Below are 144,179 nucleotides of genomic sequence, written 5' to 3'. Positions count from 1 at the left end.
GGCGATAAAAAAAATTTAAAAAGTAATAAATATATAAATTTGAAAGATTTATCATACTTCAATATATGTTTACAATTGTCCTTTATGAGTTTTCATACATTGATAACGTTGCATTACAATTCCATTATCAATATTATTAAATAAGTCTTTTTCTATGTAAACAACTAAACTATCATTCATCAATTGCTCTCCCATTCGGCTTCGTAACCAATTCTTCAAAAAGTTCATGGCTAAAAATGCTCTCTCTACACTCGCAGTGGCAACATGTAAAGTCAATGCTAATATTATTAACAAGTAAACTAATGGATATACATTATGTCTCTTAGTCTTGACCATCCGCATTGCAAGATCACCAATATCCTTTAATTCTGAAAACTCACCACTAGTGCCTATATCCAAAATATATGTATCAAGTTGAGTCCCAAGTGCCATGATATTAATTGTAGAGAACTCATTTGGATACAACTGAGCTAGCCGTAATAGCTTCTACTTGTTGAAAGCTGAAAATAAATCATTTGGAGATAAACATGCTAAGCAAAGAAGCAACTCAGTGTTTGTCCCATTAAAACGAGAATTAAGCTCTTGAAGTTGCATATCTAAGACTGCATAATACAATTCAACACGATAACGATGCAAATTTGTGATCTCTTGAGCTTTACGTCGTGATCGCCCTCTATCCACAAACATATCATCCATATTAGGCACATCAATATCATGCTTCACACAAAAAAAGTAACTTCATCAATCAAATAATTCCATCCACTTTGTCTCATTGTTTGAAGTTGTAGTTTACATAACCTAACCAAGTTGATAGCATTCACAATATCTTGATCTTTCCTCTGTAATGCTTGTGCTATCTCATCTGTAGCCCCTAAAATATTCTTCATCAAATGTAAACAGAACACAAAATTAAATGACAACATCAACTCTAGTAAATTCTTTACTTCTCCTCTTTGCCCAGATTTTGGTCCATCATCAATAATCATTTCCAATACACTAATTACTGCTGAAAACATGTTAATAATGCTCAATAATGTATTATAATGTGAACCCCAACGTGTATCACCACAACGTTTTAGAGTAGTCTCTTGGTTTAGGCCTTGCCCACTCGAGAGATCTCCAAGATTAAGTGCTTTAACAACTTCCTCAACATGTTTCTCTCTAAGAGCATCACAACGTTTAGATGAGGCTCCAACAACATTCACCACATTGGCAATTATAGCAAAAAACGATTCAATTTGAATATGATTTTTTGAAACAACAATAAGAGCTAACTGAAGTTGATGAGCAAAACAATGAATGTAATAAGCACACTCATTCTCTCTCAAAATTATAGTTTTAAGGCCATTAAATTCTCCTTGCATATTACTTGCTCCATCATAACCTTGCCCTCGCAACCTAGACATACTCAACCCATGTCTAGAAAAAAGTCTATCAATAGATTCCTTAAGTGATTGAGCAGTAGTACTAACAACTTGTTCAATGCCTTTAAAATGTTCAACCACTTGTCCACTAATGTTTACATATCGTAAGACAACAACCATTTGCTCTTGTATTGATACGTTGCGAGATTTATCAACCGAAATAGAAACAAATGCATCACCCATCTCTCTTATAATGGCATTAGTGGTATCAATTGCACAAGCACTAACAATGTCTTTTTGAGTATCAGGACATGTCACTTTCAAAAATGACGGGGCATTTTCTAATGTAACAGCTTTTATATCCTCATTATGATCAGCCAAAAATTTGAGGAGTTCTAGAAAGTTACCTCGGTTACTTGACTCTTCAGATTCATCATGGCCGCGAAATACAAGTCCTTGTCGTAAAAGAAATCTGACAGAATCAACAACTTGTTGATTTCACCTTTTGTGAATACTCTCGAATTAACTCTGAAAAATAGTAACCCAATAGACTAAGATCCTTTCAGAATTTTTATTTACGAGAGAATGTGAGACAACGAGAGCTGCTGGAACAAAGGTTTATTGATTGATTATTAATGAAAAGATGGGTGGAAGCTTATAAAGCATCGATTGGATTATTCATTACATAAGAAACATAAAACTGAAAAGAACCACATAAACTATTAATTAAATTGACCAAATCTAAGTGATAGGTGGCAAAATGATGCACATCTTTTAAACTCTTAATCATAATGCGTTGGATCCACCATCGTCAGCATTTTCATTGGCCAGCGTTTCTTTGTGCATGCAAGGCTAGAAAGTTAATTTAGAGAATGTTCTAACAAGAAACAAAAGAGTGTAAATAAAAATTTCTAAATCGCTTAGGTAGAGACCTGTTCAATAAGGAAATGCTCTACATTCCTCCGATTAATAAAAGTTATTGTTGTTCAAGAAACAGTTTGACATCAAATAAAAGGATATGTACCAAATTTTGGATTATACCTTGTGGCTTGGAGCTGCTTTCAGTCGACATTCAATGGATAAGCTTTTGGTTTTTCATTTTTTGCCAAAGTCAAGGGGTACACGTAATGCTTGTTATTGACATTCAAGATTTAAATTTTTTGTTATCCTATGCTTAAATTTAGTTTTAAAAAGATTCATTCAAAAGTGAAAGTGTAATCAAGCGTGATCGTTGACAAATTTTGTAATATGCTTCCTAAGTTATTGGACATGTTCGGTTTAATTGAATAAGTCGAACGTAGTAATATAGTTAAATACGTCTAAGTTGGTTGAGAATTTTATTAGCTTAGTTAGTTAAGTATCCAATTCCTTATTTGTAGGAATTATTTTCTCTCATTCCCGTTATTGTTTTGCTTTGTTTGGCTAGTATAAATAAGCCACAGTTGAATAATATAATCATCAATCATCTTACTTTCAAAAAAAAAAAATGCTTGTGTTTACATCTTAGAGAGATTGGCTTCCTCGAATTAGCCAATTGTTATCATTTGAAAGTTGCAAGAGCAAGATGGGAAGAGTAAAATTACCTTGCATGTACCAAATTGGTATCAAAACTGGGTTGTAGATCAAAGAGTGGAGCATATTGAAAAGGGTATGGAGTCGCTAAGTACTAGCCAAAATAAAATTGTTAGCCAATTAGCTTAATGTTTGAGAGGCTGAGTGTGTGGATAGATCAAATATCAAGTCAAGCGGCTAACGATAAGGCTGAAGATTCTTCAACTCCTCAACATAACCAAGGAGTATGTAGCAGCAGCAATGACAACACGCATCAAGCTAGTTCAAGCCACTGCTATGCACCAAAGCTAGTAAAATTAGATTTTTCAGGATTTAAGGGTGGGCCAAATCCAACAAGCTGGCTGTATAAAGCTAAACAATTCTTTGAAATTTATGAAACTCTTACTATTGATCAAGTTTCTTTAGCTTCATTTCACTTAGAGGGCGATGCACAATTATGGTACCAAATGCTGAAACAGGAATCAGTTTACATATCCTGGAATGAATTCAAAGAAGGGATTTACTCAAGGCATGTCCTAACAAATTTCTCAATTTCTTTGGAGAGCAAACTAAATTGCAGCAAACTGGAAGTGCAAAGGATATCAAAGTAAGTTTGAGAAACTCCTAGCTAAAGTAGGGCATCTACCTCAAGCATGTCAATTGAGCTGCTTTATCACCGGTCTGTGTGAATCAGTTCGTACCGATGTATAAGCCAACTGACTAGATAGTCTAACTTCAGTTATCTAGTTGGCTCGGTTGTATAAAGCAAGAGAAACCTCTAGAAGCAAGTCATCCATTATAGCCATAAAAAGGGGTTATTAATCTCACAGTATGTTACCCACAAACTTGTCTCATGGACCGATAAAAAAGATAACAATTAAAGGGTTGAACGAGCAGAAAAAGAAAGGGTTATGCTTTAAATGCAATGAAAAATTCAGCCCTGGCTATTGCTATAAGAAGTTGATTCTAATTCAAGAAAATTTTGAAGATAATGATAAGATGTAGAGATGGAGATCGAGGGAGATGAAGTTATTGAACAAACTGGGACAAAACCTACAATGTTTTTCCATGCCATGGTTAGAACTCAAACTCCTAAAATGATGCAAGTTATGGGAAGACTGGTACAGAAGGTGGTGACAGTACTTATTAACACTAGAAAGCACCCATAATTTTGTCCAAGAAGAGTTGGCGAAAAAGGTGGGGCTGTAACTAATACCAATTAAGCAGCTCAATGTGATGGTGGCTTTCGGTGAAAGATTGAGCAACCTAGGTACATGTCTGCAAACTCCAATTAAATTATTAGGAGTTCTATTAATTGTGGTCTTTTATTTATTACCCCTTGAAGGCTACAATGTTGTTTTAGGCACTCAGTTGCTAAGTACATTGGGTTCTATTGAATGGGATTTTTCTAAGCTATCAATAAAATTTAAGGTAACAGGGAAGGACGTAGTTTTGCAAGGTCTATCTACTCTGGAAAATAAATTAGTAAGCTACCTTCAATGCCAACAAGTGATGAGGAAAAGGAAAAAAAAAAGGCTTTTTACTACACTTAAATGTTGATAAGACTCAAAATGAAAACCTTGTAGTGCCGATACAAGTACAACAAATTTTAAACACTTGCGGAGATGTAATTTCTAAACCTAAAGCCCTGTCTCTAGGGCGTGCCCACGACCACAAGATACCACTACAATCTAACTAAAGACCAGTAACAGTAAAGTCATAGCATTACCCTTATTTTCAAAAAGCAGAAATAGAAAAAATGGTAGCTAAGATGCTGAGATCAAGTGTCATTCAACCAAGTAACAATCCTTACTCCTCTCCAGTCATCTTAGTGAAGAAAGAATATGGGTCTTGGTGCTTTTGTGTTGGTTATAGGGTTTTAAATTGAGTTACTGTCAAAGACAAGTTTTCGATTCCAGTAATTGAAGAATTCTTGGATGAATTACATCGTGCAAAAGTCTTCTCAAAGCTAGATTTTGGATCCGAATATCATTAAATCAGGGTACATCTTAACGACATCAAAAAGACTGCATTTATGTAATGTTTATTTCCTGAAGTAGGAGTGAGAAGTCTAGATTCCTCATACTCCAATGTTTACTTATCAATTTTAAGAGAGGAGTGAGAATCCCTACAGAGTGGGATTCCCACTCCCATGAAGGGAGGTGGGAGTGGGAATCCACACCCCCCTCTTCCCCTTTTACCCTTATATTTAATAAAATAAAATAAATACTATCATATTAATTTAAATAATATTATTATATTATTTTATAAATTATATTTATTAAAAACAATAATATTAAACATATTCAATATAATATTATTATATTTATTAAAAATAATAATTTACATTGATTCTAAGTTAAAATTAGTTAAAAATAATATTATTATACTCATAGAGAATTAATAATATTACTATACACTATTTTTATTTGAAAATATAATATTATTATATTTATTTAATATTAGTAATTGATAATAATCAATATTTTATTCTAAGAAAATATTAATTTTGTATTATATTATTAATAATAATGTTTCATTTGTGTTGCTCTTAATAAGAATTTTTTATTTACATAATTAAAATTAAAATTAATAAAAATTGTGATTTACGTAATTAAGAATATTAATCATTATTAAAGGGGTTTGAGAAGAAGGCCTCATCGTCTGCGATTAATTTGCAAATATAATAAAATAAATATTTTATTTTTCAAATATATTTTATTTTATTAAAACTATAATTATTTAAATAAGGGTAAAACTGTAATTTAAAATCATTTACTCTCAATCCAAGATTATGTAAACACATTAATTGGATTCTGATTTCAATTCCATGCTCCCATTCCAATGTAAGTAAATAACTTACTCTCACTCCCACTCCACACTCCTAATCTCAGGATTTCCACTCCTTAGAATTCTCACTCCAATCTAAAATACAAACGCTACCTTAAAACTCACAAGGACCACTACGAGTTCTTGGTGATGTCATTTGGTCTCATAAATGCTCCATCAACATTTCAGTCTCTCACGAATGAAATATTTTAAGCTCACTTAAGAAAGTTTATTTTAGTTTTCTATGATGATATCTTAGTATATAGAAATTCACAGGCTGATCATGTTAGCATTTAAAGATTGTATTTTCTATTTTAAGATCTCACCGTTTGTATGTAAAATAAAGAAAAATGTCCTTTTGGCCAAAAACAAGTCAAGTACCTAGGCCTAAGTGCAGGTGTGGTTGTTGATCCAAGAAAGATAGAATCAATGATGAGTTGGCCCAAACCTCAAAATCTTAAAGCTCTTCGTGGATTTCTAGGATTAACTGGCCATTACTATAATTTTATACAAAATTACAGGAAAATAATAGGACTACTAACTTGAATGCTAAACGAAAATTCATTCCAATGGGATCCACCAGCTGAAGAAGCATTTGAGAGGCTAAAAGAAGCTATGACACAGGCACCAGTATTGGCACTACTGGATTTTACAAAGAAATTCATTGTTGAATGCGATGCTTCCAAGTTCGAAATAGAAGCTACATTGTTGTAAGAAAGACCCATAATTGAAATTCTCACTCGAACCGAACATGTCCACTTACGAAAAAGAAATTCTAGCACTTGTCTTGGCGGTTGAAAAATGGCGGCCTTATTTGCTTGGTAGGCAGTTTATAGTATGCACTGACCAATCAGAGTCTCAAGCATCTCTACTCTCAGCAAATTAGCACCAGAGCCCAGTAAACATTGCTTTATAAATTAATGGGATTTGATTTTGTGGTTGAGTACAAAGCGAAAAGAAAAATATAATAACTGATGCACTTTTAAGAAAAACAAGAAAGAGGAAGTTCTAGAGGAAAATCATGTTATCTTTAGATTGTTGCCTAATTGGGTTAAAGCTATCAAAGAAGAAATATAATCTAAAACCTCTCTCCAGCAACTACTATAGATGGTCAAGGATGGTTAGGCCATAGGTCCATGGAGGTTATAAAATAGGTTCTTATTTTTGAAAATAAATACTTAAAAAAAATGCAACTCTTACTCCTGACATCATTGAACAATTTTATAACAGCACACATGGAGGTTTTTTCAAGACTTTCCACTAAATTCGAGTAAATTTCTATTGGAAGGGAATGTGAAATAGAATTAAAATCCTTATTAGAAACTGCAATGTTTGTCAACAAATCTAGGTTAAGTAAGTAATGCCTACAAGGCTTCTACATCCTCTTCCAATACCAGCTCAAATATAGTAAGATATAGCCACAAACTTCATAGAGGGGTTGCCACATTTTCATGGTAAATCTACTATACTTGTTTTTGTAGATTGGTTATTAAAATATGCACATTTTATTACCATCTCGCATTCCTATATTGTTGTTGGCATTGCTCATGTATACTTGCTTGCAAGGTATGCCTCGTTCTATTATGTGTGATAGAGATCCAACTTTCACTAGTACATTCTAGAGAAAACTATTTCAACTCAATGACACATTTTCAACTAGAGCTCTGCCTACTATCCTCACATAGATGGGAAGAGTGAAGTGGTGAACAGTATGCTTGAGATGTATTTAAAATGCTTTTCGAGTTTACGACCACATAATTGGGTAAAATGGCTTACATGGGCAGAATTTTGCTATAATACTAGTAACCATTCATCAATTAGGAGAACATCATTTGAAGTAGTCTCAGGAAAAGCTCCTTTATCCCTATTGGCATATTGTTCCAAGGGCAGCTAAAGTTGAATCAGTTGAACAAGAGTTGATGAAAAGGGATGCAATTATCAAGGAAGTCAAGGAAATGATTAAAAAAGCCCAGGTTAGGATGAAACACATCTATCACTCAAAGCACAAGGAGAGGAAATTTTCTGTAAGGGATATGGTGTATCTAAAGCTACAGCCTTATAGACAACTCTCAGTATCTATGAGAAAAAATTTCAAACTACTCTTAAAAATTATGGTCCCTACAAAATGCTACAAAGAAATTGGAGTAGCCAAGAAGTTAGAATTGCCTTTGGGTTCTCGCATTCACTTTGTCTTCCATGTTGCACTCCTAAAGAAGAAAATTGGAGAGCATATGGAGATGCAGCAAACATTACCTAAAACAATACTTAATTAAGAGAAAATTATGCCTATGCTACAAGCAATACTTGATCCACGAATCCGAAAGAAGAAGCAAGAGGTTTTTATCCACTTGTAGAGGATGTCCCTAGTTGATGCAACTTGGGAAGATCAAAATTTTATCAAGAAACAATTTCCAAACATCACCTTTGAGGACCAAGGAGAACTTTAAGTAGGAGAGAGTTGATATGCTTCCTGAGCTATTGGACATGTTCGGTTTAATTGAATAAGTCTAAGGCAGTAGTATAGTTGAATAAGTCTAAGTTGGTTGAGATATTATCAGCTTAGTTAGTCAATATCCAATTTTTAATTTATAAAGATTGTTTTGTCTCATTCCCATTATTGTTTTGCTTTGTTTGGCTAGTATAAGTAAGCCACGGTTAAATAATAAAATAATCATTTTACTTAAAAAAGAAAAAACTTGTGTTGCGTCTTGGAGGGTTGGCTGCTTTGAATTAGCTAACTGTTATCGTTGTGGAGTTGCAAGAGCAAGATAGGAAGAGGTAATAAGAGTAAATGTACCTTGGCTATACCATTTTGGCTTTAGCCTTTCAACTTGCTTCTTTTTCTGTATAAGGTAAATGGCCTTTACTTCTTTCGGTTTAGAGCAAATGCGTAGTTTGGTTCTCATATTTTTATAACTTGTTCAAAACATCTTATACATATGTCTTTATTAAATTCTATGCTTATATCTTTTTCTTTACATTATTACTCTTGGAATTGACTAATTTTAATTGTTTTCAAAGACAAGTTTTTCAGATATATTATGACAAAACAAATTAAGGAAAATATCATTTATATACCTTTTATTTCCTCTGTTATCAAATATACTACAATACTTTCAGGGTATATGATAACTCTATGAAATGAGAGTTATCATGCCACTTTTAGACTTAAATTAATACTACTTAGAGAGTAAATGGCGTGCTTTCATTGCATTTTTATTAAATTTTGCATAATTATTCATCTTAGTTTATTCTTCATAAAGTTTGCTTGAATTAGAATAAATTGTGTGCTTAAATCATATGCATAATTGTAGGTGACCGGAAGCTCAAATTTCAAGGAAATAATGCTACTGCAATAGGCTTGCAAAAGATGGAAAAGAACTTGTCTACAGAAGAATTGAAACAAATCTGAAACAGTGCAGTTGCTGTAGTTATTGCTGTAGCAATCCTAGAACAACGACATAGGAAGATTTTGTAGAATATTGCGATCTGCAGTTTCCTAATCTGAAAGACACATGACCTAGGCTTCCGTTTACCCTAATTTTTAACTATAAAAGGAGCACACATCATAGGAAACAAAAGGGGTCGTCAATCGCAATTGAAAGAAAAACAATAAAGAAATAAAAGAGAAGATTGAAGAAAATGACGCAAGTTTGCACCAATAACAAAATCTGCAGAATATTTGGAATTCAACTTTTCTCATTCAACTATTGTTCTTTTTCTTTATTCTTTGGTTGGAAATATGTACTTGATGGCTGTAACTTTATTGTTTGTTTTTCTTTTACAATTTATGAACTAAATTTGATTGTGGTTGAGTGACGAATAATTTAGATGGGTTCTTTACTGTTATTATGAGTTGTTGCATGCTTGCTGTAGCACTTTGCTTTAATAAATCTTATTATATTCATTATTTCGGTTAACCTCTCATTTAATGATACTAGTTAAGAGAGAGTCATAAAAGGGTCTGTCTTAGTGGAACTTGTTAAAGCAATACTTGATCTTAAGTTAAGTTTCCTGGATTGTGTTTAAATTGAATCCCAAAAGGGTCACACTTAATTTAAGATTCGTGATGAACTAGATATAGGAATTCACCTTGTAGGGTAGAGAGAGAGTACATGCTTGTAATGTCGTATCTTGTGTTGACATAACAACTGGTCATTATTACACTGCATAAGGGTATGAGAAGTCCAACACGCAACAGCTAAGGAAGTAAAGTAATTCTGCCCAGTGCTATAACAAATATTATAGCAACTGGTGTTAATTTGACAAAACAGTCACCCCATCGAGAGAATTTGATCATTCAACTACTCCACTCCTATTGAATTCTTTTTGTGTTGAACGTACAATTTAATTTATAATTGCATATATACTTTTATTGAATTGTTATTCTCATTAGTTGGTCAATCTTATTAATTTTACTAAGTTAAGATAGAAGAAAGTTTATACTGTTGTGATTGTTGTAGCATTTCAAGTAACATCAGTCCATGTGGAGACGATCTTGAATACTCATCACTTTATTACTTGTTGTGTATACTTGCACATTGACACCAATAGCAATTGAGCTTAAATTTCACAACAAGGTCTTACTCTCTAAGTGCTATTGATTTAAGTCTAAAAGTGCCATGATAACTCTCGTTTCATAGAGTTATCACACACCCAAACGTAAACCATTATTTATCCTCAAGTAATGATAACAACACTAACACTTCAATCACACAATGATGCAACAATTAACAACAATTAACTTAACTCTGTCATCAAATTTGTAAAGATTCCTCAACCCTCAGATCACACTCTTAATGATACAAAATTGCCATAGCAGTTCAAGTGTTAGACTTAGGCCTCATTCTGTCCAAAGTGTGTGTGTGTCATTTTAATCAAATTCTAGAGGTCTTACAGCATTACACAGACATTACATATAATTTAAAGGTAGAACACAAATATATTCACATACGGGGGAGCAGAATTCATAAATAAACTCAAACTCGGCTACAATACAATATTTTTTTTAAAACTTTCTCCACTGTATCATTGATTTTTCATGTGAATGTCGATCACTTATAATGATGGCACCCAATTACTCAACCAATGCACAGATCAGAGTTGATGCAGTAATCCTCATAGCATAGTCTTATCTAAAGATATCTTTAACTCAAGGTTGAACATGTGGCTCATGAACAGACCTAACTACTTAATATCCTAGACAGAGGACCTCAAAAAAAAAATTTTTTATTGCTACAGCAATGCTCATAACTCTTGTTGCCTTTGGACTCAAGTTTGCATATGTGGTTCATACTCAACCCTGGTTATTCAGCAACTTAAGCCATAAGAGTAAAATTTATTTCATAACAAGCACAGTACACAAAATTTGTTTCCCAAACTTGAGATATTTTCTACTCTTTTTAGTTTTCTTGGCTCTGCTACAGCAATCTCATAAAACTCAACCAAAGTTTAAGTGTCGAGATAGAATTCCAACATCCATCTCTAACTATCTCTACTTGGCATTCTCATAAATATTGAATAACACTCAATTTATCTTCATTAGGTTTTCAAATCCATACACAAATACTAGATAACAGAACTTCACACCATAACACAAGCACAAAACACCCTCCAAACTTAAGAGGTGTTGTGTCCTCACAAGCACACAAAATTAAATAACACCAACCACACATGCATGCACGAAATAAAAAAAAACCGGCAGAATGAATCAGAAAATTAAAACTAAACGAAAGAGAAGTTTTTCAGAAAGAAGTAAAATAAACTGGCAGGTAGGGGGTACTTCCCTGTTGATGACATCACTGCTGCAATAGAAAGCAATAGGTTCACCGCTTTTTTAAGGAGCTTCACAGACGATCCTTAGGAGACCCTTGCAGTGAGGTAGCGGACAACGACTTTTTCTTTCTCAGTAATGGGCTGGTTGGGGGAGTTCCAGTGGGTGCAACCTCTCAGGGTGGAATAGATCTGGTCCTCTTTTGCGCTGGTTGTCTGAGGCAGTAACAGCTCCAGAAATGCCCCATTTTCTCTTGTTGGGTCCTTTAGGACTAGTGAGAATGGGTTTGCTGAAAGTTTGTTGTGAGGTAGTTGGAGCAGTTTTTTCGGCTGTAGACCATTCGCCCGTGATTGCGGCAATGATATCGAGTAGGTGCTTTATCTCTGTGGGTGTGCGAGTAACCCTAGTTGCTGCAACTTCCAACTCCGCATCAATGTCTTCTGCTTCGTCTTCGGATGCAGAAGGGATGATCACTTTTTCTTTGCCCTTCCGAGAGAGGATTGGAATGGGAGGCTCCTCTACAGGTTCATCTTCTTCTTCTCTTATGATGTGTTTCTTCCTAGACTTGAAAGATGTTCTTTTCGAGGGTTTCTTGAGTTCTTTTTCGGGGTCTTCATCCGCCTCTATCGGGGAACTGTCTATTATAGACTTAACACCCTTTTTCTTTAGGCTGGTCTGACTGATCGTCAACATCTAAATTGGCCTTTGCTTGTGGTTCTGTTGCAGCTTCTTCCTTAGGTTCATCTGCATCAGTAGCATCTTCATTGACTTCTATTGGAGCATCGGTGGCGGAGGTACCAAAGTCGAACTGTTGCAGCAATGAATCAGGGAAATTTTTGTGGGTATTTTTCATGTACACAGCAACTTGGTGGAGTTGGTCCTCCAGGTGCTCCAAATAGCTCCAAAACCGATTGTTTTCCCTCTGCTAGGCTTCAGCACATTGAGTGATACTGGTGCTCAGTTCTTAGATTCTCCTCTCCAAACCAACAACTCTTCTCGCCCTTACTACAACAGCTGGTTCTAGTGGGGCTGCAGCAGCTTCACCGACAATTCGCTTAATGGTGCGTGTGAGAGCTTAACACGGTCATCTTGTGCATCAAGGTGGACTCCCGATACCACACATATGTTGGTGATAAGGGAAGGAAATATCAAAGCAACCATTTTATGTTTTTTCATAGCACACTCTCGAATTTCTTTTTCTATAATAATTCCCACATCTATGGGCAACCCTCTAATAATGACATACAAAAATACTAACCTCTCTTGTGAAATAATGGTGGTGTGTGTGGTTGGCATTAATATGGATTTTAAAATTTTTACCCATACCTTAGCAATGGCTTTCAAGTCTATCCTATTAATCACACGCTCTTCTTCATTAGCCCAAGATGCACCCTCTATGGTAAATATTTTGAAGATCTTATTCCATTTTTGTGGGGTTATGTTGCCAAGTAATTTGGCATACTCGCAGTCCACTTTAACGGGTAAATTATAGAAAGCATTAATAACTCGAGAATCTAATGGTACAAGAGAACTTCGTACCCAAATATTGTGGTGGTTGGGGCTTAGTAGGTTGTCGTAAAATTCTTTTACTAGCGGCAACACAGGGTCTCGAGGATGGAAACAAAACTCCAGCCACTCGCGTTTTATTGCAGCAGCGTACAGTGATTGCACAATGTCTGAGGGTTGAAGTGGGAGCTGAAACCCTTTTTCTTCTAAGATTTTACGCAGTTCAATAAATTCTTTATACTTCTCCTCCGCATGGTAACTTTGAAATCGAGAAGGATCCTTTAATCGGCTGGCTGGCTTTTTATACCTTAGCATTGTTGCAGCAGTGGGATGGATGTGGTGATATGTCCAAGAGTGAAACATTAAGAATAGATTGTGATCTGTTGGGAGTATGACTGCGTAGGAGAAAGAAAATTGTATTAGAGGGTAAGGTGAACAGTGAAACCCTTATATAGGTTAAAATAAATTAAAATTTTCGAAAAGAATTCCGGTAAAATAGATAAACTTGGGAAGAAAAACTTTTTTTTTTGTAAAGAAAAGAATGAAAATGCTAAATAACTTTTCTAATTGTTAGGTTGCCTCCCAAAGTCTTTTATTAGCTCACAATGTTGGGTTTTTGAGGAGTATAACCTCTTTTGTATGGTCCATAACAGAATTCATGCTCTTTTGTATGATCCATAACAGAATTCATGCTCTTTTGTATGATCCATAACAGAATTCATGTAAATGTTTTACTCATTGCCCATCGAATTTGAACTCTTGGCTTGTTCTCTCATCCAAAAGGTCAACAGCCCCATGTGAATAAATTATTATTAACTTGAAAGGACTAGACCATCTAGATTTCAATTTTCCTGGAAAAAGTTTTAATTTGGAATTGTAAAGTAAAACTAATTGGCTCGGCATTAAACTCATTTGTTGGATGTGTTTGTCATGCCATTATTTTGTTCTCTCCTTATAGATCCTTGCATTTTCATAGGAGAACAATCTTAGTTCATCAAGCTCACATAGTTGAATCTTTCTCTGATCTGTTGTAGCATGCATGTCCCAGTTTAAATGCTTCAGCGCCCAGTATGCTTTGTGCTCTAGCTCGAGTGGCAAGTGGCAAGTGGCAAGCTTTCCTATACACAATTCGGTAGGGAGACATGCAAAGTGGTGTCTTATATGTTGTTCTGTAAGCCCATAAGGAGTCATGTAAGTGCAATGACCAATCCTTTTTGGTGGGGTAAACCACTTTCTCCGTAATCTTTTTAATCTCCCTGTTGGACACTTCGGCCTAACCATTAGATTGTGGATGATATGGTGTAGTAATTTTATACTTGATTCCATATTTGGCCATTGTTGCAGTAAATATTTTGTTGCAGAAATGAGTACCCTCATCACTAATGATTGCTCGTGGAGTTCCAAACCTTGAAAAAGTGTTTTGTTTTAAAATAAAACTCACTACTGTTTTGGCATAATTTGTTTGTAATGTTGTAGCCTCCACCTATTTAGACACATAATCTACAGCAACTAGTATATATAGGTTCCCACAATATAGTGGAAATGGGCCCATGAAATTTATCCCTCATACATCAATGATCTCTACTTCTAAAATATTTGTCAATAGCATTTCATGTCTTTAAGATATGTTTCTTATTCTTTGGCAACTGTCATAACATTTAACAAACTCATAAGCATCTTTAAAAATAGTAGGCTAATAGTAACTTGATTGTAAAACTTTAGTAGATATTCTATGGTCACCAAAATGTCCTTCATATGCTGTAGTATGGCAGAAATGCAATATGTGTGGAATTTCTTCATCTGAGACACATCTGCGAATCTCATGGTCTAAGCATAACTTGTATAATTGGCAATTCAACTCAGGTGGCAGCAATTCACTTACTAAATAATTGGCAAAGTCGGCATACCATGGAAGTCCATATTACTGCAACTTTTGTGCATGCTGTAACATAAGCAATTGTTCATCAGGGAAAGTTTCAATAATGCCAGGCTTAGTTAATGTGTTGGCATATGCTTTTAATCATGATAGATGATCTGCTACCTGGTTTTCAGTCCCTTTTATGTCCACGATTTCCAAATCAAATTCTTGTAACAATAAGATCTATCTTATCAATCTTGGTTTGACATCTTTTTTGGAAATTAAGTACCTTATTGCTGCATGATTTATGTAGACTGTTACTTTAGTGCCCACTAGGTAAGCTCTGAATTTATCAAAAGCAAATACCATTGCTACCAGCTCTTTCTCTGTAGCAGTGTAATTAATCTAAGCATGAGTAAGAGTTTTGCTAGCATAATAGATGGAGTGAAAAACTTTATTTTTTCTCTGCCTCAACACTACTTCAACAGAATGATCATTGGCATCACACATCAGTTTAAAGGATAGGCTTCAGTCTGGCGTTATAACAACTGGTGTTGTTACTAAAGCTTTCTTCAACTCACTAAAAGCTTTAAGGCAATCTTCATCAAAATTAAAAGGCTTGTCATGCTCTAGCAGTGAGCATAATGGTTTGGCTATTTTGGAAAAATCTTTGATGAATCTTCTGTAGAAACCAGCATGTTCTAAGAAGCTTCTAATACCCTTGACTGAAGTGGGAGGTGGCAGTTGTCTATCACTTCTATTCTGCCCTTATTTACCTCTATTCCATTTTTTAATACTCTATGACCCAACATTATGCCCTCTTGTACCAAAACATGGTATTTTTCCCAATTTAGTACCAAGTTAGTTGTCTCACACCTCTTGAACACTTCTTCCAAATTGTGTAAACAATCAGTGTATGTTTCTCCCAAGACCGAAAAATCGTCCATGAAGACTTCCAATGTTTGCTCAACCATATCTGAGAAAATAGACATCATACATCTCTGGAAAAGTGTTGGAGCATTGCATAAACCAAAAGGCATCCGTCTGAAAGCAAACGTTCCATAAGGGCAGGTGAATGTAGTCTTTTCCTGATCCTCTGGTGCTATAGTAATTTGGTTATAGCCTGAATACCCATCAAGAAAACAGTAGTATTGTTTGCCAACGAGTTTGTCCATCATTTAATCTATAAATGATAATGGAAAATGATCCTTCCTTGTGGCTTTGTTGAGCTTCCTGTAATCCATATTTCAAATGTGAAGGTTAAAGTTTTAATTCAAGAGTTGGAGGTGATTCAATAGATGGCCAATTATTTTTACTTCAATGTTTGAGAGCTCTAAAGATTCAAAGTATTTGTTATGTCTGTCATATTGCTTTTCTCTCGTCCATGCTATCTGAGCTGCTGCAACATCCTCTTCTTCAAGGCTTTTAAAAGTTACAACTTTGATGACTTCTGTACTGCAGTATTTATTGATTCTTGTTGTTACAACAAGATCTACAACACTCATGAAATTACAATCTTCTGCATCATCAGGACTCTTCATACCTTCCAATACATTAAAGGTGACTTGTTGGACATTCACCCTCATAGTTAACTCTCCTTTTTGCACATCAATTAGAGTCTTCCATATTGCTAGGAAAGGTCTTTGAAGTATAATTGGTACCTCTTTATCAACCTCAAAATCTAGTACAATGAAATCCACTAGAAAAATAAATTTGTCTACCTTCACTAGTACATCTTCAATTTTTCCTTCAGGATATGCATGAGATCTGTATTGAGTGTTAGAAAGTGTATATTTATAAAGGAGAAATCGTCATTTTACACTTTAAGTCTTACTAACACCTCTACTTTTATGTATTTAAGTCTCTTGTGATTTAATTATGTATATTGTATTATAAATGCATATTTTATATATTTTAGGGGCATGATGGTCATTTCACAAAGAACAAGAGATCAGACAGCAAAACGGATATCACTAGTAAGATCTTTACAGTCGAAAAACTTAAGAGGAGCATAAAAGGAAAAATGGCATTGTTCACATGTACGGTACTGTTTACATGTATGGTACTATCCATGTTACTATTCACATATACGGAACGATGACGTGACATTGACCGATGATGTGGCATTGACTGATGAGGTGGCACGATCCTATTAGACTAAAATTCTTATGTACTGTTAATCGGTGATGTGGCAGCATGTTAGTGGATCAAAAACCAAATCACCACTATCCAAGTTGCCTCATTGTTCAAACCTCGTCATTATTCAAACCGCGTGGTCAAACCACGTCACTATTTTAACCGTGTGGTCAAACCGTGTACTGTTGACACGTGGTGCAATCCTAAACGTCCAAAATATTTTTAATTTAATGGCTTTGATTTACTCAATATATCTATAAAAAGGGGGGCTCCCCCCTAATTTGGTATCCTTAAATTCATTTTTTAGTTCCATTTTCTGTAATTCCTTCTTCATCTTAGATTTTCTACGTATTTTAATAAATTTCTATTTTACCCATATTTCAATTATGAGTAGCTAATTTTCTTTCAAGCTTGGGTTGAAGGTGAAGTATCAACATGTGTCATGGGCTTTATTTGGTAAATTTACTATCTCTTCCCCTATAATTAAGGTGGATGTTTTGACTTTTCGTCGACGGATAGTAATAATCTTGTCTAGATACCACACTGGTTTAACCGACTCCCTAGTACAAGGTTATTACTATTTGGCACGATAAGTTCTTAGCACCATATTGATTAAAGTGTGGTTTATGAAGAGTGGAAACCCCCCCTCATGATTTAATTGGTATTAATAAGAAAATTTAGCCCACGGTATATGTTGATGCAGATCCAGATACCAAAGTGTTTCATTTCAATAGATTTCTCTTCAATTTATTCTCGTCATTTTAATTCAAATTTTAGGATAATCTAAGTCACTTTCACCACAAATCTAACCACCCACTTAGAAAATCAATTCTACACATAATTAAAATCTACCTCCTCGTGAGATCGACACTCGTCACCATTAATCTATTTTACAATAGATTCGTGCACTTGCGAGTTCAATAAAATTTGCACAACAAGTTTTTGGCACTGTTGTCGAAGAGGTAACTTATTTTAATTCGTAGAATTAATTTTTGTAAATAAGTTCTTTTAGTGGTTTTCTTGTAATTTTTTATTTAAAAAAAAAGTGAATCTGCATTTTGAAGTAAGAATTTTCTTTTTCTCTTCTTTAAAGTTCTGTAATTTAATTTCAAATTATTTTTCTTTGTAATGTTTCATTTATCTTATTAATTTATTTTTAATTAATTTATTTCACGTATTTTTTTAGTGTGTTATAATAAGGTTGTAATAGAGGATAAGGTTAGTACTGTAATTTCTCTTTCTTCTTTATTTTTATTAATTTTGTTTCATTTCTTTTTGTATTATTTGCATGCATGGTCGAAGGTCATTATTACCTAATCTTGAGCCCATAAATTTTGAACTTGAAAAAATACTTCGCACACACAAACACATTGTAATTAAAGATAAAAGTGAAATGGATTTGCAACAACAACAACAAGCACCACAGGAGAGGCCATTTAAGGACTACTTAAGTCCCTTAGCTAACTTGAGCACCTCATGCATAAGATACCCAAATGTAGATGCTAGGAGTTTTGAGTTAAAACCTAGTGTGCTAAATTGTCTCCCAACATTTTATGGCCTAGAAAATGAGGATCCATATAATCATTTGAATGATTTTCATGTTGTCTGTCAAACTTTTAAATATGAGAATTTTTCAGACGATGATGGTAAACTTAGATTATTCTCATTTTTTTAAAGGATGGAGCTTGTTTATGGCTCAATACATTGTCTGTAATAGCATTACATCATGAGAACAAATGGTAACAAATGGTAACAAAATTTTTAAATAAATACTTCCCAGTACGTAAAACCAATGTTATTCACAGGGAAATCTCAGGGTTTACCCAGAGAGAAGACGAGCAGTTTTTCGAAACATGAGAGCGATTCAATGGGCTACTCTTGAAGTGTCCACATCATGGGTATGAGAAATGGCATCAATGAGGGATTATTGCCACATGTGCAAGAATGGCTAATGGCAACAAGTGGAGGAGAGCTAATGTAAGGTTTAATTCTCTCACCTAAATATAGTAGAATTCATTTTGAGCTAACAAGCCCCTTTAAGTATTAAAATAATATTAATAATATATAATATTTAATTTTAAGAGAAGTAATGACATAAGTGATGATGCAATGACTAGGTAATAATGACATAATCTATGACATAAGTGTTTATGTAAGAAAGTTGCAGAGATAGATAAGAATTCTAGAAACTAGTAAGGTATTTATGAAGGATAATTTCAACCATTGATCAAGAGTTGTGGTGGCAAAATTCTAGCCATCAATTAGCCTTAAGAAATCCTATAAATACCCCTAACCCCCTTTCATTTTCAATCCAACCTAGGAATTAAAACATTTGTTTATGAGAGAATCAAAGCAATTGGTAGTTTACTCTCCTTATTTTCCATGAGATTTCCAATCACTCTATTTAGGGTTTATATTAGCATGATTTTAGATTGATACAGATTATAATACATGATTTAAGGTGTGTTTAGTTTCTGTTTAGGGTTTTGATTTATTGTAGGTTTTAATAATCAACCCTTGGTGTATTAAGCACACTGGATAAATTCTAAACAATATGAGTATCTCGAATTTAAACATATATTTTCTAAATGATTTTTCTTAAGAAATTTATATTTCGGAAAACTAGACATGTAGAGCTTATTGATTAAATTTTATTTCATAAGATTTGACTTTGTTTTCAATTTTATATGGATTTTTGAATCGAACACTAATACACTGAAAAACTGTGATTCCAGCAAGGCAATCAGATTCATAAACTTATTTGTACTATTAAATGAACTCAAAACATTATTAAATTTTATATAGGAGTTGATACATGTGTCTAGTATTCCCATTTTTAATTTCATAATTGTCTGAGCAGTATTTGATTTTATACAATTCTCAGAATACATTCTGTTCGGTTAAGATCCTGTGAAACATGTTTGAATTTGTCAAGTAATAAATAGTTTTGAAAATGTTTTTGGTATCGGATCCTCTTAGAAATTTTATATGAGGTACCCATGGATGTCCAGAATGGTTCTATAGAATATTATGTCATTTTAAGTTTTAGAGTAAAAGTTAAAATTTTAAGAATTAGACTAGTACGGGTATGAATTAGCAAATCAGATTCTTAGGATAAGTTATTAATAGTTATATCTTATATTTGTTAAGGTATTGGAGGTGATTGAGACTTTTAGAGGCTTAGAGGTGTGTTAGTTCAAATCCCTTTATCAAGGTAAGTAACTTCATTCCTAATATACTGAATATGTATAAGTATATTGATATTATTATAAGAGTTTTTATACTATTTAGAAGATTAATAGATTTTCATTACAAAATCAGTTTATGGAAATGTTTTCAAATCTAAATAATTTTTACAAAATATTTCATGAATGCTCTTCAATATGTAAATTATTTTATGACATGACGGCCTTTTATAATTTTGTCTATAAAATATTATGCAAGCCTAAATTATTGTTATGGACTTTTATGAATTTGATACGAATGTTTTGTACCCATGTCTGATTTCAATTATTGATGATTGTATGAGATTCCAAATGTTTTGGCTCATTGTCCATAGTTATTCTGATTCTAATTCTGATTCTGATCGTAATATATGATATATCTGTCTGGACCAGTACTGGGTTTCTGTTCTGAGTGTGCACACGATATTCTGAATTCTGTTTCTGGCCGGATCACCGGGACTATGGGTGATACTATGTGACATGAGCTAACTATATACTTTCTGTGAATGTGATATCTGATTTGCTTTCGTAAGTAACTATGCTTTTGATTTTCTGAGATACAATGAATTTATGTTATTTTATCGCGATATATCGTTTTATGAAATTTATTAATTGTAGCATATATGTTTTAAATAAAAGAAGGCTTGCAATATTTTTGGTATCGGTTGGGTTAGTGTGTTAGAAATGGTTTTACTTACAGAGTTGACGGCTCACCCCTCATCATTACTTTTTGCAGATTAAGTTCCGTTTGAAAGGTATGCCTAGCTTTGAAGTTAGTGATTTCATTTCCGCTTGCTATTTGAATAAGAAAAGGAATGAACTCATGTTTCTATTTAGTTTATTTCTGTTATGAACTTGTAATTTGGAGTTTGAGACTTTTGTTATTTTTTGGAGAGACTATTTAGTGTAGAATGTGTGAATTTTTGGATTTATTTGAATAAGAATTTGAGGTATTTTAGTTTGAAATTTATGAGTAAGGATTACGATTTGTAAGTAACCTCATTTTCCACGTGCTTCGCACGTGTTAGATTTGGGGCGTTACAGCTAATGTCAAAAAGTGCATCAGAGATTTGAGATTTCTTCCAGCGATAAGTAAATAATTCCCAATAACGGAGTCAATCACTCAGGAATACTAAAAGAATTAAGGGAGTAAATGAGGTTCACATTAGCAAATCAAATTCGGGAATTAAAGAAGTCAAAGATATGGTTGATGGTTTTTCTCGAAAAATAGCATCGTTAACGACTGATAAATCAACAGAACCACATGACCATAATTCATACTCAAATCAAGCCAATGCTATAAGTGTAATGAGAAAACCATCAAATTACAACCCATATTTCAACATATATAATCCTGGATGGAGATACCACCTCAATTTTTCATGGTCTCAAGGATTTCAACAGAATAGTCCAGCAGCTTCAGCTCTACCAATGTAACTAATTCCTCAAGTTTTTCAAGTCTCTCAGCCACCATTTAGACCATACAATCAGAATCAGAATTGCTCTCAACCCAGACCATAAGATGATGCATTCCAGAATTTCAAGAATCTTACTCACTCCACGATTGAGCAACAAAATCACATCATTGATGAACTACGAAATGAAATGAAAGTAGGCTTCAACTCACGAGCCCAATCAATTTCAAACCTCGAGAAGATGGTGGGACAGCTTGCTTCTTCAGTTTAAACTTTGGCAATGACTGTTAAGAAAGGTAAATTTCCAAGTCAACTAGTGCATAATCCTAAAGGAGTGCATGAAGCAAGTATCAGTTCACCACAGCAGCATGGAGAGGTCAAAGTTGTCATGACCTTGCAAAAAGGGAAAGAAGTCGACGACAAAGTGGAGATGCTGACGACAAAAATAAATTAAATTGTACTTGTAAATGCTGAGGAATCATCATCAAAGGAGAAAGAAGAAATCAACCCACGAGAATACGTTCTTAAAGCTCCATTTCCTCATAGGTTAGCTAAAGGAAAGAAAGGAAAATTCACAGGTGAGATTCTTAAAATCTTCAAATAGGTAAGTGTTAACATTCCTTTACTTGATGTTATAAAACTAGTGATATCTTATGTCAAGTTTCTTAAAGACCTTTCTACTAAAAAGAGAAATATTCACGTTAAAAATAATATATTTTTAACAAAAAACGTTAGTTCTATACTCCAACACAAAATTCCTCTAAAATACAAAGACATAGGCTCCCTCACTATCTCATGTAGTATAGGGAACCACACAATTGAGAATGTTTTGTTGGACTTAGGAGCTAGTATAAATTTGTTGTCTTATTCAGTATTTGTGAAACTTGGACTGGGAGAATTACACCCAACTCCAGTGGTGTTACAGCTTGCAGATCGGTCCACGAAAATACATCGTGGTATTATGAAGGATGTGCTTATCCAAGTAGACAAGTTTTATTTTTCTGTTGATTTCATTGTAATTGACACTCAACCAATCCAGAATTCAATGAAACACATCCTCATTATCCTGGTTCGACCTTTCTTGGCAACTGTCGATGCTCACATTCAATCCAGGACTGGAAATATATAGTTGTCCTTTGACAACATGACTATGGAGCTAGACATCTCCAACATTGCCAAACAACCTCATAAAGCAGATGATAGAATTGTTGATATGGATTTAATAGAAGTATTAGTTGATAATACTTTTCTTTCAAACTTTAGTGATGACCCTTTACAAACATGTTTAACTCACTATAGTTTTGATTTTGATATTGACAAATCAGTCGATGAGGTTAACGCCCTACTTGACTTAGCAGCATCCATGGACATTAATAAATAGAAGTCAAGAGTTGAATAACTAGCAGCATCAGAAAGAAACTCAACCCATCATCAGAATTACCACCCGAACTCGAGCTCAAACCATTACTCGACACTTTAGAATATACGTTTTTGGGAGAAGAAAGCACTTTGCCGGTAATCATCTCATCATCCTTAAATGACGAACAAAAAGGTAAGTTGTTAGAAGTTTTAAAAGAGCACAAAGGAGCATTAGATAAACCATAGCCGACATAAAAAGTATAAACCCAGTAGACTGCATGCATTACATTCACCTTGATAAAAATGCTAAACGTACTAAGGAAATGCAATGTCGATTAAATCCTAACATGAAAGAAGTTATTAGAACTGAAGTTCTTAAGATATTAAATACATGTATCATTTACCCCATTTCTGATAGTTCATGAGTTAGTCTTGTGCAAGTTGTCCCCAAAAAGTCAAGAATCACAGTAGTTACCAATACTGATAATGAATTGACACCCACTAGAGTGACTACAGGATGGCGTGTATGCATTGATTATAGAAAATTGAATTTTATCACACGTAAAGATCATTTTCATTTACCATTTATCGATCAAATGCTTGATAGATTAGCAGGCCATGAATTTTATTGTTTTCTAAATGGCTACTCAAGATATAATCAGAATCTCATAGCACCAAAAGATCAAGAGAATACCACTTTCACTTGCCCTTTTGGCACTTTTGCATATAAGATGATGTCATTTGGATTATATAATGCACCTGCTACATTTCAACGATGCATGTTAAGCATTTTTTCTAAAATGATTGAACGATTCCTTGAAGTCTTTAATGATGACTTTTCTATTTTTGGTGATTCATTCGATCCATATTTATATCATCTAACACTAGTTCTACATAGATGTATAAAGAAGAATTTGGTCTTAAATTGAGAAAAGTGTCATTTTATGGTAAAATAAAGTATTACTCTCGGTCACACTATTTCGAGCAAAGGTATTGAGGTTGATAAAGCCAAGGTGGATCTCATTTCCAATCTTCCTCCACCTAAAATAGTCAGAGAAGTAAGATCTTTACTTGGGCATGCTGGTTTTTATAGACGTTTCATTAAAGATTTTAGCAAAGTTTCTAGACCCTTATGCAATCTACTTGCTAAGTATGTATCTTTTTTCTTTGATGATTCATGTCTTGTGGCATTTGAAAAACTAAAGCAGTTGTTGACATCGTTACTCATCATTCAGCCTCCAAACTGGAGCTTACCATTTGAGTTCATGTGTGATGCATCTAATTATGCAATAGGAGCAGTATTAGGACAAAGAGTTTATCGAATTTCCCATGTTATTTACTATGCTAGTATGATATTAAATGATGCACAGTTGAACTATTTAACTACTGAAAAAGAAATGCTAGCAGTAGTGTTTGCATTAGAGAAATTTCGATCTTATCTCATTGGTTGTAAAATAATTATGTTCACAGATCATATTGCTCTTAAATATCTTCTCACAAAGAAATATGCAAAAGTTAGACTAATCAGTTAGGTGTTACTTTTATAGGAATTCGACTTGGAATTCAAAGATAAGAAAGGCACAGAAAATATTGTGGCTGATCATCTCTCTCTCTTTAATTTTGACAAAATTACAGTACCATTAACATTGAATGAGCTATTTCTAGATGAACAATTAATGAGTGTGGAAGTACTAAATTTTTTACAGAAATAAAGAATTTCTTTTGGGATGACTCTTATCTGTTCAAGTATTGTGCAGATCAAATTGTTAGACGATGTGTCCCAGAAAATAAATTTCAAAATATCCTTTCATTCTGCCATGAACAAGCTTGTGGAGGCCATTTCAGCGTTAAGAAAACAACTATTAAAGTTTTACAATGTGGTTTCTATTGGCCAACTATATTTCGAGATGCTTACACTTTTTACTCTTCATGTGATAGGTGTCAACGAATGGGGAGCATTACACGAAAGAATATGATGCCACTAAATCTAATTTTAGGGGTTAAGATTTTTTATATGTGGGGTATCGACTTCATGGGACTCTTTCCCCCCTTCTTTTGGCCATCAATACATATTGATTGCTGTTGACTACGTATCAAGATGGATAAAAGCAATTCCATGTAAAACCAATGATCACAAGGTGGTGATAGGATTTTTGAAAAGTAACATTATTTTACGCTTTGGATTCCCTCAAGCAATAATCAGTGATAGTGGTACCCACTTTTATAATAAATCATTCAGAGCTCTTTTGACAAAGTATTCCATCACTCACAAAGTGGCGACCCATATCATCCACAAACCAGTGGCCAAGTTGAGATCTCCAATCGAAAAATAAAGCACACATTAGAAAATATGGTGAGGCTAGACATAAATGATTGGTCATTAAGACTTGATGATGCATTATGGACATATAGAATGACTTTCAAGACCCCGATTGGGATGTCACCCTACAGGCTATTGTATGGAAAAGCTTGCCACCTACTTGTGGAAATCGAGCATCGTGCATACTGAGCCATCAAGAAATTCAACCTTGACATGTAGTAAGCTAGTAGAAAGAAGATTACAGTTGGTAAAACTTGAAGAAATTTGTAACAATGCATACGAAAATGCCAAGATTCACAAGCAACGAATAAAAGTCTTTGATGACAAGCAAATTATGAGAAAATCTTTCACTTCAGGTTAGAAAGTGCTTTTATTTAATTCTCGTTTGCACATATTCCTAGGTAAGTTACGCTCTCGATGGTCTGACTCTTTATTGTTCACACTATTTTTCTACATTGAGCAATTGAAATTAAGGACCTAAAGAACATTGTCACTTTTAAAGTTAATGGTCACAGATTAAAGTCATATCTAGAGTACCAACCACATAGAGAAGACACTAAAATAAATTTGAGTGACCTATCATATTTGAATTAAGATTTTTCTTTCTTTTTGGTGATTTGATTTTTTTTCTTTCTTTTTATTATTCTTTTACTAATTGAAATTATTTTTACATAAGTGTGTTCGTTTAACTATTAAGTTTTCTTTTATCATTGTTAATAATGAGTGCCTCAGCTAGACAGATCCTCTTAAACCTTCTTAGATAACTCTAACGTGTAAAATCTCATCTCAGAGGCCAGATACGATTTTGTAAAACACATTATATTTGGGATCTACAACCACCAGCGTTAGTATCCTATGTTGAGGATTTAGAAAGACAACTCAGAGATATTGAAGGAGGTATCTACGATATCCAATTGGAGCTTGAGGTAATTTCAATAAGAGAACGATTATAATTTTCTTTGTGTGTTTTAGTTTCTTACTATGTTTGTGTGCTTTAGTTGTAACCCCGGTTAAGTGGCGGATAACGGTACTCCGTGAAAATCAAGTCGGTTACTTCAGTTTCCTATAATAACTGACTTTTAAGGTGAAGGTATGGATAGAAACGAGATTTTAGCAAAGCTTCACAATCGATTCCCTTCACTTCCTCAGAATGTCCTCCTTACAATCTATAAAGTTTGGTCCAAAAGTATGCGATTACTTATGAGGAATAACATACCTGCTGACATCCATTGGTTAATCGAGGTCGTACGATTGGCAGGTGAGTTGACTTTAAAATTTATTGCATACATGCCTAGTTGTGGTAAAGGAAATTATGCAAGAAAACAAAGAGCTCGAAGAATTTCTGTTGCTTGTCAAAAGTGTGCCAAAATAAGATGCAATAAAAAACAATATTCTTTAGGAATGGTGTCTGATAACAAGGAAGACAAAATTCAATTCATTAGGGATGGCTTACATAAGGAGTCATTGGATCATATCATTTTGTCTCTTGAAACGCATCCTAGTGGATATGTACAAGGAGCAGTTCTCCAGTTATGGTCATTATTCCAGAAAGAGCATGCACGATATAGTCTCGAGAATCTGACTATAAACGACCTTGTTTGCCAGTTTATAAGAAGACTGGATGGGAAGCCCATCCTCGACCCATAGAGGGCATTCAAGTCATTTATGCACGTAAAACCAGAGGAAGATGTGAGACACAGTCACAATTACCTATAAATATTCTTTTATTTCTCTGTTGTTTAACCATTTAGATTATTGTCTTTAATAATTTTATTTTATCATTGTTTTTTTTTTACTGTTTGTTTTTTTACTCTCGAGCCATGTACTTTACGTGTTAATTGACACAGACATGCTACCTCATACACAGGTGTGACCCACTGTCACCAAGATTCTTAAATATGATTTTTTGTTAAGCACCCACAAATTATTTTTGAGAAGTATCCCAATGGCAGCTACTCCCAATAAAAAATTCAAGAACACTTGTGTGTTTTTTGGATTTAACTATGACAAACATAAAGAGTTCGTTGAGGTAGCCATAAATCTTGGTCGAAGTATAGCAGAGAGAAAATTACACTTGGTATATGGAGGTAATCGAGAGTTATCAAAATTGGTTTCAGAAACTGCTTTTTTCAGAGGAAGCCAAGTGTTAGGCATCATCCCAAGAACCCTAAAACATTTGGGTAATTTGTCTGACTCACCGACTGGAGAATAATTAGTCGTCTCAGGTATGCAAGAGATAATAACTTAAATGCTTAATCATATTGATACTTTTATTTTCCTACCAGGAAATCTTACAACCCTATAAGCACTTATCACATTAGCATCTTGGGCCCATCTGAATATTCACCAGAAACCCATCAGTTTGCTAAATGTCAATAATTTTTATGATGGCTTTATCATATTTCTTAACCATGCAATAAAAAGCTATTTCATTCTTTCCATAGTAAAAAAACTTTTTTATTTGTGCTTAAACTGTTAATGAGTTACTTGATCTATTACAAGCTTATAGACCAGAGCCAGACCCTAAGACCTTAGTGTTTGAGTATCCAAATAATGATGGTAATAGTAGCTGCAGTAAGAAGTGCAAATTAGATTTAACTCTCCGCTTGTAAATATTTTCTTCTGTGTTGCACCACCCAGGTGATATTTTTTAAACTTTACTTCTTTCTTTTAAAACATTGAGGACAATGTTTCGTTCTGGTCGGAGGGAGGGAATAGTTGACAATTGTGGAATCTTGGTTAACTTTTTACTGATTTTTGTTGTGGAGACTAACCGTGACTAACTTTTTGTGTTGAAGATGACTGAATATAGAATATAGTGACTTTAGAAACGCATTTTCTTGGTTTGAAAGTAAAAAAATAAAAAATAAAAAATCCAGACATTTTCTTTTTTTTTAATTAAGCTTTGACAATCATTTTTTTCTAACTTCTCCTTTTTAATTTCTTCTTTATAAATATACACTTTTAAATTTTTAAGTCGAAAATGACTGAATATAAAGTGTAATGACTCTAAAAAAGCATCTTCATAGTTAAAAAAAATTCAAACATTTTCTTTTTCAATTAATTTAAGTGTAACTTTTCTAATTAATTTTTCTACATCATTTTCACATTTCTGCATGTATATTTTCTTTTCATGTTTAGAATAGGTTGGGGGGTATAATATCCTTTGAACCTTAAAAAAAAATGTGTGATTTTTTAACATTGGATGATATGATGACTTTCAAATTTTAGTATTTGTATTATATTTGGTCTTAAGTGATGTTACGCCATGTTTGCTACTATATATGTTGATGTCGGAGACAAATATAAATTGCTTGAAGGAATGCACATGTCATAATAAATTCCAAGTGAGGTTTTGAGCCTGTCATTTTTCTTAGAGAGTAATCATTTTTTCTCATTCTTCATACAGTTTAGCAGTTTATTATTTTATACATGATTTCTAGATTTCCTTTGAGTTAACCCTCTAAAAAAAATTTGTAAGATAAAAAAATAAAAAAAGTGTGTTGCTACATCTAGAGATCCATCTAACTAGTAGATATGGAAGATTATTTAAAGCCCTAAAAGACGATGGAAATGCTCTCTTTGACCCATTTGAGCCTTTGTAGCCATTCCTTTTTGTAAAATATCCATAGTTAACCCTTTTGAGCCTTTTATTTATTTAAAAAAAAATTTCTTTGTCAAACTTATCATCTTGACCTACTCCGATTTGGAGTATTACCAGATATCTTACAAGTTCTATCACTTATTTATGTTTGAGAAAAATGTAAGTAATTATTTTGTACAGTGAAGTTGTGCCAAACAAAAGCAAAACAAAAAAAAATTGTTGTTTCAAAAAAAATAACAATAATAAATAAGTGAAATCCACCTTGTAATTTCCAAAAGATTTCTACTTTTTCTCAAACATATACTTTATTTTCCTTATTTCCTCTCCTTTGTTAACAATGTCCCTAGCTTACGTTACGTTCTAATAAAAGTCCTTCTTGATTTTAGGGATCTATAGTTTGAAGTAGAAGGTAGTTATATGAGCTAAAAAGATGTAGTGATACATAAAAAAATAATAATAAATAAAAGAAATGAATACATTGGGTTGACTAGCATTTTGTTTGACTTAAGATCGTGTTAGTTTTTAGCTGTGAGCATATTCCTTTCATCTTGGTGAGAGTGTGTGAGAGTGTGTGATATCACTTCTTTATTATTTTCTCTCAATTTACCATTCATTGGAGTAACTATTTTTATTGGGTTTAATTTCTTTGTGAGAGTGACACTACTTCCAGTAAGATTTTGGGGTTTGACATTGTCATTCTTGAAAGTGGCTTGATTACTATAGCTATGATAAAGTCTTCTGGATTGATGCATGTGGATGGTTGATGTGAGAGTGATATTTTTTTAGACTGGAGATAACACTTATACTTTTATTTGATTGTTATCATTAGTCTGATTAAATAAACACAATTGTTTTTAAAAAACAATCATTTTGGGTTTGAATTTTATTTTCGCTTTAATTGTTAGGGACTAGCAATAAATTGGTTGGGGGTTATGTTGAATATTAGAAAGTGTATATTTATAAAGGAGAAAATCTTCATTTTACACTTCAAGTCTTACTAACACCCCTACTTTTATATATTTAAGTCTCTTGTGATTTAATTATGTGTGTTGTATTAGAATTAAGTATTTTATGTATTTTAGGAGCATCATAGTCATTTCACAATGAACGAGAGATCAGACAATAAAACGGACATCACTTTTGAACTCAGGACAGTCGAAAACCTTAGGAGTATAAAGGGAAAATGGCATTGTTCACATGTACGGTACTGTCCATGTTACTATTCACGACAATGTTCATATTTACAGAACGATGACGTGGCATTGACCGATGACGTGTCATTGACCGATGACGTGTCATTGACTGATGACGTGTCATTGACTGATGAGGTGTCACGATCCTATTAGATTAAAATTCTTATGTATTATTGATCAGTGACGTGGCAGCATGTTAGTGGACCAAAAATCGTGCGTACGGTACATGCCTATACATGAGATTATTTACAACCAAACTGCGTCACTATTCATGCCGCCTCACTGTTCAAACCGAACCACTATTCAAACCGTGTGATCAAACCACGTCACTATTCAAACCGTGTAGTCAAACCGTGTACTATTGACACATGGCGTAATTTTGAACGTCCAAAATGTTTTTAATCTGATAACCATGATTTACTCAAAATATTTATAAAAAGGGGGGCTTCCCCCCTAATTTGGCATCCCTGAATTTATTTTTTAGTTCTATTTTATGTAATTCCTTCTTCATCTTATATTTTTTACGTATTTTAATAAATTCTCATTTTACCCTTAGTTCAATTATGAGTATCTAATTTTCTTTTAAACTTGGATTGAAAGTAAAGTCTCAACATGTATCATGAGCTTTATTTGGTAAATTTATTTTCTCTTCCCCTCTAATTAAGGTGGATGTTTTGACTTTTCGTCGACAAATAGTAATAATCATATCTAGATATTTAAAAATTAAAATAATATTTTACGGTAACACTACATATCATAAATATTTTATCCCATTTTTTTTTTAATAAAGTGCCCATTAGGCTTTAAATCCTAGCCGAGACCCAAGCCTCTTTTGATGCCCAGGTCAAGAATAGAAGTCTTAGTCGGCAAAATGTTTTAAAAATGGGGATAAAAAAAAATCAAATGGTGTTGCCCTGGCTCAAATCGTAGACCTTCGATGTGTTAGACTGACGTGATAACCAACTCAACCACGACAGCGCTTGATGCCAACTGCTGTCGCTTACTCTCTTGTTGGTCGAGCCCAACTTCCATTTACTGCATCCGCATCCGCATCCGCATCCAGACATTCAAATTGATAACATTCTCCAGGTGCCCCCTATCTTGCTTGAAAGAGCGATGGAAGAATATTACATTAGCTAATGCAGCTGCTTATGGGTTACTCTTTTCATTTGTTTGATTCCACTTTGCACAGGTGTGCCCAATTCTAAGTCCGATAACCCCCGGCTTCACCAATGGAGTGATGAAATTGAACGTACTTTGGTTAGTTATTCTGCTTGTATCGACTGGTGTCTATCCCAAATCTCAATCGAACTGATATTTGCCCAATGGATACAATCATACAATCTGCTCACGGTAAAACTTCATACGAATTTGATGTTACGTTGCCTTTTATATAACAAAACTTTTAAGTTCTGTTCACCAAAAAATTTTAGTTTTATAATTATTCATCAAAGCTTTTATGAAAAACCATGAAGATAATTTTAAACAAATGAATTAAATAAAAATCATTAAATAAATATAAAAATATTTAAAATATTTTAATATTTAGAAAATATTTTTAACTTCTAAAAGCTTAAATTTGAAATCTTTATTTTTTGAGATATAATAATTTATTTAATATTTTAAATATTCTACCTCAAAAAATAACCAAATAATAATAATAAATTATGGAATTAAATAACCGCTCTGACCCAGTTCCTTTCATTTCCTGTAAAACCCTAGCTTAATCCTCTAGGCCCTGCTTGTCTTAGCCATTAGTCGCAACCTTCACAGCCCAGTTAGGGTTTCTTCAAGGATGACTAGCGCCTTGGACATGTCTCTCGATGATATCATCAAATCCAACAAGAGGTCCAGTTCTCGCGGGCGCGGCGGAGGCGGCAGAGGTTCGGGCCTAGGCCCCGCCCGTCACACCTTCAAGCGCAGCGTCAACAGAACGGCGCCCTATTCCAAGGTCACTATTTTCTTTAAAAAACAAAAAAAAAAGAAAAGAAAATTTCAGCGCTGCTTCGTGTTTGAAATTACTTTGATTCTTGGATTGGATGTGTCTTTGTCGATTTAATTGAAAAGGAGTTTTTTCTGTTATAGCCGGTTCAAGCTCCGCAAGCCACGTGGCCACAGAACATGATCTTCAACGGTGCTGTTGCAGCTGCTGCGGCTCGATCTTCATCGATAGAGAGTGGCACCAAACTTTATATTTCAAACTTGGAATACGGTGTTTCTAATGAAGACATCAAGGTATTTTTCTAATTTATTTTTTTCTTTTTAATGGAACCGTGTCGTTTTCCTCGTTTATTTTACTTGGATTTGTAAGTTTGATTAGTTCTATTAGTTTAATATGAAAGTAGTGAGTGAGGAGCATAAACCTTGTAGTGATTTGATGATGATTGGCTGAGAACGTGATAATGCATTAATCTTTCATATGCAATCTTAGAATTTATACAGATGATTACAACAAAATTTTTTGGTAGTTTGAGGTACCAGCGAGTTGAAGGGATAGGAGAGAGAAATTTGTGAAGTAAAATCAGTTTCTTTAAGCTACCTTAGAGAGAAGGATCTTTTTTGCTTTTGATTTATTTATTCTTACGTTTTTTATGATTTCTATGTTCCGTCTTCACTCTTGAAGATGATTGCATATGGAGTTCTGTGTGAAATTTGAACTTTTCTTTTTTTCTGCAGGAGCTTTTTTCAGAGGTTGGTGAACTTAAACGGTGTTCTGTTCATTTTGATAGGAGTGGAAGATCAAAGGTAGCCTATCAAGTTTGGGATAATCATAGTCTTGTTACTGTTTCTTCCGCACATACTTATGCATATTGACATTTCTTCCAGGGAACTGCAGAAGTTGTCTTAACACGACGAGCTGATGCTATAGCAGCTGTAAAGAGATACAATAATGTCCAGCTAGATGGAAAACCAATGAAAATTGAGATAATTGGAACAAATATTGGACCTCCAGCTGCTGTGCTTCCAATTACAAATGTCATGTATGGAAACGAAATTGGCACTTCAAGAAGGTTAGCATTTGAAAAAAACTTTTCATGAGATTTTTGTATAAAGTTGCTTAACACCTGTGTTATTTATTAAATTGTAAAGTAGCATACAAGCCTGCTTCATCTTGCAGGATAAGTATAAAAGAACTCTTTTGTCAATGCTCTCACGCGTTTCTTATGTAAAATAGTAATGAATTGACGGAACTAAGTTGTTGATTCTGGATTGACTCCTATCTGTGTACTGAGATCTGAAAAATTCATTCTAGGGAGCATCAGTATGTGTAGAATAACTCTTATCACCATGATTGTTTGGTTGTTACATGGTACATCAGTATATAATTTTCTTACAGTTGGTTTTGTAAAGAGTTAATGCTTTTGGAACATGAAAGTACCATCTTATTTTTTAAGTAAATTAGTAAAAGTTCTGTTTTCCTGGAACTGATAAATTTTTGTACATGTGACAGTCACCTAAGAATGGGAGGTGCCATTCCCATTGAAAGGCCTCGCCGTGGCCGTGGTGGCCTCGGTGGCCGTGGAGGCAGGGGAGGTGCCAGGGGGGGTCGTGGAAGAGGTAGAGGTCAAGGTGCAAAGCCAAACCTTTCTGTAGAAGATCTTGATGCAGATTTGGAGAAGTACCATACAGAAGCAAAGCAATCAGATGGCATGGTTCATTGAGTTTTTCAATTGGCTGTTTAGCACCTTAGTACCATATTAAGTATGTTCTTTTCTGTCAACATGGCTACTTATATTAAGAGGAAGTACATGTCATACCTGCCTAGAAATAGTGTTTGTCTAGTTTTTGTCTGTACCTGGGCCAATCTTGCATTTCTTTTGTTTACATTTTTCCGTATCACCCCTTGGCTGTTGACTGGGGTCGTAGTAGTTAGAGATGCAATTAGAGCTGTATAACTTGAAGTGCTTGGCCTATCAAAAAAAAAAAAAAAACTTGAAGTGCTAGGAGCTTGGCTGCAAGAAACCAAAAGACTTGGATCAAACCCCTGGCTTCCTTCTGCTCTTAAACAGGTGAGAATTTATATTTCAAGATGGCTTGATCATGGATTTTTAATTTGTGTCATGTTGTCATTGATCCGGCAGCCTTTTGTGCAAGGTAATCGGTTCCAAACTTATGATTCATTACCTACATTCATTCTCTTTGCATTATTAGGTGCTGTTGACAACACTAGTAATGATGGACAATTGTGGAACTCAACTGGTTTGTTCCAACTTTACTGTTAACCGCACCATATATGCTGAGTTGAACTACATGATGAAGCAGTGAAAAAACAAGCTTATAGAAAATGAAGCCTGAACATATTTTTGACAACTGCTGATGCTGTCCTGAACTGTGGCAGTCTTTTATTCCCCATTTTTAAATTATGGAGAAATAATCACACTATTAACCGTTTGAATGCTTCACTGGTGGCTGCTCCTTGGTATGATGATCAATTTCACTAGAATCGTACAAGTATTTTGTCTGGGTAGTAGTTGTAATAAACAAGTTTTGTTCATCAGATGCAGTGAAGCAAGAAAAGAGAAGGTCTTATCCTTGGGAACTTTAACTAAATACGCGACCAAATTTCCTCGCGCAAGTAAGCAATAAACATTAATCACATCGCCAGATTCAAAATTGACAGCTCCCCATAAGCCTTTTTTGCTCAATCCTCGTAAATGAACTACCCATTTGTCTAAACATTTTCGAAGTCATTACCGTACGCTTACAATTTGCAGATTGCTATAAATTTCGTTTGCACGATACTACACTAAATTCAACAACAGATTCATAAGGCAAATCAAAATATCAAAGAAAAACAATTCAATGTAGCAAACATCTAGATTCTCATTGCAAAAGATGAAAACACCAATGAACCAAAAAAATAAAAAAACCCCTAGGAAACGGCAAATACAAGTTGCCTCCAATTTAAACCCACTCGCTAGACACAACCACGTTCACTGGTTTACAGGAAAAAAGGAAAACCCTAAAACACAAAATACAAAACGACGCCACATCAACCACCAAAGCCATAGAGAGTCCTGCCCTGCCTCTTGAGCGCATAAACGACATCCATGGCGGTCACCGTCTTTCGGCGAGCGTGCTCAGTGTAGGTCACAGCATCGCGAATGACGTTCTCCAAGAAGATCTTGAGGACGCCGCGTGTCTCCTCGTAGATGAGACCGCTGATTCTCTTAACGCCTCCTCTTCTGGCCAAACGGCGAATAGCCGGCTTGGTGATGCCCTGAATGTTATCACGCAACACCTTGCGATGCCTCTTGGCTCCTCCCTTCCCCAATCCCTTGCCTCCCTTGCCGCGTCCAGACATTCTGCTACGAAATTAAAATGCTAATTACGGTTTTCAAACTAATTGGGAATTTTTCTTTCTTTTTTCCCCCACTCTCAACCTTTGCTCGTTTTTTTTGTAGTGAAATATGGAATGAGGTGGTGGTAGGTATTTTATATAGGTAGAGTGAAAAGGTTGAGAGACTGAGAGGGGAATCTTCAGCCGTTGGATTTAGTGCTATCCACGGCTCAAAAGTGAGATACGAGTGGCTTGCTTTTGTTTAATTAAAATGGGAGATGGGATTTCTATACCGCTGGATGGCATGTTATCAACGGATAGGACTGGGAATCCCCGTCATTTCGATTTTCTGGGGTTTGGGCCGTCTAGTAGGCTTAAATGAACGGACGCTTGTGCTTGTTATGTAGCATTACTATAGCTCATTGGTGCGTTTTTGTTTGAACGGATTGGTGACATGGCATTGTTTTTCAGTATAATCGGGAAAATTGATTGAACGCTAGTTCCCTAGGCTCGTAATTTCCCGCCAGCAAGTTGCAATTAATTGTGACGATTAATTCTTCTCGTTTCAACTAATTGTGACGACTAATTCAACCGTTCGAAACAAGAATTAAATATAGATAATTATTCATTACAATATAGGTGTTTGTTTGATATAATTTATCTAACAAAAATAATATTTACACGGGTCAAACCCTGAAAATGAAACGCAGCATTTACTAAAGCCAAAAATGACGCTATTTTCCCTGCCAAATATTTTCCATTTTCTTCGTCCATGGAGCTCCAGCCATTTAAATAAGCTGATTTAAAAGTTACTGACAAAATAGAAAAAATTATAAAATAAGCTGATTTTACAAAATTTACCGAATATTATTTTCATGAAAAATTATGGAATAAGCAGTTTATTAAATTTCAACCACAATCCTAAACTAGCCCTATGACTATAAGTTTTCTCTCAAGTATTGGGTATGTGTAGGATTTTACATGATTAAAGTGCCGACTATTTTATTTAAAAATAAAAAAAGTGAAGTGGCAACAATACGTTTATACGGCAGCAGCAATTTTTATTGTGTAAGTTTTGTATATAATAGGATATTATGTAATTGATGAAATATTTAAGGGTATTTTTTATATTACATATTTTTTAGAAAAGTTTTCTAACTTCTACTATCAAAAGCTCAAATTTTGGGCTTTTTTTTAGTAAATGTAAATTAACGTATTTCAGTCTAAAAAAATAATCAAACACCAAAAAAAATTTCAAAAGTGCTTAATTTGATTAAATAAGCACTTATGGCCACTAGATAAGTCATATCAAATAAGCACTAAGAAAACTATTATCTTAATAAGGATATATAATTTATCAATAAATGAATAATTTATTCATTTATTAGTAAATAAATATTTATTAATATAAGAATAGTTTAATATTTTTTAATTACTTGTGATATCTTAGGACTTATGTTGCTCCTTTGACCAAAATTCATGTATGAATTTAAAAAATTATCACGTACATACAAAAAAATATTAATAAATGTTAGAACATCTACTTAGGAGCCAATAATTAATGTAAATATATTGTATATAAGCATAAATTTGATATTCATACTTTTCAAATTGAATAATAATAAAGATATAAATTTTTGTGCAAACTTGTTTTTGTACAAAATAATATGGCATGATTAAATACCTCTTGGCCTATATCATTTACTTTTATTATTTTATATTTTCATCTAATCAATGCATTTATATCACATCAGTTTATACAAAATAAGTTTTAATAAGAGTTCGTAACTCTATCACCAGAAGATAAAATATTTTAAATGGTTGAAGTACATAGAACATAAACTCTAAAAACACATCATTCATTAGTTTTATTTTTAGTCTCAAGTCATTGGACATATATTTTGGAAATGAGTTGAATTGAGAAATTTGAAGTTGTCAATTAAAAAAATTTCTTAATAATATCAATTTTATATGTTATTTTTTATTAATATATCTTTGTACTTGATTTAGGGGAGGGCAAATAACCCTACCCAACTTGACTTGATCCGATTCGCAAAATTGGGTTCGGATCAAATCAGATACAAAAACAAACTTTTGATTTGATTTGAATTATATTTGGATCGATTGGATTACAAGTTTGGGCTGAATTCGAATTACTTTTTTCCTAACACGTTTAACCTAAAGCCCGATCAGGTTGATCATATTTGCCCACCCCTAATTTGATTAATTATTGATTTATTTTTTCATTGGGCCTAAAAGATTTCAAAAAAAAAAATCACTTTATGCATATAGTGAGATTATCAATTTAGTCACTTGCTAATAACTTTTTTTATTTAATCAAAGTTATTAATTTATAAATGTTGTAATATAATTACTAACTAAAATTAACAAAATAAAAAATTTAGTTGTTATTTTTAAAAAATAATTCTAATATTAATTTATTATTATTAAATATTAACTTGAGTTTTGAACTTTTAATTCTATTGAATTTGATTAAGGCATATGGGGAAAAAAATGTACATGGGCTTGGAAAATGCCTGCTAACAATGAAAAAAATGAGAAAAAACTTGTCATGCTTTTTCTCAGACATAGCCCAGCACTGCAAACATGGGGTTATTGTTGAAAAGTCAAAGAGTTTTGGTTGAAAAAGAAAAGTGAGCCACATGCATTGCTTTTGTTTTTCAAAGTCGGCACCAAATTGCAAGCTATAAAATATTTGGCATTTGACAATCCAGCACCAAATGAAGAAAAATGGAAAAGTTAGCAAAATTTGTCAAATTTACAGAGATGAAGATTGACAAATTGCAGAGGGATTAGATGGAATAGTACTAGCTTCAAGCCTATAAATAGAGAGCATTTCTTCATTTCATTTCATCCCAAAATTTGTTAAGCTTATAAGTTTCTAAGCTTTTGAGAGTTCTGAGAGTGTGAGCAATTGGAGAGTGTGTGTGAGAGTACTGGGTGTATTTGGGTTCTGAGAAAGTGAGATTTCTTTACTCAAATAATTGTTAATAATACAATTATTTTTCTCTTGCTCCCGTGGACGTAGGCATATTGCCGAACCATGTAAATTTTGTATCCTTTATTTTTCTATAATTATTTGGTGCGCTTGATTCCGCATTCCGCGCACAACAAGTGGTATCAGAGCCGACGGTTCGTACTTGGGGAGATACGGTACTGTTCACGTATACGATACTATTTCCGTATACAGTACTATTCACGTATACGGTACTATTTCCGTATACAGTACTATTCACGTATACGGTACTATTCCCGTATACAGTACTGTTCACAAATACGGTGGAGACGGTCATTTGTACTTGGGAGACAGTCTATTATAATTAATGTGTATTGTTGTATGTCTAGGAAAGTTCTGTCAATAAAGGCGATAAGAGTCTAAGGATTCTAGTTTTTAATTGGAACCGAGTTCCCATCCAATCTCCTGGGAACTTTCTGGTGCATTTATTCACGCGAAATTAACATCATAGAGACTTTTTTTCAAGTGGAAATAGTTCGTTGAGAAAATGGTAGAAGGTGAAACTTTCAGAATTGGGGAGAGATCTACCGAGACTATTTCAGGAGACACTTCAGGTGGGAGGCAAGATTTGTCAAATCGCTATTCAGCACCTATTATAGGAGGCCAGAAGATCGATGTTAAAAAGTTTGATGGGAAAATCAATTTCGGCATGAGGAGGCGCGCAGTTATGGATACCCTTATTCAAATCGATCTCAATATTGTTCTGAAAAATAAAAGACACTTGTATGATGAAGAAATTTGGGATCGTATGAATGAAAAAGTTTGTGGTCAGATCAGATCTTGTTTGATCAAGGAGGTGAAATACTTGGTGAAGGATGAAGAGTGTGCGATGACTTTGTGGCGTACATTGGAGGAGAAGTACTTGCTAAAAAGTCCTGAAAATCGCCTTCATGCAATGAGCCAAGTATATGATTTTCGAATGAAGCCTGAGGTGTCAATACACGATCATGTCTCAAGATTTGAAAAGTTACTTGCTGATTTGAAGAATCTTGAAGAAGATATTAAGGATGAAGTTAAGGCTATGATTCTGTTACACTCACTACCAGAGGAATATAGCCATTTTGTGACTACCTTGATATATGGGAAAAGCGTGATCATCTTCAAAGATGTTTGCACAACATTGACTAACTTGGAGATTCGAAATAATAATAAAAATTCTGAATGAGCATCGTCTAAAGCTTTGGTGAGCAGAGATTGGGCGATGGAGAAAAAGAAAAAGCGTGGTGGAAAGAATTCTCAATCCAAATCGAGAAGCAGAAATATAGCTCGAGACGAGTGTGCCTTTTGTCATGAAAAGGGCCATTGGAGGAAAGATTGTCCATTGGCTCAAAAGAGAGATGGGAAGAAACCAGCAGCAGCAAACATGGCATGGAAAGATGAAAACTCTGATTATTCACAAGTATTACTCCTCCAGCATGCGTAGCTAGTTCGAGTGAGTGGATACTTGATACTGGAGCAACCTATCATTTGTGTCCTATTAAGAAATGGTTTACGGATTTTCGTAATCTGGAATCCGGTGTAGTTGTGATGGGGAATGATCAACCTTATCGCACAATGAGGATAGGAATAATTCAGCTTAAAATGATTGATGGAATGATCAGAGAACTCAAAGAGGTTAGATTTGTTCCAGCTTTAAAAAAAAAATCTAATTTCTGTGGGTGCTTTGGAAGCTAAAGGCTACAAGGTTACCATTAAAGATGGTATAATGAAGTTTATACATGGGGTTATGGTAATTCTGCAAGGGGTTCGACGTCACAATCTATACTATTTTAAGGGAGGTACAACTGATGAAGCAAATGTTGTTGAGCCGCACAGTGACACCACCAAGCTATGGCATATACGATTGGGATATGCTGGTAAGAAGTCTTTGTAAACTCTGATGAGGCACAGACTCTTAAAATGTATCAAAACCTGTAAATTAAATTTCTATGAGCATTATGTAGTAGGCAATAAAACAAGGGTCAAGTTTGGTACAGCTAATCACGATACTCGTGAGATCCTTGAATATGTTCACAGTGATGTATGGGGACCAACCAAGACTGCATCAATTGGTGGAAGCCATTATTTTGTTACATTTGTTGATGATTTCTCTAGACGTGTGTGGGTGTACACCATGCGAGCAAAGAATGAGGTTTTAGAGATTTTCGTGAAATAGAAGAAATTGATGGAGACTCAAATTGACAGAAAGATCAAAGTATTACGATCTGATAATGGGGATGAATATACTTTTGATCCATTCTTGCAAGTATGCCAGAACGAGGGTATTAAAAGACATTTCACGGTGAGACATACTCCGCAACAGAACGGTGTGGCTGAGCGTATGAATCGTACTTTACTGGAGAAGGTACGATGTATGTTATCTAATGATGGTTTAGATAAAAAGTTTTGGACTGAAGCTGTGAGCTACGCAAGTCACTTGGTAAACCGGTTCTGTTGCAATTGGAGGTAAAACTCCTATGGAAATGTGGTCTGGAAAGCATGCACAAGACTATGATTCCCTTCATATATTCGGGTGTCCAGCTTATTATCATGGTAAATTGGATCCTCGTGCTAGAAAAGCTATCTTTGTGGGATTCAAAGGTGGAGTAAAGGGCTTCAAGCTTTGGGATATCGAAGACAAAAAGTTTGTGTATAATAAAGATGTCACATTTGATGAAGCTTCAATGATAAAAACTTCAAGTTCTCAACAGGTGGAGAATAAGACCAAAGAGGTATGTCAGCAGGTGGAGTTTGATGTAACTCCATATGTACCAGTTAGTTCTACATCAAAGAAAGGTTCAACTATGGAGGTGACACCTAGAGTTGAAGAAGATGTTGTTTCTTTTGATGTCCCACAAAATAAAGAAACAATTGATGATGTAGATAATGATGATTTTATAGCAATACGGAGGCCAAGAAGAGAGATAAAGAAACCCAGATGGCTTACTAAAGATATGGTGGTAGCCTATGCACTTCCAGTTATTGATGATGACATCCCCAACACTTTCAGTGAAGCATTACGCAGCAGTGAAAGTGATCAATGGAAGTTAGCCATAGAAGAAGAGATGAAATCTCTCCATCAAAACCAGACTTGGGAATTTTTGGAGTTACCAAAGGGGAAAATGGCTATTGGCAATAAATGGGTCTACACCAAGAAGCAAGGATCTCCAAATCAATCAACTCCTCGATACAAAGTAAGGCTCGTGGCAAAAAGGTTTTGCTCAAAAGGAAGGTATTGACTATAATGAAGTTTTCTCTCCAGTTGTAAAATATATTTCCATTTGTATCCTACTTGCCTTAGTTGCAGAATATGAGTTAGAGTTGGCTCAATTGGATGTTAAGACGGCGTTCTTACATGGAGATTTGGAGGAGGAAATCTATATGATTCAGCCTTGTGGTTTGGAAAGGAGAATCATGTGTGTAGGTTGATTAAATCTTTGTACGGACTGAAACAATCGCCAAGACAGTGGTATAAAATATTTGATCAATTTATACAATGGCAGAAATTCACCAGAAGTAAACACTATCATTGTGTTTACTTTAGAAGACTACCAGATGGAGTTTTCATCTATTTGTTACTCTATGTCGACGATATGCTTATAGCTTCGAAGAATAGAGATGAGATTGAAAGATTAATGAAGCAGCTGGCTTCTGAGTTCCAGATGAAAGACTTGGGTGATGCACAGAGAATACTTGGGATGGAGATTCATAGAGACAAGAAGAATGGGAGCGTATGGTTGACTCAAAAGTCTTATTTGAAGAAAGTGCTAGAAAGATTCGGCATGGATGACAAAACTAAACCGGTATGTACACCTCTAGCTCCTCATTTCAAATTAAGCTCTTCTTCATGTCCTAGATCTCAAGAGGAGTACGATTACATGGCTCGTGTTCTATATGCTAGTGTTGTGGGTAGTCTTATGTATGTTATGGTATGCACAAGGCTCGATATATCTCAAGCAGTGACCATGGTTAGTAGATACATGCACAATCCGGGTAAAAATCACTGGCTTGCGATAAAGTGCATTCTCCGATATCTGTATGGGACAGTTGATGTTGGGTTATTGTTCAAGAAGGATTGTGGTCAACAATGTGTTGGGTATTGTGATTCTGATTTCGCTGGAGACCTTGACAAGCGAAGATCAACAACGGGCTACGTATTCACATTGGGTGGAGGTCCGGTTAGCTGGAGATCGATTTTACAATCGACAATTGCTTTGTCCACTACAGAAGCAGAGTATATGGCAGTAATTGAAGTTGTAAAAGAAGTTATCTGGTTGAAAGGCTTGTTAGGTGATTTGGGAGTAATCCAGGAGAACATTGCGGTCTTCTGTGATAATCAAAGTGCGATATTCCTTGCGAAGAATCAAACATATCACGCTCAGACGAAGCACATAGATGTGAAATATCATTATGTGAGAGAGATTATCGAGAGCGGTGTTGTGTTGTTGAAGAAGATTGATACAAAAGATAATCCATCAGATATGTTGACGAATATAGTTTCTAGAGTTAAGTTTCAACATTGTTTGAAACTAATTCAAATCCTTCGATTATGTTAAGTTATGTTCTTCTGGAATTTTGAACTACGGTTGGTTTGATCCTAAATTTTGGGTACGTAGGCAGTCACAGAGATGCAACCACTTTGGGGATGATGATTGGTTGGTAGTCAGTTCAGATTTGGACAAATCTTCGTCGAGGTGGAGAATTGTTGAAAAGTCAAAGAGTTTTGGTTGAAAAAGAAAAGTGAGCCACATGCATTGCTTTTGTTTTTCAAAGTCGGCACCAAATTGCAAGCTGTAAAATATTTGGCATTTGACAATCCTACATCAAATGAAGAAAAATAGAAAAGTTAGCAAAATTTGTCAAATTTACAGAGATGAAGATTGACAAATTGCAGAGGAATTAGGTGGAATAGTACTAGCTCAAGCCTATAAATAGAGAGCATTTCTTCATTTCATTTCATCCCAAAATTTGTTAAGCTTATAAGTTTCTAAGCTTTTGAGAGTTCTGAGAGTATGAGCAATTGGAGAGTATGTGTGAGAGTACTGGGTGTATTTGGGTTCTGAGAAAGTGAGATTTCTTTACTCAAATAATTGTTAATAATACAATTATTTTTCTCTTGCTCCCGTGGACGTAGGCATATTGTCGAATCACGTAAATTTTGTGTCCTTTATTTTTTTATAATCATTTGGTGCGTTTGATTCTGCATTCCGCGCACAACAGTCATGCTATGCGCCATGCTAGACTTGAGCTCAAAAAAAAAAAATGGCACAACATGAAATTGCCCATTTGCATGGTGCACTGTATCGTGCCAACCCGCAGGTCCTCGTGGGTCTTCCTTTGACGTTGTTGGCCATCTTTGGACATAAATATATCATAGTTGCAATTTTCATCACTAGAAAATATACTCATATGGAAAAAAAACACTTATTTGGTGTTAAAAGATGCGGCAATTAGAATAGAAATTTTACACTATTTTTTAATAACTATATTATGCAACAAAACAACTTTGCCAGCTCACAACACTCTTAATATTTTAATTTACCAAATGCTTACTACATTTTTGTCCAACTAGTTATTTTCTCAATTTAGGCCTAATTTAATATTGGAGTGTTATAATCCTTAAACCATAATTATTGTGGAAAAAAGAAGTATGACAGAGCTTAAAACAGTTTTGTCTAAAGAAGCATGTACAAATTAATAGTTATTTTTTTTTCAGTTATGTGGGTTTGATGATGATTTCATGCAACCAATTTCTTCATACCATATTAGTTTGTATGCACTTATTTGTACAAAGTGTTTGTAGCTATATCTTTACTGATTATATAAAAATAAATAGTTTACAGTAAATATAACTCTTACGTAATAATTTTGAAAAGAATAACAAAAATATTGTAAGTTTTTTCATTATATAAGTGTTTGATCAAATCAATTTAACTTTTAAGGTACAACAGCTAATGTTTACGAAATATTTTTAGTATTTGGTAAACACTTATTTGTACAAGGCATTTGTACCTCTATCATTACTAATTATATAAAAGTTAATAATGTGTTGTAAATATAACTTTTAAAAAATAACAAAGATATTATTGTTGTGTTTACTTTCTAGAGTGAAAGTGAGGAATGCAAATTTCTCCCACTTCAGTGTTTACTTCATTAAATTAGGAAGGGATTAGGAATCCCACTCCGTGGGCCCCACCCATTTTTGGAGTGGGGAGTGGGAGTGGGAATCCACTCCCACGTCCCACCTCTCCCTTTTCTATCCTTTTTTTATTTAATTCAATTTAATGTTTTATAATTAATAAAATAAAATAAATAATATTAAATTTATTTGAATAATATTATTATATTTAACTAAATAATAATTTGCATTGATTCTAAGTTAAAAGTATTTAAAAATAATATTATTATATTAATAGAGAATTAATAAATATAATATTATTATATTTATTTTAAAAATAATAGTACTATATTTATTTAATATTAATAATTAATAATAATAATAAAATGTTTATTCTAAGAAAATATGAATTTTGTACTAAATAATATTATATTATTATTTTATATAATAATAAATTTAATATAATTATATTTAAATTAATATAATTATATTAAATAAAATAAAATAAATTTTCATTTTATATTAAAATTAAAATTAATAAAAATTGTGATGTTCATAATTAAGAATATTAATAATTATTATAAATTTACAAATATAATAAAATAAATATTTATTCATTAAATATATTTTTTATTAGCTTTGTAATTAAAAATTATAATTATTTAAATAAGGATAAAATTGTAATTTGAAACTATTTACTCACAATCCAAGACAAAGTAAACACATAAATTGAATTCTAATTTTCATTTTATACTTCCATTCCAGTGTAAGTAAACAACATACTCTACCCTCACTCCCACTCCACACTCCCAATCCTAGGATTCTCACTCTTTAAGATTTCCACTTCAATCCAAAAAATAAACGCTACCTATAAGTTTTCATCGTATAAGTATATGATCAAATTAATTTAATTTTAAAACCATAACAATTAATATTTACTAAATGCATGCTGTAATTTTTAAGGTATGTATTGCGTACCAGGACCTTAACAAAAACAAGTCATCTTATAAGCCCTAATAATTTAAGATTGTGTCCCACAATCGAACACTCAAATAAGTTGAGAACTCTCTTTCTACCTTTTTTTTTGTTTTTGGGCGAGCACAAAATTTAAGCCGAATCGCAAGCGCAAACCGAAATGTGGAACTCAAACCAATCCGAATCGAACCGCTTTGTTTCTTTGGGCGCACAAAAAGAAATTCGCGGGAAAATGCCTAGGGCTTTGTAGTCTGTTTGATACTCTGATCAGTTTTCTCTTTCTCTCTTTCCCAATTGGCTCTCGTTATACATTTTGGTTTCTCAAAAAAATTTACTTTTGTATCTTCTTTGTTAAGTTTGAATCTTAAAGTCATGGAATTGAACGATGGAGAAGAAGAAGAATTTGGATTTTCTAGAAATTATTTTCTGGCAAAAGATTTGGCCGCCTCTGGAAAGAAATCAACCCATAAGCTCTCTGATATCAACCTCGTTGACGAACAGGTTCTTGCTTTCAATTTCACTTAAATTTTAACCTACATTTCTGAAATTTTGGGCTTAGGAACTGATATTTGTGATTTTTTTGCAGGAGCTGAGAGCAGCAGCATCTAATCTTGAACCCAAGCATGAGAAAGAGATTGTTTCTCTAATAGATAGTTACAAAAGCTTGTATTCTAGATGGGTTTTTATGCTAAGGTATGGAACCGCACTCACTTATAGTATTATTATTATTATTTTATTGTTTCAATTGTTGAGTGTAATTCCCACTAAGTTTGTGAATGTCTCTGAAGGATGCTACTTGTTTGTGTATTTTACCTAATGAAGATAATTTTTTTCGAAACAATCTTAATGGCTAACTTTGTCTGTTTGTGAAGTTGTTATTATTCCTAATTGAACTAAACAAACACACTTTGATTTGAACCGTTTCCATTTAAGTTGAATAAGATTGCTCACTTTTATTATTCTGGTGAGTGTTTTAATGACCGTAACTTGGCTGTTCAAAAAATCTCTTTCTGCATCTTGATTCATGCTTTATGGTGCTAGGTGTGGATTTGGCCTTTTAATGTATGGATTTGGATCGAAGAAGGCTTTGCTTGAGGATTTTGCTTCGACAGCTTTGACTGAATATTCTGTAGTTGTAATCAACGGCTATCTTCAGTCAATTAACATAAAACAGGTACCATCATTCTGGATTTAAGTCATGGACTATATCTGATTTATTTTCTCAGCCACCATACAGATATATCTATGTCTAAAGATACAAAAAATGAAGTTAATAAAATGAAATGAATACTGGATGATTTATTCTAGGTAGGAACGTAAATCATAATATATGTTGCAAACATTATAAAGACTGTATCTTTTGTCGTTTAGTTTGTAAAGTGGAAATGGCTTGTGGCTTGAAATAATGGTCATAGACCTGATTATATGTTCTTGCATCTCAGTTATGAATTTTAAATGATTGCAATGTAGGTTGTGATAACATTAGCTGAAATTCTATGGAATCAATGCAAATCCAAACGAAAGACCCCTTCCGGGAACTTGCCTAGAGCTCAACAACCATTTAATTCTCGTTCCATGGATGATCTTTTTGCATTTTTGGATGGGTCAGAACTGAAGGAGAATGATTATTTTGTGTGTGTTGTCATTCACAACATTGATGGGCCTGGGTTAAGAGACTCTGAAACTCAGCAGCATCTTGGACGAATTGCTTCCTGTTCCCATATTCGTATGATTGCCTCTATTGACCATGTGAATGCTCCTCTTCGTACGTATGTTTTTTTTTTAAAATTATTATTATCAATAGTTGCTTAGCTAGCTTATAGTTTATGTTACTTATTCCCATCCACTCTTTTGTCCATGCTGTTTTTAAATCCTTAAGGTACTTCTTTTCTTGAAAATTAGTGTAAGATGAAGTTGGAAGCTCTTGAGTTTTATTCCCACCTTTTTTCTTTAGTAGTCCATAGGAGAGATGGTTAATGGTTGATATACCAGTGAAACCTTGTATGTGGTGGGAGTCCATTATGCTTGAAAGAATATGCTACACATTTGATCTTTTCTCTTTTTGAAACAATATTCTTAATCTAATTTACTCTGAAGCAGAAGGTGAAACGGGATTGATTTAGTCAGTCAATTAGGTCTGGCTATAGGATATATCTTCCTAAACCAAGTCGAGCCCATAATTCATGCTGCCATGTCAATATGAACCCCAGATAGATGTAAGTACATCTGTCTATGTAACAATCAGAGAGCAAAACCTGTCCCTAGTCTTCAACTTCAATATATTAGCATGATGTTTTCGACATTATTTTCTGAGTAAAGGGGATACAGATGTGTAGCATTGCTGTTAGACTATTTTAAGTGGCATTTAATGCATTGACCCTAATAAATCTCATTTTGAATCTTCTGATAGTGTGGGACAAGAAAATGGTTCACACTCAGTTTAACTGGCACTGGTATCATGTGCCTACCTTTGCACCGTACAAGGTTGAAGGAATGTTCTTTCCTTTGATTCTAGCTCATGGCAGCAGCGCTCAAACTGCCAAAACAGCTGCAATTGTTTTACAAAGTTTGACACCAAATGCTCAAAGTGTCTTCAAAATTCTGGCGGAATATCAACTGTCTCATCCTGATGAAGAAGGCAAGTATCTATATATAACTTGAAACATGTGTCCACATATTATTTCTTATATGTATTCTATTTTATTTTTCACTTTTCAGGCATGCCAATTGATACTCTGTATTCAACCTCTCGAGAGCGCTTCTTGGTAAGCAGTCAGGTTACTTTGAACTCCCATTTGACAGAATTCAAAGATCATGAGTTGGTCAAGACTAGAACGCATTCTGATGGTCAGGACTGCTTTTACATCCCTCTTGCATCTGAAGCTCTCGAGAAACTGTTATCAGAGATAAATCAATAGGATGTTTTGGCCGACTGCAGATTGCTTAATTTGCAAGTAACAGTTTCATCGTGTCTATAAATGACGCAAAGCGCAAGATAGCGGTTGATAATAGTTCGCTTGGTTAGATCTTATACGGCCAGCTGTTTTTAAGCCATAAAACTTGATCACTATTGAGCAAAATTGAAAGTCGAAGATTTCTACCTGGACTGAAATTTTGTTATCCGGGAGGAGGTATTCATGTACTGGTCGAGCTGACTTCTTTAGTCAGCGTTTATATGGAATTGTTAAAAGTTGTGAGGAATAAGGATATCATGTTACTTTGTTTGATTTGATGATGATTGATGTGCTTTTTTTATATAATTTTTTTAATTTTTTGGGTAAAATATTTATTAATTGAACACATGCTTACTAGATGAGACTCGAACCTAAGACCAAAATCTAAATAAGACTTTCCAATGATCAATTCAAATATTTACTTATTCATGATTCTTATCATTTTTATGTATTGATTGTGTAGTTATATGACTAATTTTGATCATTTTAATTTATTTCTAACATTCCATTATTTAAAATCTCAGAAAATAATTTAAATTAAGTTAAAAAAATATTTACTTCTTTGTAGCTTTTGTAAAACCAGAAACAATTTGAATGTGGATACCCGACCCGACCCGACCGGACATACATTGTTATTTACGGACTGTGTCACACGCTGCTTGACTTGAGGAACATACCCCACTCGCGGCACCTAGGCGCGTAACCCACAATCATCCTCACAAGCTATATGGTCCATTAGCTGAGCCAAAATGTTTGTCTAGTGAAAGTCGATTGCGAGAGAGAAAGAGAGAGAGGAAGATGAGAAAGTTCGATCCATGGCCCGTATTCTTCAGGAGAGAATGGAACAGGAACTGGCCGTTTCTGGTCGGCTTCGCCATTACAGGAACCATAATCACCAAGTTCTCTCTTGGTCTCACTGGTATTTTTCTTTCATTTATTTTTTAGTTTATTTATTTTCATTCTATTCAATGCGCTTCATCACAAATTGAATTCTGATTAGTTCAATTTTCCTTTTCTTTTCTTTTTCTTTTTTCAGAGGAAGATGCTAAGAACTCCCCCTTCGTGCAGAGGCATAAGCGGTAATGCCTCTCCTTTTTAACCCTAAATTCCCTTATTTATTACAAATATGGCCTACTTTCTTCTTTAATAATGCTTTTCACCCATTTAGTTCAATTGCTGCTTAGTGTTAATTAGGGTTTTATTTTGTTGCTTGAACTTTTGCTTTGCCTCACCAATTTACTTTTACTTTTCTCTTTCTGTGTGTATGTTTTTAAATTAAAAAAAAAAAAGTTATGCTTTTTAAATTACGTTCTCAAAGTAGATGTTTAACTGAGATAATAACACAAGTAGTTTGGCATTGTATTACAAACCAATGATGATTGGAAATTCACATTTCACAAAATGAGCTTGACAATGATTCTGTTATATCTCTCTCTGGTCTTACTCATGATGTCTTTAAAGCATATGAATATAAAATTTTGGCCTTAAAACATTAAACCATGCATGATTGATTATTTTCTTTTATGTGATATAACTGTATACGATGATGGGCTTTTTCTTTTAAATTATGTTGGAAAGCGGTTTATGATTAAATCCTTTAAATAATGTGTAATCTCATTCAAGCAGTCCTCCAATTATGTGATTACTTGATATTCCGAATTATATTATTGTACAGAGAATCGAATATGGTTTTGCCTCAGATTTTTTTTGGTTAGAAAGTCCAATTTGAAGTCTTTGTCAATGGTTTATATGCTACTTGCCACTTAAGTTAGATGCATCTTGACTCATCTTGTCATCAACTCTAAATGAAATCTTATTCCAACAAAATTTTCTTAATAAGAGTATTTTCGAATATATAGCTGTTAAGATTTTTCTCTCCTATCACATGGGTCTTATATTCTATTAGACATGATTCATTGACCATCACTGATTTCTGTTTATTGGTTATTTTTTGGGACTTTCCTCTGTTATGATTTTCTTTTTACCCCCTTATCAGTTGGCCTTAAAAATATGTTATTTGTCTAACATTTCGTAGACCATTCAGTATTCTTATGAAGCCTTTGACCTTTTGTAGGTGAACTTTCGAGCCCCTGGGAAGGACAGAGGTCACCAGGATTGAGTTTCTATGGAAGTTCATCGGTTTCATGTTATTCAATAAAAAGGAAACGGTTTAAACACATGGTTGAATTTTTTTCCCAGATATTTTTATTGTCTTTTCTTCTTTTGAGCTTCTATTGAAAAAAAAACCAAAATTGTTCTTCATTTTTAGCCTATTTGTTTGACTTGTAATGAGAAAACAGCTGAATCTGTTTGATGAATTTATAAGCATGTGGGATTTGACCCCATTTTGACTCAATTAGACCATGGATTGATCATGTGTGGTTTATGGGAATGTTTTGGAGTTCCAGTTGCATGTTTGGCTGAAAAACTGAAACTGACTATATCTATGAACTTGGTTCCATGGAAGATGTATCGCTTGTTTAATTTCAGGTTTGTGAATGAAGGCACTGCCCGTCATTTTGTATTTCATGCCATTTGAAACAATTGCAGAGTTAAGAGGATATTGTCCAAGCCATGGCCTCATTCTCTGTTCATATGAATCATTGAGGTTGAAGCATTGCCTAAACAATGTTTATGAATGTTGCACTCATTTTCAACTTAGGATGGTGATTGACCTTGTAGTGACCTGCAATTGGTGAAATTTTTTATGGTCGCTGACTTCATTTTCCTGCGTGCTTAAATATTCACAAACTGAGGACTGTCAAAAAGAAACTTCTTGTATACATCGAGCAGCATTTTAATCAGATTTCCAAAGTACATACCGAGTATCAGAGTACTCCATAATGCTACCACTGAAGCATGGTAGAGGTAAATTGTAAAACAAATCCCAAACATATGGCATCTGTCGTCATTGGCCCGTCCAGCATTTGTGATGTAACCACTTCGCCAATGCAAACGTTGAGCTATCCTTCTTTGCATTCGAAATGCAGTAACGAGAGTCAAAGCTCCCGTGATGACTCAATTCTTCCCCTTCCTTATTGGTGGCTCCGATTTCATCCCTGGGAGCAAAACGCCGGACCATTGGTGGTTGTGATATACAGCTTAAACAACATAATAATACCAAATTCGAATGGCCAGTTGAAGTTGGATGAAAACTAACCTTTTGGCGATCTCAAAACATCTAATCCTTCCTGAATTCCGGTAATATTACGATCCTGAACGGACAAAGTTGATAAGTTCTCATCCTTACAAAAGCAAAACCACAAGAAAGGAAAAAAGAAATCATTTATATCAGAAGCATGCATGTCTTAATAATTTGTAAATCACAAGATCCTTCAACTATTTTTGCATAGCATGCTTAGTTTCTTAATCTTAAGTCAACCATCTCAACCATCTGTAAGATTGGAGGAAGGAATCGTGTAGTAAGGAGGGGGCAGTAGAACAGTCGCAACTTATCAGCATCCATTCAAAAAACTAGCAACACGGTTAAATTGTTCGATATTGAAGTATTGGTCTAGAGACTTCATTTGTTGAATATTGCTAAATCAAGTGTATTTTGACAGAAAAAAATGTCAACAACCTCTATCAAAGTGTACTAATTACCAGATACTAGAATAAGCATGTGCTTATGTCTTAAATGAATGCCCAGTGTTTAATTGCGACCTAGCGTGCAGAGTTGTTTGTTCCGCCTAGATTATCCTTTTTTTTTAAAACCCATCTCAAAATATTAACTGCAAAAGTCAAGGCATTAAAATCTCCTCTGCATACAAATACCAAGCCTCCAAGGACGTGGTTGGATTGGTAACAGCATGAAGCTTGTAACAGCTGATCACCTGGGTTCGAGCCTTAGGGGAGGTAAGGGGAAAATAAAAATTATTTGGATTTGGCCCACCCCCTTACCTCTAAAAAAAAATAAAAAAAATCGTACTCCAGTCTATAAAAGAGTGGAGCTGTACTGCAAAACCATCAAAAGCACCATAACAGGGATGGCACAAGTCATCTTAAACTCAAGCTTATTTAATAAAGAAATCTTTTTAGGAAGGTGAGAATAATCAGCTGAAATGGAACAGATAAAATGTTTAAGATGAAACAAACCGCATCATAAACTGCAATTTGATTCCGCCAAAAATCTAGGCAAGGTACGAGTAGTCTCCCTGAAATATTTGCAAATCCAACTAAACAGTTTAGCAGCAAAAACAGGGCAATAATAACTTTATTTTTAACATATACAGGATTATCCAAACATCGCTCAACATTTAACCATCCAAGAACTGAAAAAGACTATTACCAAACAAGCAATATTCAGGAAAGTTTACCTGAGTGGAGGATGTTAGAACTAATATGCTCTGAACTTATGTTTTTGATAACTTACTTCAAACGTATATGCCGTACATGATTTTATTTGAATAGAGCTTCAAGATATTATCCAAGTTCGGATTGCAATCACCTGATCTGGATCGTTTGAGACTCAGAGATTCTGGAGAGACTATAGAAGATTTTTCTCTTCTTTCCTCAGTATGAGGGCTTGCCTAAGTAGACAAAATATCTTCAATAAAAGTTCAAAAAAAGATTTAAGAAACAAGTAACAATACCAAAATGAACCATGATAAACTAATGAATTGTGAGGAACATTGCAAATGCAGAACCTGCTGACAGCTTCAGTCATTTACCAGAGCAACATGAACACTATCATCGCCAAATGAAAGCATGAATAAAAACGAATATCTAACAGAAAAACATAAGCACTAAATTTACCCAAAATATATAGAGCCCCGTTGCTTGTTATCTTGGATTATAATGTGATTAATGCTAATACTGCCTGGTCCAGGTACATACACTTGCCTTTGGCAACAACATAAAGCCGAAAGCCACTAGTTACATAACATATCCCTAGCTTTTAAATTATGTTTTGATCACATGAACCACACAACAAATGTGGAAACCCATAAGATGACGATCTTTCAAATAAAAAGGTGCATGTTAAATGCTAAATGTGGACACACCTTCAACTGAGAAGGTATTCTAGTTAATATACCTCTTCTATCTTACTATCATCTTTACATTTCTTACATAGAATTTTTCAGTTCTATTATTTTTATATCTAATCCAATTTTTTTTATTGCAGATGATACAAGTTTTTCCAAGTATAAATTTCTAAACTGTTTGCTCCTAAACCTGTCGAAAAAATAACTTACATGTGCATCAAAATTAATTTTCCTTTGAGCTTTCTTCCTTGACGAGACTACGTTGGCATTTCGTTCTCTTTCATCAACTGCAGTTTCCAAGTTGCAATCATGCCCAATATCATCAGGCACACAGGGAGACTTGACTGAGTTATTCTTGTTCTGCCATGGTGTCCCAGCTTGAGAATTTTTTTTCGATCGACCTTGTGCTTTTTTTAATTTGTCTCTTACCAAAGTACTACGACTTGGGTCATTGTTCTGCCCTAGTGTCCCAGCTTGAATTTTTCTTTTTGGTTGACCTCGTGCTTTTTTTAATTTGTCTCTGACCAACCTACTACGACTTGGGTTATTGTTCTGCCTTGGTGCTCCAGCCTGAGATATTTTTTCTGGTTGACCTTGTGCACTTTTTACTCTGCCTCTTACCAAAGTACCATATCCTGGCTTTTGAAGTTCACCACACAGATGATCATTTTTCTTACTTTTGTCATTTTCTTTCTGCCTCTCTGAAGTCTTCAGCTCGCTAGAGGATATTCTCAATGTTACTTCTGAATCTTCCAAAGATGGAGCTGGGTCCAAATTGGATGGATTACCATTATTCACATCAGATCCTTTAGGTGCAGGAGAATCTTCCGATGCAGCATTCCTGACGGTAATGCCTTTTGAACTTGCTCTCTCGGTTTTTGACTTTATTTTTGTCCCCATATTGCCTTTCCTTCTACTTTCCAAATTTCCCATCACCATATGGCCAACATTCAGCAAACATGAACTTGCAATCCCACTTGATTTTTCACCAGGACATCTGATATTTGTGTCAAAGTCTTGGGGCAAAGAAGCAGGGGAGCTATTTATATTTTGATAATCCAATCCATCCTTACTTCTATCATTTTCTTTATGCTTCTCTGAAGTCCTTGGAATTCCCAACACTACTTCTGAATCTCCCAAGGACACAGCTGGGTCCAAGTTGGATGGATTAGCATTGTCCGTATCAGAACCTTCAGGTACCGGAGATGTTCCTAAAGCAACATTCTTCATGGTATTACCATCTAATTTTGATCTTTCTTCGGTTTTTGACTTTGCCGCTGTCCCTGTGTTGCCTTTCCTCCAGCTTGTCGAATTGGCCATTCTCTCAGAAGATCCTCTCACACAATAGCCTGAAGGTTCCGCCGTGTCCGCCACTGCTATGTTATCCTCCAATGAACTAACATTGTCTTTTTCAGACTTCATTAATTGTGGAAAATTTGTTGAGGCATGATTGTTTGTATTAACAGTGTCTTTGTGGTTGGCAGCATGGCGGGACGAGTCGGAACTTTTGGATGCAATAGCAAGAGTATTCTCGGAGAAATATTCAAAAGATTTGTTTATATCCCCCGCATTACGTTTCCTCTTGCCCTTTACTTTCTTGTGATCCACTGGAATTGCATTTGAATCCAAATTTGCTGTACCTGCATCAGCTGCAACTTTGCAGCACATGGATATACCGTGAAATAAAAAAGAAGCAAAGTGAGTGGCTGCACAGAACTATCAAATTCATCAAAATAATGTCCCATTGGAAGTGCAATTTAGAGGTTAAAAGCATACATATTGGATCTAAAGCTGCCTCGACCTCTTTCATGAAACACTTTTCAGCATAAGCTTTCCAATCATAATGAAACCCGAGATTAAAGTGACTAAAAACCTGTTTGGATAGAAAAGGAAAGCACAACCTTCAGTTAGGAATTTCTGAAGTAGGCAAAATATAGAATTCCCACTGACATGCTTGTTGATTTGGTCACAAAGAAACACCATGTCTAATCCACATTGGTCTAAATAATTTCAATCACTAACTATGCACATGAGCTACGGCACAATCTCACATCAAACCTATTGAATTATTATATAACAAGGAAATTGTCAGCAATGATGTTACACAAATGAATAAATCATATGCACTTAGATTCGGTTGCATAAAGCAAACTTAGTGGGTGAAAAAAATCTTTAAATACACAAAGGCAGCAAAAAAATTCAGCAGAAATCCATTTTGCGGAATATAAAGTCACTTTATAAAACAAGCAAATAACTATTGACCATCAAATTGATAAATCAAAAGACACAGAGTAAGGACGCATCCTCAAATTCACTTTCCAAATCCCATAGAAGAAAATTAAAACAGTAGATTAATGGCCTGATGTATTGGCTAGTTTCTAAGGCATATGCTGCAAAATATAAATCACATGCAACAAGGAAGGGGGAAAAAGGCAAACAGTAAGAGGAACATACGTCGGATGAAAACCCATTTTCCAATGTGCGTGACTTATTTATGAGTCCTCTAATTATAATGTAGATTCCATCTGACGTTTCAAGCGAAAAAGGATCATAACTTTTAGCAATGGGTGCAGAGGTAAATACGCGCTTTGCTTGTAGCCTGTAACAGAATGGTAAACAAAGTATTGCTTTAATGAAATGCAGTTTCTGTAATAGAGAAATTGAAAATATAAAATCATAACCTACTTCCTATCTGAATGGTGTATGTTTGAACTTAATAATACCTATAACTTTAAGCTTCTGGGTAACTTTAACACTGGTATCAAAGCCAAGTTTGCCTTAATAGTTTTGTGTTCAGTCCCAACAAACGGTCTTGTGTTCATACATCAAAGTGGTTTTCAAGACGAACCACATAATAAGTCTGTCAAATAAGTCCAACTTTACCTGTGAAGGGGTGTGTTAGTTTGTCACCATTACCGTTCTGCTTACTAGCTTCAGGGAAAGTTTGGAATCGACCATGGTTTTTTATGCTTAACTTCTATGGAATGGAATCATTAGTTGTCAATTATAAGTGGGTGGATAGTAGGTAAATATTAGCAACCTAGTGAAAGTGGGTGATTATCAAATACTTTAGCAACAGAACTTTGAAAGTAAAGCAGAGGCACAAACAAAAAAGGTATGTTTGGGATTGTTGTGCTTGTTCTGAACTTTGAAAGCATTTTAGTTATAAAGTATTCGGAAAAAACAATCGCTTTTACTGGAAAACTAATGTTTACCAACCCTCCCATTAAAGCTTGACATACAGTGATCCTCTCCTACAACAACTGTAACATCAATCCCCAAACATAAACATACCCTAAGCTTTTAGATTTTGTTAACTTTAGCAAAAAATTTCTTATATTCTGTTTAAGAACTGAGGGCATGTCTGATTGGCACACTGGAAAGGGAACTGAAATGAATGGAAAAAGCAAAAGGAATGAAATGAAAAAGGGGAAGGAACGAAGGAGGGATCGGAATTCCATTGGTTGGTTGATTCCCAGTTTCCCGTAGAATTATTATTCCAATTCATCTTCACAACCAAGCAGGGTGATCTATCTAGGCTGGACAGGAATCCACCAGAATTAGAAATGCAACAATACACGAGCCGTGTTTCCTCTCTTAGATACAACGTTCACAAGCAGACATGAAAATTTAATAATGAATTAAAGCAAAACCCTAATGGAATAGAGAACTTTACTCTCTGGATGTGAAACCAGCAATGGCAAGTCTGTTTCCCTCATGATCCGTATTTGCTTTAACCAGCCACCAATTGTATAAGATGACCTTTAGAAAACCAAAAAAAAAAAAATCAAGGAAAATTTAAAGCACGCAAGGAAGTGGAATTTGCCTTTGAGAAGCGAAAAAAAATATTACTCAACTGTTTTCTGGAAACGAGAGCTAGCTAATACGTCGCCGTTGTCATCGTCATCGCTTTTGTTGCTGTTTTCAGATGCTCGACTGGGAGCAGGTGTAGAAGATTTTGGGGATAGGAGTCTATTAATAAGAGATATCATACTCCAAAGTGCACCGCTGGGGAAATGATCAAAATGACTAACGATAATCTAGGGCTTTTTTCTGAAATTGAAATTCTAGGGCTTTTGCTTTCTGTAGAAATATCGCGGGAAAATCAAGTTCAAGTCCGTACTCACGCTGACCACGTTACACGTGTACGTCCTTTTTTGCCAGTTTACTGGTTCTAGACGGTAAATACCACTTTTATTGTGGGCCGGACGACGGCCCTTTTTCATGGGAAAAACTTGTGTGGGCTCACTAACTTAACACAGGACAAAGATATTCTGTCGGATCGTATGATAGATTAGTGAATCCCACTTATATTTGAGAAATTTACAAAAATAACCAAAAAAATTAGGTAATTTTTAACTTTAATCCCTCAAATTTTTTTCTATCATAACTAGCCAAATACCCTATTTTTAGACTACATTACCCTCATCATTTTCATCAAATTTACAAAGACATGCCATTTTCCCTCTTCAATTCCAGCACCTCCACCACTTTTTTCTTTTCAACTTAACAAACTTCATTACTCAACAAACTCCATCACTCTCAATAAATTAGCAAATTTCATCAAACAAACATTACATAATTGAAGATATAATTATCAATTGGAGAGCTTCTTAAGGTTAGTTTATACTCTTACCATAACCTAAACTTTTAATTTATTGATTTTATCATTTGAGTTCGAAATTGAAGTGAGTTTTTATTGCAAATGTTGTTATTTTTCATTAACAAAACAATGTGACTTGTTAAAGTAGTTAGTTTGAGTTGAGAAATATAAATTAATCATTGAAACCCCTGAAAAATCAAGTAAAACAGAAGCCCAGAACAAGTGAGACAGGCACCTGTCTCACATAAATCTACTGGTTTTATGTGAGATAGGTGCATGTCCCACTTGCCTGTCTCACCAAAATATGTGCGACAGGCAAGTGGGACAGGCATGTGAGACAGGCGCCTGTCTCACTTGTTACCACTGGTTTTATGTGAGACATGCAAGTGGGACAGGCTCCTGTCTCACTTGTTACCACTGGTTTTATGTGAGACAGGCAAGTGGGACAGACGCCTGTCTCACTTGTTACCACTGGATTTATGTGAGACAGGTAAATGGGACAGGCTCTTGTCTCACTTGTTACCACTGGTTTTATGTGAGACAGGCAAGTGGGACAGGCGCCTGTCTCACATAAATCTGCTGGTTTTATGTGAGACAGACACATGTCCCACTGCCTGTCTCACTAAATTTAAGTTATTTTCCGAAAGTAATAACGTGGGCTACATATGTCCGTTTTAGGTGTATAATATATCATTTCGAAGCTTACGATGAGACGAAATAAATCCAAAATTGTATACTTCATTTCATCCACATAAATGTACTACATATTCATTTTTACTAGGTTTTGTAGCATGAAATCTTATCTCTTTTGTTTTTTTTTAGGTTTAATGGATTCTGTTGTACTTCAATTATGTTATGACGGTTGGTGGGAGACATTAGCAGATGGCCGTACGGAGTACGTGAATGCGAAGAATACAGCATTTTTAGTTCGGAAAGATTGTACGTTTGAGCAATTTATGGCAAGGGTGTATGAAGTTTTACAGATAAATCCTAATGAATATAGTTTGTCAATGAAGACAACTTTGAGATCTAGTAACACAATGTATCGTGCATGCTCACTACCTATGGATATATTTAATGATGAAATGGTTAATGTTGTGCTGCACATGGCCTCTGATGTGGTCAATTATGGATGCATCCTTATATTTGTCACCACACATCCTCGAGTTCCGGCCGAAAATCCTGAGCCACTTGTGGAAAGTGAAAGTTCGTTTAGAGCAAACGAGTCTGTCCCCGATATTGAGGAAGAGGTGATAGCACAACAAATATCGTTCCAACAACATTACTCACCAGTCAACGAAAACAATGACACTATTGATGATAATGGCATTACGTTAGCGGATGTTGAAGATAATGTGTTACCATTACGGACATCGTTAGGGCAACATTACTCTCCATTTCAGAATAATGAGTTCCGCAGTTATGATGATCCTGGTTATAACACCAACAACACAGAAGCTGATAATGTGCAAGGCATGAACTCCAATACTGAAGTTGATGATAAGGACACTGGTCATTCCGATATTCCTATCAATGATGAGGATGAGAATCAGTATGATATTCCTGTTAACAATAGAGAGAATCGACCTATTCCTCCGATGGCCCGTTCGAGGAGGAGGACAACAGTTGATCCCCTGGTGAGTCTTGCTCCAGTTTTGCCTTCAAACTTGGTTGCTCCAGACTTAGTTAGAAGCTGTAATTCTGCCGACATTGGTGTGGGAAAGTTGTTCGCTGAGAAGAATGAGTTAATACTGGAATTGCGCAAAGTGGCCTTGCGAGAAAAGTTTGATTTCAAGATTGCACGGTCCACAACGACACGCTTTGAGGCTCACTGTTCTTCGGAATCATGTAATTGGCGTCTTCGCGCAACAAGAGGTTCGGATGAGCATAATGTTCCTTGGGTAGTGAGAAGAGTTGACAATGTTTATATATGCTCTAATGAGGTTTTGCCTAGTGGCCTCTGTCAAGTTAGGAGTCGGGTTGTTGGCCATCTTATCGCGGATAAATTTATTCAGGATAAACGGATATACACGCCGAATGACATTAGAGCAGACATGCAGCAAGAATACGGGGTCCAGTTAACATATCAGCAAGCATATCGAGCTAAAGAAGTCAGTCTTGAAATAGTACGAGGGAACCCTGCAGAGTCATACAACTTACTTCCCAAATACTCTCACGTTTTGACCAAAGCGAATGAGGGCACAGTGACACACCTCCAGCGGGATGGAGATGATAATTTTTTATACTACTTTGTTGCGCTTGGATCTTACATCAAGGGCTTCACACAGTACATAAGGCCTGTGATCGCTGTAGATGGCACTCATTTGAAGGGGCTATATCGTGGAAGCATGTTTGTAGCAACATGTCTGGATGGTAATAATCAACTGTATCCGTTAGCTATTGGGGTCATGGATTCAGAAAACAATGATGCTTGGGAATGGTTTATGACGAAGTTACACGGAGTGATTGGCGATAGGCCAGAGTTAGTATTTATCTCTGATCGATGCACTGCCATCAAGCGAGCCGTTTTAAAAGCATTTCACACTGCTGGTCATGGAGTTTGTTTTTACCATGTCAAAAGCAACATTAAGTCTAAATTCAGGATGTCCAAAGCTATTTGGGATCAATTCGAGCCAGCTTTTATTAATGCAGCAAAGGCATATGCACACGAAGAATTTAAAAGACAACTTGAAGGGTTGTGGATGCTCCACTCGGCCGCGACTGATTACTTAGAGAATAATGTGGGCATGTGTAACTGGGCAAGGTCTGAATTTGAAGGTAGGAGATACAGCATACTTACCACCAACATTGCAGAAAGCGTGAATTCTTTAATGAGGGAACCGCGAAAATTTCTTATTACTCATCTTGTTGATCACTTTAGAAAAACATTACAACAATGGTTTTATGATAGAAAACTTGTGGCTGAATCGATGAGCACTCGTCTAACGACGTGGGCAGATGAGATAGTCGGCGAAAGGAGAATTTTGGCCGAAAGAATGACCGTTCGGCCAATGTCTCAGCATCGATTTCATGTTTTGGGTGGTGGTATGAAGGAAGGGATAGTTGACATTCATGAAAGAACTTGCTCATGTAGAGTATTCCAACTCGATCAGCTTGTTTGTGCGCATGCAATTGCTGCTTGTCTGATCGTCCGTGTGGATTACATAAGTCTTTGCTCTGATTATTACTCTAAAGATTCATTGGTCATGGCGTATGCAGAACCAGTGGAGCTGGTTGGGGACATGACAGATTGAGACATTCCAGAAGAAATCCAAGAAATCAGAGTTAACCCACCGATCGAAGCACCACCACCTGGTCGTCGTCCAGAGTTAAGAATTCCTTCTATCGGTGAGGATGTTAACCGAAGAACTGTGAGATGTGGTCGATGCAACCAACCCGGTCATAACCGCAAGAGATGTAAAAATCCCATTGTGTCGAATCCAAACTGACTGTGTCATTATAACTAATTATGGATAGAAAACTCTTATTATAATTTATATTACAATTATATGTAATGAGATATATGTAATAAGGTATATTATGTTATGTTCATTTGCATAATGAGTAAAAATCCCATGATGAATAATTACTTATAGCTAAATATATGAATATATCAAAAGTTTATATTTATTAGAAAAACATCAAATACATTGTAAACATGTTTTGTCCTCGCGAAAGGTAACCAACGAGTAATGCCCGTGGCTACAATACAACGACTTACAAGGCAATATCGCCCGTGAATACATCTACAGTAATTTTCTTCCTGAAGTAATGCCCGTGGCTACTATCAAAATCAAGTTTTAGCCCAAACATCAAATACATTGTAAACATCAACATAAATACACCGCAATCACCACTTCCAGGTTCTTGTTGGGGCACATCGTTAACGATTCTTACTTTCCAAGAGTCGGCACTCTGCAGCTCAGGTCGAATGTTGTAGAATCCAACATCTTGAAGCCATTGAGGGAAGACAACCTGAAGAGGTTTGAATTTATGCAAATATGTTTTGTCCTCGCGAAAGGTAACCAACGAGTCGTAAATCCACATCCTTATCGCGCGAAGGTCCGCTCGAGCTAGTACCCAATGATCGCCGTCCAAATTCACAGGGATGAATATCTACATAAATAAATTGGTAAATTAGTATATTTTATACACAATTACCATAAGATATGATGACAATTCTTACCATATCAACATCCATAAACGGTTTGGACATGAGATCTTCCCGCCCATCCATATAGCTGCTCAAGTTGTTGCCATATTGTAATGAATGGACATCACAACTACCATTGTTCCATAATTGCTTTAGGAACACCTATTACACGATGAATAGAAAATTAATAACATTTCGAGATATTTCAAACATCGAAATGTTAATTAATGATTATAAAATTCGAAAACATGCCCAAAAGAATGTATCTGTATGCGTGACGCGCTGTGGTAGTGCATTTGGAAACCGCCGTTGCTTCTCGCTGATCAAGCGGTAATACGTGTGAACATGTTGTGAAGGGATTATACCAAGTAAATTTATATCATTATCCATGGCAGTAGAAATATTATTGTGTATTGTAATGTACTGACCATTAAACACACTTACCTCGTCACCAAGCCACCCCATCGAAGCATTGCCCATGAGTATTTCAAAGAAATTTTGAGGTTATTGGACAGGCCGATCCACGGAAATGTTGCCGGCAAACCATTGATCAAACTCCTCACATAGCCTTGAGTCTTCTAGTCCCCTAAGCGGATTCATATCGACACTCGATCTTTCATCAATTTCATAGTCCGTAATGTTGAGTGCGGGTATAGGCCTGACATTCCTAACTCTCTTGAAAGGAGAAATGAAGTAAGGACTGCCAAATATATACGACGGTCGGTACGGACGCCCAAACTTACTAACGCCGGGAGGTGCCTCCGTGAATATCTGTACACTGTTATCATTTATGTCCCCATATACACTGTACAAGGACATAGGGGTGTGCTCGTCGTCATTACCAGCATCAGTATGCGTACCATAGCCAGCATCAACGTTCGGACCATAGCCATCTGGGGCCTGTTGTTTCGAGGAGATGAACATATTAACATAAGTTCGGGTTTGAAATCATAATAACAATCCGAAAACGTATGGAACTTGCTCACTGTGTGCGAGGGGCCAAACGGAGAATCACCGTACGCGCCCTTTGAAGCACCCGCGCCAAACGAAGCCATAAACCCCATGACCGCTGCTCTATATTGTTGTGCTTCTCTGCGTTCCGCCATAATTTCTGACCTCAGTTCGTTAATGGAACTGTGTCCAGTCTGAAGTTCCGACCTCAACTCGTGAATGAAAGTCTCTATTTTATCCAGTCGTCCAACGAAATAATCATTGCGGAACTTAGTCCTTGCCTACAATTTACGCAAATAAGAAAGTAATGACAAAATGCCGGATAGGTATATGTGCATTGTAAATTGAAGTTCCGACAGAAGTTACCTCTGGCTCATTTCTGTCATCTGAATCATGTACGGATTCATAATGGTCGTCGGCAGCACCGGCATCCTCAACAGGACTCTGCTCCAATCCTATTTCGCTCGTGGGGTCAGGATCCACCTCGTTTGGCCCTATACTGGATGGCGCATTGATTGAAGGCTGGTGCTGCACCAAGTAAAACAGAAAACAGTAAATACCAAAAAAACAAACATATAAATGACTTTGCATCTGGTTTTCAATGATACTGTAGATGATACCCACATTACGGACCCAACTTGGCAAATATGGCACGTAATCCTCGACACTCTTCCAATAATTTGTGGCTCTCTCCTTTGCATCCGGTTTGAGGGTTTGGAAAATGGTATTATCCTGTCGTAAAGATTACCAAATTTCCAATTAGTATAACCATATATTATGTAATAGTTATATACAGACATACATATAAATGACTTACAAGACGCTCGTTCAGGTATGAATACACTTTGCCGAAGTTAATATTTGAAGAAGTCACGGGCTTCCATCGCACGATCCGAGGACCCTTCCTCCTAATTTTCTCCACCCACTCTAATAGTAGTCCTTCAATCGCTTCAAAAATCCATGCCTTCAACAAGGAAAGATATGAAGTAAAAAAACGTGTTATTAAATATTTATAATAACAAAACTAAGTTATAAAAAAAACTTCTTCACTCACATGCATTGCTGACATAAAGCCGTAAAAGTTGTATTTCTCAATTCTATGCAATGGATTTTCTGCGCTTGCCTTCTTAAATTTTTTGGCTTTGCCGTTCAATACATTATCAATGCTTTTATATATTGTTTCCCATGACAAACGACCCCACGGAATACTTCGAAAGTGATTTATGTCATCTACCTCATTAAGCAAATTGAAATTGATTTGACAATGATCCTTTCTTCCATGTAGCACTCTATCGGCAAAGTAAAACATGGCAATTTTTAGCGCATCGGTGTCATTCATAGTCTTGAAGTGTAAGTTCATAAATATTTCCTCGAACTGCCCAAGATTTATATCGCGATTCCTGCCTCCAAAGTACTTATTAAGTAACCTATGCTTTGTTTTATGCTTCGTCAGGAATACTTTTTCGCCACAGCAAAGTCCCGTTACAAGGCACCACTCTCCAATCGATAGCCGTATCAAATGGTCGCCAACTTGAAACCATAACTCATCTTTGTCATTTCCATCGCCATGTGACACTAAGCAATATATTGTGCACAATTACGCCACTGAACGGATAGCTCCGACACTATAGGAAATGTCCAAATATATTATCTTTGAACAGTTGCAACTGTTGCCTTGTTAATTTTTCCCGGATGGCATTAACAACGACATCTAATTTGCACATACTCGTGATACGCCTAGGGAAGTGATCAACATAAGGTATCTTCATCATTCCCGGTTCTTTAATCGGTCCGGGTGGGTTATGCAATGCTAATTTTGATTTGCCCATTTATCTGGTACAAGTTAAAAGTATCACACATTAAAAAATTTTGAACAAAAGAAAAAAAAATTAAGGCAACACTACGCACTGCCTCTTGGTGCGACGAGCACGAAGAGGCAGTAGCAAGAGGTGCTGCCTCTTGGTGCGACAAGCTCGCGCGAGGGAAGCCAAGAATGCGCGTGAGCTACGTGCCTGCGCGCAACTCGCGCGCGCTTGGCTTCCCTCGCGCGAGCCTACTCGCAACTCGCTCGCGCGAGGGCGAGGCCTCGCGCGGGAGATGGGCGCAACGTGCGCATCTCACGTGAGACAGGCGCATGTCGCGCGCGCGAGGTGCGCACGCCGCGCGCACCTCGCGTGCGATGCAGCGAATGTCGCACGTCAGATGCGCGCGACGCCATGCCCTCGCGCGAGCGAGTTGGCTTCCCCTTCCCTTTCTCTTCTCTTCCCTTTCCCACATGCATCTCACCTACCACCACCATTAAAACACCACCAACAACAACAACATCCCAAACAACAACAACATCCCAAACAACAACAACAACCCAAACAACAACAACAACATCCCAAACAACAACAGCAACAAGAAAAACGGCAATAACAACTCACCTAGGGTTTTCAATTTTTTTCTTTGATTTTAAAGATCTCCGAAGATTTTCAACGTGATTTAGCTTCTTTCAGCTGCCAACAACTTCCTCCACTGCTGATCTACATCGCCGCCGACAATCTATAGAACTTCCGATGATGACATTTTGGTGAGAGGGGAAGGAATTGGCTTGAGGGAAGTGTGAGAATAAGGAGGGTAATTTCGTCCACAATTTGGTGATTTGACTAATGTTGAAAGAAAAAAGTTTGAGGGGTTAAAGTTGAAAATTGCCTAATTTTTTTGGCTATTTTTGTAAATTTCCCCTTATATTTCAATATTAAATTTAATGAGTTCTAATATGAGACTTACTATTGGTCTCACAATAAAATCATTCCTCTAGCACATGATAAATCACTAAAAGACTATCTCACATTCTCACTAGCCCAGCATACTGGGATGAGACTGAAAATTGAGACTCCATGTTAATGTTATGGACTTCCAACATCATGTCTCAATTTAATCTAATATCATCTAATTATCATTTTTTTTATTTATATACTAAACGAATGAGATAATTTATTATTCAAAAACTCATTTATTACAACTATTAACTATCATATAAATACAGTTTTTTCCCCATAGCAACTACAGCTTACAGTATCTCAATACTAAAGTGGATTTTAAATTTTTTTCGTCCAATTTTAATAGTTGATTATGCTTGATAAAGAATCCGTCAATTAGATGATTTTTTCTATTTTAAAAATTAAATATAATACATTTTTAATTGAATATAAATTATATCCATCATCTAAAAAATTAGAAGATAAATTTGGATTTTTTAAAAGAAACAATGCCTAGCATCGGGTTAATGCTAGTGTTCTCAAAAGTTTATCCCATAATGAGCACAAATAATAAGACTATTATCATGTAGATGTAAAGTTGATGAACTAAAAAATATGTAAAATAATCATTCACTTAGTGAATGTCACATTGCACAACTTCTTGCAACTATTGAAATTTATTTAATTTCATAGCTCTAGACATTTTTTCTTGTTCATGCACACATATTTTTGGATCTTCTATTTTATTTCTTCTTGCTAATTATTCCTGTTTAAGCCATTCGATCTTTGGATGAGTGGTTCGAATTGATGCTCTCACAAATAAAGCACTATAGGGCTTCATTCTTACCCAATTATACAATAATTGAGCGGAGGAACACTAGTCTGAGTCTAATTGTAAATATCAATTCTCATGGAGATAGTTTTTTCCTTTACGAAATGTATATAATTGATTAGATAACAGGCTTTTCCTTTACGAAATGTATGTAATTGATTAGAGAAACATTAATTTGTGTTTGATTGTAAATATCATTTCTCCTGGAATCAGTCTTTCTGTTCTCATGGAGGCAGTCTTCTCATTATTGAGAATGTGGATAATTGATTAGAGAAACACTAGTTTGCGTTTGATTGTAGATATCAATTCTCATGGAGGTAGTCTATCAGTCCTCATGGAAGCAATCTTCTCATAATCGAATGAAGTAACACTAGTCGAATGAAGGAACACTAGTCTAAGTCTTAACTGTAAATATCAATTTTCATGGAAAGCAATTTTATCCTCTACAATTGAGGGAATATCAATTTTCATGGAAAGCAATTTTATCCTTTTCAATTGAGGGAACGAACACTAGTTTGAATCTAATTATAAATATCAATTCTCATAAAGATAGCCTTCACTCTTTCAAATTGTGAATGAAATAAACATTTCTCGAATATTAGTTTGAGTTTGATTGTAAATATCAATTCTCATGTAATATGAGTCATTCTTGTTTAACTTTTTTTTCTCTCACAAAAAATTGAAGATTAAAAATACGATCACATCACGAAAAAAAAATAATAATACTCATTATCCTTTTTTCCTTATTTATTTTTTAACAAAGATGTTTGATTAATCTGCAATTGTTAATCGTTGAAAAAATATGTTTACACTTATCATATCAAATTAATTGGAATTTGAAAACTAAATGCATATGAGCCATTTCGCTAACTTTAATCACCGTCAATAATGTAAGGTTGCATTTGGAGGTCTAGCATTTATTCAAAAGTTTCCTTTAACGTTAATGATATGATAAAAAATTAAAAAAAAACAAACAAACAAATTAGCGTTGAAGCTGGAAAGTGCAGCACTGCAGTTGAGTTATTTGGATGTTATGTTTAAATTTTTTCTTAAAAAAATGAGATGCATCAAGTTACATTAAAAGTGATTTGAACCTGGAATTTCCACACATACGGCGAGCGAGTGATTGGCTCAACTCATACAGATAGGTGCTCGTTTTAGTACAACTTGTATATAGATCTTAATGCTATTAGTTAATTCTATTAAGATGAGTACTACTTAAAAAGACAAGCCGAGAGAGAGAGCGAGAGAGAGAGAGAGAGAGAGAGAGGTGAAACCATGAATTTTAGAATACTAAGGAATCTTACGAAGGAGGGTCAAAATATGTCCGGATGAAACTGCCGAGGAATTGAGCTACTTTCTTGTGCCCTCTGAAGATGAAGCTTTAAGGCATAGTTCCTCAGCTGCAGAAAGCAGGAATTTTTCAAGTCATGTCTAGAGAACAGCCATGGGTGAATGTCTATTGTCTGATACGATCGCGATAATAATCATCATTGTCAAACTATTCTGATGGGCAATCTTGACTAGAATTTGAGAACCCATCTCTGATATGCAGTTCAGGATTCTAATTTTCATCTGGACAATATGCAATCTAAACTAAAACAGATGACATAAGGAATAGCCTCCAATACAAATATTGTTTTGAATTTTAAAGATTGAGACCCCAAAAATAGATCACATTGATCTAGTTCTGAATGCATTTTATCAAACTTCTAATACAATGCAACATTTTCATTAAACAGAAGCATTCATCAATGAACATGCATGCTCCTATCTGTGTGCGTTACCAACTAGATATGTAGTGAATATCTAGGGGAAATGAGAAAAGACGTGTAATATTCCCATAAACTAATGCGGACAGATGTTGGTACACCAAGTACAAAAATGATGATCAGGTCACACCAAATTTCAGAATCTTGATTAAGGGCCAAGGAGAGTAAGTATTAGGAAGATTACCTCTAAATTTCGAGCTTGGTCTTGGTACTGGCTTATAACAAGCTTCAAAAGTTCTACTTCCTTTTCCTTCTGCTCTTGCTCCAAATGGCGTTCATGTTGGATAGAAACTGCTTTCTTTAGAATCTGGTTGTCATTTAACAAGCTCTGCAGATGCTCCTTCAGAGAAGCATGCTCAAGCTGCTCCACGAATAATTATAGAAGAATCAATTAGTGGAAAAACACAAATTTCAGATATGGTATTCTCTATGCCAATTATTGTGAATACTTTAAGCTTTCTATCACCTCCTTTGATGCCTTCGAGTTGGTAATGATGCTTCTTTCAAAAACTTCTAATATCCTGGCAGCACGGCCCCTGGCATCATCAAGATCTGCTGCACTCATCATCTCATGCACAAACAAATCCACCCACTTGGATCCATCTGTTATGTTTTCGCCACAAAAATTTGTATGTGCACTTCTAACTTCCTCTTCTGACATTTGACTACCTGGTTTATACAGATTTGAAAAGAATGAACAAAAAGCAAGGTCTAAGAACAATACCATCGGGAAAACAAACATATACCAGCTACTTCAGTAAATCTAATCAAGAAAATTATAGCATTAAAGAAAACAACTTACATGAAGTTGCACTTTCTCCAGGAACCGCGGAAAAATTACCAATTATTGTGGGCTCAAGTCCCTGTGATTTGATTCTTTCACTGATGTTACTGAATGAAAGAACACGAAGACGATCGATTGCATCCTCAATCTTATTGTCATGCTCACCAAGAACAGATTTTACCACCTAAATTGACAAAATTAAAATGAAAGGAAACTCATAATCACCATTGAAGTTTAAACACACCATGACCACTTGCACCATTCAAGAGTTTTTACCGGTTCTACAAATTAGCAACCAAAAACTATCAAACACTAATACATTTGTTGCTACTTACTAATTGTTTATGGTCAAACTACTACTTAATATAACAATTGAATATGACCATCATGAACTAACAAAACAGAGAGACCAGAAATATAAGAACCGTTGACATCGAGCGAGCATCAAACTAGGTCCTAATTCATAAACTAGTCACGACATTTACAACAAATATCATAAAAACCGAACAAGAATGGCAACTTTTTTGTGTCAGCAGAATACAAAATGAACAAATTAATTCCATGCTTGATCATGAAGGCAACTTATAATGTCATATATTAGATAAAGAAAGACACATACCAATTATTTACTTTCTAATCTTAAAAGATTAAAACTATAATTATAAGTGAAATAATCTAATAACAATAACAATATAGTTAGATAAAGAAAAATGGAAATAAAAACAAAACTGGACCTCAGGATCAACATCAGGGAACATCTGAAGCAAGAACGAAACCGGGTCGTCGGATCCTGAACGGACCAGAGATCCGAAAGTTGAGCACCTGGATCTCTTGGCCGAAGTAGGAGACGAAGATCCGCAAATTTCTTCGAACCCCACCCGTTTCCCACAAACCCCCGCAGACATGGCCACCTAAAACCCTAGAGTTTTTTTTTTTTTGGGTTATATTTTTAAAGAAAGAAGAAAAAAAAAACCCACTTCGATTTCAAGAAGATGGAGCTGGGAAATTCTTTTCGTTTAATTTAACATGTGGGTGTTGGGTCACGGCAAAGGCAAACAAACCCTACAAGAAAAGATAAAGAGCGGAGGGGAAAGAGATAAGTGAAAAGGGAGGGGGTTTGGTTTTGATGGGGGTCAGTGTTTGCTTGCTTGGAATCTGAGATTTTTCGATCATGCAAGTTAATGTTGTTGTTATTACTACATCACAGTAACGGTAGATGCAAGAAAAGCACTTTTTCTACTTTAAAACTAATCTAAAATAAAGAATTATAAACAAGGGTTACAAGTGGAGGTGGCCAATTGGCCAGATGGCACGAGGTATGGTACGGGTATGGTACGTATTTGTATAGTACGACACGATATGAATATGTTTTAGTAAAGCACGCGGTACGGTATGGCACGCACGTGGGCCTTAAAAGCACGACACGATTAGAGATGAGTCAAAATACGACACGCGAAGAAATTTGCAATAAGCACGTTTCATTTTTTAATGAAAGTAAACTTAAAATTCTATGATTTTATAAATAACTTGAAATTAAATCTTTTAATATATTTTATTGGCTCAAGTTTTTTAAATTTATTTAATTTTTAATTTCAAAAAAATTATAATTGATTTTTGTTTATAATTTATTAAATAAAAATTGATGTCATGATTTTAATAAATAAAACTATAAATATCATGATTTTATAAATATGTATTAATATTATTATAAAGTATGATATATGACTTTACGTAATTCCAAGTTAAAATTAAGTTAACTCTTAAAAAAAATTATTGTTATTGTTGTTGTTAAGTACTAAAAAAAATTCTAATACCATAGAGTCAACCTTAGCAACTAACATTACATTCTCTTATTATTATTAATTTATTATTATTTAATATGGACTTGAATTTTAAATTTTTTATTCTATTAAATTTAAATAAAGGCACATGGATCCAAAAAAAGTATATAAGATTGAAAAAAATAAGACATCAACTTAGCATGCGCTCTAAAAAAATAAAAAAGAAAAAAAAAGCTTAGTAGGCTATTTTTCTTAGGCACGGCACGGCATGAGTGGGCACGGTATGTTTGCCGAGCTGGCACGGCACAGCACGACACGAAATGAATAGTGGGCACGGCACGAGCACGCGTTGACTTCCTTTGATGGGCCTGGGCCGACATGGCACGACCCATTGGTCATATCTAGTTACAAGGTTGCTTTTCAATTTAAGGGTGGCACTCGGTTCAGTCCAAATCAAATCAAATTGAACCATATTATGGTAAGTTATGATAAAAATCAAATGGTTAAAAAATTTACGAATCAGTATAATCTTATAAATTAATATTCGATAAATTAATAATTTTTATTATATAAAAAATTTTCACCGTCCTAACTTGAGCCAATAGAATAAATTAATAGTTCCGATAAAATAATAAGATAATATTTTTAAAAAATCGTGAATAACTTTATAGTCTCATTTAAATCATAAATTAATAATTTACTAAAATTACAAATGCAGTTAATTATAATATTTTAATCATATAAAATATGACCTTATTATTGTTACTTCTTTACATAAAATATGGCTATATTATTACTTTTTTCTTAAAATTTAAATCTAATAGGATCTCATCTCTTATTTTTCTTATTACATCTAAAAACTCTAGGGTTGATTTCTCGAATTGTAATAAGAAATTATGAAGTGTTGTCGATGCGTTGAGTGCTTTTTTGCCCATCTCATTTGTCATGATTGATTTTCGAACAACTTTTAAATGAGAAACTATTGTAAATATTCAAGTAATTTAGTATGAAAAAAAGACTTTGTGTTTGTTAATATAAAGATTATTGATTATTTTCAATCAAATTCATTAAACAAATTTAATTAAGTTGATTAATATGAACACTATTTAATTAAGTACATAGATGAGTACAATGTATTTGTTTTTTTGTTAAATGATTAGCTAATACATTGAATATAACATGAATTGAATTATTTTTAATTTAATTCATTGAACACATTTAATTAAATTAATGTAACATGAATACTATTTAATTACATAGGAATGTACAATGTACTTATTATTTTCGAATGGAATGTACAGTTTAATTCATATTTGATATTGATAAAATACGTTGAATGTTTAGTTATTAAATATCTGTTAATTGAATGATAAATAACTATGTAATAATTTATCGATTAATTAATAGATTATTAATTAATAAATTTTATATGCTCCCAACACTATTAATTTATAGAGGTTATACCGAATTTAAAATTGAATCAAACAACTAAACCAAACGATTCACAAAAAAAAATTAAATTAAATTAAAATTATGAAAAAAAAAAGAAAATCGAAAGCCCTAATATAAACTAGATTAAGGCTCCGTTTAGTATTAGCTTTTCAAATAAATCTTATTTAAATAGAACTTTTGTTATTAGAGCTTTTACAAATAGAGTTTTTGTAACAATAAAAAAAATTAATTATTTGGTTGTTAACGAGAACTTTTATTAAAAATCATAAAATTACTTTAATAGACTAATTTTTAAAGTTATCTTATGAAAATAACGAAATAATATTGTCAAACAAGTAAGAAATATTTTAGATAGAAATATTTTGTAATTTGTAGTATATTTCTAGACCATTATTAGACTTTGTTATGTTGATTTACTATTATTAGACTTTATTATGTTGTTTACTGTTTGTTGATTTATAGACTTAAAATTGTTGTCATAGTAATATATATTACTATTAAGTCTTTTTTTTAATTGAACATACATTGATAAATTACTCCAAAAGAAAAAAAAACTAAATCAAACCAAAACGTAGAACCAAACTAAGTTAATTTGGTTTTAGTGTTTAGTTCATATCTAGTTCATAGAATTATGAACTAATTAATTTAGGTTTAGTTCGGCTCTAAGCCTGAACCGAATCAAACCAAATATTACTTTTCGTGCTTCAATTTTCAAGGTATGATGATTGATTCTAATTCTGTATATCTCTAGCTATCATTAAAAGCTATAATATATGGCATAGACAGTCCTATATATATCACAATTCACAAGTATGATTGTGAAATTTGAAGATGGTGGTGGGGTTATTTTTAATGGACGGCCGAGGAATATTTTGATATTTTCGAACAAATTTTAATATGAATCAATCATCACACCACTCACAAGGTGCACATCCCACTTTAATTTAGCCAAAAAGGTGAATTATTTCACATGGCTTGAACAGTGGCTAGCCGAACAAATTAACCCCCGAAGCACAACCTTTTGGGAGAGATCATATAAAATGAAATGGGTAGGGTAATAACAATTGTGATAAGATCGGTTTGGATCCGTAATTTTTCATATTTTTCCAAATAAGGGACAAGTTTGCAGTTGGTATAAAATGGATATCTGACCAGATACAACCACTATTATTTTTTTAACTCCATATTGTTGTAAACTGTGGAATACAAATAAGGATTCCACCAAATATTACTCTTCCCATTATCTTCTTTATTACTCTCTCCATTAATGTTGTTATAATTAATAATTGTGAATAATTCTATCTTCGAATGCCTATATATACCCTTTCTTTGCTAATGAATTAATACAATTCATTTTTTCTCGCTCACGGCATTTTGCTTGTTTTCTCTTCATTTAAGTATTCCTTACTTAGATATTATCATTAAATAATTGTTTACATACAATCTCTTTAAATTATAACATCCATTACCTCCAAATTTATAACACGTTATCAGCACGAATTTCGCTCTGGCACAGGAAGTATTCTATCAATTTACTCTTTTATTTTCTACGTATTTATTTAAATTTTTTCCTATAAGTAATACTTATTATTTACACTTTTTTCAATATTTATTACACTAACCTCTTTTTATTTGTTTGTGATAATGTCTCAATTGACAAAATTGGAGTTTAACGCTTTGGATATATCAGGCGAGAATTATTTATCCTGGATCCTAGATGCCAAAATGCATCTTGATGCTATGAGCTTTAGTAACACGATATAAAATAATAATGACTCATCCACTCAAGATCGAGCCAAGGCCATGATTTTTCTACGGCATCATCTCCACCAAGCACTTAAAATGGAATATCTCACTGACCAATTTCATCCCTACTTTCTAAATAATAGTCCAAAACATCATTTCGGTAACTTACTGTTAGTTTAATACAATTAACTAATAATTCATTTAGGGTAAAATATGATTTTTCATTAAAATGATACAAACTATATTAAAATAAATTTTTTACACAATTAAATAACACTACACAAAATATGCAAAATTCATGATTTCTTTCTTAAATAAAATCAACGATGAAATAGTTTGATACAACCATTGAATAATTGCCATAAGCAACAAACTATAATTAACACAATATCTTTAAATTATTGGAAGAAAAACTAAAAAAATACAATAAATTTTTATGTACTTGCATGTGCTAAATATCTTCGTAATCTTCAACCAATTTTTATTTTGAACTTTACCATCACTATTCTTTGACCATTATTGTCTCCCCAAGTCTTTACCACTATCTCCCCAAGATGTCTCATAGTGTAATTAGAGAGTATATTTATACGAATATGAAAATTGTGATTATTTTTTATACTTAGATCTAGGGTTTATAGGTATTTCATGTCGCCAAATCGAGAGAAATGCAAAACAATTACTTGAAGTAGAAATTTTTCATCTTTTTTTATATTTTCTATTTAATGGGATTAGATAAAAATTATTTTTAGTTATATGCCAACTTTTATTTATTTTTTCTAACTTCTCTTTAATGGAAAATTCTTTTTTGCCCTCAATAAATTACTAACAAATGGTATTAAACTAACGGCGAGTTAACTAAAGGATGTTTTGGGCTATTGTTTAAAAAGTAGGGATGACATAGGCTATTTTATAAAACCTTAGGGATGAGAAGACATTTTTTCCTTCACAATTATTAATTATAAAAACATTAATGGAGAGTGCAATAAAGAAGATAATGAGAAGAGCAATATTTGGTGGAATCCATATTTGCATTCCATGGTTTACAACAATTTATTAATATTTTATAACTGATTAGTGTTAAAAATTGTATGTTCATTAAGAGTTAAAAATGTTATTTTGTTCTTATAATATAATTTACATTTGTAATTTTGTAACATATTGTGAATTTCTAATTATTTTTTAAATATTTGATTTTATATATTTTTGTGTGTTTATTAGGTAAAAATAAAAATTTCATGCAATTCATGGCTCCAAACAAATGTATAGATATCAAATTTGGATTCCGAAAGTCCGAGAAGTTATGTTGATGGGAATTCATGATTTTTGTTGTAAAATTATAAGTTTTTACCATGTTAGCTGTGGTAATTGTTTGTTGAATGAGTTAGGTATGCTTGAGTGAATTAAGTTATGTTTATATTTTGTTAGTGGGATAAATGTATGGCTATGATGTAATTAACTTTATTTATGTGTGTGGTGTAGATTAATCATATATTAGTATAAATAGAGAAGGGGGAGCACACTCTCTTCACCTTTTCTTCACTTCTTTCCTCTCAAATTCTTCTTCTCATCTCTCTTTGTAATATTTTTTCAATAAATAAAATTAGTTTTATTTTCAAATTTCAAATACCATTTTTTTAACTATGTATTTTTTAATTTTAATAATTACTTTTATTTCAATTTTACTTAGCTAAATACTGATAGTCAGGGTAAGGTAAAACTCTTAGTAAACAAAAAAGATTTAATCAAATTCTATTTTTAATTATATAACTTAAATTATTTTCTATCTAGTTTTATCCATATTTTATATTTTGAAATTTTAATTTATTGTAGAAAAATATGAGAGTTTGACACAATGAATTCTTAATATCTTAGTATAATGCATGGTAAAATGATATTTTGACTTATTGTAAACAAGTTAAATTTTGGCACATTAATTACTATATTCATAATAAAATTAATGGGAAAATAATTCTAATTTATACAATTAATCTTTTGGGCAATAAAATAAAATAAAATAAAAAGAATTTATTAAATTGTATCTACTCATAATCCTAACTAATTTAATTTCATAGTTTCACTTAAATTAAGCTGCACATATTTAAATTTTATTTTCATTTTTTTAGATAAACTAAAAGAAACAAATTAAATCTTTTCTATGTGGATCGACTTCGGACTTATCAAGTTATATTATAATTGGACACTCTTATATTTGAGAGTAAATTAAACAATTTTGAATCATGTCAATAACAAAAAAAAAAAATTGAAAAGGATTATCGCTACGATGCCACGGTCCAAATAGAAAAAAAAATCAATTTCCATATCATTCACCTAAATTATTAAAAAAAAATTAACATTGGACATAAGAGATCTTAAATTCGTTTAAACACGAGTGTCAAAAGAAGTGATTACTCATAAGTCATTTGTGGTTTGCAACTAACTTGAACTTTGTAATTAACAAAAGTACTATTGTTGAATTTTGACAAATATGATATAAGAGTATAAATTTAAAAATTATGTTGTGAATTGAGAAAACATAAAAAAATTCAGGGTTTGAAATGCAATTACCCCATTTCCGGGGGGGTGGGTCAAAACAAAGCTAAATTGTTATTTTTGCATAGTTACCTAAAGAAGACAAAAAGTGGCTGTAGTTTAGTGGTGAGAATTTCACGTTGTGGCCGTGAAGACCTGGGCTCGAATCCCAGCAGCCACATTTACACATATAATTTTAATAATTAATTTGACTTTATCACATGTTGCATACGATGTCGTACGGGGCGGACGCTTTCCCATGTCAGATCTCCTTTAAAGCATTCTGCTTGGTCGGTCTTTCTCTCGACTCTTCTCGCCCCAGTGAATCTGTGATCCTCTTCAATCTCAAAGCCTAGTCATCGTAAGATTTTTAGTTCTCCCTTTTGATTCACTGTGATTTGCATCTTATTTATTTTCTCAGATTGTTATATTTTCAGTCTCAATAATGTGATTTTTTTAATGGTAAATTCATTTGAAATTTCAATTTTTGGAGAATCATTTAGGAAACCTAATTCTGGCATTTAATGTCGATTAGAATCATTATATATAATTAATATTTGATGAAAATTAAACTTGAGGAGCATAATAGTCGACTTAGATCAGATTTACCGAACTTGTAAATAAAATTTTTGTTTTGTTTTTTTTTTTTTGTGTCTGAATTGAAGTTAAATTTTTGGGTTTTAGTTCTATTAGATCGGCTGGTGAAGTATTTAGAGGTTTTTGCTGACTGTCTTAAAGTTAAAATTAGTATTTTTGAAAAGAAAACGGACCCTGTTTCTAAACGTACTGGTAAAATGCTGCGGCCTCCCACCTTGGTCGATCAACGAAGGAAGTACATGAGTGGCAGCTTGGAATCAGTGAATTGTAGCATTTGTACGATGAAATATACAATTTAGTAGATTCAATTGTTTTGTATATGAGTTAGCATAAGGAGTTTTGCGTCAAATGATCCACTCGTCTAATTTTCTTGACACACTGATTGGGCACATATCAAATGACAATCTTTTTTTCCTTATCGTTTCTCTGTTATTGACTATCATTTGGATGTGGTTATGCGTCTTGTTTTATCATCACTGTCTGCGATTAAATGTTCAAGCATTTTGTTTTCATATATTTTCCTGTTTTTACTTTTTGGCAAAGGCATCACGAACGGCATCATGTGTACTGTTGTTTGTTCTTACCCGAAAAAAATTATCGGTGCCTATTTAGAAGTTGATTGGCAATCTTTACTTAAGGAGTAGGAAGACTTCTCCTTGTGCATGCATTATACACTTGGTCCTTTGTCCTTTTGATTTGCCCGGCCTGGAGTTGGGGTCTGTCCTTTAATTCATTCTCTCAGCTCCGTGTCGGAACTCTGAGTTAGTCTTGGTTCTGTCCCATAAATTTCGCACGTGACCATGAATATTGATTGGTGTTTCGATAAGTGTGCTGTTTGCTCATCTTACCAAGAAAGTTTATTTTTCACTGTTGGAATTTCTGCTAAACAACATTGATTAATGTTGTTAACATGTTGGGGTTATTTTGAATTTGGAATACTAATCTGTTTTTCTACTGTTACATGTTTTGTTTCAGATGATTGACGATCAAGACTTGGGCTTCTTTGCCAACTTTCTTGGCATCTTCATTTTTGTACTGGTTATAGCATATCATTATGTGATGGCTGACCCAAAGTATGAAGGCAACTGAGGATTTCTTACTTTTTGGTGTCACTCTAGCAGGCATGCCTTGTTTTTTTCATAGACTGGGTTGTTCCGCAAATGGATAGCTCCATGTAATTAAAAACTTTCAATCTGCACCTTGAATGTCATCTTCGGTTTTGCAGACATGTTGTATCTATTTACCTCGTTAATTTTCCTCTAGTACTTTGTTTTGTTTCTCAGGGCAACCGTCTTAGCATCCCATCTTGACAAACCTAGATGCAACTGTTGTCCTGGGTGGTTGCGTCTTTGGGCTCAAGTGTGTCATCTGAGAAAATGACAATGGCATGGTCAATAGAATTCTTAATATATCATTAGGACCTGCAATATAATTTTCCCTCTCCAGTGTTATATATGGAATTATTTATTTTTCCTTTTTCAGTTTTTGCTCTTCCACGGTGGAAATCCTCATATTTTTATATGTTCTGGTTTACTTTATCATCCACTATTTTCTTTCTTCAACTGTGGATTAGAATTCTGTAAATCTTTAAAGCAGTAAAATGATCTGTAATCCTGTTTCATTTTCTGTAACTTTACTATTTGAGTTGCAGAGATAACTTGATGGAGTGAGAATTTCTTTTAACAATTAGCTAAGAGGCTTGCATGCCCCGTCAGTTACATGGCGTTGAGTTGAGTATTTGTCTTCAATAATCTCCCTTATGTTACCTGTTACCTGGAGATTATTATGTTGGATTCATTTTGGGTACGTAGCATTCAGCTTACAGGAAATTTCGTACAAATTAATATTCCTTGTGGGATTCTCCCATTTTATTAGTTCTTTTATCTCTTTCTCAATCTTTGTCGTTTCCTTCATCAGACTACTAATGCAGAACCCTAGGCCGTTCAACACAAGAACCGTTTGGCTTAAATGCTTTTCCTCGCCATCATAACCGTTGATACTATTAGCAACTTCCTTCGAATGTTGAAGGAAGGAGCTCAAAATTTCCTCAATTTCTTCTTCATCTGGACTTAGAGTCCTAGGCACATCTTCATTTGGTAATCTTCCGGACTCAACGTCGTGAGATATGTTTCTGTTTTGCCTCTCTGGTGCAAGTACCGCAAGCGACTTGATCAAAATCACCTCTTCAAAGCATTTCAGTGAATAGCCAACTTTTTCCTTGAAAAGCTCGAGATCATCATTTATCGGCTCTTGTATCTGTTTCCAGGAAACTCCAAATCTCTCTGATAATTGTGAAAGAAATTCAGTTTTGTAGGCCACAAAGAGTAAGAGATCTGCCATCCTTGATAAAGATGCCAATATTTTTTCATAGCAACTGCCGTGAAAAGGCAAAAACCAGAAATTAGGTTCCATCTCAGCTTCTGCAATGAACTTATCTAATTCATTGATGTGGGATTTCAGTCTCTTCTGTTTATCTCTCAAGGCTGTAGGAGTCGGCTTGCCCTTTTGGTCGGCAAAAAGAACTATATCCTTAATGCCATCTTGAAGTGCCTGCAAACTCTGTGCAAGTTGAGCTTTTGCCAAAGTTGCCGCTCTTGCAGGCTGGAAGAGAATTTCTACAATGATGAAACAGATTAGTCCGAGGGAAGCCTCTGTGATTCGTGCAATTGCGAACTCACTTGGAGTGCCGTAGTTTTTTCTACCCAAGATCAATAATGCTCCTATAACTGCTGAAATTGCACCAGCTTCTTCATACATTCGGCTGTGCCTCAAGAAGCTGGAGAAGATAATCCAGGGGAGCAGAGGCAAGAACCTGAAATTCACCGACTTTTGGAGCAAAAAGCTACATATGACCCCATAGACTGATCCCATGGCTGTTCCTTGAGCACGAGCATTTGCGACTTTGAATGTTGCTTGTCGATTTGTTGCAAAACTGATGGCAATCGTCAATCCTGACCAATATCCATTCTCTTTATTATACATCAAACCAAGGATCACAGCAAGACCAAGAGAAAGCGAGCATTTAAGAGCAAAAACCAAGCTTTCAAGACTTGGTAACAGGAACAGACTGCTGCTGATCCATTTGAGTTTACACTTGAATTTATTTTGGTTTTGGGAATCACTTGATCCTTCAGTGTGAGTTTCCCTTGTTTCATTTACAACGAACTCAGCATTTGGAGCAACGGGTAAGCCATCTTGGAGCAGCTTTATGCAGTAAAAGAAGAATGAAGCTGGCACATCTTCTGTCGAGGAAATGGCTTTGAGTGACCATAGGGATTCGTCTTTGCAATTTTTCTCTGTCTCTGGAGCTGTGGTCGCATCGAAAGAAGCATAGCACTTTGCTTGTTCTAGTTTTAGACCTATCTCTGCTTTCAAGCTCTGTAAAACATCTCTTAAATCTTCATCAATCATGCCAACAGGGAAGGAAGGGCAAGAAGTTAAGGCCAGTTCCATGCCTCTAATTGGGATCTCAAGTTCTTGCAATTTCTCTCTGGGGTCCTTGTAGTTAGGTTTTAAGAATCTGATTTGAGGTCTCTCCCACAGCATGCCCTCCTGTTCACAAGAAAATAGCTATTCTTTTAGCTAATGTTATTTGGTGATTCAATGGAAAATGATCTTCATAGCTTTATAACTAGACATGGCTTTTACGGTTGATGTTCACTAACCTGTTTGTCTTTGATACTGAGCAGCTGCTTGGTCCCTGCTTTAAAGAGGGATTTTGCTTCTGAAATTGAGTCAAGTGCTGCTGCGTTGTCTTGGGCACAGAAGGCCTTGACAAAGTGATTCAACATCTCCGAAGCATTTTCTGCGTATAATTTGCTTGATTTTTTAACCTGCAAAGTCAAAAACATGTTAGAGGGCAAGATCAATACCATATAACTTGCACAAGAGTATGTACTATAAGGGATCCCATAGGTACATACGAGCTCCGAATAATCTTGTGATACATGACTATTGCCTTAAGTGTTTGATTAAAATAATTTATTTCTCTTTTTCTATTAGTTGTCAGTTACAGACCTCTGTTTAGATAAAAAATCAGACCATGAAAGAATCTATCTCCTCGCCAAATATCATCTTATAGAAACCATTAGGTGTATATTTTCCTGCGTCCCAAACCATTAGGTGTACATTATTATTGGAACGTCGCGATTGGGGTAAACAAATCTCTAATCTTTTTCTTGGAGATCGGATTAATTCTTGTTATCTTCCAACTAGCCAAAAGTTAAAGAAGAGCCTGAAACGTGAGTGACAGCCGGGAGCTGACATGGGAGACTTAGTTGGATTGCACAATTTTGAGCATCAAGCATAAGAATAGGGCTATTTGCATAAAAGCAGCGGCAAGCAATTTGTTGAGACAGCACTTACATGGAACAATATATATATGGGTTCAATCTGTCTATTACGTCATTTATGCTCCCTCAAAATTAAGTATTTTTTTTTAAAAGAGGAATCACTAAATAAAGTTAATTTTTCAAAATTATTTGCGTTTGTGTTTGATAATATATGCAAAATCAAAAGCAATGGACAAGATTGTGTTAGGACTTGTTCGATAAGATAAAATATGCAAAAGCTAAGGATTTATACTTTACGAGATTGTGTTATCTCATAGACTTTAACCTGAAACTATTGACATCATGTTTAAGAACAAAAGCGATGGTCGCTTAGATCATCCTACAATGGCCTAGAAACAAAAACGCATGCAAAATAAACAAGCCAGCCAACATTATCCAGAACTAAGTATGTATGGTTTTGCTGTAGACTCAAATAAAATGCAATAGATGGAATCCTAAAAGAAAATAAAAGAAAACTCATTCGAGATTTAAGCAGTTACGTTAGATACCTCATGGTAAGCTAGCCGAGGGTATGGAAGCAGCATGGCCACAACAGATGCCAAAGCACCAAGTGCAGTACTTGATGCAACATGAATTGGGTGCATGACAATTCCAGTTTTTGCACCATGTACAACTGTCCCAACGCACACAATCACAATCTGTCCGAATGCAATCCGCTTAGCCATCAACGGCGTGGACTCTGGCAGCGCCACCACAAAAGACATAAGCGTCACAACTACCGCGGCTACGTCGGCGGTGAACCTGTCTGGTCCCACTGACCACAAGCATAGTATTGAGGGGATCATAATTTGTATGGTGGCATAGAGGGCATGCCAGCAGCCTCTAAGTGTGTCACCAAGTGTTGCATCTGACAGAATCAAGATTGTTGTCATATAAGAAAAGGCCGGAAACGCAGGCATGTGCCGGAGATGTTCCGGGCTATACAGGGTAGTGAAGCCTACTATGCTGCATGCTAGAGCAGTCCGTAATGCCGAGCCAAGGCGCCGACGCCATAACGCCTTTGTAGTACTATCTGCTCTTGTTATTGCTGCCATTGCAGCAGATATATATCTAAATGAGATGCCAAACAAAAGGGCTTTGTACCTGTGTTATTTTGGAGTTATTGTCCTTTTTGCGTGTTTAGCTTGAAGGCAAAAAGTAATAAAGAAGAGGAGATGTGAAAAATTAAAGTATTAACAATTGGATATAGATGAAAATGTTGTCCAAGTTTGTGGTGTCTTATATAGGAGAGATTTTACTGTTCATAAGTAGTATTACACTCACTTAATGCATATATGATATGAATGCATAAATTAAATATAACTATTAATTACATGATGATTTTTCAATATAAATGCGCACGTGTTATTTATGCATTGGTATAATACAATAGAAAGTACTCTAAAATCTTTATTTATATAGAGTTGGAGTTCTTTGTAATCAGTGGGACAAGCCCTTTGAAAAATTTTCAAACTTTTCTTAGTCCTTTGGTGCTCCAGGTTATGCAATATCCATGAGTGATTGGAGAATGGATTAACTAGGGATGGCAATGGGCACCGCCCGCAGCGGGTTTGCCATTACCAAATCCAAACCCGCACAAAATTTAAATTACCAAACCCACCCGCAACCCGCAGCGGGTTTTAATTTTTGTACAAAAACCCACCCGCAGCGGGTTTTAACAATTACCAAACCCGCAATGGTATCCGGCGGATTTTTTGCGGGTTTCCGTATTTAAAATCACAAATGTTTAATATATAAATTTATAATAATAACCTCAAATTCCATATAACATACTTAATTTTATATTTAAATAATGTAAATGAAAAATTAAAATTTCCACATCAATTCAACACAAATTCTCAAATTTAAGTATAAATTACACAAATCCATTTAAAAAACACAAACTAGTATCTAAAAATAATAATTACATTTCATATTATCATTTAAAACAAGCTCCAAGAGAAGATATTCATTTCATTCACCACCATAAGCACCCATCCAACACAATGCCTATAATAATAATTAAGATTAATATTTTCAAATACTAATTCGAAGGAAAATGCCTTTAGTTTTTTTTAGATTATGACTTTAGAATAGGATATAGGCCACATACACACATACACAACTTTGAGTCTTTGGCTATTTGGTAATTTAATTAATGACATTATTTTCTTTATACATTTTTAGATTAAAATTAAATTAAAAATATTTGAAAAAAATATTGCGGGTTTGGTGGATATCCATGCGGGTATCCGCCGGATATAAGGTTAATACCAAACCCACCCGCATCCATGTGCGGGTTTTAATTTATAATACTAAACCCGCCCGCAACGGGTAAAATTACCCGCAACGGGCGGGTTTTGGCGGGTGGGTTTGGGCGGGTTTGCGGGTTTGCGGGTACAATTGCCATCCCTAGGATTAACAAAGGTTTGATGTTGTTAAAATGGCTAATGAACTTGTACTATGGTAGATAGGAAATTAATGTTTACCATAATTAAGGATTAACTAGTGGGTAGACTCTAATTTATCCCTAATTAAATTGACAAAAAGTTATCCCTTTTTAAAATGATAAATTTTTAATTTACCTTCCAAAAGTGTAAAAATATTATTTTACTCCTAAGAAGATAAAAGAAAAAAAGAAAAAAAAATTCCTTATTGTAATTCCCTGTTGTGTATATCCTTTATTTCCCACCAAAAAATAATCCGGGTGACAATTAAGCAATGTCATGTGACCATGATCCAAATCTTTAGAAGATTAAGCAAATGCATGTCTTTGTTAATTGTTGGACTAAAATATTCAATTACGTGCAAGTTTAAGGTTCTGTTTAGAATTAAGGTGTTGTAACTTTTAAGTTACAGCTGTTATAGAAAAAATTATAATTATGAAACAAAAATTAATAATACGTAGTAAATATAAATTATAAATAAGAATTTTGACAAAATCATTAAAGATGTAATAGATTTTCCAACGTACAATTGAAAAATCATATTAACATAACTTCTAAGTTACAGCAGTTAATGTTTACCAAACACTTTAGCGCGCTGTAACTTTTAAGGTACAATTGTCCAACTTCAATTCCAAATACACTGTAAGCAACATTCTAAGATGGATTATTGGTAACATTAAGTCATATTATTGGGAATTAATCTAACTGATTAGAGAGAGTTATGCTTCCCATACTTTTGAGCCTAGCTATCTCAATTATTAGGTTGGATGGGGAAAGAATACTAAAGCACTTGCATCAGGCATAGGGATGGCAATTGTACCCGCAAACCCGCAAACCCGCAAACCCGCCCAAACCCACCCGCCAAAACCCGCCCGTTGCGGGTAATTTTATCCGTTGCGGGCGGGTTTAGTATTATAAATTAAAACCCACACATGGATGCGAGTGGGTTTGGTATTAACCTTATACCCGGTGGATACCCGCATGGATATCCACCAAACCCGCAATAATTTTTTTCAAATATTTTTAATTTAATTTAAATATAAAAATATATAAAGAAAATAATGTAATTAATCAAATTACTAAATAGCCAAAGGCTCAAAGTTGTGTATGTGTGTATATGGCTTATCTCCTATTCTAAAGTCATAACCTAAAGAAAACTAAAGACATTTCCCTTCGAATTAGTATTTAAAAATATTAATCTTAATTATTATTATAGGCATTGTGTTGGATGGGTGCTTATAGTGGTGAATAAAATGAATATCTTCTCTTGGATCTTGTTTTAAATGATAATATGAAATGTAATTATTATTTTTAGATATTAGTTTGTGCTTTTTAAATAGATTTGTGTAATTTATACTTAAATTTGAGAATTTGTGTTGAATTGATGTGGAAATTTTACTTTTTTATTTACATTGTTTAAATATAAAATTGAATATGTTATATGGAATTTGAGGTTATTATTATAAATTTATATATTAAAAATTTGTGATTTTAAATACGGAAACCCGTAAAAAATCCGCCGGATACCATTGCGGGTTTGGTAATTGTTAAAACCCGCTGCGGGTGGGTTTTTTAAAAAAAATTAAAACCCGCTGCGGGTTGCGGGTGGGTTTGGTAATTTAAATTTTGTGCGGGTTTGGGTTTGGTAATGGCAAACCCGCTGCGGGCGGTACCCATTGCCATCCCTAATCAGGCATCCGTTCCGCACTTATTCACTACAAATTGTTCGCAACTTCTCAGCAGGAGATGTTGTTTTGTCAGTCTAAGTATATTTTGCAGTAATATTACTGAAAAATGGGACAGATTCTTACTATCATACGCTTGATAAGTAAGCAAGAAGCCTTTCCAAGTCGAATTCATTGATGAGAGTGACAACAAGGCGTCATACATGACAAGGAAGGCACATATTGGAAAGCACCAAGTGTCGAGAACAGCAGCTCAACTTGTTAATCAAGTCGCCTTAATTAGCTTTCTTTTGATTAATTCAAAACAGTTTTCTTAGATGGAAGTGTTCATTAAGATTGTGACTATCTCATTGATTTGTGGAGTATCTCGTCCGCATCAGACTCCTCGATTGGCAGCTGCAGCTACGGTGGGTGGAGCTCCCTCTGCCTTAGGTTGCAGGGCACTTTATATTAAGGTTAGGGTCAACCCACTTGATGCACGCCATTTAATTAGGTACATTGGGAGACCATATTTTGATCGTTATAATTTCCAACTAATAAATTCTCGATTAACATGTTCCATTATTGCATCGTTCAGATTCAATCAAATTAAAAGGTGACGGCCCTCTCTCATCCCCAAAAAAAAAAAAAAAAAAAAAAATGGTGACAGCCCTTTTAATCCACTAGTTAGATTAAGGAAATTGAGCGTGTATGCTTTGTCTATCACTTGTCGAAAGAATTAAAGCACAAGTGACATGCACTTTAGTATCAAACAGTCTCAACTTTTAGATTTCTAATGTCCGCCTCAAATGTGCAATCAGACCTAAAAACAAATCACTTGGCCTTTTCCTTTTGTGCTTGTTTTATTTATTTATTTATATTTTTTATAAAAAAAAAAATAAGAGGGTGGGCAAAACCCAAATTTTTGTTCTTGATTACACACCTGCAATTGAACGTTATGAGTTTATGCATTCATTATAAGTGGGGTAGCCAGAAATTAAACCCAGGGGAAGCATATTTAATTTTTGTAAAAAATTTGACTTTCTTCAGGCGTGTTTATTTAATTTTTGATTTAACGCACTCATTTAGAATGTTATTTAGTTTTAGATTTAATATACTCACGTAAAGTGATTTTGTTAATAAAATATAATTTTGAACCTTTTTTTTTTCAGTATTTAAAGCCAGCGGGGACAAGTTAAAATTTTTATTAGGAGAGAAAGAACCTTTAGTTGAAATTACAAAATAATTTTAAAAAATATTAGGACCAGCGCCGGTCCCCATGTGGCTCCGCCATTGATCATATTCACTAGAATGCTGGCATCCAAAATCTACTCTGAAAAGCCCTTATTAGAAGCGAAAAAGTCATTTTTTTGGATATCTGGTGGGGAAATTCTCCTGAGAGATCGTTTAGGCTCTGCTTGGTATTACAGTTGCACAGTTGTATTTTAAAATTTAAAATACTATAAATACTTATTGTGTGACTTAAAAGTAAAGTTGAGTACCTATAATATTTTTATTATTTTGTCAAAATTATTATTTGAAAGTCATATTTATCATATGTTATTAATTTTTATTTTGTAGTTTCAACTTTTTCACAATAATTGTAACTTAAAAGTTACACAATGATTAATAACGGTCTTAGACACTATTTAATATTGAGGTTGCGCAGCTGTAACATTTTAGTAAACATTAGCTATTATAACTTAAAAGTTAAGATAATTTAATATTATTCTTGTATACGATCAAAAATCTATAATATCTTTACCACGGCTGGCTTTAGAGCACTTGTGGGCTTAGACGAATTTTTTTTATGAGGTTTCATTTTATTATGCAACTTCCATACAAATAAATAAATAAACTAAAAAAAAATAAATAAAAGAGCTCAAAATTTGTTCTATCTTTGATTCTTGAATTTCAAGAATAATCAGAAAGATCCTAAAAATTTTAAAAAATAGAACCTAGAAAAATCAGTCAAGAAGTTATTTTTTTACATTTATTAGAACTATTACAAAAGCAAAGAAAAAATAAAAATAATATTATTTTTAGATAGAATATTTAGAATAGTAGCACATAAAAAGTTGAAATGATGAAATGATGATCACATAATGGATATGGACTTTGTATCTCAAGAAATTATTTTTTCTTTTTTAAATGAGCCGATGAATATAATAATTTTATTTGAAAAGAGAAGAGTAGAAACTTTTTTCGTCTACTGATAATTTGAAATTATAAGGTTTTTAATAGAAATTAAAAGCCAACGATTGTAAAGTTAAATAATTAAGTTTTTATAGGAAATTGAAAAGGTAATGAATTTATTTGTTTATTTATTTTTTGGAAAGACTAGTGATTAATGAATTATTGGTTAGATAATATTAATAACTATATCACTTTAACACAAAGGCTATCAAATATAGATTTTCTATTAAAAAATAATTCTTAATTATAAAATAATTACTAATTAAATAGATGTCTAATAGAATTTCCTATGAAAACGTAATTTAAAAAGGGGTAATTTTTAGGGACCTCCCTTGAAGTTTGGCGTATTGATACTTGAATAGAAAGTATGACTGTAATTACAGAGACCTTCCCTACCGTCTGTACTCATTTTTCTTGATCGTTAGTTGATTAGTGATAGGTCGAAACTACCCTTGCCTCTGCAAAAAGACTAAAAATGGAGGCATTTATTGGATGACACTCAACTCTGCTCTACTCCTACAGTTGTTCCAAGGCTGAAAAAAGAAAAGTGGCCATTTCCTTTTCCCCTAGCGCCAGAACTCCGATTTTGATAGCAGCAAAAAAAATAAAGTTCTATGCACCCTGCAGGAGAACATACTTTATAAGCAGCAACTCTTGCCAATGGAACTCCCCCTCTGGCAGTGCCTTGTCCCACTCTGAAAAAACTAGCATCCTTTACTTCATTTCCAGAAGCTATAGAGGCTGCATGGGTTCCATGACCCTCGTAATCCCTAGCAATATTATCATACACAAGTAATAAAATAAAACTTGCGACTTGCTATTTGAAAGTCGAGAAATTTGTAGTCGGTGCCGACGAGATCTGAGTTTGGTGCTGACGACCACCACGCCAACAGAGGCAGCTTTGCAGTTGATACCTGTAAGTGCACAAATTGGCCATTGACCATTGAGAGGGCATGGAATGGAAATTGTTCGGGCTTCTTTGCAGTTGTCGAATTCAGCATTTGGACTCCATTTGAGAGAACAAAATCAGATTGCAGCTTTGGGTTAACATAATTAATTTGTCCACAATATTAACAATAAAACACTTGGATCTTTTTCCATCCTCATCAGTTCTCTCCCTAATTACTACAACTTGCACTATAACTTGACGAATGAATAAAAATTTGCTGATCCAAGATCGTGTTGTTCATACGTGCTTCGATTGATGAAAGAGAAAATGGTTTTGAGTGTTTTAGTGGGTATACCTTCAAAGCAACTTTTTGTCTATTTTAATTTTAAATGCGCTTTTACTAGTTTACCCTCATCTACTAACTATATATGAATCTGAGTATAAACGGTAGGAGAGGTCTCTGTAATTACGATTATACTTTCTATATAAGTGTTAATAGGCCAAACCTTAAGGGAGGTCGCTAAAAATTACCTTTTAAAAAAGTCTTTATTAATTAGAGAATTATTAAAAAAACTCAAAAAATGAGGCCCAAAATATGAGGTCTGAAGCGACTACCTTGTTTATCTATACTAAAAGTTACCCTTGATTTTTACTATTTTTTGAAAAATTATTTTTTAAAAAGTTACATTTACTACAAATTATAAAATTTTGTTATAAATTTTTTTCATAATATCCGTAGTTTAAAAGTTATAATATTTTAATAACAAACAAAACCAACTTGGTAATTGATGAAGACAAGTGCAATTCACATAAGAAGTACCAACAACACCTCAAATGCCGCTAAATTTTTTATTTTGTATTAAAAGCATTTAAACTAGTGTCATTTATGTCATCTGTAGAGACTACCAAAAATGGTATAGTCATACTGCAATGCTGATCATGCATGATTCATGAGTTCATTTCTATTATCCCAGCAAAGACAGCACTTTAACATACAAGCATTATAACTCCCTTTGCTATTGCTTGTGTAAGAAATGAGTAATCTTCTCAGTTGATGTACTGTGAAATCGATTAAAAGAACAAACATTAGAAATCATAAATTAAAATGCGGCTAATTAGGGAAGGCAATGGGGTGGGGTAGGGTTGGGATGGAGAGGTCTATCCCATTCCCCACCCCACTAAAATTTTTTGTTTCCATTCCCCAATAAATTTAGTGGGGTGGGGATGGAGAATCCTCATATGGAGAATGATTTCCACATCCCCACCTCATTCCCAATTTACCTATTTTATAGTAGGTATAGAAACATAATTTCATTAAATTAAAAATTAGAGATTTAAAATAAAATTATCACTATATTATAAAGTATTTAAATTATTTAAAAAAAACTCTAAAAGTTTAAAACAATATCTTAAAATGATATCAAAACTGAAAAATGTTTGAAAAGAACAACACCATAAAAGAAAAAAAAATAACAATGTTTTAGAGTGGAAAAAGAATTATATAGTAGGGTTTTCTTTTAGTTATATCATGTTTATATTACATAAAAATAAAAAGAAAATTCATTAATTGACATTATATTTAATAAAACAAAAATTATTAAATAAGAATTAAAAAAATATTTGTATATAATAGAGATTTGGGTGGCGGTGGGGTGAAAAATACAAAACCAAATCCCACCCCGTTAAGAATTTGGGGATTATTTTTTCTCAATTCTCCAAAAATTATTCAAAATTTTCTCCATTTAGAGTGAGACTTCATGAGACCCCAAATCTTTGGAGGATTTTACCATCCCTACGGCTCATCAAGGCCTTGAGAGGTTACAAACTTACAATGGCCCCCGACCATTCCCTAAATCTTCCCCAATTTAAGACGCGATTAACAAAAAAGAATAAGAGCATTTAATATGTATTAGCAAGCCATCAAAAGTAGCAGTATTGTATTTCATATTTTATTTTGAGCTGCATATAAGTACATAACTAACTATGGCCAATGGGCCGTGCCGGCATTGTCGGCCCACAAGGGCTCGTGGGCCGGCACGGCACGGCCCACCAATTTGGTGGGCCGTGCCGTGCCCAAAAAAAGCCCACCAACTTTTTTTTTTTTGCGTGCTTAAAAAAGCCCACGTGCCTAACGTGCTTTATTCAAGCCCACGTGCCTGACGTGTTTTTTTAAGCCCACCAACATAATAATAATAATAATAATAATAATATTCAAAATCATAATCATATTAATTTTTATTAAGAGAGCAATTAACATTTTTCTTGTGTATAAAATGAAAAATATTTCATTCACAAATGAAACATATCTCTATTAAATATTAATTAAGTTATGATTTAATATTAATATGAAAAATATTTTATTATTAATTTTGTAAAATTGTTTTTATTTATAATATATAAATTTATGATATTTATAATCTTATTTATTAAAATCATGATATTTAGTTATTTACTTATTCATTTAATAAATTATAAACGTAAATAAATAATTAAATAAATATCATAAATAAAATTAAATAACATTATTCATTTAATAAATATCATAAATAAAATTATGATATTTATAATTTTATTTATTAAAATCATGATATTTACTTATTCATTTAATAAATTATAAACATAAAAGATTAGAATATTTATTTAAACTAAGATTTAATGATTTAAATTAATTTTTAAAAGTCTATGCTAAAAAATATATTAAAACATTTAATTTCAAGATATTGTACTTTAATTTCATAACATTTTATATTTACTTTTTGTTAAAAAAAATTACTTAGATATATTTTGGCCCACGTGCTATTAATGGCTCACGGGCCGCGTGCTAGCCCACTAATGAACCGTGCTTATTACGTGCTTTTTCGCGTGCCGTGCTTTGGCCCATCTCTTATCGTGCCGTGCTTTAAGGCCCGCGTGCCTAAAATTCTAAGCCCGGCACGGCCCACGTGCGTGCCGTGCCGTGCCTCGTGCCTCACCGAAACGTGCTCGTGCCGTGCCGTGCCGTACGGACACATGCCGTGCCCGTGTCGTGCCACGTGCCGCCCGGCCCATTGGCCATCTTTATACATAACTATATAAGTTACGATCTAATTGCGACTGCAAATGTGATAGGTGTCCATTGATGCAGTTGTAGGCCCCACAACATAGCTCTATTGATGATAAATAGCTACGCACACAATTGCACTCCTTATAATGAGAGACCTAATAATAAATAGCTACACGTACAACTGCACATCTTATAGTGCGAGACCTAATGATAAATAACTACACGCGCAACTGCACACCTTATAGTGTACGACTGTGCGCACCTAATCAAAATCCTAACTATATAAGTCAGTATTGTTAAAATTGTATTTGAAAAATTAAAAGTAAACCATGCCAATATATGTTGCATAAATCTTGGTGTAAGCTATATATTCGTAAAATAATGACATTTGATCGATACCACCAAAAGAAACGATAATATTGTAACATGAACAATGCTGTTATTTTATGTGCTAGAGTGGTATTATAGAATAATAACCCTATTTTCGTTTTAGTGGTGTTCAAATATACATGCTCATTTATTGACATATTAATATTCATTGTGATTTAAACTTTGTGCTGATGATTGGTATAAATGCATGGGTGACAGAATTTTATGAAAAATAAGCGCTGGATCCAAATTCTAGCAGAAGTGTTTGAATGAACCAATACGATAGTGCTTAGTGTGAAATCTGTAGTAACAGATGGCAAGATTTTCCCAACACTACGATTGTGAGCACTCATCTAAAATAAAAAGTTTCCTACTACCCATGCGAAGCCAAGTTGTTAACTCTTTCATCTATAATGCATAACTTTGTATCCAGGGGTCCCATACATAGAATATATAGGTGACGAATTTGCACCATGAAATCCTATCTTGTCACATGTGAACCAGCACAGATCAAACTGGGAAAAGGGATGCACATGTGGTGGCTAAAAGAACAAGCACCATAGAACAGACCATAATCACGGCTGAGCATAGGTCAAGGGGAAGTTTGTTATTTAATTTACTCCAAATCTTCTGATGAAATCATTTTCTGAGCATGTCCTTAGGAGTAGCTTGGCTGACCAATAATGTTTTTTGAGCTCGGAGTTACCCTAGTTCGAGTAATAAATTAGAAAAAAGGGGTTAGTATTTAATAGATGAGGCTTCTCATCTCAATCCAAACTTCAATAAATAAATAAATAAATAATTATTTTTCAAAATGTACACTGAGTGAGAAGTTTATCGTTTCTTAAATGCATACTTTGGATCGACACAACATTAGCAGATTTTTGCATTTTATGCATATATAGTATACAACAGAGGGCATGTTAAACTCAGAACAAATTAATTTCAAGTTAAACTAAACCTATTTATTGAATAAATTTTTAGATAGTTCAGCGTTAACAGATTCGGATAATTTTCATAACAGTAGTGATAATTAACCCCCTCAATTTATCTCTTCAACCCCTACCTTACAATTAACCTAATTAACTTCTTACATTACTCTCATTAAAAATAATTATTATTTTCGCCCCACCATTTATCTTCATCACCTCTAAGTTCATTATCACCATACCCCACCATTTATCTTCATCACCTCTAAGTTCATTATCACCATTGCCACCAAATTAAAATTTCAAAACACAATGTTTTTTTAATTGAAATAAAATTAAATAATAAGATTAAGATGACAAAATAATTAGATCCAAAAAAACAAATCTAATCTATATATCTATATAAAGCTAGGACTTGAGGAGGTGATGTGGCATCATCATTTTGCTTCTTTGTATATTCTCTATTATCTAATAAATAGAGAATTTTTTTTTAGATTTGGCTTTTCATCTTCTCATAATTAATTTGATTGTGTTTAACTCATTTAATAAACAGTAACTTTATTAATATATATCATTACTCATCTTTTTATATTTTCTATTATCTAAAATATCTAAAATATTGGTGGATATTCTTTGTACTTTTTTTTCTCTTTCTATTTAAATTCAACAATATAAAATCATTAATAATAATTAATTATAAGTCGTTTGAAACATTTATTTATTTTATTATGTTAGCAATTAAACTTTAGTGGCTTAAAATACATGAATTAATTAACATAGGAAGAGAGGTTCTTTCATTTATAAAGTTATGACTTGAGGAGGTGATGTGGCATCACCATTTTGCTTCTTTGTATATTCTCTATTATTTCATAAATAGAGAATTTTTTTTAGATTTAGCTTTTCATCTTCTCATAATTAATTTGATTGTATTTAACTCATTTAATAAATAGTAACTTTATTAATATATATCATTCCTCATCTTTTTATATTTTCTATCATCTAAAATATTGGTGGATATTCTTTGTACTTTTTTTTCTCTTTCTATTTAAATTAAACAATATGTAATCATTAATAATAATTAATTATAAGTATTTTGAAATATTTATTTATTTTATTATGCTAGCAATTAAACTTTAGTGGCTTAAAATACATGAATTAATTAACATAGGAAGATAGATTCTTTCATTTTCCCTCAACAATGCCACTAAGGCCTAATTTTAATGCCATAATCCCATATTTAATTATGCAACCTTTTGTTGAGTGTCGTTTTCTTCAAAATTTATTATGCTATCAATTAAACTTTAGTGCCTTAAAATACATCACCTAATTAACATAGGAAGAGAGGGTCTTTCATCTTCCCTCAACCTCATCTTTTTATATTCTCTATTATCTAAAATATCTAAAATATTGGTGGATATTCTTTGTACATATTTCTTCCTCTTTCTATTTCAATCCAACAATATGTAACCATTAATAATAATTAATTGTAAGTCTTTGGAAACATTCATTTATTTTATTATGCTAGCAATTAAACTTTAGTGGCTTAAAATACATGAATTAATTAACATAGGAAGAGAGGTTCTTTCATCTTCCCTCAACAATGCCACTAGAGCCTAATTTTAATACCATAATCTCATATTTAATTATGCAACCTTTTGTTGAGTGCCTTTTGGCTTCTTCAAATTTTATTATGCTAGCAATTAAACTTTAGTGCCTTAAAATACATCAATTAATCTATATATCTATATATATATAAAGTTGGGACTACAAGAGGTGATGTGACATCACCATTTCTAATCTTCTTATATTCTCTATTATCTAATAAATTGGTTGAAATTAAAAAATAATTACATTACAAAATATTAAAAATAGAAAATAATTATTAGATTATAAATGATTACATGTCTTTTCCTCTTTCTATTTAAATTCAACAATATGTAACCATTAATAATAATTAATTATAAGTCTTGAAATATTTATTTGTTTTATTATGCCAACAATTAAATTTTAGTGGCGTAAAATACATCAATTAATTAATATAGGAATGAAGGTTCATTCATTTTTCCTCAACAATGCCATTAGAGCCCAATTTTAATGTCATAATTGTTGAGTATTAGAAAATGCATATTTATAAAGGAGAAAACCGTCATTTTACATTTCAAGTCTTACTAACAACCCTTACTTTTATGTATTTAACCTTCTTGTGATTTAATTACATGTGTTTTATTTTAATTAAGTATTTTATGTATTTTAGGGGCATTATAGTCATTTCACAATAAAGGAGAGATCAGACGGCAAAACGGACATCACTTTTGAACTCAGGACGGTCGAAAACCTTAGGAGGAGCATAAAAGGAAAAATGACACTATTCATATGTACGGTACTATTCACGTGTACGGTACTAACTACGTTACTGTTCACAACACTGTTCACATAGACGGATCGATGATGTGGCATTACCGATGATGTGGCATTGACTGATGAGGTGTCACGATCCTGTTGGGCTAAAATTCTTATGTACTGTTGATGGTGACGTGACAGCATATCAGTGGATGAAAAATCTCGCGTACGGTACATGCATCACACAGGATTATTTTCAACCAAACCGCGTTACTGTTCATCCGAGTCAAACCGTGGACTGTTGACTGATGACGTGGCGCAATCCTGAGCGTCCAAACTGTTTTTAATCCGATGGCCATGATTTACTCCATGTATCTATAAAAAGGGGGCCTCTCCCCCCTAATTTGATATCTCTGAATCCATTTTTGAGATCCATTTTCTGTAATTCCTTCTCCATCTTGTATTTTCTTCGTATTTTAATAAATTTCCATTTTTCCCTTAGTTCAATTATGAGTGGCTAATTTTCTTTCAAGCTTGGGTTGAATGTGAAGTCTCAACATGTGTCATGGGCTTAATTTGGTAAATTTATTTTCTCTTCCCCTCTAGTTTTTGTGGATGTTTTGACTTCTCGTCGACAAATAATAATATTCTTGTCTAGTACCGTCTTGGTTTCACCGGCCCTCTAGTACAAGGTTATTATTATTTGGCACGATAAGCCCTTAGCACCATATTGATTAGAGCGTGGTTCATGAGGCGTGGATTCCCCCCTCATGATTTAATTGGCATTAATAAGGATTATTTAGCCCATGATGCATGTTGATACGGATCCAGATACCCAAGTACGTCATTTTAATAGAATTCTCTTCAATTTATTCTCGCCATTTTAATTTAAGTTTTAGCATATTCCAAATCATTTCCACCATAAATCCAACAACCCATTTACAAAATTAATTCTATACACAATTAAAATCCACCTCCTCGTGGGATTGACGCTCGTCACCATTAGTCTATACTACAATAGATACGTGCGCTTGCGAGTACATTAAAATTTGCACAACAATAATCCCATATTTAATTATTTAATCTTTTATTTAGTGTCTTTTGGCTTCTTCAAACTCTATAAACATTAAATATTTAAGATTTGTGTCATTATTATTTCTTCCTCTTTCTATTTAAATCCAACGATATGTAACCATTAATAACAATTAATTATAAGTCTTTTGAAACATTCATTTATTTTATTATGCTAGCAATTAAACTTTAGTTGCTTAAAATACATCAATTAATTAACATAGGAAGATGTGTTCTTTCATCTTCCCTCAATAATGCCACTAGGGCCTAAGTTTAATTTTAATAATTTCAATGTCTCTTCGTCTTTCTATTAAAATCCAACAATATGTAACCATGAATAATAATTAATTATAAATCTTTTGAAACATTCATTTATTTTATTATGCTAGCAATTAAACTTTAGTAGCTTAAAATACATCAATTAATTAACATAGGAAGAGAGGCTCTTTCATCTTCCTTCAACAATGCCATAAGGGCCTAATTTTAATGCCCTAAATCTCATATTTAATTATGCAACCTTTAATTTAGTGTCTTTTAGCTTTCTTCAAATTTTTATTATGCTAGCAATTAAACTTTAGTGGCTTAAAATACATTAATTAATTAACATAGGAAGAGAGGTTCTTTCATTTTTCCTCAACAATGCCACTATGGCCTAATTCTTCTTATTCTAAATTTAAGTTTCATTTGCTTGTCATCATCAGCCACACAAGTCGATTATGATGCAACTACCATTATAATTAATGGAGAATGACGAGTTATCTTCTCTGGTGCAATTCATTATATTTTCGCAGCAGTCCACAAGTACTGTATGCAAATAATTAATTTACAATTTCTCAAATCACTTGCACTTTCACATTTTCTTGTTCTTTTAACCCAAAAAAAAAGGTACTTTGCTGCGAAAATATTATCTTAATTTTTTTTCCTAACAAGCCAAACATGATCCCACATTCAAAACGGTGCGCTTTCATGTTTAGGAAAAATTATGGGCAATATTTTTGGATCCAACAACATTGTTATTCTTAAAATATGTAAAATTTGATATGATTTATTTCTATATGCGTTATATTTGTGCAGATGTGGCCAGATCTTATACAGAAGGCAAAGGATGGAGGGCTCGATGCAATTGAAACTTATATTTTGTGGAATGCTCATGAGCCTCAGCGTCGTCAGGTGCCAATTATTATTATTATTATTATTATTATTATTATTATTATTATTATTATTGAAATAAACATACAAAATTAACTTGTTTAATCTTCCTTTTGAGAAGAGATTAGAACGATGTCTTAGAAAATTTGAATTTCATCAAATTTTTAATTTTTAATTTGATATTTTCAAAGCCGCGCAAAGCGCAGTTCTATTTCCTAGTTACTATAATAAAACTAATACCCAGTTAATTAGATATTCCAAAAACATAACCCACGATCCAAAGTCAACATGCAATTATCCAAAATATTTTTCTAATTGAATTTAAGTACTATTGATTAAGGACAATATTCAGAAGTAAAATTCTTGAGAAGCTGGATTGAGGGATTCAGACTCAAATGGGAGATGCTATAGAAACATAAGTGAGAAAATAGTGTAGTGAATCACAATGATCGGTACAATTTTCATCATATATTTTATTTTTTATTTTTTATTCTCCTCTTGGTCTCTGGTGCTTGATCATTGCTATAAACAACAGAGAATTAAAAAAAAAGAAAAGAAATTAGTCAGATTACATTTTTTATTGATTCAAAGATATTAAAGTTAAGTTGCTTCAATTACGGGACAAATTAACTTGATGGAATTACACCTCTTTAGACTCATAGGAAGTTAGGAAATCCTCTCTAATTGACGGTGATGGTGAATTTGGTGGTGAAAAAGATAAGTGGCGAGGATGCTGAGGTTTAAGAGAGATGTGAGAGAGAAGATGAAATAATAAATATTTTAATTAGGGTAATTATGCAATTAAAATAAATTAAATTAAAAGTAGGAGTTGGTGAGATAAATTGAGGGGGTTAATTATCATTATTCCCCAAATTTTTGGATTTAGATTGGGGTTGTCCACTTGCCTTACCAATTTATTTTTTTAATTACATGAGACTAATGCTCAGATTACAACTCATATTTAATGAGATTAGTATATTGATATTTGCAATCAAACAATTATTGGGACTAATTTACAACTCTTATATAGCACAATCCATATTTTAACCCCCTCTAATATTCGAGGGACATCCACTCCACTCACATTACGTCAACTCCACTTATATTTCGAAAGGGAGAGGACTATCTTCATTCAAATTGAAGAAGGAAATTAACCCCCACAATTCGTTCTGGGGGCTCGAACTCATGACCTCACAATTATGAGACTTGGATTCTAACCACTAGGCCTTACCCAACCTGGATTTAAACTAACGCATGCTCACTCTTATTCAAACTAGTTTTCCAGTTGACAGGCAGAGTATGCTAAACAAGTTGTCCATTGTAATTCAATGGTACCAATCTAGTAGGTTGAAAGCAATGCTACAGGAAATATGAAACTGCCATAATGAACAAGAAGCCAATTGGATATGTATGGATACACTAAGGCCATGTTTGGTTGACAGGAAAGGATGAGAAAAATGAGGTGAATTTAAAATCCTCATTGATTTCTTTTGTTTAAGGAGACTCGAAATTAATTTCTACAGAAATTCAATATATGATGTATTAAGGAATTCAGATTTTTCTTTAGTGATGTTTGGTTTGAAGAAAGGGGAGGAGAGAAGAGGAAAGAAATGAAAGGGAATGGAGAAGAACATGGAGAAGCGGAATAAGAAAATTAAATTTCATTATTTGGTTTAACATAAAATTTCATTGGGAAAGGGATTACAATTTTTATTTTTGGATAAATTTGCCCTTTACTTTAAATACTAAATTATAAATATTAGTAATTAAATATAATTTAATGTCAATATTAAACTTTTGTCAACTTATAAACCATTTTTTTGTAATGTCAGTGCCCAAAAAATTCATGATTATATATATATATATATATATAGCGGAAAATGAGTATATCAAAATAATAATATGCATAAAATGAGTGCATCAAAACAACAATAGACCTAATATAAGTCATCAAAACAATAACAAGCTTAAAATTATTTAAATTCATCGCTAAGGAAAAGTTTGACCCAAGCTTCTTTCTCCTCATCACAAAAACTAAAAACAAAACTGAGTGAGGCATTATCACAAGCAATTAAAGTGGCAACTCTGAGGTGTTCTACCATTGTAAGACTATCAATCTTCTTCAACTCCTCACTCAATCCTACTTATTTGTCATTAATTTCTTGCCGTAGAGCTCGAATAGAAGTTTCTTTCATTTCCATGATAAAAAGAGTTGTTAGCTCTTTAAATGACTTTCCACTCTCTTCTGAATCTTCAGTTACTAATGAGCTATTTGAAGTTGTTGGACACTTTTTTGGAGCATGTGAAATAGACATACTATCATCCAGATCATCCCACACATTCAAAATTCAAACTCTCTCATTCAATTTCTTTGCTCACATTTGTTCTCTCAAAATTTTTTATAGCATCTGCAAGTGCACCTACATTCTTTCCAGTTGTATGATCTTTACCATAAATCAAATACAAATCTTCATAAAATGTGAATGCTTTATTCTTGAAATTTATTGCCTCTTTATGACTCTGCAATTATTTAAATACATCAAACTTGTGATGACAAATAATAATTAAGTTAAAAATTAGAATCATTCATTTATACCAATATCCAATCTGAGGTGCATTTCCAGAAACTCCTCTTTTACTTCACAATCACAGTCCACATATTTATGCATAAGGATTAGTGGTGTGTTAAGGGTTGTTAATGTGCAAGTGTACACAACAAGTAATATAATGATGAGTACCAAGATCGTCTCCACATAAATTGAAGTTATAGGAATTGCTACAGCAATCTTAACAGTGCAATTTTAATAAACTAAATAGAACAAAATAAATTATGAGATGAGAAATCTATTGAAATTAAAAATGCAGTAAATAGAATGCAATAAAGAGAAGCTAAAGTCAAATATAAAAATATACTCAATGACAAAGAGGTAGTTGGGTTCTAAACTCATTTACTGGTTATTGACTATCTTTTAATTGATGCACAGTTGCTACAACCTTTACTACAGCACTGGACATAATTTTTAATGCATCCTCAGCTGTCGGATTTTGGATATCTTCTATTTATATGCAGTCTAACAGTGACTAGTTATTAAACTAACATCATATATAACATTATACATTTTAGATTCTAATTGCCTTACAAGGTGAATCCCTATGTCTAGTTCTTCACTAATCTTAATCAAATATGAACCTATTCAAATCGAGATTAACTCAACTTGAGAAACCTAATCTAAAACTATGTATTTGAAATACTAACTAGGCAACCAAGAGGGGGGATGAATTGGGTTTTTAAAATTTAAACTAAACAAATTGAACAATAATTTAATCTATTGCCTTAATCAAATAAAAAACAATAAATTCAATAAGGCTCAATAATAAAATAGTAAGGGAAGAGAAAACAAACACAATGATTTTTACGTGGTTCGGCAATCCCCACCTACGTCCACGCCTCTAAGCTCACTCGGCTTGAGGATTTCACTATCCAAGTCTCCCAAGGCTTCAAGTTTTTTACAATTGACTTCCAAGGTGTCAATGGACTTTGACAATCAGGAGATTATCTCTCCAATCTCTTCACCCCAAGTGTTTCTCACACCTGTACACTCACAATTTGATGAGAAATAAAAATTACAACAAACAACTCTCTTTTAGAGTGGATATACAAATGATAGCTCAATGAAGATTTTAATTTATGATGATTTGCGAAATTGAAGCTCAATATATGTTGTGTGCACTTGTTTATGCTTGCCAATATTACCAAAAATAAATTGGATTTGAGTTTATATAATTTGAACCCAAAAGTTAGCCGTTATGAGTTTTCTGATGATAATCGACTTGTTGCTTTTGGAATCTGGTTAGCCGCTTTTATGTTACCGTTACAGCAAATATTTGAATTTTAGAACATCTGGCATGCTGCTTTCGAAATTCGGTTAGCCACTTTCATTCCAGTAAGCTACTGCCCAAAATTCGGTCTACCGCTTGTCAAATCTGGTTAGCCGCTTGCTACAATGACTGCTATAGTGAACTATTTTCTAAAATTATAATTTTGACCCAAAACTTTATAGAATTACGCTATGACCTAAAACGTCAAAAAACTTTTCATAAAGGTCCAATTTTAGAATTTCTAAACAATACTTGTTATTCCCAAAACTTTATGAAATTATGATATCACTCAAAACACTATGAAACGTTTCAAATAAGTCACTCTCCAAAATTTCAAGGAATACTTGTTGATTTCAAAGTTTTCAAAACTCTTTCAATTAGACCATCAACTTGAAAAAAAACCAATTTTATAAGATAATTTTTCCATTAAATATAAAACCTTTATAATGTGAAAACAATTATTTATTTAAAATGTATAAAAAATAATTTGAGTTTTTAAAAACTTAATCATTCTTAATTTTGTTTGTTATCATCAAAATCAACATTATGGATACATAAATGTTAACAATCTCTCCCTTTTTGATGATGAAAAACTTTTCATGTATTTAAAAAATGATTGCACAAATTACTCCCCCTAATTGTAAGCTCCCCTTACAATTTAAGCTTAAAATATTAATCATTCTTAATCTTGTTTGTAATCATCAAGATCAACAATATAGAAACATAAATATTAACAGTATTGTCTTAATTTGTTCCACTAAATCAGACCTTTTGAGGCTTCTTCTTAGTTAATATCCATTAAATAAGTAGTCAACCGAAATAGAAAATTACAATAAGTAAAATTAAAACAAAGTGCTACAGCAGATTCTAAGCAACATACATATGTAAGTCAAATAACCATTAAGTTTATTCAAAACCCAACTAACTTTAGGTTTAGCTTATGATGAGCATTATAACAGTAATTACACAAGTGTTTGCCATTAGATATATCATTAAAGAGAGAACAAAACAATCAAATAAAATGAAAATGTTGAGATGCAAAAGATTTCAATTGTCATGCTTTTATTTTCAAATATCTCTCATTTTTCTCCATGAAGATTTCCTCTGTTGCAACTCTAAACTCTCTCTTCCTGTATTCTTTTTGCCTCTGTCAGTCATGTCTTATATTTCCTTAAAATGTGCCCTTTTATATATTAGAATTAAGGCAATCAAAAAGCATGAAGACACTTGTTCTTTTTTGGCATTTTAGGACCACATTCTTTTTTGTGCTGCTTGTCACTGTTTTTGTCTGCACATGATAGTGGCAGGGTAGTGACGGTTGCAGTAGAATTTATCTGTTAGCATGTGACGGTCTAGACAATTTTTGTATGTATTTCATCTTGGGTTGCTGTAGCAATTGCTATAGTATTCCCTCTGGTTCAGACTTGCTTTCGTTCATATGCAGATTAGTTTTTTTATCATTTTTTTGCAGGCTTATTATTGTAGCAATGCAGTTCTTCTTCTCAGCATCCATCAACAAGGCATGAGTTTTTGAGTCATCTACAATAATGCACTTAATCAGAGTACAAAATCTCATGAAACACATCAAATTGTTATAAATAGATACTTATGTAAAATGTAATTAGAATAGGATAAAAATTCATCATTTACTTTATAAGTTAATGCTAGTTTAAGCCTAGAGATACTATGATAACTCTCATTTCATAGAGTTATCAATAAATAATTCAAATAATTTCTTCTTTTTTAACTCATGTGCATAATATATAGTCATTTTTTAGTGACAGCATTTGATACCATATATGTCGATTCACATGCAAAAATTCTCATTTTCCATTCAATGATTACAAGAATGGAACATCCCATGTACAGTTCACATTAACTAAATAATGACAATCAATTCAAAGAAGAAAAGTAAAAACTCTTTTAACAAAAGATGCTAACTATACAAGTTGCCAACAGTCAACATCTTAACAAATATAGAATACATAATATCTAACAAACAAAAAAAGACCCCAGACATAAATAATTCAAAGTAATATAAAAAAAAGTACCTGAATATAAGTATCTTGCATTGCCTTCTCTACAGTCGCGATTTTCTTTTCTAGGTCACAACCAAAGTCACTACAATTTAGTTTGGTTAACATCTCATGTATAGTTTGAAATTACATCTTTAAAGTCTTTATACGTGATTCAATATGTGGCTCAAGATTCAATATGGCTCAACCTTTATACCACATTCAAGTAATTTTTTGTTTAAAGCAGTCTTAAGAACCTTCAAGTAACCACTTCTAAAGTTGTTATTAGAGTAAAATATCCCATCATGATACAAATCCAAAAGTGATTGCACGTGTATTATATCTTCATCTTTGCTTTAAAATCTTGATTTAAGAGCTTATGGTACTCGTTGTTCCATTTAGCTATTGAACAAAAACTAGAAATTACTTATAAATCTAAAGAGTATGAAGCAAACCATGCACACAAGAAGATAATTTAAAAGCAGTAGATAGTTTAGGACCATTAGCCTCTGCCAAATCTTGCTTCCTAAGAATTGGACCAATCAAATAACTATACATCAGAAGAGATAATGGTATGAAAATTCTACTACAACATAATACATGATCTTGTGAAAGACTTGTGGTTAAATAAGACTATTTAAGGCTTGGTTATTCAGCATAATCACCCTTTCAATTAGGCAATACAGGCGTTCGATAAAGTTATTTCAACTCAGCCTTAGCTCTAAATCTAGAATATTTTTATCATCAACAAGTTAAAAAGAACAAGCCCCAGAATGCAAGTTACATAAGCTATAAAAACAATAAATTTCATAGGAACAAAGTTAACAATGGAATAAATTAAACAAAATCCCCAAAGTTAGAAACATGAATATTACATTTTACAATCTAAAAAATGAAATAACAAAATCATAACAAATTTTCTTGAAAGAGTCTTCATGTGCTCTGTTGAGTGTTAGAAAATGCATATTTATAAAGGAGAAAACCGTCATTTTACATTTCAAGTCTTACTAACACCTTTACTTTTATGAATTTAACCTTCTTTTAATTTAATTCCGTTTGTTTTATTTTAATTAAGTATTTTATGTATTTTAGGGGCATCGTAGTCATTTCACAATAAACGAGAGATTAGATGGCAAAACGGACATCACTTTTGAACTCAGGACGGTCAAAAACCTTAGGAGGAGCATAAAAGGAAAAATGGCACTGTTCACATGTACAGTACTATTCACATGTACGGTACTGTATACGTTACTGTTCACGGCACTGTTCACATAGACGGATCGATGATGTGGCATTGACCGATGATGTGGCATTGACTGATGAGGTGTCACGATCCTATTGGACTAAAATTCTTATGTACTATTGATGGTGACGTGGCAGTATATCAGTGGACCAAAAATCTCGCGTACGGTACATGCATCACACAGGATTATTTTCAACCAAACCGCATCACTGTTCACCCGGGTCAAACCGTGTTACTGTTCATCCGCGTGGTCAAACCGCGTACTGTTGACTGAGGATGTGGCGCAATCCTGAGCGTCCAAACTGTTTTTAATCCGATGGCCATGATTTACTCCATGTATCTATAAAAAGGGGGCCTCTCCCCCCTAATTTGATATCTCTGAATCCATTTTTGAGATCCATTTTCTGTAATTCCTTCTCCATCTTGTATTTTCTTCGTATTTTAATAAATTTCCATTTTGCCCTTAGTTCAATTATGAGTGGCTAATTTTCTTTCAAGCTTGGGTTGAAGGTGAAGTCTCAACATGTGTCATGGGCTTTATTTGGTAAATTTATTTTCTCTTCCCCTCTAGTTTTTGTGGATGTTTTGACTTCTCGTCGACAAATAATACTAATCTTGTCTAGTAACGCCTTGGTTTCACCGGCCCTCTAGTACAAGGTTATTATTATTTGGCACGATAAGCCCTTAGCACCATATTGATTAGAGCGTGGTTCATGAGGTGTGGATTCCCCCCTCATGATTTAATTGGCATTAATAAGGATTATTTAGCCCATGATGCATGTTGATACGGATCCAGATACCCAAGTACATCATTTCAATAGATTTCTCTTCAATTTATTCTCGCCATTTCAATTCCAATTTTAGAATTTATTCTCGACATTTTAATTTAAGTTTTAGCATATTCCAAATCATTTCCACCACAAATCCAATCACCCATTTATAAAATTAATTCTACACACAATTAAAATCCACCTCCTCGTGGGATCGACACTCGTCACCATTAGTCTATACTACAATAGATTCGTGCGCTTGCGAGTACATTAAAATTTGCACAACAAGTTTTTGGCGCCATTGCCGGAGAGGTAAGTAATTTTAATTAATAGAATTAATTTTTGTGAATAATTTCTTTTATTTGTTTTCTTGTATTTTTTTTTGTTATTAAAAAAAAGAAAAAAAAGAGTGAATCTACATTTAAAGGTTGGTATTTCTTTTATTTTTCTCTTCTTTAAAATTCTGTAATTTAATTTTTAATTTATTTTTCTTTGTAATTTTTTTTATCTTATTAATTTATTTTTAGTTAATTTATTTCACGTATTTGTTTTTGTGTATTTTTATAGAAAGGTTGTAATAGCGCAATAAGGTTAGTATCGTAATTTCTCCCTCTTCTTTATTTTTATTTGTTTTGCATGCATGGTCGTAGGTCATTATTACCTAATCTTGAACCTATAGACCTTGAATTAGAAAAAACACTTCGCACACACAGGCACATTAAAAATAAATTTGGAATGGATTTACAAGCACCCCAGGAGAGGCCATTTAAGGATTATTTCAGTCCTTTAGCAAATTTAAGCACATCATGCATAAGATACCCAAATGTAGCTGCTAGGAGTTTTGAATTAAAACCTAGTGTGCTAAATTGTCTCCCCACATTTTATGGCCTAGAAAATGAGGATCCATATAATCATCTGAATGATTTTCATGCCATTTGTCAAACTTTTAAATATGAAAATTTTTCAGACGATAATGTTAAACTTAGACTATTCTCATTTTCTTTAAAATATAGAGCTCGTTCATGGCTTAATACATTGCCTGCTAATAGTATTGCATCATGGGAACAAATGGTAACAAAATTTTTGAATAAATATTTTCCAGTGCATAAAACCAATGCTATTCGCAGGGAAATCTCGGAGTTTACCCAGAGAGATGACGAGCAGTTTTTCGAAACGTGGGGGCAATTCAATGGGCTACTCTTGAAGTGTCCACATCACGGGTATGAGAAATGACACCAATGCCAATACTTTTTGGAGGGATTATTACCGAATGTGCAAGAATGGCTAATGGCAACAAGTGGAGGAGAGCTAATGTCAAAAAGTGCATCAAAAATTTGGGAATTCTTCCAGCGACAAGCGGATAATTCCCAACAACGGAGTCGATCACTCAGAAATACTAGAAGAATTAAGGGAGTAAATGAGGTTCACATTGGCGAGTTAAGTTCAGAAATTAAAAAAATCAAAGCGACAATTGAAGGTCTCTCTCGACAAATAGCATCGTTATCGACTGCTAAATCAACAGAGCCACATGACCATGACTCATACTCAAATCAAGCCAATGCCATAGGTGTAATGAGAAAACCATCTAATTACAACCCATACTCCAACATATATAACCCTGGATGGAGAGACCACCCCAATTTTTCATGGTCTCAAGGACTCCAACAGAATGGACCAGCAGCTCCAGCTCCACCAATGCAACCAATTCCTCAAATTCCTCAAGCCTCTCAGCCCCCATTTAGACCATACAATCAGAACCAAAATCACTCTCAACCCAGACCATGGGAGGATGCATTCTAGAATTTCAGGAATGTTACTCACTCCACGATTGAGCAACAGAACCGCACCATTGATGGACTACGAAATGAATTGAGAGCGGGCTTCAACTCACAAACCCAATCAGTTTCAAGCCTCGAGAAGATGGTGGGACAACTTGCTTCTTCAGTTCAGACCTTGGCAATGACCGTTGAGAAAGGTAAGTTTCCAAGTCAACCAGTGCCTAATCCTAAAGGAGTGCATGAAGCAAGTACCAGTTCACCACAGCAGCATGGAGAGGTCAAAGCAGTCATGACCTTGCGAAAAGGAAAAGAAGTCGACAACAAAGTAGAGATGCCGGTGACGAAAGAAAATCAAATTGTACCTGTAAATGTTGACGACTCATCACCGGGGGAGAAAGAAGAAACCAACCCACAAGAATATGTTCCCAAGGCTCCATTTCCTCAGAGGTTAGCTAAAGAAAAAAAAGGAAAAATCCACAGGTGAGATTCTTGAAATCTTCAAACAAGTAAGTGTTAACATCCCTTTGCTTGATGCTATTAAACAAGTTACATCTTATGCCAAGTTTCTTAAAGACCTTTGTACTAAAAAGAGAAATATGCATGTTCAAAAGAAGGCATTTTTAACAGAAAACGTTAGTTCTATACTTCAACATAAAATTCTTTTAAAATGCAAAGACCCAGGCTCCCCCACTATCTCATGTAGTATAGGGAACCACACAATTGAGAATGCTTTGTTGGATTTAGGAGCTAGTGTAAATATGTTGTCTTATTCAGTATTCATGAAACTTGGACTGGGAGAATTACACCCAACTCCAGTGGTGTTACAGCTTGCAGATCGGTCCACAAAAATACCTCGTGGTATTGTGGAGGACGTGCTTATCCAGGTAGACAAGTTTTATTTTCCTGTTGATTTCATTGTAATTGACACTCAACCAATACAGGATTCAAGGAAGCACATCCCCATTATTCTAGGCCGACCTTTCTTGGCAACTGCAGATGCTCACATTCAATGCAGAACTAGAAATATGCAGTTGCCCTTTGGCAACATGACTATGGAGCTAAACATTTTTAACATTGCCAAACAACCTCACAATGCAGATGATGGAATTATTGATGTGGATTTAATTGAAACAATAGTTGATAACACTTTTCTTTCAAACCTTAGTGATGATCCTTTACAAACATGTTTAACTCACTTTGGTTTGGATTTTGATATTGACAGATAGGTTGATGAGGTCAACGCCCTGCTTGACTCAGTACCATCCATGGATACTAATAAATGGAAGTCAAGAGTTGAACAACTAGCACCATCAGAGAAGAAACTCATCCCATCATCAGAATCACCACCGAAACTCGAGCTCAAACCATTACCCAACACTCTGGAATATGTATTTTTGGGAGAAGAAAGTACTCTGCCGGTAATCATATCATCATCCCTAAATGACGAACAAAAAGGTAAGTTGTTGGATGTTTTGAAAGTGCACAAAGGAGCATTAGGATGGACCATAGCAGACATTAAAGGTATAAACCCAGTAGATTGCATGCATTACATTCACCTTGATGAAAATGCTAAAACTACTAGGGAAATGCAACGTCGGTTAAATCCTAATATTAAAGAAGTTGTTAAAACTGAAGTCCTTAAGCTATTAGATGCATGTATCATTTACCCAATTTCTGATAGTTCATGGGTCAGTCCTGTGCAAGTTGTCCCTAAAAAGTCAGGAGTCACAGTAGTTAAGAATGCTGATAATGAATTGATACCCACTAGAGTAACTACAGGATGGCGTGTATGCATTGATTATAGAAAGTTGAATTCTATCACACGTAAAGACCATTTTCCTTTACCATTTATTGATCAAATGCTTGATAGATTAGCAGGCTATGAATTTTATTGCTTTCTAGATGGCTACTCAGGATATAATCAGATTCCCATAGCACCAAAAGATCAAGAGAAAACTACTTTCACTTGCCCTTTTGGCACATTTGCATATAGGAGAATGTCATTTGGATTATGTAATGCACCTGCTACATTTCAACGATGCATGTTGAGCATTTTTTCTGATATGGTTGAACGATTCCTTGAAGTCTTTATGGACGACTTTTCTGTCTTTGGTGATTCATTTGATCAATGTTTACATCATCTAACACTAGTTCTGCAGAGATGTATCGAGAAAAACTTAGTCTTAAATTAGGAGAAATGTCATTTTATGGTAAAACAATGTATTGTTCTCGGTCACATCATTTCGAGCAAAGGTATTGAGGTTGACAAAGCCAAGGTGGATCTCATTTCTAATCTTCCTCCACCCAAAACAGTCAGAGAAGTATGATCTTTCCTTGGGCATGCTGGTTTTTATAGACGTTTCATTAAAGATTTTAGCAAAGTTTCTAGACCCTTATGCAATCTACTTGCTAAGGATGTACCTTTTGTCTTTGATGATTCATGTCTTGTTGCGTTTGAAAAATTAAAGCATTTGTTGACATCATCACCCATCATTCAGCCCCCGAACTGGAGCTTACCATTTGAGCTTACCATTTGAGCTCATATGTGATGCATCTGATTATGCAGTAGGAGTAGTATTAGGACAAAGAGTTGATCGAATTCCCCATGTTATTTACTATGCTAGTATGATATTGAATGATGCACAGTTGAACTATTTAACTACTGAAAAAGAAATGCTAGCAGTAGTGTTTGCACTAGAGAAATTTCGATCTTATCTCATTGGTTGTAAAATAATTATATTCACAGATCATGCTGCTCTTAAATATCTTCTCACAAAAAAATATGCAAAAGCTAGACTAATTCGTTGGGTGTTACTTTTGCAGGAATTTGACTTGGAATTCAAAGATAAGAAAGGGACAGAAAATGTTGTGGCGGACCATCTCTCTCGTCTCCATTTTGACACAATTGCAGAGCCATTAATATTGAATGAGTCATTTCCAGATGAACAATTAATGAGTGCGGAAGTATTGCCTTGGTATGCTGATATAGTTAATTATCTTGTTACAGGTAAACTTCCAGAGCATTGGACCAAGCAAGACAAGGCTAAATTCTTTGCAGAGATAAAGAATTTCTTTTGGGATGACCCATATTTGTTCAAGTATTGTGCAGACCAAATTGTTAGACGATGTGTCCCAGAAAGTGAAATTCAGAATATCCTTTCATTCTGCCATGAACAAGCTTGTGGAGACCATTTCAGTGCTAAGAAAACAGCCACTAAAGTTTTACAATGTGGTTTCTATTGGCCAACTATATTTCGAGACGCTTACACTTTCTGTTCTTCATGTGATAGGTGTCAACGAATGAGGAGCATTACGCGAAGGAATATGATGCCACTAAATCCAATTTTAGTGGTTGAGATTTTTGATGTATGGGGTATCGACTTCATGGGACCCTTTCCCCTGTCTTTTGGCCATCAATAGTTATTGGTTGCTGTTGACTACGTATCAAAATGGGTAGAAGCAATTCCATGTAGAACCAATGATCACAAGGTGGTGATAGCATTTTTGAAAAGCAACATTGTTTCACGCTTTGGATTTCCTCGAACGATAATCAGTGATGGTGGTGCCCACTTTTGTAACAAAGCATTCAAAGCTCTCTTGACAAAGTATTCAATCACACACAAAGTGGCAACCCCATATCATCCGTAAACCAGTGGCCAAGTTGAGATATCCAATCGAGAAATAAAGCACATATTAGAAAAAACGGTGATGCCAGACAGGAAAGATTGGTCATTAAGACTTGATGATGCATTATGAGCATACAGAACGGCTTTCAAGACCCCAATTGGGATGTCACCCTACAGGCTAGTGTATGGAAAAGCTTGTCACCTACCTGTGGAACTCGAGCATCGTGCGTATTGGGCCATCAAGAAATTCAACTTTGACATGCAGCAAGCCAGCTCAGAAAGAAGATTACAACTGGCAGAACTTGAAGAAATTCGCAATGACGCATACGAAAATGCCAAGATTTACAAGCAACGAATGAAAGTCTTCCGTGACAAGCAAATTATGAGAAAATCTTTCACTCCGGATCAGAAAGTGCTTTTATTCAATTCTCGCTTGCACCTATTCCCAGGTAAGTTACGCTCTCGTTGGTCTTGCCCATTTATTGTTCATACTGCTTTTCCACATGGGGCAATTAAAATTAAGGACCCAAAGAACGGTGTCACGTTTAAAGTTAATGGTCAAAGATTAAAGCCATATCTAGAATAATAACCACATGGAGAAGACATCGAAATAAATTTGAGTGACCCACCAAATTTGAATTGATTTTTTTTCTTTTCGCTGATTTTATTTTTTCTTTCTTTCTTTCCTTATATTATTCTTTTGCTAATTGAAATTATTTTTGCATAAGTGTGTTTGTTTAACTATTAAGTTTTCTCTTATCATTTTTAATCATGAGTACCTTACTTAGACCGTTCCTCCTGAACATTTTTAAACCACTTCAACGTGTCAAAACTCATCTCAAAAGGCAGATTCAATTTTGTAAAACACATCGCATTTGGGCTCTACAGCCACCAGAGTTAGTAGCCTATGTTGAGGGTTTAGAAAGCCAACTCAAAGACATTGAAAGAAGTGTTTACGACATCCAGTTGGAGCTTGAGGTAAATTCAATAAGAGGACGATTTTAATTTTCTTTGTGTGTTTTAATTTGTTTTATTGTTTGTGTGCTTTAGTTTGTTACCCCGGTGAAGTGGCGGATAACGGTACTCCGTGACAATCAAGTCGGTTACTTCAGTTTCCCATAATAACTGATATTCTGAGGCGAAGGTATGGACAGAAACAAGATTCTAGCGAAGCTTCACAAGCGATTCCCTTCACTTCCTTAGAATGCCCTCCTTACGATCTATAAAGCTCGGTCTAAACGCATGCGATTGCTTATGAGGAATAACATACCTGTTGATATTCGTTGGTTAATTGAGGCGAAAGTACGATTGGCAGGTGAGTTACCTCCAAAATTTATTGCATACATGCCTGGTTGTGGTAAAGGAAGTTATGCAAGAAAACGACGAGCTCGAAGAATTTCTATTGCTTGTCATAAGTGTGCCAGAATGAGTTGCAATAAAAACCCATGTTCTTTAGGAATGGTGTCTGATAACAGGGAAGATAAGATTCAATTCATGAGGGATGTCTTGAATAAGGAGTCATTGGATGATATCCTTTTGTCTCTTGAAACGCATCCCAGTGGATATGTGCAAAGAGCGATTCTCTAGTTATGGTCATTATTCCAGAAAGAGCATGCACTATAGTCTCAAGAATCTGACTATAAACGACCATGTTTGCTAGTTTATAAGAAAACTGGATAGGAAGCCTATCCTCGACCCATAGAGGGCGTTCAAGTCGTTTCTGGACGTAAAACCAGAGGAAGATGTGAGCCACAGTCGCAACTACCTGTAAATATCCTTTCACTTTACTGTTATTTTATTTCACTATTGTTTTATTGTGTGCGTTATTATCTTTAATAATTTTATTACTGTTTGCTTTTTCCTTATTACTGTTTGCTTTTTCCCTTTTACTGTTTCCTTTTTTACTAGCGAGCCACGTGCTTTACGCGTTATTTGACACTGACATGTTACCTCATACACAACTGTGATCCACTGTCACCAAGATTCTTAAATGTGATTTCTTTTTTGTCAAGCACTCACAAATTATTTTTGAGAAGTTTCACAATGGCAGCTACTCCCAATAGACAATTCAAGAACATTTGTGTGCTTTCTAGATTTACATATGGCAAACATAAAGAGTTCGTTGAGGCAGCCATAGATCTTGGTCGAAGCATAGCAGCGAGAAAATTACACTTGGTGTATAGAGGAGGTAATCGAGGGTTATCAAAAATGGTCTCAGAAGCAGCTTTTATTAGAGGCAACCAAGTGTTGGCATCATCCCAAGAGTCCTAAAACCATTGGGCAGTTCGTCTGACTCATCAACTGAAGAAGAGTTAGTCGTCTCAGGTATGCAAGAAAGAATAACTGAAATGCTTAATCATGCTGATGCTTTTATTTTCCTTCCAGGAGATCTTGCAACACTAAAAGCACTTATCACACTAGCATCTTGGGCCCATCTGCACATCCACTAGAAACCCATCGGTTTGTTAAATGTCAATAACTTTTATGATGGCTTTATCGCATTTCTTAACCATGCAATAAAAAACTATTTCATTCCTTCTAATGTGAAAAAACTTTTTATTTGTGCTCACACTGCTAATGAGCTACTTGATCTGTTACAAGCTTATAAACCGGAGTCAGACCCCTGGACCTTTGTGTTGGAGCGCCCAAATAATGATGGTAACAGTAGCCGCAGTAAGAAGTATAAATTAGATTTAACTCTCCGCTTGTAAATATTTTCTTCTGTGTTACACCACCCAGGTGATGTCTTCTAAACTCTACTTCTTTCCTTTCAAACATTGAGGACAATGTTTCATTCTGGTTGGGGGGAGGGAATAGTCGACAATTGTGGAATCTTGGTTAAGTTTTTACTGATATTTTGTTGTAGAAACTAACTGTTGCTAACTTTTTGTGTTGAAGATGGCTGAATATGGAGTGTAGTGACTCTAGAAACGCATTTTCATCGTTTAAAAAAATTAAAAAAAATCAGACATTTTCTTTTTCTTTATTATGTTTTTATGTTTATTTTTCTTCTCTTTAATTTCTCCTCTATAAATATATATTTTCCAACTTGTGAGTCGAAGATGGCTGAATATGGAGTGTAGTGCCTCTAGAAATGCATCTTCTTAGTTAATATATATATATATATTTCTTTTTCTAATTAATTTTTCTACATCATTTTCACATTTCTGCATGCATATTTTCCTTTCATGTTTAGAATAGGTTGGGGGGGTAGAATGTTGTTTTAAAAAAAAAATTGTGTGATTTGTTTTGACATTGGATGACATGATTTATTTTAAATTTTAGTATTTGTATTATCTTTGGTCTTAAGTGATGTTACATTATGTTTGCTACTCTACATGTTGATGTCGGAGACAAATATGAGTTGCTTGAGGGAATGAACATGGCATAATAAGTACCAAGTGAGTTTTTGAGCCTATCATTTTCTTGGAGAGTAACCCTTTTGCTCATTCTCTATACAGCTTAGCAGTTTATTATTTTATACACGATCTCTAGATTTCTTTTGAGTTAACCCTTAAAAAAATGGTAAAAACAAAATGTGTTGCTACATTGGGAGGCCCATCTAACTAGTAGATATGGATGATTATTTAGAGCCCTAAAAGACGATGGAAAGGCCATCTTTGATCCGTTTGAGCCTTTCTAGCCATCCCTTTTATTAAATATCCATAGTTAACCATTTTGAGCCTTAAAAAAAAAACATTTTCTTTATCAACTTATCATCTTGACCCACTCCGATTTGGAGTATTACCCGATATTTTATAAGTTCCATCACCTATTTATGCTTGAGAAAAATGTAAATAATTATTTTGTTCAGTGAAGTTATGCCAAAAACAAAAAACAAAAGTGTTTTTTCAAAAGAATAAAAATAAAAATAATAGGTGAAATCCACCTTGTAATTTCCAAAAAAAAAAATTCTCTACATTTTTCTCAAACATAAACTTTGTTTTCCCTATTTCCCTTCTTTGTTAGCCATGTCCCTAGCCTACGTTACGTCCTAATAAAAATCCTTCTTGATTTTAGGGAACTATAGTTTGAAGTAGAAGCTAGTTATATGGGCTAAAAAGATGTAGTGATGCATGAAAAAAATAAATAAATAAAAATAAATAAATAAATTTGGTTGACTAGCATTTTTATTTGACTTGAGATCGTATTATTTCTAAGCTGAGGGCATATTTATTTCATCTTGGTGAGAGCATGTGATATCACTTCTTTATTATTTTCTCTCAATTACCATGCATTGGAGTGACTATTTTTATTGGGTTTAATTTCTTTGTGAGAGTGTCACTACTTCCAGTGAGATTTTGGGGTTTGACATATCATTCTTGAAAGTAGCTATAACAAAGTCTACTGGACTGATTCATGTGAATGGTTGATGTGGGTGTGATGTTGCTTTAGACTGGAGATAATGCTTATACTTTTATTTGATTGCTATCATTAATCTGATTGAATAAACACGAGTGTTTCTAAATTTAAAAAAAAAATAAATCATTTTGAATTTGAATTTTATTTTCGCTTCATTTGCTAGGGTCTAGCAATAAGCTGGTTGGGGGGTGTGTTGAGTGTTAAAAAATGCATATTTATAAAGGAGAAAACCGTCATTTTACATTTCAAGTCTTACTAACACCTTTACTTTTATGAATTTAACCTTCTTTTAATTTAATTCCGTTTGTTTTATTTTAATTAATTATTTTATGTATTTTAGGGGCATCTTAGTCATTTCACAATAAACGAGAGATCATATGGCAAAACGGACATCACTTTTGAACTCAGGACTGTCGAAAACCTTAGGAGGAGCATAAAAGGAAAAATGGCACTGTTCACATGTACAGTACTATTCACATGTATGGTACTGTATACGTTACTGTTCACGGCACTGTTCACATAGACGGATCGATGATGTGGCATTGACCGATGATGTGGCATTGACTGATGAGGTGTCACGATCCTATTGGACTAAAATTCTTATGTACTATTGATGGTGACGTGGCAATATATCAGTGGACCAAAAATCTCGCGTACGGTACATGCATCACACAGGATTATTTTCAACCAAACCGCGTCACTGTTCACCCGGGTCAAACCGTGTTACTGTTCATCCGCGTGGTCAAACCCCGTACTGTTGACTGATGACGTGGCGCAATCCTGAGCGTCCAAACTGTTTTTAATCCGATGGCCATGATTTACTCCATGAATCTATAAAAAGGGGGCCTCCCCCCCTAATTTGATATCCCTGAATCTATTTTTGGACTCCATTTTCTGTAATTCCTTCTCCATCTTGTATTTTCTTCGTATTTTAATAAATTTTCATTTTGCCCTTAGTTCAATTATGAGTGGCTAATTTTCTTTCAAGCTTGGGTTGAAGGTGAAGTCTCAACATGTGTCATGGGCTTTATTTGGTAAATTTATTTTCTCTTCCCCTCTAGTTTTTGTGGATGTTTTGACTTCTCGTCGACAAATAATACTAATCTTGTCTAGTACCGCCTTGGTTTCACCGGCCCTCTAGTACAAGGTTATTATTATTTGGCACGATAAGCCCTTAGCACCATATTGTTTAGAGCGTGGTTCATGAGGTGTGGATTCCCCCCTCATGATTTAATTGGCATTAATAAGGATTATTTAGCCCATGATGCATGTTGATACGGATCCAGATACCCAAGTACGTCATTTCAATAGATTTTTCTTCAATTTATTCTCGCCATTTCAATTCCAATTTTAGAATTTATTCTCGCCATTTCAATTCCAATTTTAGAATTTATTCTCGCCATTTTAATTTAAGTTTTAGCATATTCCAAATCATTTCCACCACAAATCCAATCACCCATTTACAAAATTAATTCTACAAACAATTAAAATCCACCTCCTCGTGGGATCGACACTCGTCACCATTAGTCTATACTACAATAGATTCGTGTGCTTGCGAGTACATTAAAATTTGCACAACATGCTCTGCCTACTTGCACTCCATTGATTATACATCTTTAGTGCTAAATTTGTTCTCAATGTACTCCACTCTTCTGAGGTTTTTATACTAGTTATTGTGCTACCTCCGAGTGGTTCCTCCTCATTTACAGTATCAAATGCATCCTCAAAAGGATAACATGGCATCTTCCTTCTAATGAAATTGTGTAGTAAGCAATATGCCATGATAATCCTATTATGTGTCTTGATAGGCCAGAATGAAGGACTTTTTAGAATTGCCCATCGATTTTTAAGAACATCAAAATATCTCTCAATGCCATTTCGAGCAATTGAATGCTTCATGTTAAAAAATTCTTGTGGGTTCGTTGGTTGATAGTTTTCCCTCCAATCATAAAGGTGATATCGTTGTCCACGATAAAGGGCAAGAAATCCTCGATAGTTAGCATATCTAGTATCTATTAAATAGTGATAACTTATATCATAAATAAATATTTAGATTTCAATTACTAAAATTTTGTACTTTAGAATTTGTTTATTTCTTGTATATGACTTACTGTTAAGGACATCCAAACCATTTACTTTTATATATAGCATCATGAAGGACTCTATCATTAGCTTCTTACCTTTTCCAAGTAGTTAAAACATAAATAAATTGTATGTCTTGGGAGCATACTGATAACTCTAGGAAATGAGAGTTATTACATCTATTATAGACTTGAATAAAGGCCATTTAAAAAGCAAATAATGTATTTTGATTACATTTTGGTGAACTTTTGCATAAACATTCATTTTAGTTGAGTCTTAATAAGTTTTGCTTGAATCATAGTAATTTGTGCTAAAAACAGGTTTTAATTTGTAGGTTTTAAATTCATAAAAGGATGCGGAGACATTATATGAGAAAGATGAGGAAAGAAGATGATCACAAAAGAAGGAAAGCACAATCGGAAATGACACAAGTAATATTGCGGATGTTAGAGCAACCAATGCTACAGCAATTTGGGAGAAACGCGGGAGAAAATATAGGCGCGGGTCAGCAATTAAATTACAATCTGCATGTTTCCTAATTAAAGCACAGGCACGTGCATGGGCGTTGGTTTGGAAAACCTAATTTGCAAATATATAAAGGAGGCATGCACCACATAGAAGCGGCGGTGGAATTAACATTCAAAAACAATTAAAAAGGTAAGAAGAAGATCAAGATTAACGAGGGCTATTCGGCATCATTGAAGCACCGAGGAAGATCCTTAGACTTTCATCGTGCTCAACTCATATTATCTTTCTTCCTTTGATTGATTGGATGTATTCTGCGATCAATATATTTATGTTTATTTTTCTCATTCAGAATATTAACTGAATTTACTTGTAGTTGAGTGACAAATAATCCAATGGGTTCTTGACTGTTCTTATATGATGTTATGATAATGTTGTAGCATTATACTCTAATAGTTTTTATGATATAATTGTTATTTCGGTTGACCACCCATTTAATAGTTTCAGTTAAGATAGAGCAGCAAAATGACATGTCTTAGCGGACATTATTAAAGTATTACTTGTTCTTAAATTGAGTTTCCTAGATTAGGTTATCTTAAATCCCATAAGGGCAATACTTGAAATTAAGATTTGTGATATCTTAGACATAGGTGTTCACCTTGTAGGGTAGAGAGATTAAAGATCATAAAGTCATACATTAAATTTATGAGCAACTGGTCATTGTTAGTAGATTTAAAGGTATGAGATTTCCAACATGCGATAGCTGTAGATGCAGATTTATTCTACCCAGTGCTGCAGCACTTATCATAACAACCAGTGCTAATTCGGTAATCAACAGTCACCCCATTAGGAGAGTTTGATCATTCAACTACTATATTCTCAATTGAACCTTGGACACATTTAATTAAGTTTATTTTATTTCGATATTGCTTTAATTCCCATCTCTCACAATTATTATTTATGATAGAATTATTTGGTAATTGTTTGTTTCGTCTTTAGTTGACGTGCATTATTGTGATTGCTTTAACATTTTAAGTAACATCAATCCCTGTGGAGACGATCTTGAACACTCATCACTTTATTACTTGTTGTGTATACTTGCACATTGGCATTAATAATAATTGATTATACAAATCAACCAACACATACTCTTAAAATATTACTGGTAATCTCACTCTTTCAATTTTGATACCTAGGTTTATCTATTATAGGCACCATCACCCTAGTGTATGTATCATCTAATGCTCTTGAGCAATTTTATCATCAATATAGAAAAATATAATAGTTATAAATATAATACCGACATATAATCATAATGGATATGGTTAAGAGAAGTACCTTAAACCATTTCTATCTCTCATCAAGAATTGGATTAGGTTGTTTCAATAATTCTGTATGAAGCCATAGGATAGAATACAAAACATCATGAAAGTACTTGCTAAGTGACTATCCTGACCTTATAAATTTAAATGTAATCACTCTATTTTTTTACATGATGTGCTACTATATGTAAGAACATAGCTACTTTTTTATCTATTAATAAATATTAGGATTGGCAGAAAAGCCCAAGCCGGCCCAGGCTCATGGGCTTTAAGCCCATCCCGTGGCTTGAAAATATAAATAAGGGCTTGTAATTAATAAAGTCCACAACATATGGGCTTAGTTAAGGGCTTCATTTAAAAGCCCGAGCTTAAGCTCAGACTTTATAATAAAGTATTTTAAAAACTATATAATATATTATAAAATTCAAATTAAAAAAAACTGAAAAAAAAAAACAAAACATAAACAAAACAAATTGAGCAAAGGTTACTAGGCCAAAATCCCTTTTTTTCGTCAGCACCCTCACTCACCGTCATGGCGTCACCGTGCCAACCTCTCACTGTTCTCACCGCCGGCAGCCAATAGTGCATTTAGATTCCAACAACGTCCAGCCAGCATCAGCGACCCACCGTCCAGCAATAGCAGCGAGCATCTCCTGCGTAACCCACCGTCCAGCCACCCAGCAACAGCATCTCTCGCATGTCGCAGCAGCACCCCCACCCACCAACACAGTCGCGCAATGCTGTCGCAACCACTGGAACACGCGCGAGGCAACAGCAACGATCTACAGTCTGTGCGCGATTCAAATCACACCAGCAACAACAAGCCATCTAACTCTAGTAATCCATGTCAATTAAGGTTCAAATTCTTTTATTGTATTATCTAAGGCCTAAATATATGTAATTAGTTAATTCGTTGAAGAATTTTGTGAAGAATTTTGTGATTTTCAGCTGTGAAGAATGTAGTTTGGTTGTTGGTTAATGTAGAAAATGTTGAAAAATATTGTGCTGTTGGTTAATGATTTTGAGCTGTGTTGTTGATTTTGTTGGTATTTTTGGATTAAAGTATTTCTATCCATTGTATAGATACTGTATGGAGTTTTGGATGTTGCAAATTTGATGTCATGTGCTTGTATAGCTACTATATGGAGTTATGGACGTTTACTGTATTTACACTTAGCTTAATTAATTAATTTATTTAATATTTTATCTCCTTTAATTTTGTATAGGTTTATAATGGAAAATGCTTCTGAATCTTCTAATTTGCCTTCAAATCCACCTGTGGAGTCGAAACATGTTCAAGACAAAATGCGGAGTGATAAAAAAAAACAACAGATGGTTGTTTCAAATTTTTGGGACCATTTCACAGAGATAAATGTTGGTGGTGTATCAAAGACAAAATGCAATAATTGTGGAATGGTTCTTTCTTGTGGATCGGAAACCAGTCATTTGAATAGACATACTAGACAAATTCACAGTTTTCATCAACTGACAATTGAATAAGTTCTTGAGAATAAGCAACACTTGGTGAAAATCGAAAGTGGTGAGCTTGGAATTCAAAAATTTGATCCATTGGTTGCCCATAAAAAACTTACAACAGTTGTTGTTAAACATGAGCTTCCTCTTAGATTTATGGAGTATGAGGCGTTTAGAGATTTTGTTAATTATTGCAACCCACTAGTGAAGCATATGTTCAGAAACTCTTTAAAGAGTGAGATCGTTAAGATATATATTGTTGAAAATGGGAAGGCAATGAATTTGTTAGAGATTAATAATAGTAGGGTGACAATTACTATAGACATGTGGACGACTTGTAATCAAAAGAAAGGTTATATGGTTGTTACGGGACATTTCATTGACAACTCTTGGCATTTGCAAAGTCGAATCCTAAGGTATTTTTACTTTATTAAAAATTAAAATTTTGTATTTAAATTTGCATAGGTAACATTATTAAATTTTAAAAAAATTATTTAATTTTTTTTGTAACTTTGCATTATTATTTTTTTTGAATGAACAGATTTGTATATGTGCAAGCCCCACATACAACTAATTGCATTTCACAAATTTTGGTGAAGTGTTTGCTGGATTGGAATCTAAATAAAAAGATATACATGCTTACTTTGGATAATTGTTCAACTAATGATGCGATGGTTGAAAGATTGAAGGAATTGTTGTCAACTAAGTCAATGATATTGAGCGGTAATTTTTTTCATATGAGGTGTGCGACTCATATTTTGAATTTAATTATGAAGGATGGGTTGTCGGTAATTGAGAGTGGTATTACACGTGTTAGAGACAATGGTCTTACTGGAGTTCATCGTCAAAACAGGTGGAAACGTTTGAGTTGGCATGTCGTCAAACACAGATGGATGTGAAAAAGTTGGGATTTAATTGTCCAACTAGATGGAATTCTACTTTTGCGATGCTTGAACTTGCAGTGAAATACAAAAGTGTTTTTTCTCGGCTACAGACACTTGAGCCGCAATACAAGTGTTTGCCTAGTAATGAGGAATGGGAGTTGGCTAAGTAAATGCTAGACTATTTGAGGCCTTTTTTAAGGTTGACTGAGATGTTTTCAAGTACAACATATCCCACTGATAATCTATTTTTTCCATTGGTTTATAAAATGAGGATTGCATTGAAGAGGTGGCAAATTTCAGATGTTCCTGCAGTTAAGAACATGGTGGATACCATGATTGAAACTTTTTGAAGTATTGGGATGAGATTAGTGGGGTATTACTCACGGCTGTTATTCTTGATCAAAGATACAAAATGATGTTGATTAATTACTATTATCCGAAGATTTATGCAGTCGGCCTTGAAAATCAGTTTAAGAGAGTGCGAGAGCTTTGTGATGAAATGATGAATTATTATAAGGCTAAATCCGCAACTACCAGATACGGTGTTGTTAGTGAGTCTTCTACCTCATTTCTTGTTCCTTCCGACCAATCTCATATTGATTTTTATAATATAGATTATATGGGTGATTTTGATGCATATGCAACCCAAAATAGTCAACCTATTAGTTCGAAGTCCGACTTAGATAGGTATTTGGAGGATCCTTTAGTTAAAAGAACTCTCAATTTGGATGTTTTACAATGGTGGAAGATGAACAAAGGCAAATATCCTATTTTGGTGGAGACGGCCAAGGATTTGTTAGCCATACATGTGACAACTGTTGCCTTAGAGTCGGCTTTTAGTATGGGGGGTAGAACATTGAGTCCATATCGGAGGAGACTACATCCAGACACGTTGGAAGTTATCATGTGCTCTCAGCATTGATTATGGGCTACTAGCGATGAAGGTATAAAAATATTATTTACAAAATTAATTACTAATTATTTTTGTTTACTATTTATTTTAACATTTTTTTTTGTTAGGTGGAGTTCCTGAAGAAGAAATGTTTACTGGCGAGGAATTAAAGGATGAAGACAAAGATGGCCCACAAATTTTGGATTAGTTTGTTTTTTTTATATTAGCGATTGTTTTTTATGTTGTGTACTTGTAATGTTAGTATTTTCATATTTTGTATGTTGGCTAATCATGTATTAGAGAATTATGTTTAAGTTTTTTAGCCTATTGTAGTATTATGTATTGGATAATTATGTTTTGAAAATTTATAGTTTTATTTTTAAAAAATTATTTAAAATTGGTAAAAGCCTAGGTCCACCCAAATTAAATGGGCTTTAAGAGGGTCTGGGCTCTCTAAAAATTATATGGGCTTGGCAAAGCTCGGCCCAAGCCCTTAAATTGACAAGCCTAATAAAATCTTAATGGTTTTAACCCCCCCCCCCCCCAACTATTTCAAGCCTTATGCATAAATATGTAAAAGCACGCATATTCATTCTAAGTCGGGTTATGCAAGTTGCATACCCTCATAAGCTAATCGATGAATAATTTTCCTATTTGCACAAAAGTCAAGCACATATGTTTCACGTCTTAAAGATTTTCTCTCACCCAAGCCCTTAAATTGCCAAGCCTAATAAATATCTTGATGGTTTTAACCCCCAACTATTGCAAGCCTTGTGCATAAATATGTAAAAGCACGCCTATTCATTCTAAGTCGGGTTATGCAAGTTGCATCACTCTCATAAGCTAATCGATGAACAATATTCCTATTTGCAAAAAAGTCAAGCACATACATTTCGCTTCTTAAAGATTTTCTCTCATTTTGTTTCTTTATAAACTTCAAAAAGAAAAAAAAAGGATTGCATGCTATATGACCAATGCATAAAGATCGCAACCAACTTCTTCTTTCTCATAATATATGTTTTAGCTAAGCCTAAGTCATCCATGACTTAACAAAGAATTATTCATGTCTTAATAAATGAAAAAAGTCACATATATGTACTCATAAGATTAATAAGGTCATAAGCTACAAGGTATGCATAATAACTGTAAGATACCTTGCCTAAAATTTCAACAATGGTCTAAGTCATACATATTTTTGTTAGCCTAAAGGGCTACTCATAATGTAATTTTGATGATAACAAACATATGTATTAAGTGATTTAATAGATATTGTATTTCACATTTTCACTAGTTTTTGAAAGGTAATATTTATGCAAGTGAATCAAGTGAAATCAAGCTCAAGACACTCAATGGACAAACGGCGAAATCAAGAATAAAGTTTAGAGCTCAACGAATAAATTAGTGCGATAAATTCTTGTAAAGCCGGTATGATTTAATTGGTGCATGATTTAGCATTTGAGAAGCTCAATAAATTAATTCAATTAAATACTTTTCATAAAGTAAAAGGTTTTATTTTTATAAAGTAAAGTATTTTGTGGATTTGAGTAATTTGGACTTAAATGCTAAGTTTTGAAATCTTTGATTTCAATAAGTATTATTATTAAATTTCAAGAGTTAGACGTTTTTACAAACATTTGAAATATTTTGGGCCATAATATAATTTATGAATATTTTGGACCAAAGTGAAAGGTTTTGAGAACTTTGAAAAATATGAGTATTATGTTGAAAAGGACCTTTTTGCAAAATAATAATATCTTTGAGGCCATATCATAATTTCATAAAGTTTTAGAAATCAACTATCTTTAGAAAATTCTGAAATTGGACATATTTATAAAATTTTATGACATTTTAGGTTATAGTATAATTATAAAAAGTTTTGGGTCAAAGTGTAATTTTAGTGAACAGTATTACTGTAGCAAAATTCAAAAATAACGGTAATATCATTGTTCCTGAGCGGCTAGCTAGATAAATCAAGCGGGTAACCGCTTGGGCACGGGAATGTGCCTATAACGACTAGTTTTCGGGCTTTAATTATAAAAACTCAACTCAAACTTCATTCTAAAAACTAATGCAAGCAAATACAAAATCATATAACATATATTGAGCTTCCAAAACGCAAATCATCATTGATTGAATCATTGTTGAGCCATTATTTGTATATCCACTCTTAAAGAGAGTTTTTACTGTAATTTTCATTTCTCATCAAATTGTGAGTGTACAAGTGTGAGAAATACTTGGGGTGAAGAGATTGGGGAGATAATCTCTTGTTGTAAAGATCCATTGACACTTTGGAAGTCAATTGTAAATATTTGAAGCCTTGGGAGGCTTGGATAGCGAAATCCTCAAGCCAGGTGTGCATGGAGGCGTGGACATAGGCGGGGATAGCCGAACCACGTAAAAATCCTTGTGTTTGTTTTCTCTTCCCTTACTCTTTTAATATTGTACTTGATTGAATTTATTGTTTTTGATTTGATTAAGGCAATAGATTAAATTGTTGTGCGAATTGTATTGCATAATTTTAAAATCTCAATTCACCCCTCTCTTGGGTTGCATAACTTGCATTTCAATTTTAATATCAGTATGTTTTCATATTATAAAATGCATGTTCCGCTGGTAACATATTGAATTAAGTAGTGGCAGCAAAATTAAATCAACTTGAAAACAACTCATAGAACTTGCAATGAATTACAATAATTACGCTAAGCAATTTGACTTATAGGCAAGTATAATTAAATAAATTAATAAGCTAAAGAAACAGACAGGATTGAAAAGAGCATTCGCTCATAAATATCAGCCAGAGGTTGAACTGCCCTAATTCATTAGCCAAAATAAGACAACATAAAAAAATTCACAAATGGAATAAAACCTTAATAGTTTTGGGTCTGTTATGTCAGACATTTTGCCTTCTTTTGGATAGCTTTACCTAATAAATTCAAGAATTTTGTGAACAAACACAGAGTGAGCTGGAATGTCAAGTTCTAATTGGAAAAAAAAAAAACATGAATTGATGATTAAAAGCAAAATTAATGAAGACACTCATCATCAGAATGCAATATATGACACCAAAAAACCTTTACCACACAAAGATTCCTGGAAATACCAAATAAATTTTATATGTACAATTATATAAATAATAGTTCAACTGCACAATTCAACCGAATAAATTCATTGACAAATTTAACACATAATTTTCTATAACCTAAATCCCCCTAGCCTCTTCAACCTTAATGTGAGTGAGATTGCATTCCAATAAGAACATGCAAACTTCAAAACTCTAGAAACTCCATGCAAATATGAGCTAACTGAAGATAAATGATCAATAATTACACCTAATTTGTGCTGAAACAACATACAATCTTTTTTTTTTCATTGTTCATCTGATCGAACATGAGATTTTTAATAATCCAAATAAAGCAATATCAAATTAAAACAGCAATAGCAAACAATTGATGAAAGGAAAAACAAGAAGCAAACCTAAGGGCAATGCAATAAGGAGGCTCAAAAAGCCACAGGTAACTTTAGATGCAAGTGAGTGGCGATGGGCGTGTGATGGTTTGTTTCACAATAGCATAATCAACAAGCGAAACAAAAATAACTCAGCCATAATTTTCTCAGCAACCAAATAGAATCATAAACTCAACAAATTAAAAAAAAATCAAAATTTCTTTTGTTTGGTTATAAAATCTTCATTGAGGAAGCATTTGATGTTGTAAATGAGATAGAATCACTCAGAGGTAGCACAGTAACGAGTATAGAAACATCAGAAATGGAGGATAAATTTCGCACCAGAGATGTATATCAATGGAGAGCAAGTAGGCAAAGCAGATGAGACTCCTTTTAAAAAAATTGTTATATTTTTGTTATTCCATTTTTTAGATTGTAAAATATTAATGTTTCTGACTTTGGGGATTTTGTTTAATCTATTCCATTGTTCACTTTGTTCTTTTGAAATTTATTGTTTTTGTAGCTTATGTAACTTGCGTGCTAGGGCTTGCTCTTTTCAACTTGTTGATGATAAAAATATTCTAGATCTATAGCTAAGGCTAAGCTAAAATAATTTTATGGAATGTCTATATTGCCTAGTTGAAAGGGTGATTATGTTTAACTAAGACTTAGATAATCTTATTTAACCATCAGTCTTTCTCAAGTTCGTGCATTATGTTGAAGCATAATTTTTATGCCATTATCTCTTCTAGTGTATATTTATTTGATTGGTCCAGTTCTTATAGTTCTTACGAAGCAAGTTTTGGTAGAACTTCTAACTAATGTCTAATTTTTGTTCAATAGCTAAATGAAATAAAGAGCACCATAAGCTCCAAAATTAAGATTTTAGCGCAAATATGAAGATATAATACTCATGCCGTCATTTTTGAATTTGGTATCATGATGGGAGATTTTACTCTGATAACAACTTCAGAAGTGGCTATTTTGAAGGTTCTTGAGATTGCTTTGGACACAAAATTGCGTAGATGTGGTATAAAAGTTGAGTCACATATTGAATCACGCAAAAAGACTTTAAAGATGCAATTTCAAACTGTACATGAGATGTTAACGGGACTTAGTTGCAACGATTTAGGTTAGGACCTAGACAAGAAAATTGTTACTATAGAGAGGGTAGTGTGGGATGTTTATATTCTTTTTTTAAGGCAGTGTAGGATGCTTATATTCATTTTTTTATATTACTTTGAATTGTTTATATTTGGGTTTGTTTTTGTTTGTTAGATACGGTATAACGTATTCTGTATTTGTTTAGATGTTGACTACTGGCAACTTGTATAGCTGGAATCTTTTGTTAAAATACCTTTTACTTTTCTTCCTTGAATTGATTGTCATTGTTTAGTTAATGTGAACTGTACATGGGATGTTCCATTGTTGTAATCACTGGATGTAAAATGAGAAATTTGTATATGTGAATCTGTATATTTGGTATCAAATGCTACCATTGAGAAATGATTATGTATTGCGTGCATGAGTTAAAAAGGAAGAAAGGATTTGAATTGTTTATCCTTATGCATAAATATGTGAACTATGATTGTGAAGTAAAAAATGAGTGTCTGGAAATGCACCTCAGATTTGGACATTGGTATAAATGAATGATTTTATTTTTTTAACTTAATTATTATTTGTTGTAGATTGTTATTATAAGTTCGATGCATTTAAATAATTGCAAAGTAATAAAAGGTAGTCAATTTCAAGCATAATACATTCTCATTTTACGAGGATTTGTGTTTGATTTATGGTAAAAATAATTCAACTAGAGAAAATGCAAATGTCGCTACAGATGCTATGGAGAAAATTGAGAGGATAAGAGTGAGCACAGAAGCTGAAGAAGAGAGTTTGAATTTTGAGGGTGTGCAAGATGATTTGGATGATAGTATGTCTATTCAATATGCTCCAAAAAAGCAACCAACAACTTCAAATAGCTCATTAAGAAAAAATAGAAGAATTGAAGATTTAGAACAGAGTGGAGAGCCATTTAAAGAGCTAACAACTCTTTGTCACAAAAATGAAATAAACTTCTAGTTGCTTGAGTCGAGCTTGAGGGCAAGAAATTAATGACAAACAAGTAGGATTGGTTAATGAGTTGAAGAAGATTGGTGGTCTTGCAATGGTAGAATGCCTTAGAGACAACCCAGGCTAGCTCTTTAAAAGTAATCACGTTTGGCCATTGTTACGATTTCGGGTTAGATTATTAACTGATTTTCAAGTTTTGTATGAATATCACATGACTTTTAAGTGATCATATGTTTATTTTCACTTCAAGCCAAATCCAAAATACTTTCTTTTGTTTCTATGTAATTTTTGAAATGCTTTTCGATACATGACGCAATGTAAGTGGTTATATATTTTGACACTGACAGGTTCAAAAGCCATAATGCTCAAACAACAACACCAAGAACAAAGTCTTAATACAATATTATTGCATCATTTATTATATTTGAGGAGCTAGTCTGGGTTGGTGAATGTTGTTGATTGGCCAATGATACAGGTTGATGCGTTGCTTAATATTTTCATCATAAAACATTTTTTTTTAGGAACATAGTAAAGTATCCATGAACACAAAATATCAAACTACATTCAAATTCTGCACCAGGAGAAAGAATAATACTAGATAAGAAAATACATAATCAGATGTAATAATTCCTCTAAATATTTTGCGAGAAATGTCAAATGAATTATGTGTTCTCGTCAATGCTAATAGATTTGAATCCACCTTCTATAACAAAAGATTGATTTTTGAGTCATTGTGTTTGGTAGGTTTCATTTTTTATTTTTGGGTACAAATCTCATATATAAATTGATTAAATTCATATAGAATTTGGATTATATTGATTTGACCTTGTGCTGTATAAGTACAAATACAAAGTTTTGAATTGATGTAATTGAATAAGTAAATTAAAATTTAATTGAATTAATAAGTAAATTAAAATTTGACATACAATCTATAAATACATGATTAGTGTTAAAATTTATATGTTCATTAAGGGATAAAAATGTTATTTTGTGCTTATATTATACTTTACATCTGTAATTATGTAACATATTGTGAATTTCTAAATATTTTTCTAAATATTTGATTTTTTGTATTTTTGTGTGTTTATTAGGTAAAAATAATAATTTCACGCAATTTGAGGCTCTGATTAGTGTTATAAATTGTATGTTTATTAAGGGGTAAAAATTTCATTTTGTGCTATTAATGTAATTTATATTTGTAATTGTGTAACATATTGTGAATTTTTAATTATTTTTCTAAGTATTTGATTTTGTGTATTGTTGTGTGTTTATTAGGTAAAAATAATAATTTCATGCAATTTGAGGCTCCAAACAAATGTATGGATGTCAAATTTGAATTCTAGAAGTCCAAGAAAATATGTCATTGTCGAGGATGATCCGAGACTTTTGTTGTAAATTTTTAAGTTTTTACCACGGTAAATGTGGTAATAGTAAAATTATAAGTTTTTATCATGTTAAATATGGTAATTGTTAGTGGAATGTGTTGGATGTGCTTAAGTGGATTAAGTTATGTTTATATTTTATTAGTGGGACAAATGTAAGGTTAACATGTAATTAGTTTTATTTATTTGTGTGGTGTGGATTAATTATATATTAGTATAAGTAGAGAAGGGGGAACACACCTCTCCACACATTCTCTTCTCTTCTTTTCCCTCAAATTCTTCTTCTCATCTCTCTTTGTAATATATTTTCAATAAATAAAATTAGTTTTATTTCAATTTTCAAATACCATTTTTTTAATTATGTGTTTTTCAATTTAATAATTTCTTTTATTTCAAATATGTTTAGGTAAATATTAGTAGTTAGGGTGAAGTGAAACTCTTAGTAGAAAAATATGATTTAATCAAATTCTATTTTTAATTGTAAAAATTGAATTATTTTCTATTTAATTTTATCCATATTTTATATTTTGAAATTTTGATTTATTGTAGACAAAAATGGGAGTTTGACACAATGAATTCTTAATATCTTAGTATAAAATATGGTAAAATGGTATTTTGACTTATTGTAGACAAGTTGAGTTTTGGCACATTAAGTTCTTAATCCATAAAAAAATTAATGGGAAAATTATTTTAATTTATACAATTAATCTTTTGGGAAATAAAAAAAAAGAATTTGTTAAATGGTATTTATTATTAGGAGTGGATCCATAACCCTAACTAATTTAATTTCATATTTTTCCTTAAATTAAATTGCATATTTTTAATTTTTAATTTTATTTTTAATTTTATTTTTTTGATAAACTTAAATAAACAAATTAAATCATTTATCTGTGGATCGATCTCAGACTTACTGAGTTATAATATAACACTCTTACACTTGGGAGTTAGAAATCACTTTTAAGTCTTGTCATGCTCCAAACAAATGTACAAATGTCAAATTTGAATTCCGGAAGTCCGAGAAAATAGGTCATTGTTGAGGAGGATTTGAGATTTTTGTTATAAAATTATAAGTTTTTAACATGTTAGGTGTGGTAATTGTTAGTGGAATGAGTTGGGTATGCTTGAATGGATTAAGTTAGGTTTATATTTTATTACTGGAACAAATGTATGACTAAGATATAATTAGTTTTATTTATTTGTGTGGTGTGGATTTTGTTTGTCACGACAGTAGTAAAGTAACCAATCTAAGTAGTGCATCTGTGTTAGTATGGGTGGGCAAATTTTGGTTCGGACCAGGTTTGAATTAACCTGATCGGATTTCGGGTCAATTGGGTTGGAAAAAATATAACCCGAACTTAACTCGAACATGAGATCCGATCCGAACGATCAATTGAAGATTTGTGCTTGTTTTCGCATTGATTTTTTTTTTCAGATTTTCAAATTAGATTGGGTTTGAACCGATCTGATCCGATCGAGTTAGAGTCTTCATTTGAATCTTATTTGAACCCAAATTTTTCAGATCGGATCGATTCGGGTTAGGTCATTCGCCCACCCTTATGTGTCAGTGTGTGGATTTCATCCCAATTCCTATAAATCGAAAGCACTCTCCTTCAATTATTTAGTCTTTCAACATCGATTCATAAATTGTAAATCTAGCTTATTCTAATTTTCAATTATTTTGATTGCTCTATTATCTAATTTTAATACATATTCATATTTGTTCTTTGTGTTGTATTATATGAATATTTTTGCTATTATTATAAGATTTTTTAAGAACAAATTAAGTAATAATTTAGTTGTGTACATTGAAAAAGATTTTTTTTTATTATATTGCTAATGAGATTGTCTTAAATCATTTTCAAAACATGAAATATTATCAAGGATTCTTTGGCAAGGACAATTATAATACAGAAATTTATTATCAATAAATATTATAGTTATTATATTATATATTACTATCTGGATTTTCAAAATTATATTGTATTTTAAATTGGGTGCTGATGAGTGCATCTTATGTAGCATTATTGCACGCATTATAGGTTTCTATTTGGAGTTGTTGGACCAACACAACTCTCTAAATAAAAACTTACCACTCACTCATACAATCACGCACCTAATCATGGATGATTTTAAATATACCCCAACTCGATCAAAATCCTAGCTACGTCCTTGCATGCACACAGCTTGGTCCCTCGTCATATTAGAAGAAGCAATTAAACAAGACATGTATCTGAACTCCCACAAGATATTGTCACATGGTGTATGAAGCAAAATGTAAAGGACTCCAAATTTTTGAACTTCAACAAGAAAATTGCCAAATTGACCTTACTTAGGAAGGAGATTGGCCAACAAAATCGAGCCACATTTCTGGATGGACCAAAGACACTCTCTAGGATATTTTGGTATAAAAGATCAAGATAAACCTAAGAGCAAGATAATTCACCTTCTAATGTCTACCTTTTTTTCCCCTCAGTACTTCCATGATCATCTTAAAAGCTCAAGGATTTTCCAAAATCTCTTAAAAAACAATCCTTAATATTCCAGTTTGTATTTCTAGAGAGCCAAAAAATGAGCCAAAGTTTCATTAATATTTTGTTGGATTTATTTTTCACATATTGTGGACTAGTATAAATCATTTTAATTATTTTTATATTTTACTACATTAATACGTGATTAATATCAAATCTTAAGAAGTGATTTTGATAGAGGAGCAATTTGATAAACTCACTTATTAAAAGATCAAATATTATATTAATGAGTCTAATTCTATTACACTCTACATAATAGTATAATATGGACAAATATAATCTTTAATTGTGTAATTTTAACTTATAATGGGATGGACATTTTTTTACAAACACATGAGAGATTCCCACATTTAGTAACAGTATTTAAATGACTCTCGTTCATTAGAAGCTCACTATTCATAGAATTGGTACTTGGCCAAGAGCGTAGAGCACTGTCTCTCTCCCCCTCTCTCTCATTTTGCTGGTTGTGTGCAGATTGTTGAACAACTTGAAGGAAGCAAGTTGCAGGGGCTTGGATCATGTCATTATCAGCTAGTAGAAGCTTCACAGTAAGCTTAAAAGCTTAGAATCATGGCCAATCAATGTAAAATCTTGAATTTCTCTCTAAAGCATGTTTTTATTTAGAAACACAAGTTAAGTATTTAAAATTTATTCATCATATCGAAAACACAGTAGCAAGATAATTTTGTTTTAATTAATATGCACTCCATTCCTCTAACCCTAAATTAAACTTGTGCAAATATTTTATCTTGAACATTATTTCACTACTTGGAAGTCTTGGACAATTGCGGCTCAAATAAAAATAATAGGTGGGGTCCATTTCATATGGGGCCCAATTTAAAACTCTTAATTGTTTTGGGTAATTGAGGAATTAATGGAACATAAAATAGGTACCCAAATACCCAAAAGTCCAAAATGTTTGTTAATTATGAAATTATTACAAAAATTTAGAGTTTGATAATATTTTATCTGATATTATTAAGACAAATGAAGCCTTGGAATTGTAAAGAGAACATAGAAAAGAGGGACGGAAGAAGACAATGGAGTGACCTTGGTTTGGAGATTCGGATTTCAATTTTCAAATAGATAACTGGAAGGCTATTTTAACTCTGTCTTCTACCATATTTGGAGAATAAATTTTTGACACTGTGCTCTACATTTTTATAGTGTATTTATTTTTTGGATTGGGGAATTGAAATTCCGAATCAGAATTATTGACTGCGTTTACCTTCTAAAATAAAGTCGAGATTCAGAATTAGAATCATGGAGCCCACCTCAATTTGAAAATGGGAAACAAGAGATGGATTCGGTGGTGGGAATGAATTTTCCATTGCCACCAATAATCATTTTGCCCCCCACAAAATAAAAAAATACCCATTTTGTTCTTGATTATAATTAATTAATATAATAATTATTAATAATTAATATATTAATATATTTATTAACGATAATTATAAATAATCACTATAATTAAAATATAACACAATAATTATGACAATAGTTCATTAAATACTTTTTAGTAATTTGTTACAATCTTTCATTTTGATTCTGATTCTTATAGTTCAAATAAACAACTTATTCTAATTTTTATTTCTCATTCACATTCCTAATTATTTGGATTCCAGTCTATTCTAATTTCAGTTTAGTAAACACACCATTAGTGGTATTAATTTGCAAAATAGTATTTCTTTAGTGAATATTTGTGATAATCAAAAGTTATATTAGACTATGGTCTCATGGATTTTTCTTATTTGAGTCTTCTATGTACAAACTTTTGTTTCTTGTGGTGGTTTATTGCCTTGTCGAGTTGATTTAGTTTCTATTTATTTATTTATAGTATACATACAAAAATAAGAAAAGAGAAATTTGTGCTTACCTTACAGCAGCTTGTATGGTTGCTTTCCCAATAACACTAATTAACATGAAACAATTATACTGAAATAAACACCTATATTTTCATAATATTTTAATGTATTAGTCTTTTTTTTTTTTTTAAGTTGTCTCTTGACAAAATTACTAAAAAATAGTAGTCTCTTGACAAAATTAGTAGAAAATGGTTTTAAATACAAACGACGAGGCCAGGTTAACCTTATTGGAATCACCATCAAATTCGAGTAATTAATCCTGTCTTTTTCATCATTTTCGTTTCAAAGAAAAAGAGAACCAAAATGAGAGCCAATTTCGCGGCACGTGCACCGTCCGTGTCTTTTACTGCTTTCGGCGAGCACAGTTCTGTCGGGAAAGAAAAAGAAAGTTCATTGATTCCGTTCACTTTCAAGAATCTTTTGTTTGCACGACTCGAATCCAGTGGTGTCCAGCTAGCCAATGAGAACGCGCATTAACAAATTCCCTTCTCTTCCCAAAAGCACCCCGAGATTCGATGTATCATCTTACGGTCCAGATTAAATCTAGACCAACGGTCTTACGACCGCGGAATATAAAACGGGACCCATTCTGTTAACAAGCTGACATGGCAGAAATCTATTGGCATAGCAAGACCAAAAATAACAAAAATATCAATGCGAAAAAGAAGGAAACAATCTAGCACCGTCAATGTTTCCTTAGATCTGACGGTTTCCGAGACTCTAGGGGTTCGAACATTCTGGAATTCTAACCCTAAGCTTATAAAAACCGGCTCTTCTTCACTTTGTCCGCCACTTGAAACCCTAGCTCTCTGTAGTTTTCTGTTTTCTAGATTTGCTTTTTTTGTTTTTTTGTTTTCGCCCTCCTTTGAATTCTTCTTCGTCGACATAACAAAGAGAAAGCTGTAGGCATGGCTGGTAAAGGAGAAGGTCCAGCAATCGGCATTGACTTGGGCACGACTTACTCGTGCGTTGGTGTGTGGCAACACGACCGTGTCGAGATCATCGCTAATGATCAAGGTAACAGAACGACACCGTCTTACGTTGCCTTTACCGATTCTGAGCGTTTGATTGGTGATGCCGCTAAGAACCAGGTCGCCATGAATCCTATCAATACCGTCTTTGGTAAGAATTCAAACTCAGCTCCGTTGACTTTATTTTTTTATTTTAAGATTTACTGCTTAATCTTGTTTTGTTTAGATCTGATGATGTGTAGTTTAGATCTGTGACCTTGATTTGTAGATCTTGAGTTGTTATATTTATAGAAATTTGAATATTTAAAGGTTAGAGTGCTAGATTTATACTATGTTAAGCTACTAAGAACTAGATCTCATGTCTTACAGAATAAGATGCTATGTTCAACTGAATGATGGACGTATAAAATTTGAATTTTTTTTAAAATTTACTGAAGGCTGCAAGTTATTTGTTTATTAATTTTACATATGATAGCTTGTTTAATTAATGTCACAAATAGAAGTAGCTGTTAATGAAGCAATGTATTATGCCATATTGATTTATGACCAGAAAGAATCTCGTCTTGAATGAATTATTTGATTAAAATTTAGTGCTTCATGGTATTTTAAATTTTTGGTTGAGTGTTCTCTGCTCGTATCAATCTTGCTGTTTGAATGTAATTAAGAGTATTGTAGTTTTATGGTCTCTTTATATTGTTTAGTTGAGCTAATTGATTATTCTTTCAACAGATGCAAAGAGGTTGATTGGTCGAAGATTCAGTGACGCAACTGTCCAGAGTGACACTAAGTTGTGGCCATTCAAGGTTATAGCTGGTGCTGGTGATAAGCCTATGATTGTGGTCACATACAAGGGTGAAGAGAAACAATTCGCTGCAGAAGAGATCTCTTCCATGGTTCTCATTAAGATGCGTGAAATTGCTGAGGCCTACCTGGGATCTACAGTCAAGAATGCAGTGGTCACTGTCCCTGCTTACTTCAATGACTCTCAGCGTCAGGCTACTAAGGATGCCGGTGTTATCGCCGGTCTTAATGTCATGCGTATCATCAATGAGCCCACAGCTGCAGCCATTGCCTATGGTCTTGACAAGAAGGCTACAAGTGTCGGCGAGAAGAACGTCTTGATCTTTGATCTTGGTGGTGGTACTTTTGATGTGTCTCTTCTTACCATTGAAGAGGGTATCTTTGAAGTTAAAGCCACAGCTGGTGATACCCATCTTGGTGGTGAGGATTTTGATAACAGAATGGTTAACCACTTTGTGCAAGAGTTCAAAAGAAAGCACAAGAAGGACATTAGTGGTAACCCCAGAGCTCTAAGGAGGTTGAGAACTTCCTGTGAAAGAGCTAAGAGGACTCTCTCATCAACCGCCCAGACCACCATTGAGATTGACTCGCTTTACGAGGGTATTGACTTCTACTCCCCCATCACCCGTGCCAGATTTGAGGAACTTAACATGGATCTGTTCAGAAAATGCATGGAGCCAGTTGAGAAGTGTTTGAGGGATGCCAAGATGGACAAGAGCTCAGTCCATGATGTTGTTCTTGTCGGAGGATCTACTAGGATTCCCAAAGTCCAGCAGCTTTTGCAAGATTTCTTTAATGGGAAGGAGCTTTGCAAGAGCATCAACCCCGATGAGGCTGTTGCCTATGGTGCTGCTGTGCAAGCTGCTATCTTGAGTGGTGAGGGTAATGAGAAGGTGCAGGATCTTCTGCTATTGGATGTCACACCTCTCTCCCTTGGTTTGGAGACTGCTGGTGGTGTCATGACTGTGTTGATTCCAAGGAACACAACCATTCCCACCAAGAAGGAGCAGGTCTTCTCAACTTACTCTGACAACCAACCTGGTGTGTTGATCCAAGTCTATGAAGGTGAAAGGACAAGAACCAGGGACAATAACTTGTTGGGTAAATTTGAGCTCTCTGGTATTCCCCCAGCTCCTAGGGGTGTTCCTCAAATCACTGTGTGCTTCGACATCGATGCCAATGGTATCCTGAACGTGTCTGCTGAGGACAAGACCACTGGTCAAAAGAACAAGATCACCATCACTAATGACAAAGGAAGACTTTCAAAGGATGAAATTGAGAAGATGGTTCAAGAGGCGGAGAAATACAAGTCTGAAGATGAAGAGCACAAGAAGAAGGTTGAGGCAAAGAATGCCTTGGAGAACTATGCATACAACATGAGGAACACAGTGAAGGACGAGAAGATTGGTTCCAAGCTTGCACCAGCGGATAAGAAGAAGATTGAAGATGCGATCGACCAGGCCATCCAATGGTTGGACAGCAACCAGCTTGCAGAGGCTGATGAGTTTGAGGACAAGATGAAGGAATTGGAGAGCATCTGCAACCCCATCATTGCAAAGATGTACCAGGGTGCCGGTGGTGACATGGGTGGTGCCATGGATGACGATGTTCCTGCTGGTGGTAGCGGTGCTGGCCCCAAGATTGAGGAGGTCGACTAAGCAGCTCTCGTTTTCTGCTGGCTTTTGTCTGTTGAGGGTTAAGTTGGTAGGGTGATTAGATGTTTCGGAATTTTAATTTTATTTTCATGCTTTTGACTTTTGGGTTTTGATTAATCTTTTACAAGTCTGTTCAAAGCCCATTGCAAGTGTTCTCTATGTTTTCTCAATATACTTTTTTTCATCTATTGCGGACATATATATTGTTGGACGCAGGGACTAGAACAACCCTGCTTGCTTATTCAATACTTTGAAACTTTTCTTACTAATTTATATTTAACTGCATGAATCTCTCCGACCCAAGTATGAGAATGGACGTGTAACGGTACGACGACAAAAATTTTTCATCTCTGTATATTATTACAGAAGCTGGCAATTTGACAAGAACAATTTATCTGATGCAACATAATACGAATAGACTAATGAGTATAAATTTGTTTTTTTTTTTTTTAGGGTAGGATTTGTCGACGTGAAAATATTAAATAAGTTACGTCTTGATTAATATAAATTTGCCGTGATAACCGTTTTATCAACTCCAATAGCCACCGCCACAGTTTTGATAATGAGTGCCTTGTTGAATAAACTCGCAATGCTAATATTAAAATTTAAAATTTATAATAATTATTAATTGGTTTTGATATTTGAAGCCTTTTTTCGCTGAAATGGCGTCCCAAACAGACCAGTATATAATATAGAAAGTCTATAGGACAAGAGCCCAGCTTTGAGCGTTCAACGCTTTACATTTTTTGGTGGCTTTTTCTTCATTCTTATTCCTCCTTATCACAATGTGATTTCTTTATTATGAAGATAATGTGTTGCGCTTATACGCTAGCCAGTCCATGACTCAAAATCTTCACGCAACTCCCTTCCCAACTTCTATTTTCAACAACTTTGTATGACTTTTTCTTTCAACCGACCAAAAAAATCAAAAGAAAAAAGCCCTGTAATCTCAAAACGATACAAACTACAAACACATTTCACTTTCTGCCTTCTTTTTCGCTAAAATCTCACATTTTCAAAAAGCACCCAAGAACGCTGTGGTTTTACTCCAAAAAAACTACGAGCCTTCAATTTATAAAATTAGACAATTCAATTTTTTTAAAAAAAAAAGAAAGAAAAAAAAAAAGATTCTCTTATATGCTAATCAAAATATAGTTATCCAAGTCAAAGGAAAAACAATCCAAGAAAAAAAATTAAAAATTGAATTGAAAATTTTACCTATTAAACTTTACGATTTTTATATATTTTTAGTGTAGCCTATTAAACTTTACGATTCATAGCCCCCATTGTCGGCTCTTCAAATTTGTAAACAAATTTTATATTATAACCTAATTAAGCCTGCCTAATACTTTTTTCATCACAACCCCCGACAAATGAAAACTCAACTTCTGCCTACCGATGGATTGACGTAATCACATTCTATTACGTACATTTCTATCGAAGGATAAAGAAAAATCCCGGGTCGCAAATAATTCCAAGCCGTGTGAATCAAACTAGGCTTCAATTCTCGAATCCACCGCGTTCGAGCAAAAATAGAGAGGACCCATCACGCGGAAGATTTTAGGAAAATAAATAAATAAATAAGAAGGCGATATACAATTAATTACACGTAATTGCCATGAACAACATTCAAACGGACGCCAACCTTGACCCACCCCCCAACTCAGCCCTTTGATTTTGATTCCAAGACAATCTCATTTCCATTCCAATTCCCAAACTTCATACATCACGACTGACGTTTACAACCCACTTCACAGTCCCCATTTGTATATGATTTGTGCAGAGAAGTGAAAGAAGCAAAAATACTGAAGATGTAATGGTTTCATATACATGAATACAATCCATACAAGTTCAAAAGTGAATTATAATTACAGTCAAAAAGGCTAAGAGGACGCTGGAAGCAGAACCATAAGAATTAGTGAGCCAAAAAAATTGAATAATAGATATGTGAGACGCACGCTTTGTTCATAGATTACACCGTATGGTACAAAATGTCAGTAAAAACAATGAAGCACCAACTAATGCAACCACCCTTACTAATCTAATTAAATGCCTGTTTCAGGTCAACATCAGATCATTTCCACTGAGATGAGGCCGAAGGCAAACGCGAACCTCATGCTCTTCTGGTCCCACCCGAAGCTTCGGCACCATAATCTCAAGCACCGAACCCGAACCATCGTAATATGCCTCTATGTTTGCATCTTCAGGAATTCGGGTTGAAAGTGGGATTTCTCGGATGAACTCCCCAGGAGGGCAGTGTTCAGATGCTGGATCAGTAAGTTTGAATGTTCTATCATGCCTTTTGATAAATGGCATGCCAGACGTGCTCACGCAAGAAACTTTTATGATACCCTGAGTCAGGGTATTCCTCCAAGAAACTTTCACCCTCTGAAGATCCACAAAGGGCAAGCTGATGATAATCAAATAACCTTCTTCATCTTCATATATTGCCTTTGCAGCAGTAGAAGGCCCGTAAACATTTTTCATCACTCCACTAAAGTCATTCAACCAGTGGGGCGGCTCATAAGGGTGTATTTCCATATCTGCAATCCGATCAGAGGGTTGATTAACAGCCAAATAACATTCGTCATCATTCCCATGAGGAAAAAAGTCCTTCTTCCTTTTGCTGCTAGGAGATAGGTCCATGGCAACACCATTGCTGTGGCTGGATGGCTGAGTTGACAAATTAAGACCAGAGCCATTAAGCAGCTTCTTTGATTGGGAATTTGAAGCACTCTTGATTGGAGGAGGAGGCCTCTCAAGCTCAAAGTCAGTGTTTGGAAGGTTTCTCCATGAACTGAAATCACTAGCTTCAGGTGGAATTGTGAAATTCAGATCTCTGCCAGTGAGTTCCATCCACCTCTTCCGCTCTTCCTCATCGAGAACCATGAGATTGGGGGACGAAACCACCTCAATCCCATGCACACACTGTGGGTTCGAAAGCCCTCTATAATGCTTGCGTTGCATTCGGTGAGATCGAACAAATCCCTTATCCACACTAAATGGAAATGGACGCTCGCCTTGACGAGAATGCCCATTCATATAACTCCGTAACTGCATCTTACCCAATGCATTCTCGGGCCTCTCCTTGAAAACCCACATGTATATATTCTCCATGTCATGCTGAACCATAAAAACATCAAGCTTGAGATCAGATTTATCAAATCCAGAAACACCATTGCTATCCCTGATAATCTTAGCCTTTGATTTCTCATTCAAAGCAGGCTTAAAATAGAAACTGAAGAAAAACCAGGCACCCCAAATACTATCAACCCGCTTAGCACATTTCCGCCCAGCTTTGGGGATATTCAGGTAAGATTCAGGCTCATAACCTTGAGAACTGAGCCCCACATCTAAAATATCACACGTATCCAAATTCCATGACTGTGGGGGAGGGCTACGCTCAGCTGACAAGGGCAAATTGATATCAGGTGGACGAGGAAGAATAACTTGGCGATTCATTTCCAAATCCAATTCGTCATGAGAGGAGGCACTTGAATCCATGGATAAGAGAGTAGATGGGTGATGATTCTCCATTGACAAGGCAGTGAGAAAAGAATCTCCCATAATTCAGCGCGATTCCTGGGTGGGTTTTGTTGTTGCTGATAGGTTGAACAACATTTCCATAGTTTCCGCCAAGAAACAAATTCAAGAAATAAACCTTATAAACACCTTCATCATAATCATTATCTATCAATCTCCAAAATATCTCCCCTCCATCAAAACCCTAAATTGTTCCTCAATCATATAACATTTTCCCCACACACCCACAAAATCAACTATTGCTCAATTTAACCCCAACTAACTAAAATACAACAATAAAAAAAAATTACAATTCCCCAAAATAAAAAGACCTTTGATAAGAAATATTAATTCTTATTCAAACAAGAACACAAAAAATTAAAAAATTAAAAAAAAAAAGAGAAAAAGAAAGAAAAACAAAAACCTCTTCAATCTCTACTAAAGGAGAGAGAAAGAGAGATTTAACGAGACGCTAAAGAAAAACTATATCTAACCCTAAACCCATAATTCCTTGAAATCCTCCAAACACAGGTGGGAAACACTGGATTAAATCCATAAAAAAAAGATAAATAAAACTATTCTTTTGTCTTTGGTTTACATCTATTTCACCCCAAGAAAAAATATATGTCTATTTAAAAAAACTGTAAAAAGAAAAAGAAAAAGAAAGAAAAAAAGTAAAGTATAAGGGATCTTAAAAGAGTTACCTTTTAGGGTACGCATCGAGGAAGGGAGCTTCATGGAGGATGATGATGCTCATCTTCATCATATCAGCAACCACAATTGTTATGTTCCCACTGCTCCGTCAAATTGTGTGATATGTGGAAATGTGAATGGAAGAAAGGAAACATAAATGTGAGCCACCGTCTAATTATACACAGGTTTTACAAGTAAAAGCCTACACTAGATAGCACCGATTTGATTCACCGTTAATTCACGGTGACGGTGCACATTTCTTTGTATGTGTGATCGAGTCAAGCTTTTGTGTCTTTTCAGGTCAATTCTCAACAGCAGCTCGGGGAATTAGATTTTCATTTTTTTATTTTCTGTAGAAATCATTTTAGGGTGGGGAATTCACTCATTATTTCTATAAACCCACCGTCCTTCTATAAAATATTTACAATAAATGCACATTATTTTTAATAAATGTAAATCAACAAAAATATTTGTATAATTAATCAATTAAGTCACTCTTATTTTCTTTTACTTAATTTTTTTGTTAACTATTGAGGTTGCTTCAATATAAGTTTTATTTAATAATTTTATCTTTATGACATAAAATGACTCAATTACCCAAAAAAAATATTTGTTCTTATATTTAATACTTTAAGTTCTTAATTTTATGACTTAGATTAATTTTTTAAATAAAGTCTAATAATTTTCAATATTTCGCACCTAAATGACATAAATTTGAGGGCTTAATAATTTACATGAGTATTATCTCATAAAGATGTTATGTTAGTTTAATTAAAAATTAATAATCATACTAATAAAGTAGAATTGACCATTTAGAAATAATGAATTTTGTGAAAAATAAAAAAATGTTGAAATTAAAGAATGATTTTTAGCACTTTTACCTTTTAAGGATAAAATAGTCAATTTAAATTTAGGCTATAGTAATCTTAGTTGTCAAATACAATTGTCAAACATAAAAAAAAAATCTAAGTGAAAACAATAAATTATGATATCACAAAAATAAATTAAGAATTTAAAAAAGATTTAATTAATTAATTTTTTAAAATTCTTCTTTAATTGAAATGTTTAAAAATAACGTGATTTTTATAATTATTTGTTAAGATGTGGGTTGGATTTACAGAACTTGTGAGGACGTAAATATCACCGCCTATCATTTTTATCATTTTATGAATGAGTGATAACATTAATATCCCTGAGTTATTCTGATTTCTCAAAAGAAGATATATGATTTTTCCCATTCAATTAATAAGTATCTATTTTAGTATCTTCTGTAGAAATTGCCTTGGTTACTTTTGGATATTGTAACTTTTATTGAGGTTAATTTTCGATTACTCTCTTTGTGGAATTACAATTTTTAAATTTTTTGTAAACCTCAATTTTCATTTTTTTAAAGAAGATTAAAAAAAATTTCATCAATCCACCCTTATTTTTCTTTCTATCTATTGAACAAAAATGCGCGTAAGTTTAAATTTTAGATTTATAATAGTTTAAGAGGTATTTTGAAGATTGTCATTTTACGAAAGGGTAATCCAAGATCTAATCTTTTCATAATGATAATTAGGAATAGGCATGGTTTGATTTTTTTTACTGAATTGAGCTAAACCGAATAAATTTTACAAGAATCATGAACTGAATCAAACCAAACCAAAATTAGTTTGGTTCTAGTTCACTTTAGTTTTTTTTTTTTAATTTTTTAACTTTTAAAATCTTATTTTTTTTCTAATTATTCATATTTTAATTTGATTTTTTATTTAACTCATTAAATAGATAGGTTTTAGCTTCGTTTTAAACTGATTCTCAATTTTTTTGCCTACCCTTAATGACAATAAAAAAATAACTTAACAATAACAATATTTTAAATAGAAGTTTAAGAACTACTAAGGAAGTCCCTTTTTTCCTCAGTTATGAGATGAAGAGTTCAAATTCTCATAGAAAATCATACAATTTTGTTTTAAGATATACCACTCTTTGACAGGTATCATGTCATTTTCATATTTTAATTTTATTTGTAGTTTTTTTTTTTTTTCTTCTTCTTATAGCAACAACTCTTGAAGGTGTTACAGTGACCTTTAGTAACGCCACTTATTATTTGGATTGGAAGGGTGTGCTAGTGCTGAAGCTGCATTTGACTCCAATGGTGGGTACTCAAGGTTCCAATGCCTGGGATAGGCATAGGGGTGGGCATAAACCCACAACCCATGGGTTTATCCAAACTCAAACCAAATTAAATGGTTTGGGTTGGGTAAATCATTAAAATGGGTTAGATGTGGGTTTTACGTAGAAAATCATTTTATTATGGTTTGGGTATGGTTTACCTATGGATTATGGACAAAACTCCAACACTTAAAATTTCAAATGAAATAAATGAAAACAAAATAAATTAACACAAATAAGTGAAAGACCACCATTAAATTTTTTACAGCGTGATCAATTGTCAACAATTAGAAAATGAAAATAACAGTAAAAATAAATTTAAATTAAATAAATATTGTTGTAAATAACATAAATTTTTTTTCTTATTTACAAAAATAATTCCTCCCATATGGAAAGATCATCATAGAAAGAACAGGAGACTCTACTAATGTCAATAATAACTCGGCTTGGACTGGGTCCGATATGCTAGA

The 144,179-nt window shown here is 33.8% G+C and overlaps 13 protein-coding genes and 2 non-coding genes across 19 annotated transcripts; 7 read left to right on the top strand and 8 right to left on the bottom strand.

Moving 5' to 3' along the window:
* Positions 1-486: 486 nt before the first annotated feature.
* Positions 487-6,469, bottom strand: LOC18037952 (zinc finger MYM-type protein 1). Its single transcript, XM_024182560.1, has 3 exons — positions 6,264-6,469; positions 804-1,836; positions 487-717 (listed from the first exon to the last, which is right to left on the bottom strand). The coding sequence occupies exons 1-3, from the start codon at positions 6,467-6,469 to the stop codon at positions 487-489; spliced, it is 1,470 nt and encodes a 489-aa protein (XP_024038328.1).
* Positions 6,470-18,814: 12,345 nt separating this feature from the next.
* LOC112097489 lies at positions 18,815-18,918 on the bottom strand. The gene has a single exon (XR_002905021.1). It is a non-coding gene; the product is annotated as a small nucleolar RNA R71 (small nucleolar RNA).
* A 12,882-nt stretch (positions 18,919-31,800) lies between these two features.
* Positions 31,801-34,040, top strand: LOC18037951 (THO complex subunit 4B). The gene is made up of 5 exons (XM_024181922.1): positions 31,801-32,083; positions 32,218-32,367; positions 32,809-32,877; positions 32,959-33,143; positions 33,584-34,040. Exons 1-5 carry the CDS (start codon positions 31,928-31,930, stop codon positions 33,792-33,794), a joined length of 771 nt encoding a protein of 256 aa, XP_024037690.1. The 5' UTR covers positions 31,801-31,927; the 3' UTR covers positions 33,795-34,040.
* An 896-nt stretch (positions 34,041-34,936) lies between these two features.
* On the bottom strand, positions 34,937-35,708 carry LOC18038415 (histone H4). The gene has a single exon (XM_006428972.2). It carries the CDS (start codon positions 35,435-35,437, stop codon positions 35,126-35,128), a length of 312 nt encoding a protein of 103 aa, XP_006429035.1. The 5' UTR covers positions 35,438-35,708; the 3' UTR covers positions 34,937-35,125.
* Positions 35,709-45,602: 9,894 nt separating this feature from the next.
* On the top strand, positions 45,603-48,715 carry LOC18038414 (origin of replication complex subunit 2). The gene is made up of 6 exons (XM_006428971.2): positions 45,603-46,023; positions 46,109-46,215; positions 46,564-46,696; positions 46,993-47,287; positions 47,933-48,160; positions 48,241-48,715. The coding sequence occupies exons 1-6, from the start codon at positions 45,895-45,897 to the stop codon at positions 48,438-48,440; spliced, it is 1,092 nt and encodes a 363-aa protein (XP_006429034.1). The 5' UTR covers positions 45,603-45,894; the 3' UTR covers positions 48,441-48,715.
* A 505-nt stretch (positions 48,716-49,220) lies between these two features.
* Positions 49,221-50,910, top strand: LOC18039879. 2 transcript variants are annotated; one of them, XR_002904871.1, is made up of 3 exons: positions 49,221-49,395; positions 49,513-49,555; positions 50,551-50,910. XR_002904871.1 is itself a non-coding variant. In XM_006428970.2 (2 exons), the coding sequence occupies exons 1-2, from the start codon at positions 49,275-49,277 to the stop codon at positions 49,557-49,559; spliced, it is 168 nt and encodes a 55-aa protein (XP_006429033.2). In that variant the 5' UTR covers positions 49,222-49,274. The 2 variants fall into 2 exon arrangements, 1 of the variants encoding a protein (XP_006429033.2); XM_006428970.2 differs by lacking the exon at positions 50,551-50,910 and having other exon boundaries at positions 49,222-49,395; positions 49,513-49,559.
* A 325-nt stretch (positions 50,911-51,235) lies between these two features.
* LOC18039753 lies at positions 51,236-57,548 on the bottom strand. Of its 4 annotated transcripts, none has more exons than XM_024181843.1 (9): positions 57,319-57,548; positions 57,138-57,223; positions 55,916-56,060; positions 55,238-55,334; positions 53,672-55,116; positions 52,924-53,005; positions 52,572-52,630; positions 51,637-51,691; positions 51,236-51,535 (listed from the first exon to the last, which is right to left on the bottom strand). In XM_024181843.1, the coding sequence occupies exons 1-9, from the start codon at positions 57,451-57,453 to the stop codon at positions 51,495-51,497; spliced, it is 2,145 nt and encodes a 714-aa protein (XP_024037611.1). In that variant the 5' UTR covers positions 57,454-57,548; the 3' UTR covers positions 51,236-51,494. The 4 variants fall into 4 exon arrangements, 3 of the variants coding, with proteins under 3 accessions (XP_024037611.1, XP_024037612.1, XP_024037613.1); XM_024181844.1 differs by having other exon boundaries at positions 53,672-55,110; XR_002904870.1 differs by lacking the exon at positions 51,236-51,535 and having other exon boundaries at positions 51,661-51,691; positions 52,793-53,005.
* A 4,190-nt stretch (positions 57,549-61,738) lies between these two features.
* Positions 61,739-62,376, bottom strand: LOC112097262 (putative ubiquitin-like-specific protease 1B). Its single transcript, XM_024182332.1, has 2 exons — positions 62,251-62,376; positions 61,739-62,180 (listed from the first exon to the last, which is right to left on the bottom strand). Exons 1-2 carry the CDS (start codon positions 62,299-62,301, stop codon positions 61,782-61,784), a joined length of 450 nt encoding a protein of 149 aa, XP_024038100.1. The 5' UTR covers positions 62,302-62,376; the 3' UTR covers positions 61,739-61,781.
* Positions 62,377-67,744: 5,368 nt separating this feature from the next.
* LOC18039752 lies at positions 67,745-70,531 on the bottom strand. The gene is made up of 5 exons (XM_006428968.2): positions 70,035-70,531; positions 69,319-69,484; positions 68,983-69,185; positions 68,701-68,877; positions 67,745-68,147 (listed from the first exon to the last, which is right to left on the bottom strand). The coding sequence occupies exons 1-5, from the start codon at positions 70,203-70,205 to the stop codon at positions 68,061-68,063; spliced, it is 804 nt and encodes a 267-aa protein (XP_006429031.1). The 5' UTR covers positions 70,206-70,531; the 3' UTR covers positions 67,745-68,060.
* Positions 70,532-76,917: 6,386 nt separating this feature from the next.
* Positions 76,918-76,989, top strand: TRNAH-GUG. Its single transcript has one exon. It is a non-coding gene; the product is annotated as a tRNA-His (tRNA).
* A 75-nt stretch (positions 76,990-77,064) lies between these two features.
* On the top strand, positions 77,065-78,886 carry LOC112097438 (dolichyl-diphosphooligosaccharide--protein glycosyltransferase subunit 4A). The gene is made up of 2 exons (XM_024182756.1): positions 77,065-77,169; positions 78,381-78,886. Exon 2 carries the CDS (start codon positions 78,381-78,383, stop codon positions 78,492-78,494), a length of 114 nt encoding a protein of 37 aa, XP_024038524.1. The 5' UTR covers positions 77,065-77,169; the 3' UTR covers positions 78,495-78,886.
* Positions 78,887-78,951: 65 nt separating this feature from the next.
* On the bottom strand, positions 78,952-82,791 carry LOC18039751. The gene is made up of 3 exons (XM_006428966.2): positions 82,246-82,791; positions 81,071-81,238; positions 78,952-80,957 (listed from the first exon to the last, which is right to left on the bottom strand). Exons 1-3 carry the CDS (start codon positions 82,789-82,791, stop codon positions 79,200-79,202), a joined length of 2,472 nt encoding a protein of 823 aa, XP_006429029.1. The 3' UTR covers positions 78,952-79,199.
* Positions 82,792-86,185: 3,394 nt separating this feature from the next.
* Positions 86,186-122,654, top strand: LOC112097364 (zinc finger BED domain-containing protein RICESLEEPER 3-like). The gene is made up of 3 exons (XM_024182559.1): positions 86,186-86,323; positions 97,759-97,854; positions 122,085-122,654. The coding sequence occupies exons 1-3, from the start codon at positions 86,186-86,188 to the stop codon at positions 122,652-122,654; spliced, it is 804 nt and encodes a 267-aa protein (XP_024038327.1).
* Positions 122,655-134,694: 12,040 nt separating this feature from the next.
* On the top strand, positions 134,695-137,588 carry LOC18039598 (probable mediator of RNA polymerase II transcription subunit 37e). The gene is made up of 2 exons (XM_006428965.2): positions 134,695-135,035; positions 135,614-137,588. Exons 1-2 carry the CDS (start codon positions 134,822-134,824, stop codon positions 137,341-137,343), a joined length of 1,944 nt encoding a protein of 647 aa, XP_006429028.1. The 5' UTR covers positions 134,695-134,821; the 3' UTR covers positions 137,344-137,588.
* Positions 137,589-139,143: 1,555 nt separating this feature from the next.
* On the bottom strand, positions 139,144-141,741 carry LOC18039597. The gene is made up of 2 exons (XM_024181933.1): positions 141,567-141,741; positions 139,144-140,942 (listed from the first exon to the last, which is right to left on the bottom strand). The coding sequence occupies exon 2, from the start codon at positions 140,905-140,907 to the stop codon at positions 139,399-139,401; it is 1,509 nt and encodes a 502-aa protein (XP_024037701.1). The 5' UTR covers positions 140,908-140,942; positions 141,567-141,741; the 3' UTR covers positions 139,144-139,398.
* Positions 141,742-144,179: the final 2,438 nt, after the last annotated feature.

Source organism: Citrus clementina, unplaced genomic scaffold (assembly GCF_000493195.1).
Source record: "Citrus clementina cultivar Clemenules unplaced genomic scaffold, Citrus_clementina_v1.0 scaffold_6, whole genome shotgun sequence".
In the NCBI taxonomy this organism is placed as follows: domain Eukaryota; kingdom Viridiplantae; phylum Streptophyta; class Magnoliopsida; order Sapindales; family Rutaceae; genus Citrus; species Citrus x clementina.
The sequence above is the reverse complement of the archived record's forward strand: the minus strand, read 5'-3'. Positions and strand labels throughout refer to the sequence as shown.

Excerpts from the sequence above, each read along its gene's own strand:
- LOC18037952 (XM_024182560.1), bottom strand. The coding sequence starts at position 6,469 with ATGGGTCTTTCTTACAACAATGTAGCTTCTATTTCGAACTTGGAAGCA. Across the intron at positions 1,837-6,263 it reads AGTAGTCCTATTATTTTCCT|ATTTCTTTTACGACAAGGAC; the intron begins GTAATTTTGTAT and ends TGATTCTGTCAG. Across the intron at positions 718-803 it reads TTGTGAATGCTATCAACTTG|CATGATATTGATGTGCCTAA; the intron begins GTTAGGTTATGT and ends TTTTGTGTGAAG.
- LOC18037951 (XM_024181922.1), top strand. The coding sequence starts at position 31,928 with ATGACTAGCGCCTTGGACATGTCTCTCGATGATATCATCAAATCCAAC. Across the intron at positions 32,084-32,217 it reads GAACGGCGCCCTATTCCAAG|CCGGTTCAAGCTCCGCAAGC; the intron begins GTCACTATTTTC and ends TTTCTGTTATAG. Across the intron at positions 33,144-33,583 it reads GAAATTGGCACTTCAAGAAG|TCACCTAAGAATGGGAGGTG; the intron begins GTTAGCATTTGA and ends TACATGTGACAG.
- LOC18038415 (XM_006428972.2), bottom strand. The coding sequence starts at position 35,437 with ATGTCTGGACGCGGCAAGGGAGGCAAGGGATTGGGGAAGGGAGGAGCC.
- LOC18038414 (XM_006428971.2), top strand. The coding sequence starts at position 45,895 with ATGGAATTGAACGATGGAGAAGAAGAAGAATTTGGATTTTCTAGAAAT. Across the intron at positions 46,216-46,563 it reads AGATGGGTTTTTATGCTAAG|GTGTGGATTTGGCCTTTTAA; the intron begins GTATGGAACCGC and ends TTATGGTGCTAG. Across the intron at positions 46,697-46,992 it reads AGTCAATTAACATAAAACAG|GTTGTGATAACATTAGCTGA; the intron begins GTACCATCATTC and ends ATTGCAATGTAG.
- LOC18039879 (XM_006428970.2), top strand. The coding sequence starts at position 49,275 with ATGAGAAAGTTCGATCCATGGCCCGTATTCTTCAGGAGAGAATGGAAC. Across the intron at positions 49,396-49,512 it reads GTTCTCTCTTGGTCTCACTG|AGGAAGATGCTAAGAACTCC; the intron begins GTATTTTTCTTT and ends TTCTTTTTTCAG.
- LOC18039753 (XM_024181843.1), bottom strand. The coding sequence starts at position 57,453 with ATGATATCTCTTATTAATAGACTCCTATCCCCAAAATCTTCTACACCT. Across the intron at positions 52,631-52,923 it reads TCTCAAACGATCCAGATCAG|GGAGACTACTCGTACCTTGC; the intron begins GTGATTGCAATC and ends CAAATATTTCAG. Across the intron at positions 51,536-51,636 it reads TGTTTTGAGATCGCCAAAAG|GGATGAAATCGGAGCCACCA; the intron begins GTTAGTTTTCAT and ends TTTTGCTCCCAG.
- LOC112097262 (XM_024182332.1), bottom strand. The coding sequence starts at position 62,301 with ATGGATGGGCGGGAAGATCTCATGTCCAAACCGTTTATGGATGTTGAT. Across the intron at positions 62,181-62,250 it reads CGTTTATGGATGTTGATATG|ATATTCATCCCTGTGAATTT; the intron begins GTAAGAATTGTC and ends TTATTTATGTAG.
- LOC18039752 (XM_006428968.2), bottom strand. The coding sequence starts at position 70,205 with ATGTCTGCGGGGGTTTGTGGGAAACGGGTGGGGTTCGAAGAAATTTGC. Across the intron at positions 69,485-70,034 it reads TCCCTGATGTTGATCCTGAG|GTGGTAAAATCTGTTCTTGG; the intron begins GTCCAGTTTTGT and ends TTGTCAATTTAG. Across the intron at positions 68,148-68,700 it reads ACCAAGCTCGAAATTTAGAG|CTGAGGAACTATGCCTTAAA; the intron begins GTAATCTTCCTA and ends TGCTTTCTGCAG.
- LOC112097438 (XM_024182756.1), top strand. The coding sequence starts at position 78,381 with ATGATTGACGATCAAGACTTGGGCTTCTTTGCCAACTTTCTTGGCATC.
- LOC18039751 (XM_006428966.2), bottom strand. The coding sequence starts at position 82,791 with ATGGCAGCAATAACAAGAGCAGATAGTACTACAAAGGCGTTATGGCGT. Across the intron at positions 81,239-82,245 it reads CTCGGCTAGCTTACCATGAG|GTTAAAAAATCAAGCAAATT; the intron begins GTATCTAACGTA and ends TTGACTTTGCAG. Across the intron at positions 80,958-81,070 it reads TCAGTATCAAAGACAAACAG|GAGGGCATGCTGTGGGAGAG; the intron begins GTTAGTGAACAT and ends TCTTGTGAACAG.
- LOC112097364 (XM_024182559.1), top strand. The coding sequence starts at position 86,186 with ATGGAAGTGTTCATTAAGATTGTGACTATCTCATTGATTTGTGGAGTA. Across the intron at positions 86,324-97,758 it reads GCAGGGCACTTTATATTAAG|ATGTGGCCAGATCTTATACA; the intron begins GTTAGGGTCAAC and ends ATATTTGTGCAG. Across the intron at positions 97,855-122,084 it reads ATGAGCCTCAGCGTCGTCAG|TATTGGGATGAGATTAGTGG; the intron begins GTGCCAATTATT and ends AACTTTTTGAAG.
- LOC18039598 (XM_006428965.2), top strand. The coding sequence starts at position 134,822 with ATGGCTGGTAAAGGAGAAGGTCCAGCAATCGGCATTGACTTGGGCACG. Across the intron at positions 135,036-135,613 it reads TCCTATCAATACCGTCTTTG|ATGCAAAGAGGTTGATTGGT; the intron begins GTAAGAATTCAA and ends TTCTTTCAACAG.
- LOC18039597 (XM_024181933.1), bottom strand. The coding sequence starts at position 140,907 with ATGGGAGATTCTTTTCTCACTGCCTTGTCAATGGAGAATCATCACCCA.